General features: G+C 43.5%; 5 protein-coding genes and 1 long non-coding RNA gene across 6 annotated transcripts in view; 4 read left to right on the forward strand and 2 right to left on the reverse strand.

The window, feature by feature from the left end:
* The first annotated feature begins 20,439 nt into the window (after positions 1-20,439).
* DHCR7 (7-dehydrocholesterol reductase) lies at positions 20,440-37,817 on the forward strand. Its single transcript, XM_075281217.1, has 8 exons — positions 20,440-20,533; positions 29,842-29,943; positions 30,713-30,935; positions 31,049-31,139; positions 31,502-31,715; positions 33,227-33,431; positions 34,474-34,605; positions 36,231-37,817. Exons 2-8 carry the CDS (start codon positions 29,849-29,851, stop codon positions 36,693-36,695), a joined length of 1,425 nt encoding a protein of 474 aa, XP_075137318.1. The 5' UTR covers positions 20,440-20,533; positions 29,842-29,848; the 3' UTR covers positions 36,696-37,817.
* A 4,056-nt stretch (positions 37,818-41,873) lies between these two features.
* On the forward strand, positions 41,874-59,819 carry ZDHHC13 (zDHHC palmitoyltransferase 13). The gene is made up of 17 exons (XM_075281296.1): positions 41,874-41,949; positions 43,625-43,767; positions 47,058-47,180; positions 47,280-47,357; positions 51,450-51,594; positions 52,042-52,106; positions 52,452-52,614; positions 52,773-52,898; positions 54,108-54,241; positions 54,610-54,710; positions 55,196-55,320; positions 56,057-56,119; positions 56,743-56,836; positions 56,976-57,059; positions 57,140-57,297; positions 57,631-57,728; positions 58,183-59,819. Exons 1-17 carry the CDS (start codon positions 41,938-41,940, stop codon positions 58,319-58,321), a joined length of 1,851 nt encoding a protein of 616 aa, XP_075137397.1. The 5' UTR covers positions 41,874-41,937; the 3' UTR covers positions 58,322-59,819.
* A 1,479-nt stretch (positions 59,820-61,298) lies between these two features.
* On the reverse strand, positions 61,299-73,222 carry CSRP3 (cysteine and glycine rich protein 3). The gene is made up of 6 exons (XM_075280472.1): positions 73,003-73,222; positions 70,716-70,844; positions 63,187-63,355; positions 62,756-62,888; positions 61,823-61,916; positions 61,299-61,465 (listed from the first exon to the last, which is right to left on the reverse strand). Exons 2-6 carry the CDS (start codon positions 70,825-70,827, stop codon positions 61,389-61,391), a joined length of 585 nt encoding a protein of 194 aa, XP_075136573.1. The 5' UTR covers positions 70,828-70,844; positions 73,003-73,222; the 3' UTR covers positions 61,299-61,388.
* Positions 68,213-72,822, forward strand: LOC142212513 (uncharacterized). The gene is made up of 3 exons (XR_012717197.1): positions 68,213-68,378; positions 70,317-70,365; positions 72,125-72,822. It is a non-coding gene; the product is annotated as an uncharacterized LOC142212513 (long non-coding RNA).
* An 8,124-nt stretch (positions 73,223-81,346) lies between the features above and the next one.
* E2F8 (E2F transcription factor 8) lies at positions 81,347-92,191 on the reverse strand. Its single transcript, XM_075281333.1, has 13 exons — positions 92,066-92,191; positions 89,426-89,474; positions 89,119-89,340; positions 87,797-87,953; positions 86,449-86,739; positions 85,224-85,385; positions 84,946-85,080; positions 84,170-84,367; positions 83,795-83,879; positions 82,888-83,290; positions 82,334-82,451; positions 81,932-82,221; positions 81,347-81,533 (listed from the first exon to the last, which is right to left on the reverse strand). Exons 2-13 carry the CDS (start codon positions 89,441-89,443, stop codon positions 81,363-81,365), a joined length of 2,250 nt encoding a protein of 749 aa, XP_075137434.1. The 5' UTR covers positions 89,444-89,474; positions 92,066-92,191; the 3' UTR covers positions 81,347-81,362.
* A 33,838-nt stretch (positions 92,192-126,029) lies between these two features.
* NAV2 (neuron navigator 2) overlaps positions 126,030-144,179 on the forward strand; it is a 262,355-nt gene continuing 244,205 nt past the window's right edge. The window contains exon 1 of the mRNA XM_075281269.1: positions 126,030-126,163. The gene's annotated coding sequence lies outside the window, so the exon portion shown is untranslated. The remainder of the gene's footprint in view (positions 126,164-144,179) is intronic.

A 144,179-nucleotide genomic window follows, 5' to 3' on the forward strand; every position in this document is an offset into this window, starting at 1 on the left:
TGGTCTGGTCTGGACAGCAAAAATGTAGACCTGTACACACCTTGCTTAATTGTAAGGCATGGATATTGAAGTGGAGGTGGCGGGGAATATGAATCATGTGACACATCTCATTCATCCCTCAAGGGAGGCCTGGCAAATAGATATTCTATTCAGGTTTCAGTTCTTCTATATGGTCAATTATACTACAACTCCTATTACTGCTATTACTACTATGAATACATATCTCTACTCTTTCAAAGGACAAAAACAGGGACAAAATGTATGGCGTACTCAGCACTCTCTCAGTTGTTCTCTTTGTACCCCCACACAGTATAATGCCCCTCCATCACCCTATCAAAATGTCCTAACATTATAATGTTTCCCTCCAATTGCCCCCACAGTATAAATTTCCTCTCCTGGTGATCCCACAGTTTAATGTCCCTCTCCAGCCAGTTTAATGTTCTCTTCCAGCTATTCCCACAGTTTACTGTCCCCTTCCAGTTCCTCCTGGTTAATGTCGCCCTCTAGCTACCCCCATAGTTTAATGTCCCATCCATCTACCCAAACATTTTAAAGTCCCCCTCCAACTGCCCCAACAGCTTAATTTCCCCCTCTATCTGCCCCAACAGCTGAATGTCCTCCTCCATCTGCCCCCACAGTTTAATGCCCCCCTTCATCTGCTCCCAGTTTAATGTCTCCCTTCAGCTGCCACCAGTTTCATGCCCTCCTCAGTCTGCCCCCCCCCCAGTTTAATGTCCCCCTCCAGCTGCCCACACAGTTTTCAGTCCCTTTCCAACTACCTGCATAGTATTATGACCCTGTCCTGGTACCAACTAAATATAAAAAACACTAATACTCACCTCTCCTCACTCCCCTGCTCCTTTGACAGCCGTTTCTGCTCCCAGAGGCTTTAGTGAGCTGCAGGCACAATGTGAGACATCATCACATTATGTCTACAGCTCCCAGAGTATACAGGGGTGAGATGGTGAACAAAGGAGCAGTTGTCTCCTTGCTTCACCACTGTATCCAACTATGTGTTGAAACCAGGTCATACCTCCCGCCAACTGGGACAGTGGGAGAGGACAAACAATCCAGGACTGTAGCGCTGAATCCGGGACGGTTGAGAGGTATGTTACTACTGCTATTACTACTACTAACTCTACCATTACTACCATTGCTACTGCTTCTACTACTAGTCTTACTGCTTCTACTACCAGTACTGCTATTACTACTACTATCATTACTACTACTAGCACTTCTACTACCACCATACTACCAGTACTACTACTAATATTACTACTACACTACCAGTTCTTCTATTACTACTGCTGCACTCCAACTACTACTACTACTATACAGTCCCAGCAAGTAATACTGTATGTTAATTTTCATCTTATGTAAGTGAATAGGGTTGTATTGTGTCCCTGAGGTAACCTCAACATTTTGTAAATGACACTTTCAGGTGCAGCAATATTGAGGTAGCAATGTGATCCCATTCTATTGGCCATGACTTGTAGAGATCGGAATAATCCTATAGGATAAGTGCATACAGAGGAATTTGCTGTGGATTTGGGGGTGGATTCCACTCCCGAATCCGTGGAACATTCTTCCCAGATTCTGTCTCCCATTGTTTTCAATAGAAGGCAGAGACTGCAGTAGGACGGTGAAAAAATAAGTGTCCGATCTTGCCAAAGCCCTGAATTCGGCATCCTGTCACGGGTAGACCACTGCTGGAAAACTGAATTCCTTTTAATTTTCCACCATGTGAACTTACCCTTATAGTCAAAGACTAATAGAATATCTACCAAATTCCTACAGATATGTCAGTGACGTTGAAGCTGTTTACTACAGTGGTGTTTCTCACAGTGTTACACTTGCCATTCTCCTCTGACGCATTCCCAGAACTTTTATTCTGGATACTCAAAAAAAAACTGTAAAAGTTGAAGACAAAAGTGAAATTTCCAAGCTAGAAGGAAACTTAACCCAGTGACATGAAGACTATGCACAAGACTTTACAATGTAAAGACAATAGATGCCACAACCTTCCATCGTAGTAGAGCTCGACTACCTACACAGTGCAGAAAGAATATCCAATCAGTCGGTGTATTCTGTCCTGTGACTCACACATTGCTTGTTCCTGAGGCTATAGGCACAGCTGTCTTGTCATTGTGAAGGTTTCAATGAACCTGTAAGCGTAGACATGTGTTAAACGCAAACAAATGTATAGTGAGAGCTTCTTTACGGAATACACAGAGTTGACGTCATTGGTGGAAGATACCAGACACTCAGGAATTAGTAATGGCATTAAACAAAATGCTAATTATTATTGAGCCGTAATCTGTAAGAAATGGCGCAAAAGGATATCAGATGATTGTGTAAGTGGGAGGCACCTAGTAAATGGAAGCAGCAATGGGTGATCATGGCAATAAAGGGACAAAATATTACTATAATAATAATGGCCCAATGTACAAAGATATAACTGCTATAATACTATTCATATGTAGAAGAATATAACTACTATAATACTCCTATGTACAAGAATATAACTACTATAATACTGCTCCTATGTACAAGAATACAACTACTATAATACTGCCCCTATGTACAAGAATATAACTACTATAATACTGCTCCTATGTACAAGAATATAACTACTATAATACTGCTCCTATGTACAAGAATATAACTACTATAATACTGCTCCTATGTACAAGAATACAACTACTATAATACTGCCCCTATGTACAAGAATATAACTACTATAATACTGCTCCTATGTACAAGAATATAACTACTATAATACTGCCCCCTATGTACAAGAATATAACTACTATAATACTGCCCCTATGTACAAGAATATAACTACTATAATACTACCCCTATGTACAAGAATATAACTACTATAATACTGCCCCTATGTACAAGAATATAACTACTATAATACTACCCCTATGTACAAGAATATAACTACTATAATACTGCTCCTATGTACAAGAATATAACTACTATAATACTGCTCCTATGTACAAGAATATAACTGCTATAATACTGCTTTCTATGTACAAGAATATAACGACTATAATACTGCTCCTATATACAAGAATATAACGACTATAATACTACTCCTATGTACAAGAATATAACTACTATAATACTGCTCCTATATACAAGAATATAACTACTATAATACTACTCCTATGTACAAGAATATAACTACTATAATACTGCTCCTATATACAAGAATATAACTACAATGATTCTGCTCCTATGCCAAAAAGTTTACACTGTATGGGATAATTTTCTTATGTGACTGGCATTGTTTTTGTATTATGGACTTATATATGGAATTCCTGCTTTATGTTCTCAGCTCATTCAGAACTTCACGCTTTGCCCTCTCCAAGAATTGAAGGAGCATTCTTTCTCCTAATATCCTTCCCAGGGTTGCGTGTCCAATATGTGCCAAATTGCAAGCAACCTAAACTGGCAAGGGGTTAATACTCTGTGTCACATTACTGGGATTATTACACAAGTACTCCATGGCCTTAAAAGTGTTTTGAAATCTTTTTAAGTAGGATAAATGGTTGTCACCGTGTCAGATGGAGAGCATTCCTGCACCGCTTTTAGAAAGGTTACATCACTGACAAGTCTAGCATCGCACTTCGCCATCCGCCAAAAGACTGAACTGCAATAAATATTAGGTTTGGCCCTATTTCAGCAACACTAGCACTAGGTACTAAATCGAAACAGGCATAACTTAGTTCAGGTTAACTGTACACAGTGTTATTGTGTGAAAAAAATATCTAAATAACACAAATTGGAATATTATCAATATATTCTGCTATATGAGAATGTCTTTATACAGGGCTTATTCACATGACCATGAAAAACAGATGCGTGATGGCCGTTTTAGCAACCTCCAACACATGTCCGTTTTCCGAACACATTGAATTCAATGTATCTATTCACATATCATGCATTTTTCACAGCCATGTTGCATACGAGGGGCGACTGTTTTCAAACATGGCGTATATTTTGACCACGGACCGTCTAAATATCGGTCGCGAGAATAGCCCCATTCACTGACAGTGAAATTGATGCTGCCATGTGATGTCCGCTGAAAAAAAGGAACATCACACAGCTAGTTTTCATTGTCATGTGAATGTAGCCGTAGGGCATACACATCCATGTGCGACCTGGCAGCCTTGATTGAAGGGCACGGGCGGCACACGGATGTCACCTATGTGCCAACCATGCCCATTCATTGGGGTCAGCCAGCATGGCCGCCAAACCAGACATCACATTGCCTGCAGCGCTCAGGGACCCCTGGTATCTTTAGAATTAATTTTGATACTGATGGCCTAACCATAGGATCCATGTGATCTGTGAGAATCCATCGCCCAGATCCTGAGGATAGGTCATCAGTACGAAAACTCGATCCGGGGTCAAAGTCACTAATAAACTAAAAGTCAATGAATTGCTCTAAATACGAAATGTACACAATTTCACAAGCATTCCTTGTTTATGTGATGTCTTTGGTTGCTACATTGAAACATAATGATCTTGCTTTGTGTTGATGTCACAATTTCCATGCAAATGAGTTGAGGATTAGTAGAGGAAAAGGGTTTTCCATGCGCTAATATTGTAGTAATATTGGGATACCCCATCTGGACACAGATTGAGATCTCCTTATTAATTGATGGTTTTGCAAGTGCACAGATTTGGGGCATATGGTAGGAATTGTCTTTTATGTTCTTAGACATCTTGTGAAAGTTTATCATCTCGTACTGGACATACAAATGCGCTTTCATCATTCTGCTACTAAGGATGTTGGTGTGTTTATGGTGGATACAGGAAAATATTTGTGGGGGCTGGGACAGCGTCCTTGCGTATGGTTTCCCCTCCTGCGTGTTATAGGCTTATAGAGGGGAATCTCCAAACAGATGAGCCTGGAATCCCCATATGTCATCAAAGCTCCAGATGGGACATAATAATCACCTTGTTACAGATTAGACTAATGGTTTACATATTAAACGTGAGTCAGGCAGCTGACCCTCCATCCTGTGCACACTCCCTTTAATTACATAAAGGTGACCTGTGCACACAGTAGCGCAGCCAGACCTCTGCAGAACCGGATGTCCTAACCGTGATCCAATAGTTTATTCATAGAAGCTATAGGTGAAGATGTATTCTATTTTATGTATATATCTAAGATCAGTCTATGCGGTTTTAGGTTCTGTTCTCACTCGCATGTTTAGGACTGTCAGAATAATACATTATAGTGAACTGTATCCAGAAAATATATACGTAAGTCAACATAAAAAAAATCTGAAAATCTGTCAAAATGGATCATAATTGACACATCAGAAATGAATCCATATAATTTATCATGGATTGTGTATAAACAGAAATCTCGACAGGGGTGTGAACAATGCGCGAGTCACCTCTGACCTCAAATATAAATGTTAATTGTTTGTACAATGTAAATGTTAGACCTGGAATGTAAAAAGTGACAAAGGCTGCGCTATAGTAGTGGTCTCCACCATGACCATGCTCAGAACTTGGAGAGTGTAAAAGTATTTTGGTCTCCCTCAAATATAGGGATTAAGCACACAGTGATGTCACAGTACAGGGATAATACACACAGTGATGTCACAGTACAGATATAATACACACAGTGATGTCACAGTACAGGGATAATACACACAGTGATGTCACAGTACAGGGATAATACACACAGTGATGTCACAGTACAGGATAATACACACAGTGATGTCACAGTACAGAGATAATACACACAGTGATGTCACAGTACAGGGATAATACACTCAGTGATGTCACAGTACAGGGATAATACACACAGTGATGTCACAGTACAGGGATAATACACACAGTGATGTCACGGTACAGGGATAATACACACAGTGATGTCACAGTACAGGATAATACACACAGTGATGTCACAGTACAGAGATAATACACACAGTGATGTCACAGTACAGGGATAATACACTCAGTGATGTCACAGTACAGGGATAATACACACAGTGATGTCACAGTACAGGGATAATACACACAGTGATGTCACAGTACAGGGATAATACACACAGTGATGTCACAGTACAGAGATAATACACACAGTGATGTCACAGTACAGAGATAATACACACAGTGATGTCACAGTACAGGGATAATACACACAGTGATGTCACAGTACAGGGATAATACACACAGTGATGTCACAGTACAGGGATAATACACACAGTGATGTCACAGTACAGAGATAATACACACAGTGATGTCACAGTACAGGGATAATACACACAGTGATGTCACAGTACAGGGATAATACACACAGTGATGTCACAGTACAGGGATAATACACACAGTGATGTCACAGTACAGGGATAATACACAGTGATGTCACAGTACAGAGATAATACACACAGTGATGTCACAGTACAGGATAATACACACAGTGATGTCACAGTACAGGGATAATACACACAGTGATGTCACAGTACAGTGTCACATGTCACAGTACAGATATAACATAATAAAGGACCCTGCACTACTTGAATGTTATGGGTAATTAGATTTATTAAATAATGGCAGCTTCAGTTTGAGATTTTGGTCACATGACTTTCATTAGCTTTCCGCTTCTGATTAGTCCCAGATAAATAAGCCTAATCAGCAGGGAGTGGAATCTGCTGTGTAATCTGCGGCGAGGTTGCGCAGGACGCTTATTTTTTTGGTGTCCTGCATGCGATCTCCGCCTCCCACTGAAAAAGAATGGAGGCAAATTACGGGCGTAATCTGTTGCGGATTCAGGGACGGCAAATTCCTCTGTGTGAACTATACGCCAGTCTTAATAAATTTGCTCCATTGTATTAGAATTTGCCTGATCACTGTCAGGGATATGCAGCAGCAGCAGCAGCTTATTTCCCTCTCCTTACTGAGAAGGTATGCATGCTCGGTTGGACTGAGTGTGCATGTGTACTGGACAATCGCTACAGTATCTAATGTGTAGGGTTCAGTCTTAGTTTTGGCTGGTAAGCATCACACCACCTCTGATAGGATGATCATCACTCCCTGGCCTGGATTACGGTGTACATAAATGGAGGGGACCGTGATAGAATTACTGAGATAACTGGGGCGGTACTTTACTAATAGTAGCGAAATCTACATTCACTAGTATTTGCATATTGCTCATAGTCAACGTGTTTCACGTTCATTTCCAGCGATCAGATCAGTTGCCTCCTCTATTTAAAGTGTTAGAACAACATGCACATCCTGTACTCTATCTATAGAAGTGCCGCTCACGGTAACATCTAAAATAGATCATTTCAGCCACATTTTGGTAATTTTATTTTCAACATCCATATATATACACCGGATTTATTCATTTCACAACTCTCAGAACCAACAAATTGAGGGGCTTGGAGGCTTTGCGAAAAAATTTGCTTATAGTTGTGCACTTTTTTGGTGTAAATTGAGCTTGAATATAGCTTTATCAACTTGGCTGGACCCATTTTAGAGCATTCAGCGCCTGTCTCGGGTCCAATGCACCATTTGTGACCATGTGTAGCGCACTTTTTGATATATTTGTAAAAGAATTACAGCAGCACCACAAAAATTGACATCTCATCTCAAAAAAAATCCCCCATATGTTTGAATCACATTATTATATTAAACATATTTTTAAGAACTTTTTGCTGGTGTGGTTTTTAAAATAGTTTGTGATGTCATGTTTCCTGGAGATTGACTATAGGTCAGAGACACGATGACTTCTAAGAAAGAGTTTTCTAGGCATGTTCTGTGACCTGAGGTCATTGTGCGGAGAGGGGGAGTAAATAAGCTGTAATATTACCTACGAGCCTCTGCCCGCGACTTCATCTGTGTGTTGTTGGCGTCCATGATCCACCTATATTCAGCAAATTGCTGCTGTCAATGGTTTGCCTGCTCCAGCGTTTTGGCAGCTGTCAAGCTGTCCTGCTATTGAACTTGTTCCTCACGCCGTGCCTGTGATTGTTCTGGCACCTCAGCAGCTCGTTGGGACGCCATATAATGAGCCTGTTGTTGGCATTGATGATCCGCCTGCTCCAGTGTTTTGGCAGCTGTCAAGCTGGCCTGCTGCTTAACTTGTTCTTCGCACCATGCCTGTGATTGTTCCAGCATCTCAGCAGCTCACTGAGACGCCATATAATGAGCATGTTGTTGGCGTCGATAATCCCCGAGCTCCGCTTCAGGAGAAGTCTGTTGACTTCTGGCTTCCCTCATAGCTGTCGTTTTAGATTTTTCCAACAAATTAGATTTTCTTTTTCCCGGCATGTTTAAAATTGGCAAACTGCCAATTTGGATTAAGGCTAAGGCCCCACGGGCCGTATCTGCAGCATTAAAGCTCTGCGGAAAGAACCACGGCATGAACACACTGCGGTTCTTTCCGCAGCGCTTTTAAGAGAAAGTTCACAGAGTTTTCCTCTGCGGACTTTCTCTTAACATTATATCTACGGGAAAGCCGCCGGCATTTCCGTAGATATAATTGACATGCTGCGATTTGCAAAGCCGCAATGACGTGTCCGCGCTGCGATCTTTTCCACAAAGTGGGGATGGGATTTGCATGAATCCCATCCACTTTGCCTGCACTGTACAATGCCGCGATTCTTCCCGCAGCGGAAAATCGCAGCGTTTCCGGTCCGTGGCGCCCCGGCCTAGAGGTGTTTTCCCATCCAGTGTGTCAGCATGTTGCCTGGAGCAGATGAGATAATATACAAATGATTGTACACAATGGACTGAGGGTTAGCTGAGTGTTTACATAGAGAGATAACAAACCTGGCTTTATCAGAAGCTGAGATAAGCTGCTGCAAGAGCAGTGTAATATAGTATGTGAACATAAATTCATAACAGTCGTGAAGCCATGTCAATGTGAACATAAATTCATAACAGTCGTGAAGCCATGTCATTTACCGGGATAAAAAGAAGTCTGTGTATTAATCGAGGTTACAAACTATCTATGTGCCAAATTTCATCCAAATCCGTTAAGCCGTAATATAATATAATAATATAATATTAAAATAATAATAATTAATAATAATAATTAATATTAAATAATATTAATTATTATTATTATTATTAATATATATATATTATAGTAATAAGGATAGGATAGGATTAGTAGGATCGGATAGGATTGTGACTGGTGGATTCTGTTTCTTATCTATATATACATGATAGCTGTGATTATTAGTGTGCTGTAAGTGAGGTGACTGCTGCAAAGAAATCTCCTATAGAAAATAACAAGTCTCTGCATATTATCTGGCTTGGTGGCCAAAGCCAGAGCTGCAGAATTTTTAGACTTTTTTTTTTTTAATATAGATAATAGAGAGAAATTTAAAAAATCCTCATCGAAAAATTATTTATAAATATCATTAACATAAAACATGGTTAAAAAAAAATTGCCCATTTTCTGGTGACACATTCCCTTCAGGCTGAGGCCCCACAACATTGCAGACACGCAGCTTTTTTGTTGCAGACTTTGCTGTGGTTTTTTTTTTTTTTTTTTTGAGTCAAAACCAAGAATGGCTACAGAAAGAGTGGGAGATATATAGTAAGTGCTCAACTGTGAGGCGGCCTCTGCCTCAGGTTCCGGACCAAAAGACCCCTTGTAAACTTACCCTAAGTGTGTTTTCCCATGAATAAAACCATACTTAGGCTGAGGCCCCACGTTTAGTAAACACAGCTTTTTTGTTGCAGATTTTGTTGCCTTTTTTTGAGCCACAGCCAGGACTAGATTGAGCAGAAGATAGAACTATTAGGCTGCATTCACACTGAGTAACGCTGGCGTTTTTTGTGCTTATTTTTGCACATAGCGCCGCGTATACGCGGCGCTATTTTGCGGTGGCGTTGACGCGGCGCTACGCGGCGCTATGTGCAAAAATAAGCACAAAAAACGCCAGCGTTACTCAGTGTGAATGCAACCTAAGAGCTTTCTATATAGTTCCAATTTCATTTATAGCCATTCTTGACTTTGACTCAAAAAACCGCAACAGAATCTGCAACAAATAAAGTTGCGTTTCCACAAGGTGGAGCCTTAGCCTTAAATTTGTAAACAACTAAAAGCTAAACATTTTTAGATAAGTAATGAAAATTTTTGCAGAATGTTAGTGATTTTCTTTAACCATCTTAGTGGTGACAATCTGTTGTCTAGATCAGTTGCAAAAGGATACGTACGACCATGAATGCAAGAACTATCTATGACCTGGGACCATAGATTTCCTAATGGTGGTCTCATACATGTAATGTCCCTGCCTGTTATAATAGTAAATACTGGAACTGGTCCATTTTACGCATAGCTACAATATCACTTTCTCGGATAGATGACAGCCATATTCACTTGATAAATTCTGCTCCATTAACCTCTCTGTATATATGCTAGAGGCTAAATACAAATACATAGAACAACGCGTGTCTGTGAAGCACGTCCATATTTTGGCCTGGTACTTCCTCCCATCCCACGGTATCTGGATAAGTATAGTTGCAGACTTTGGATTCTGATCATTCCTGCTCCCTGTTCCCTCGCTGTGATGGACACTTACATGTCATCTGTATTTTAAGGAATCAGGTCCCATGCACATTCCTCCTGTATAGCCATGATTTATCCCCTGCTAGATACTAGGAGATGTTGTCACTTTCTATTTGCTTGCACCTCTGCCACTATGTCATACATACATGGTAGCAAAGCCACGTTGGCTGTTGAGGAGGAATACCAGGCGTGACTGCGGAGGGGCCTGAAGGCACAGATTACATATTATGATGCTAGGTGAATTCTTTGTTGCCTTTATACATTTAACACTTTGAAAGGGCTAAACATATGAACGTTTCTATGTCACTCACTCTATCTATCTATCTACATATCTATCTCCTATCTATCTATCTATCTATCTCCTATCTATCTATCTATCTATCTATCTATCTATCTATCTATCTATCTATCTATCTCCTATCTATCTATCTATCTATCTCCTATCTATCTATCTATCTCCTATCTAACTATCTATCATCTCCTATCTATATATCTATCTCCTATCTATATATCTATCTCCTATCTATCTATCTATCTCCTATCTATCTATCTATCTATCTATCTATCTATCTCCTATCTAACTATCTATCATCTATCTCCTATCTATCTATCTATCTATCTATCTATCTATCTATCTATCTATCTATCTATCTATCTATCTATCTATCTATTAATCATCTATCGTGCTCACTATTTAATATTTCCCTTTATTTATTCTTACCATCATTCCACTCCTGGCCAATGACCAAAGTTTCTCCTTTGTGTACCCGGGTTTTCATGCTTCTCACTGTTGTCTTCAATTTCGAGGGGTAGATTTAAACACTAAAATTTTAAAATGAAAACCAATATGACCGAACCTGCTGTTTTTGCAAAAATAGTCCCCGAAACGGAACTAGACAATATCTTTGTAGGTAGAACAAATATTTTAAAAAAAATATTAAAAATACATAAAAGTTATAATAAAATAATATAAATATATAATATAATTAAATAGGCAATATATTATAACAAAAATTATATCGAATTTAAATCAATCCTCCTTTTCCTAAATTACTTACTAACATAAATGAACATTAAAAAAAATGAGACATCGCCATTTCTGACAATATCCAAACTAAAAATAATATTTATTCCAAACAGTAAATTCTGTAGCAGGAAGAAAAAAAAATCTAAATATGCAAATCGATATGCAAAACAGAAACACAAAAATTGAAAATTGTCTTGTCCTCAAATGGCTAAACCCAATACTATTTTTTTTTTTCTTTTTTTACCACAGGATATTCCTTTAGGATGGTCTGCCGTATTAAAGAATTTTTTTTTTTTTTTTTTTAGTTATTTTTTTTTCTTCCAGGCGTTATTTTAGATGCTCTGTTTTGTGAAAATTCTATAAAAATTTATTTGAAACAAAAAAAAAGTTACTATGAGATACAGCACTAGTGTAGAAAGCCCTCAGTGCAGACTCCATCTGCTTCAGATATATGGCCGGCCACCTCTTCATAAAGGTCAGGCTGATGCATGGGGCAGACAATGACATATCTTCCGGTCTGTGTACTCATCCCCCGCACACAGACAATACAATTTTGGCTGCTTCTGAGACACCTGCATTGTTACCTCACACGAAGCACAGCAAAATGACCGCCTGCTGCACGATCACTATATACCATTTTATGTGTTGATCTGACTCATTCTGCTGCTGACCACACAGAGATCTGAGCGGCGGGCACAACCATTCAGTTTAGTCTCACATTTACAGGCTGTGTGTTCTACATCATTAGGAGGAACTTTTGCAGCTTTAGTAAAGGGTACTGATATGTACAAAGGGGAGATCTGCCTATAGGACTGTTGCAACAGCGCCACCTAGTTAGCAACATAATGTAAAGACCTAAAAAAAATTGTGCTTATCTACCTATTGATGCATTACTATGGCACTAGACTTTTTATGTTATACTGCCCTTATTATGTTATACTGCCCTTATTATGTGATACTGCCCTTATTATGTTACACTTGGTAACATATTTTGTGCTACAACATTGATTTTACAACATGGGTGCCACAGGGTCTCCAAATCCAAAAAATCTAGCAGTCTCCGGTTATTCTGTTAGTTTTATTATAATACTGTAGTGTGTCCTTACACGAGGCCTAGCCCTTCCCTGCTACAGTGCTCCAAAGAGGCCCTTTACACTGCACATGTAGGCACAGAGGTCTGTATTCACTAGCTCCCTCTGGTGGCAGCCATGGACCAAGATTTTGGTTCACATTTTTAAGTACTTTATTTATGACTTTAGTACTTTAAGTTTTTCACTTCACAGACTGGGTTCAGATCTACACCAGAGTCTTAGTTGGAGACGCCATCACAGAGGATGGAAGAAAGTTCTGAATGGAAGAATTTTTTATTTTTTTTCGCCCCTTTTATTTTTCAATTGGTGGTCCTCATTATAGTCAATGGGGTCCACAAGTGTCCATGTATAACTGCTGTTGTAGTGGCCGGGTCCACATTGTTCAGGTCACCAATGGACTTAACGGGATTCTACTATTAAAGTCTCTTTTTTTGTGGATAAGACGTCGGAATAGTCTTTAGAAAGGCTATTCGTCTCTTACCTTTAGACATGATCTCCGCCACGCCGTTCCTTAGAAATACTGGTTTTTACCGGTATGTAAATTAGTACTCTGGCAGCGATGGGGGCGGGACCCAGCACTGAAAATGCGATGGGGGCGTCCCCACTGCTGCTTGAGAACACGATCCTGCAACGCCTCTATCTTCGGCTGGATATTCCCCTTCTCTGTCGTCTTCTTCCTGTGTCACCTCCGATACCTGCGCAGTTGGCTCTGCCAGTGAGACACTAGTAGAGCTGACTGTGCATGCCGGCCGGCGGCCATTTTTGAGAGGCCCTCTTGCTCTTGTAGTTCAATGCAGGAGCAGCCTCCAAAAAATGGTCGCCGGCCAGCATTCGCACTTGGCTCTGCTGGTGACTCACTGGCAGAGCCAACTGCGCAGGCGTCGGAGGTGACGCAGGAGAAAGACGACAGAGAAGGGGAGGATCCAGCCGAATATAGAGGCGACGCAGGATCATGTTCTCTGGCAGCAGTGGGGACGCCCCCATTGCATTTTCAGAGCTGGGGCCCGCCCCCATCGCTGTGAGATAACTAATTTGCATACCGGTAAAAAACGGTATTTCTAAGGAACAGCGCGGCGGAGATCACATCCAAAGGTAAGAGACGAATAGCCTTTCTAAAGGCTATTCCGACGTCTTATCCACAAAAAAAGAGGTTTTAATGGTAGAATCCCTTTAAGCGACGGAGATCCCGACACTAGTGTGAACCTAGTGACACCAAAACAATGTGAAAAATGGACAAAGGAACAGAACAACGGACATACAAATTTTGCTACAAATTGGTTAAATCCAGATATACTAATACAGTGGCCTGCAGTAATGTTTGTAAGTCTCACACTACTAAGATTCCTAGCTGTCCTCCATCTGTGAAGAAGTAAAGCCTGCTCAACTTTTTGATGTTTCCATGGACCCGCGGTTTCCTCTGAACGTCAATGGGGCACATCTGGTGCAGATAAGTTAGTAAAGTCATCCTCCTGATGTATCAGACAGTCCCTATAAGAGAACATTTCAATATTCTTTCAAAATCTATTGAAGCTGCACAAATACACTTTGTAAGCCATACACTGTCTATAGAGATACGTATATACGTACAGGAGACCATGTATTCGCTGACCCTGGCCTACCCTTTAAATGACTGTTTTCGTTGTAGGGATTTATGGGTCGGCAATGTACAGCTATTTTTAGCTTTGCCTTTTTTTCAGGTATTAGTCAGAACAAGCAAATAAAAAACCGTAAGAAACCTAAAAATAGAATTTGTGAGTGCCCTTTGGAGGTGACACCATACAGATACACATGTTATTAATTGTCCTTTTTAATACCCATCTCAAAAAGAATAAAAACTCCAGACAGTTGTGGGATTATTGTTTGTGTGACTTTGCGTTGTGGTATGTATTTTATGTCCACCTCCATTCTTTTATGTGTTTTGTTATGTTGTTTTATTTTACTACTTGTCTGTGTACTCTATAGACCTACAAGCTGTGGTTTGAAACTGAAAAATGTTTTGTAGTAACAGCGCCACTACTATCTTGAGGCCATGTCTGGTATTGCTGTTGATCACTTGTTGATGTAGCAGAGCCGAGTGTGCACAAGTGTTCTAGTGCACCCTCGGCTCTGCTACATGTGATGCGCTGACCGGCACACGGTGTAGTTGAGCAGAACTGGCTCAACACTGCTGAGTCTCTGCATACCCATAGGAATGCATTGGCCAGCCTTCGGCCAATCAGCGCTGGCTCTTCTGGAGGAGGCGGAGTCTAAGGTCGGACCAGAATGGAGACTGGTGTGGAGCGATCTTAGACTCCGCCTCCTCCAGCAAAGCCAGCGCTGATTGGTCGAATTCTGTACTCTGGCCAATCAGCGCTGTCCAATGCATTCCTATGGGAAAAAGTTTATCTCACAAAAATCACAATTACACACCCGATAGAGCCCCAAAAAGTTATTTTTAATAACATTCCTACCTAAATAAAGGTTATCCCTAGCTATCCCTGCCTGTACAGCTATCCCTGTCTCTTAGTCACAAAGTTCACATTCTCCTATGACCTGGATTTGAAATCCACTATTCGTCTAAAATGGAGGTCACCTGATTTCGGCAGCCAATGACTTTTTCCGATTTTTTTCAATGCCCCCGTTGTCATAGTTCCTGTCCCACCTCCCCTGCGCTGTTATTGGTGCAAAAAAGCGCCAGGGAAGGTGGGAGGGGAATCAAATTTTTTTGGAGTTTGCCACGTGATGTTCGATTCGAATTGAACACATCGAACAGCCTGATATCCGATCGAACATGTGTTCGATAGAACACTGTTCGCTCATCTCTAGTTATTATCACTAGAGCATGCCGTGATTTTATGATCATCTTCTTCAGGACTCGCATCGATCCTGAAAATTGAATAAAGCCCACTGCGCCCCCTTCCTGCATACGTACCAACTGACCTGAATTTGCCAGGAATATCTTGAATATTTTTGGTAACAATCTCATCAAATTTGCGCCATAAAGGGGAAGGTTTTCAATAAACCGGAGTTCTGGTTTGGTTTTGGAGTCACTATTCTATTTTCTGTACATGACTATGGGGGCGGCCATCTTGCCTGAGCTTCTCTTCTGCTCTATTAACAGCATTTAGGGATCTGCTTTACAGCATAGTCATAGCCACGGGCAGTAATAGTCTGTAGTTGACTCACTGAAGTCAATAGGAGAGTTTTCTAGACATGCTCTGCGGGAAGGGGGGTGGAGGGATAATCTGTGACATCATCTTTTGTCAGTAGTGATGTAATGATGGCTCAGTGGTGTTATCTATAGAGGTGTTATCTTCTATTGTAATCCTCTCTGTGATGTTGTTACGGGTCTGGTAGACATGGCTGGAATCTGGTAGCCAGATGGAATAAACCAGGCGAAGTCACGAATAGCAAAGTTGTAGTCCGGGGTGCAGCTTAAAGTGTGGATCGCAAGGTGATAATTTAGTGAAGAGTAGAACCGTCTGGGCAAGACAGTTCTGAGAAGCAGGAGACGGGAACAAGTCACAATACTCGAGCAATGGGTGCACTGCCTCATGGGTATAAATAGGCCCAAACAGGAAACAAGACGGCTTCGCATTGGCACAGATCGGTCATCATTGTTAAAGGCAATTCCTAAGATAAGCACAGCAGCCTCCAGTGGTGAGGAGTGGAGGTGCAACACAATAGTTCAGAGTGAGAGAAACAGCGGCCACTGGTGGTAGATTAGCAAAATACATCAGGAGTCTGCCAGATGAAAATAAGGTAAATGCTGCAAAGAAACCCCCTTACAAAATTGGCAAGTATTAGATTTGTACTGTTCAGAGTCAAAATTGCAGGATATAGGACATTTGTCCTATATCCTGGTCTGTACTACTACTCTTACCACTAGATGTCAGCCATGAGCTACATCCAGGATCAGCCCCATGAGCTATACAGTACATTATATCTAACTGTAGCTTTACATTTTTGTCTGTAATTCATGTCTATATTATATCGTTATTATACATATGGTATATTTGCTATTGATAACAAAATGTATGACGTCTATTCCGCCATCTTGTATTGACTTAACCTTGACTATCACAGTGTTTGTATAGAGTCAGTGAACTTTTGACTAAGGTAAGAGATACCTTTGTCCTAATAAAGAACAGAACATTTTTCGAAAATCAGAATAGGGTGGAATTAGAGAAACTGGGGGTGGAATTAGAAACTGTGTTTCATGACTTTCTTAAAGGCTTTGTTTTTATGCCATTTACTGCATAGCCAAAATGACATGTCACCTGTATTCCGTGCATTGGTAGGATTATGGCGATAACAAATTTATATATTCATTTTTTTTTTACATTTTAACATCTTCGAGGTACCGCGCATGCGCACAATTGCGGACTCAGAACTATGGCCGCCAGCCAGCATGCGCAGTCGGCTCTACTCGTGTCTCACTGGCAGAGCCAACTGTGCAGGCTTCGGAGGTGATGCTGAAGAAAGACGACGAAAGAAGGGGAGAACCCAGCCAAAGAAAGAGGCGTCGCTGGAGCCTGTTCTCGAGCAGCAGTGGAGACGCCCCCATCACATTTCCAGCGCTGGGGCCCGCCCCCATCGCTGCGAGATAACTAATTTGCATACCGGTAAAAAAACGGTATTTCTAACGAACGGCGCGGCGGAGATCACATCTAAAGTTAAGAGACGGATAGCCTTTGTAAAGGCTATTCCAACGTCCAAAAAAAGGGTTTTAATGGTAGAATCCCTTAAAAAAAACCAATCCATTTTTTGTGTTCTCCCATCATGAAATACCAGATACCCTTGGAATATACAGAAGGCAGATCTGAGAGCCTTTATTAGGGCTGGAGATTTGCTAATCTGAGCTGAAATGTTGCAGCCGTCAATAGTGAGGTGTAATAATTGGAGTCTTTTATTTGTCTGTTCTATAAGGGTATATCCTCTTTATAAGGTGGTCTTCTCTGTTGAGACCCCAAAGTAAAATGCAGCTCCTGCTCTAGTTGTCTTAACCTGAGCACCAAATAGAAGACTGTCTTCTTACATGTAAAGGAGTGTTGTGTAATAATACATTCCCCCGCAGACGTGATCTGCTACATGTATCCTATGATGATAACAGCTGAAGGCATCCATGTCACTTATGGCATGTACAGTAAAGGCTGCCAACACTGGGGTGCAGTTACCATCCCTGCCCTGATACGTCACTGGGGGCAGCTATGTTATAAAATATCTGATCAGCCTTAGTAACATAACCTGTCTAGTGACTGGCAGCGGTAAATTGTAAGTATAAGGCGGAAACATGACAGATTGTTCATCGGGCCGGGCCTCGCTGTTGTCATATGTTATCAGTGGAATCACAGGATACATTCAGGTTCAGCCATGTAAAAGACCCAGCGGAGATGAAACCAAAGTCTGGCGCGGCCCTGTTATCACAAGTCCCATCAACAATTAATTTTCATGGCACAAATAGAAGACTGCACTGTAATATTATATTGAGACTAACCCCTCGTACATGTCTGCGTTGGTATTCCGTTCAGGGGAGTCCGCATGGGGACCCCCTGAACGGAATACCAAACGAAATTGCAATGCAGATGTGAATGAGGGGTGAGGCTGACTGCTCCTTATCTCGCCTTCTTGGCTCCCTCTTCCTCTATAGACTGCTGTGGGAGCATGTAATCTAATCCATTAGTGATCTGACAGTCTGTCTCGGGAGGCCAAAACAGATTCAGCAGAGATTTCAGAGTAAGGCCACGTAAATGCCGTGGTTTGGCTGCAGTCGCAGTTTTGGAAATTGCAGCATGTCAATAATACCTATTCAATTTTTGTTTACACAACAAACTAAGGAGGAGTTAAAAACATAACAGGAGCTTGGCTCACCTCACCAGTTAGGGGGCGTTCACACTACGTGTCCGACAGTTTGTGTCCGCTGTTGCTGTCCATTCAAAATCTTGTGCGGACATTAGCATCGGACACTAACTGTGTCAGTGACATTTTGCATTAATTTAAATGGACATCGGGTGCGTTCTTTTACAGTCTGTGTCTGTCCTTAACTGTCCGTTCCCAAAGATGTCCGACTTTTCAAGCGGACAGAAAAACCCGACATGTAGGTTTGTTTCTGTCCGCTTGAAAAGTCGGACATCTTTGGGAACGGACAGTTAAGGACAGACACGGACAGTAAAAGAACGCACCCGATGTCCAGAAGACATTGGCACTAATTTTCCTGTAATGCAATAGATGAAGTGTTTTTTGGACTGCTTGCACCCTATGCTGGTGCTTGTTGCAAGAGTCCATTGTATATAAAGTGATTTATCTAGGAATATACTTATAGACGCTGTGCGGTATGATAGATTGCACAATTTGTTGTTAGGTAACATGTACTTGTCACAGTTGCTGGGTGTAAATTTTTAATAAGGTACATACCATGACATTGAGTCAGCCAAAACTTTGTAGTAAACAGAAGATGTTGTGCTGGGCTTACCCTGTTATACAATGCAGATGTCTTTACCCAAGTATGGCCTCCATTAGAGTTTTGATTAGGGCGTCACACAGCTTTCCTACAATCCTGCACAACAAATAAGAATAGTTATGGCGTTAAAGGGATGGTCAGAGACTGAGTGAGTCTAACACCTGGGCCAGAAGATCAGCTCTGTATACTGTTCAGAATGTGTCCTAATGCTGCCCCCTACAGTCACTTCATGGATAATGCACCTCTATGTAACATAGACCCTCCATTGCATCATTCCAGGACTCCTCCTCCAACGGGCAAAAGTCACACCATAAATTGATAGGATTTTAATTTCTCTTTTCTTCATTCACGTAATAAAATAAACTATTAACCCTTCTATTTCTGGAGGCATTCTTAGGCTAGGTTTACTTCTGCGCTCGGTTCTCCGGGCGGGGGACTCAAACAACGAAGAGCTGGACCACTAAAACAGCGTTTACCTGCAGATACCGTCAGACTATGGTGGGGTCCACCGCGCAGGAATATTCTCTCTGCTGATTTCTGGTGGTCTCTGCAACAGAGTCTCCAATGGAGACTCCACATATACCTAAGGCCTGGTTCACATCCGCGCATTGGTTTCGATTAAGGGAACCCACCGAACGAAAACCTAATCCACATAAAAAAGTGCTTACCTTAGGAAACCTGAAGACCCCATAGACTATAATGGGGTCCATGTGGTTTCCACTTGCTTGCAGCGCTTTTCTCTCCACATTTTTCATGCGGAGAGGGGAACTGAATGGCCCGAATGCAAATGTGAACTGGGCCTAAAATGTTTGCATGATACGGTAAATATATATATATATATGTGGACAAAATTGATTTTTGTCTCATCTGTCCATAAGACCTTCTTCCAGAAGCTTTGTGGCTTCTCAACATGTAGTTTGGTTATTATTACTTTTGTCACATTCAAGTTATTTCTGTGACCATTATGGGTTTTTCTATCATTAAACGAGGGGGGACCAAGAATTTTGTCCACGTGTATGTATATATATATATATATATATATATATATATATATATATATATATATATACACACAGACAATGTGTATATAAACATAAGTATATACAGTGTAACGAGATCCGCAGCATATTTGTACATCCTTTCTTTGATACATCCATCCAGAACAAGTCTAGATATTGTTATGGTAACATGCTGGTCTCAGATGGTGGTTTGAGGCGTCTGCACCAATCCAGAAGTATGTGAGTAGATGATGTGTTTGCTGTGGCTGGTGTCATTGGCGATTAGGCCGAGTGTGTCACACAAGGGGAGGAGATCAGCAAGGCGAGGGGAGGTGGAGGAAGAGCTGCCTGCAGACATTATCCTGCCAGCACAAAGAATCTGCATGGAAGCAGGCCCTGACACACAGACGCACAAAGCAGGTAAATCACCCACATTATAATGGTATTTCTTAGTTTTTTGGGGGGTTTCTAAAAAGACAAAAAAAAATTCCCTGGAGTCGAATCTCTGAATCGTGTTTTGCAGAGAGAAATGTTGCATGTTGTTACATTGTATAAGGGTAAAGCAACATGGTAGTCAATGGAAGAATATTGCAAGGAACCTTTACAACAGTATCCAGCATGAAAGGACTAAAAGTCTCAGCATGTCCTGGAAAGAATGTGACATGGCTTATATGATGGGCGGTTATAATGGGCAAATACAAAGACCTCTTTGTGTATTTCGTTCACTTTTATTTGCAGCTCTTTATGTGGACTTTGCACTTAGCGTACACTTTACCTTCGAAATAGTATAGATTCGCGGTGTCCTGCCCGTACAGGATCTGATAATGGAGACGATATGGTTTAGTTCGCACGATAATGTAAAGTTTATGGCCACGTTCCTTATTCCTATAGAGAGGTCTACAAAAAGACTGCAGCAGGCTAAGGGTCTATTCCCATGTGGCAGTTTTGTTGCAGAAATTACGATGAAAGTTTCATACAGAGTGGTCTTATTCTGGTAGGAGTGCATGGATTTCAGGGGAATGGGAAAGGTACCAAAATGACTGCAACAAATCTGCCGTGTGTGAATATACCCTCAAGATGGACATACACAGGTCAATGTCCCCATAATCGGGGGCGTAACTTGAGGATCCCGGAACCCAATGCAAAATCTGTACCTTTCCTGTGCCATTTAGTATAGAGGCCTATTTTTGTGGCAGAGGTACCTTTGGTGCCCCCTCAGGGTCCAGGGCGGGTAGTGACTGGTATCGCTACATACCCTCCACAATCTGCTTGAGTTTTTTTCACTATAGGTGTAGTTGTGATGCTAGGTTTACACTAGTGTCATGGTGTCCTTTGTTCTTGTCCATTAGTAGACCAGAATTAATCCAGTAACATTATGAACACCATGATGGGAACCTGATGCACCCCATTACCAACAATGGGGCTTGTTGGGATCCGATCATAGATATGGCAATGCTGTTTGTTTTTTACAATTGCAAATGTGAATGATGCCTACAATGTTATAATAACACTAAGGGGTTTCTCCAGAATTGGGGTACCGTGGGCCATCACTATGAGATCGGTGTGGGTCCAAACCTTGGCACCTCCACCATTTAGTTGTATGAAGGGGCTGTGGTGTTTGGCTGAAGTAGGGTACATGCACACCATCAGGCTTATGTACAGATTTTATACCAAAAGCTAAGGCGTAAAATGAGCAATGTAATCTATCTGCATTAAATCAATCAGAAATCCTATTACATATGCACATGATGCTGATGTTTTTTGACCTATGGTGCCGATTTTAGAAAGATTCACATCAAAATGTTCACTGAAATCTGAACGTATATGAAAATCTGCAATAACATCAGATTTTCTGTGCGAATTTCCATGCACATACATGCTGATTTTCAACATGCAAATACTGAATGCGTACCTATATCCAATAGGTAAGTACACACTGGCAAATTTGGCGCTGATTTTGGGGTGGCTTCTGCCTCAAAATCGGCTCCAAATTACATTTGGAATCTTCCATTCATTATTTTCAACGAGAGGCAGAGGCCAACAAAGGACGCTGATAAAATAAGCTACAGATTCCGCGATCGTTTCAGCCGCAGACCCCGCGACATAAGCCTCAAGCTGGTGGGTCACATTGTTTCTGGGGATAACGGACAAGTAAGACCGCCTTAAAATCTTGAATTTCCAAAGTGTGATGGGACCTAAGAGAACAAAGCTGCAATATCCACAACAGCTGGTGCTAACTGTATGGTGTGATGTATGGCATGTGCGGATTAGATGTAAACAATGAAGCAGCCCTGAAGGCCCTTCATTAAGGTGATTAGCAGGGGTCCAGTGACCCCAGAGGTCAAATACCCCTGTGTCTTCAGTTACCCTAAGCACTTCATTTTATGAAGGTGGGTTCACACCAGTGCTTGTACATTTGGGGATTCCGTTCCTGTCTCCGAGGGGGAGCAGAAACCCCACACGGACCCCATTATAGTCGATGGGATCCACGAGATTCGTAAGGTATCCACAGAGCACAGATGTGAACCCAGCCTTACTTTATTTTTACCATACTTTGCTATGCTTTCTCCAGTATAGCGACACAGCTTGTCACCGCAGGAACATGGATACCCAGTGGTGTCACCGGCTGGCTGAAGCGCCAGTTGCTAAGCCACAAACCGACATTTTTCGGGCTATGCTGTACAGTGCACTTCTAGAAATATTCATTAAGAAGAAAGGATGATAGATTACACTGGGAATTATCTTACTGAAATTATCCGAAAAAGCCAAAGTTGCAGGAAGTAAGCTGAACTCTATATACTATATACACACACAATAAGTGAAGCCCTGTCATCACATCAGAGCGTCATCTTCACTTGCAGATCACTGGGCTGTGTCCCTTGTCACTCACAAGTAGCACAGTCTATATAGTCTGACCTTTGAAGTTACCTCTTTGTTTCGGGTCTCAGTGGGTATTCTCCATTACATTCCTTGCCTTTTGCCTCCAGCTACAAATTTCACACAGGAAATGTCAACTCAGACCTGTTAAGATAAGACACATCCACAGCCTTCTCCCAAATGGGTTCACAGACTAACACAGAACCTCAGGCCAATGTCTCCTACCTTAAAGCTTTCCAGCCATGACAAAACTACAACTCCAGGCGTGTCCTGACAATCTGCAGCAAAATTGTAGGCTGTATTCACATGATATAATGCAGGACCAATGATCTACTGAATGTATTCACTGGACATGTACAACTGCATATACATGCAAAGCTCGCTGTTATTGGAAACAGTCAGCAAGTTTGTGGAGAGACACAATTAATAGGATAACTCAGGATCAGTACAGGATAAGTAATGTATGTACACAGTGACTGCACCAGCAGAATAGTGAGTGCAGCTCTGGAGTATAATACATGATGTAACTCAGGATCAGTACAGGATAAGTAATGTAATGTATGTACACAGTGACTGTACCAGCAGAATAGTGAGCGCAGCTCTGGGATATAATACAGGATGTAACTCAGGATCAGTACAGGATAAGTAATGTATGTACACAGTGACTGTACCAGCAGAATAGTGAGCGCAGCTCTGGGATATAATACAGGATAAGTAATGTAATGTATGTACACAGTGACTGTACCAGCAGAATAGTGAGCGCAGCTCTGGAGTATAATAAAGGATGTAACTCAGGATCAGTACAGGATAAGTAATGTAATGTATGTATATAGTGACTGTACCAGCAGAATAGTGAGTGCAGCTCTGGAGTATAATACAGGATGTAACTCAGGATCAGTACAGGATAAGTAATGTAATGTATGTACACAGTGACTGTACCAGCAGAATAGTGAGCGCAGCTCTGGAGTATAATACAGGATGTAACTCAGGATCAGTACAGGATAAGTAATGTAATATATGTACACAGTGACTGTACCAGCAGAATAGTGAGCGCAGCTCTGGGATATAATACAGGATAAGTAATGTATGTACACAGTGACTGTACCAGCAGAATAGTGAGCGCAGCTCTGGAGTATAATAAAGGATGTAACTCAGGATCAGTACAGGATAAGTAATGTAATGTATGTATATAGTGACTGTACCAGCAGAATAGTGAGTGCAGCTCTGGAGTATAATACAGGATGTAACTCAGGATCAGTACAGGATAAGTAATGTAATGTATGTATATAGTGACTGTACCAGCAGAATAGTGAGCGCAGCTCTGGAGTATAATAAAGGATGTAACTCAGGATCAGTACAGGATAAGTAATGTATGTACACAGTGACAACACCAGCAGTGTGATTACACCAGTTTTCTACGGGGCCCAATCTTTCTTAGTTAAGCCCTTGTACTTAGTGACTGTACTACTAGCTCTGAGTATAGCTCTGGCTATAATGGAGGATTAGTATAAAGTATATACACAGGGACTGAATGTGTTATGTAAAGTGATTATCACATATATTATAACAAGCTTTCACTAAGGTAAACGTTGTTTCTGAAAAACGTAACTTCATACTTATGAAACCAGGATGTTCCTCTCTGTCACATTGTCTCTCATTCTGTGGTTGTAGCCACAAGCATCTAGTCACATTGTAGTCATGTGCTGTCTGTCCTGACAAGTGTGATAGTTCAAGATTTCCTGACCTACAGAATTTTCCGTCTTTTACATTTTACCTAGTTTTCTTATATTTTTCTTGCATTTTTGGAGGATCCTGATGTGTGTGCTTTAATAACTACTTGTCCAATGGGAGGCTTTTTTTTTCAGCGCTGAAATTCCACACCAAATTCCTCCGCGTGAATGGACCCTGGGAGCCTTCACACGATGTAACGCTGTGCTCATTCTGATCGTAAAAACACGTTCAGAATGAGCGCGTTAAAAGCAGCTCCCATTGACTTGAATGGGAGCCGGCATACGTGTGCTCCCCATTGAAATCAATGGGAGGCTTTTTTCCCTATTGCTTTCAATGTATTACGCGCGTATTGAAATGAATGGGATCTGTTTTGAAGCGCCGCGCTCTGACACGTGTATACGTGCCTGAATGCGTGGCGTGTTACTCCGTGTGAACGGCCCCTTAGGAAACCGGTGAACCCAATAGACTTTAATGGGGTGTGCGTGGTTTCTGTTCGGTTTCCGCCCGAAAAGGACAAAAAATGCAGATAAAAAAAGTGCTGCTTGCAGGGTTTTTCTCTCTGGATTTTTCTTGCGGAGAGGGTAACGGAATCCCTGTACCAAGACCGGGCGCAGATGTGAGCCGAGCCTCAGTCAGTGAAGTACTGTATTACATCTTACTTCACATAATAAGAATCCTTGAGCTGAATTCTGCTTTCAGTGGTTCAGAGGTTGTCTCTGGTATCTCCAGAATTATCTGCTGGACTTCAGCACAAGCTGATAACACATGACTGATAGGATTATGAAGGGCATTGCTGTGCTAGAAACTGTGTCAGACTGATAAAATCTCTGGGCTTTCCTAATCTAAACAAACTAATGAAAACTTTATAGTGTCTATCAGACAACACACAGCTTTCTTGCCTCTGCAGGACAGTTTAGGGTGGTAAGGGTGTATTCAGATGGTGCAGTTGTGCAGCAGTTCTGCAGCTAGCACAGGTGAAGCTCAATAAAACTGCAAAACCACAGCAAATAACTGTGTGCAGTTTTTGCGGCATACTAAGGCTCACGGGGCAAGAGGGGAAGGATTTTGGCGCTGCATCCACGTCAGAATCTGCCTCCTCACGATAGAGATCTATGTAGACCGCTAGCTTTCTTTTTTCTGTGAATGTTATGTTGCCGCTCACGGAAAAAAGAAGCGACCTGCCCTTTCTTCAGGCGGATTCTGCGGCTGGTTCAGCCGTGGCGTCCGCCTCGTGGCAGCACCCTCCGAACCATTCATTTGGGCCTACTCCAGAGCGGGAAGCCACGACCGTTGGAAGCCGTGACAGTCGCGGCAAGCGCATTTTGGTCCTATTCCCACTTCAAAATGAGGACCAAAATATGCCATTCTGTGCCCGTGTGAACTAGCCCTAAAAATCTTAACCCAACTGTACTATCTGAATATAGCCTAAGGCTTCATGCACATGACTATGTGCACAGTCAGTATGCTAGCCATATTTGTCACAGCTAGCACACTTACCCACTCATTTCTATGGTCCCATACACACAACTGTATATTTTCACGGTCAGGTGTATGGGGCCGTATGCAAAACACAGGACAGGTCCTATGCCTGTCCGTTTTGCAGACCGTGCTCACTGGTCCCAATGAATGGGGCCGCAGTGCACAGGCAGCACACAGATAACATTACTGCCCGCCGACACGGACACGGTCGTGTGCATGTCGCCTAACATGGAAAACTAGAAGTCCCAACTCAGAGGTCTACTGCGGGGTATCTTCACAATCCCATTTTTTCAGCAATTTTTACTCACTTTTTTGCAAGCAAAAGCCACCAACCTACCCTTAGGCCTTCTTCGTGAGGATCAATAAAAATCTGCAAATAAGTATAATACAATGCATGTGAATAGGGTTTACAAAATATGCAGATTTGAGAACATGATGTAGGCCTGCCGGTCAATGACAGAATCTACCACAGATTCATTGCAATGCAAATGGAGAAATTCTGCTAAAGAAATTGCAGTAAACTTCCAAGGCAGTATCTCCCCATGCAATATGAACCTGGCAGCCACTTATCATCCTATTGAAAGGAGTTATGCATTCTAAGTTGAGACAAACATGCACATTCGAGGAACTCCCAGCTATCTTACTGAATCCACATAGCCTTGACGGTTTGCTGTGCTGGTCATTGATATCACAGGGCAGAGGTTCTATGATCCTGCGGCTGATAAGAATAGGATTCTCACTGTAGAAGATACTAATGGGTGCAAAGAGTAAAGAAACAAGGTCACAGTCTATTACCAGCGTGTCTGCTGACATAGTGTCCATCATCTAAATGCAGCAATGATATATGTGCATGAGAAGATCTGTTAACCATTGCCCAATCTAAAAGGTCCTATTCACATGACCATTTCTAACCAAATACATACCCCCTTTCTAAATAACTGATGTGCTTGCTTTACCCCATTCCTTGAACTTTTAAGGGAAAACATTCATGTTTTGCAGACCTTATTCTCTATTCAAACAGGAGCATTAGCCAGGACATATAATAATGTTCGCCAAATAATCATGTTAATAAGTGACAATGATGTTGATAAGTAATGTAATGTATGTACACAGTGAAGATCCGTGGGGTCTGACATTCGGGACCTCCATGGATCAATTGTTTGACAATAGCAGGCCATGTGACGCCACGTTCATCATTCCATGGCCTTATTGCTGCTCAGTCCCATTCAAGTGAATGGGTTGAGCTGTGATACCAAGCACAGCCACTATGCAATGTAAGGCGCTGTGCTTGGCAGCGTTTATCAGACCGCATCTGCCTCTTCTAACAGCTGAAGACCCTGCCAATCTATAATTGATGATCAATCCTAAAGAAAGGTCATCAATTATTTAGCCTTTAACTCTAGATATACAATAGGATACCTAAACTTCCATCCTGAAGGCAGAATTGAGAGTCACTCAGTGTAAAAATAATTCATAAGGTCACCCATTTCACCGGTTTTCTCCCTAAATGACCCCGTATGTCCTGTTACAATCTCTTCATTTACACAAGCATACTACAATGACGATTCATTCCATTAGTAAATCGACCCCTAACTATTATGGCACCCTACATAAATAATATATGCAACAATATTCATCCCGTGCATGACTTGCTGTATCAGCATAATGACTACCAATAGGTAGGACCTTGTGACACCGGTCAGTCCACACCATTACTATTTAGTCATAGGGCTATTAGGGATACATTTGCATGAAATACAGGACTGAATACAGACTGACTATGCGGATATGACTAATGTATAACAGATCAAAGCGGTGTATTAGCCTGACCTGACATGCTTGAAGGTGCGTAAAGGAAAAAGCTTTAAAAGCTTTATCCATCAAGACGCTGATAATGACTATATTGGGTACGTCATGCACCCCAAGTAAGGTGACAGCTGTCACCAAGCAAACATCGAAGGAAGCAAATGGAAAAAAAACCTGACTGCTTTATGCATGAATGAATGGATGTCAACTGAGGACTAAAAAAAATACAGTTTAGCCCACTGGCGATATTCACTTCAATTGTAGAAACTTCTTAGCTTTGTTATTTGACAGTACTGTAGTGTAGAGACATAGTGGTCTAAACTGCAAGAGAGGTTTGACATTTTTTCCTTAAAGGGGGTTTTCCAAACCCAAATTGGTATTTTTCCTACTGATGATCTATCTACAGGGTAGGTCATCAGTATGTGATCTGTTGGGGTCTGACACCTGGACCTTAAACAGATCAGCTCGTGCAACAGGCTACGGGTGCTGGAAGATGCTAGTGGACAGCAAGGAGCATGTGCAGAACTGCTCCTATACAAGTAATAGGAGCGATACTGCAGTTCCCTGAATCAACCACTATACAGTGGATGGAGCTGCTGTGCTTGTATAGGAGCCGTTCTGCAAAAGCTCCCCATTCACTAGCAGCTTCCAGCAACTGATCTGTGCAGGGTCTGGGGGTCGAACCACGACACATCATATACTGGTGACCGGGGGCCACACGGTGGCTCAGTGGTTAGCACTGCAGCCTTGCAGTGCTGGAGATCTGGTGTTCAAATCCTGCCAAGGGCAAAAAACCATCTGCAAGGAGTTTGTATGTTCTCCCCGTGTTTGCATGGATTTCCATCCCATATTCCAAAGACATACTGATAGGAAAAAAATGTATATTGTGAGCTATTTGTGGGGCTCACAATCTACATTAAAAAAAAAAATATATATATATACTGATGACCTATCCTTTGCAATACACATTGGTTTTTCATCAGCCAAAATAGCCAAATTGTCCATTTCAACCATCAAGTGATATCTTGATTGTTGACCAGTTGGCCAGAGATGAGATGTTGGATATTTTTGCTAGGTTCCTAGGCAAAAACACCAGTGTTTGGTATGATTGACCGCTTTTGGCTGATCATCAGTCAGCTTGCGTCAAATCACTTTGTTTTGCGGAGATTTTTTATCGTACAAACGATCCCACCTTCAACATAAAAAAAATTAAAATTTGCTGTAAAACAAATCAGGCAGCCATCCGAATTTTAACGTGTATGGCTGCAGAAACTGAGCCTCGGTAAGAAAAAGCCGTGCTGGAAGCTTAAGGATACAAACACAGGTAGTGGAAGCAGCCCCAAGAAAGTTATGTTTGGGGATCCCCCTAGTGCCCTCTTAGTATAATTGCCGGTCTGTATGTGGTCAGTGGGGACTCCTTCTGATCTCTGGGGTTCCATGCCATAGTTGGGGTCGCCCGATAGGTAAAAGCCACATCGCTCAATGTTTTGACACTCACAAATGACACCCAATATTATTCAACAGTGTTAGCCAACTGAGCTGTGGCCCGTACGAGTTTCTAACTCAATGTGAAAATAAAGCAAACAACGTGACATGCCTGTGAAAGAGTGGAATTGCAAGGCTACTTTGAGATATGGCAGATCTATTGCAGATTTTCAGTGCCAATTCTGCACCAAAAATACCATTGATACATAATCCCATATAGGTGAATGAATTTTCTGAACTCTCCATTCACATGTAGCATTTTTTTCTGTGTGGATTTCCAATTCTGTGGCATGCTTTTATAGTATAGTGAAAAGCCTGACTGTGATATTTTATTCCTCTCTATCCTTTAGTATAAAAATGGGCGAACGGCGGAGACAAAATGCATCAAGAGGAGAGCACAAGAAAATAGCTAACGGTGCAAAAGAGCATGACGGCCAATGGGGGCGAGCCTGGTAAGAAAATCGCCGGTATTATTAGTCACAGACCACCAAACAAATTCTATTTAAAGAAAACAAACCTAAGGCTACCTCAATGCAACATATTAGCCACCAGAGTCTAACCTGCTGCATTGTACACTGTCAGCATGGTGGATGAGATTATACCAAAGTCTGCAGTGCAAACTGATGTGTGCTGTGGTCAGTATTTGGTACAGATTTACCCTATCCTTGCAAATGTTGAAACCAGTGGAAGATGCGGGTGATTCCTGCATATAATGGCACCCAATTTTGGGCAGTTTTTGCAGTAGCAGCTTCCATAAAAACATCCGTCCTGAATATCATTATGCTTTTGTATTCCAAACTAGGTTCAGAGTATATCTTTATAGTAGCTAGAGCAGTTTTCCTGATACAGAGCTCCAAATCATCTGCGTAGACATGAATTAAAACATAATGTTCTATCTCTCTCCACCACTAGAGGGGGCTTAAGGGCTAAACTGAACTGAGTGATAAGACAGTATTCAGTGTACTCCCTCTAGTGGCGGCTGCAGGTAACCAGTTTAAGAGCTGTAGTCACTATAATGATAGAGAAATGAAGGGTAATTGATTCTACACAGAACCTTAAACCTATTCACGCCATTCAGTAGTCTGGGAAAGATGGATGACCCAACATTTTTAGAAACAGGCACTACAAAGAATTAGCTGATTCAGTAGATTTTGTATATAACATAATTTGTGTATTGTGTATGTTACACTATAACATGATCTCTGTACTGACTACTTACAGGGAGGTGGACTGGTTTTCTTTGGGTGGCGTCATCTTCCTCCTGATGTTTGCGCCCCTTATTGTCTATTATTTTGTGATGTCATGTGACCAGTACCAGTGCGCCCTCACTGGCCCCGTCCTTGATTTGTACTCTGGAAAAACTCAGCTGTCTGATATTTGGAAGAAGACGCCGCTGCTCACCTGGAAAGCTGTGTACATCTATGCCGCCTGGGTCTCTTTTCAGGTAACTAAAGAGAGGAACTGAGATACACCCTGATGAGTACAGGAGTCTGTTCCTTTTTGGGATCCATGAGAAATTTAAACAACTCCCTTATGTCCAATGTGTTAATGTTGTAGGTGTTCCTGTACATGTTACTACCAGATATCTGCCATAAGTTTCTCCCTGGTTATGTTGGAGGTGTCCAAGAAGGAGCACGAACACCAGCTGGTGAGTCCTGATAAAAATGTATAATACATTCATTTTATGGGGATTGGCCGAAGAAAACCATTGATCATCTATGTATCACTAGGGGCCAATCACTGGGGATCCCATCAATTATGGGAACACAATTCCTGTGTCCATTTAGTGACGGCTCCATTCATTCTCTATAGGTCTGGCACAGTTAGCCGAATACATTGTTCCAGTGAACAGGTCGATAATATAATGAATTACAATTCTATGTTCTGTTTCGTTATAGGTGCAGACTTTATGTGTCTATAGGTACACATCCTGTAATGAATTATTAACACGCTCTGCAATGACATCAGCCTGCTACATGTACAAATAAGCCTGTGCTATGTCTCCTCCAGGTATCATTAACAAGTACCAGATCAATGGGCTCCAGGCCTGGATCATAACGCACATCCTCTGGTTCGCTAACGCCTATTATTTCCACTGGTTCTCTCCCACCATCATCATTGACAACTGGATTCCCTTATTGTGGTGTACTAATATACTGGGATACTCTGTCTCCACGTTTGCCTTGATCAAAGCCTACTTGTTCCCGACAAATGTCAAGGACTGGTAAGATGGCAATTTGTTCTGTATGATACAGATTACAGGGAGATAAATTGGAGATTGTGACATCACAATAGGCTATTATTACGGTACAGAAGGGCATTGTGATACCATAATGGGGCAGTGTGACATCACAGTGGGGCCTAGTGATGACACTATGATTTTTATGTCATCATATTGGGTCATTGTGACATCATATTGGAGCATTGTGACATCACACTGAGCTCGATACCATAAAGGGCTATGTGATATCAGAAAGGGCTATGTGACATCAGAATGATGCATCGCGGCGTCAGTGGGTTCCTCTCTGTTTTACTATATAGTTGTTTTTTTTAATTCTTTATTTATAACCAATAAAGCAAACAGAGACACAGGAAGTACAGATCACATAAAACCGAAACAAACAGAAGACGGTAAACCACCCTAATGAGGGCAATGACAAACAAACAAACAAACAAACAAAAAGACAAGGTGTGAGACACTCGCAGTAAGACACAGAATGAGAGGTAAATGTAGAAGCAGAAGGCAGAATGGAAACAGAGTTGTAGAAGAACATTCCTATTCCATATTGTAAAGTAACATGCGGCTGGCTGCAAACGCCGCTAGAGGAGGCCTATTCCATAAAATATAGTAACTTGCTGCTGTCACCACTAGAGGGAGATTATGCCATATTATATAGTAACATACCGCAGGCCGAAGGCAACAGAAGAGAGAGACTATCCAATATGATAGTAACATGTCTCTGGCCGCAGTGACTACTAGAGGGAGTCTAAAATGAAGCCAGCCACAGTCACCACTAGAGGGAGCTTGTGCCATAGAAGATAGTAACATGCCACTGTAACCCCTAGAGGGAGCAAATTCCATATTATATAGTAACATACCACTGACCATAACCACCATGAGAAAGAACATATTCCATACGAGAGAATAACATGTCCCTGGCCACAGTGACCACTAGAGGGAGCCCAGCATGACACCGGCCGCAGTCACCACCAGAGGGAGCCCAGCATGACACTGGCCGCAGTCCCCACCATAGGGAACCTATGCCACATAGTAAAGTCAATGACACAGAAAGACAAAACGACACAGAACAGATAAAACCAACCCCGATCAAAGCTAATCCATGAGCGGAGAAACAATAACAGATAGACAACTCACTATTACTGTATAGTTTCTGTCTGTTGCTCATTACTCAGAGATGTATTGATAAAAATCAATTTTTTCTCATAAGATTCATGACAGCGTGTTACCTGAGGTTACACATAGAGCTTGCTTTTTGACAGCCACAGTCCATAGAACTACACAACATGCAAGCATAGTGTGACTGACAAGTGACAAAGACTTTGAGTAAAGAAATTTGCAAACAAATAGCTGTCACTCCATATTTCATATAAGAATGAGGTGTAAAACACAAAGCAAAAACAAAACTGAGGGAAAATGTTATTTTACAACTATCGATAGAAATACAACTATATAAAATGATCAGTTATATCAATTTTAATTCTATATTTTTGCAGTAAATTCACTGGTAACATTATCTATGACTACATGATGGGGATTGAATTTAACCCTCGCATTGGGAAATGGTTCGACTTTAAGCTTTTCTTCAATGGACGCCCTGGAATTGTCGCCTGGACATTAATTAACCTCTCGTATGCCGCAAAGCAACAAGAATTATACGGGCAGATCACAAACTCAATGATCCTTGTTAACATTCTGCAGGTATGATCAACGATCCTTTATTTTCTGTTAAGGTCTCATGCATAGGACCGAGAGTGCAGCCCAAGGCGGCAAGAGAAAAATTCAATGGAAAACACTGTGGAAAAAACGTGATTATTTTTCGCTGCATTTTTTTCTACAGTGATCTTTAATGGCGGTTCACTACGTGGGGCCTTAGCCTAAGGCACATGCACATGACTGTGTGCAACATGGCCGGCACATGGATGGTACCTGTATAGGTCCTGTCCTGAATTTTACCCAGGGCTCACGGCTGTACACAGACCCATCACAATACACGGGCATATATATATATATATATATATATATATATATATATATATATATATATATATATATATATAGGGCCATTACAATATAACGCATCAGTGTGCTAGCACATTAACAATGCACGTATTCATGTAGATGGAACTGAAGCCTAAATTCACACAAGTTTATATAAAAATGTTTTGTCTGCAATATGTAGAGGAGATGAAATGAACTATAAAACGCCAGGGTTTTTCCACTGGGTTTCCGTAGTAGCCAAGAACGCTGTGTTTCTGGGCCTTAGCTTGTATTCACAGACTGTATTCACCTGTCCTACAGTTGGCCTCTCTCTAAATTGGCTGATCCCAGAGAACAATAGATTACATTCACATGTCACATTTACACCCCTCCTCAGCCTGACATAACTGATAACAGGAAGAAAAGTTTACACTCACCTACAACATATTTATGAAGATTAATTCCAGTTAGTTGCATAATGCTCCTTTCCTCATTTGCTCTGTATATCGCTGTGTTTGCCTGTCATGGAAAGTGAAACAAGTTGTCAGACAATCACAGTGTACGCTTTTATGATCAAGGCAGAATGAATAGCCCCAGTCTGCTGGAGGCCGGCCAGCTATTGATAAATTACCAACCAAGCAGGTCCTGCCATGTAAGGGTTCAAGGCGGGAGAGTTCAATGTCCTTGCTTTTATGATCAGCATTAAAATAACTTGAAATCAATTGTAAAGTTTATTGACATTTTACGGTTTTGTTGCCCACAGGCTGTCTATGTTGTGGATTTTTTCTGGAACGAAGCCTGGTACCTGAAAACAATAGACATCTGTCATGACCACTTTGGCTGGTACCTGGGATGGGGAGACTGTGTCTGGCTGCCCTTCCTTTACACATTACAGGTAATATACAGATTGTGGGGATAACGTCTATCCTTAGGGAGAGACCACCTTCTCAGGTGTGTGGAGACTTAGAGCCATAGTTGCTCCACTGCAAAGGAACATGAGAAGAATATGCAAATCTGTCTCCCAAGATGTAAACAGGGAGACAGTGCCTCTGTTATGCCGCCCTCTATAGCAAGCAACCCTGAACAACATGCCCGACTTCCCAGAAGTCTTTGCTGCATGATGTGAGGTTATAACCAAATCAGTTTCTCAGCTACGGACGGCATCGTTTCTGTCTTTTTGGACGTCATCAGCGCAGCCTAGAGAGAATTGATTTGGTTTAAGTGAGAGGCTGAAAGACCAGATTGTGGGGATAACGTCTATCCTTAGGGAGAGACCAGTATTTTAATGATTTTTTACATGAAAATATGGATCTCATCTTCAGAGACATGCAGGAGAAAAGTCAAACTAGCCGTGCCCTAGACCCACCCAATCTGGCTTGCTTGATCTCCCTAAGGACGGGGTGTATTTGCTCAAGCCTTTCCAAAAACACCACGTATGCATCGCTGTCTTCTAGTTCAGACACATGTGCAGTGAAGCTGGGTCATATGTACATGATATCTGGATGTGTGAAAAAGACCGTAAAGTACACAATTAACGGGGCTCTATCACTAGATATTCGTGTTTTTAGCTAAATATATACTTTAATAGCCTTTAGAAAGGCTATTCAGGTGCTGCTAATCGTTTGTAGAAAGACCCCCCCGTTTTTATTAATTACTGTGGAAATATGTAAATTAGCTTCAGGGTGCTTGGTGGGCATTCCGTGCACCCCCTTGCCTATACCTTCTGGACGCCCACCATTGCCTCCAAGCCCTCCTCCTCCTGCTTATTCACCGCCTCCATTGTCGGCGGTTTCTATTGAAGTCACGTGCGTGCGCAGTAGCGCTCCCTCCGGCGCGCTACTGTGCATGCTCCAGCGCCAGCTCGCAATGTACTCTATGGGAAAATGGCGCTGGAGCGTGTGCATTCGGCGCCGGAGGGAGCGCTACTGTACACACGCGTGATTTCAATAGAAACCGCTACTGCGCATGCTCCAGCACCATTTTCCCATAGACAACATTGCAAGCTGGCACTGGAGCATGCGCAGTAGCGCGCCGGAGGGAGCCGACAATGGAAGTGGTAAATAAGCAGGAGGAGGAGGGCTTGGAGGCAGCAGTGGGCGTCCAGAAGGTATACGCAAGGGGGTGCACGGAACGCCCACCGTGCACCCTGGAGCTGATTTGCATATCGATTTCCACGGTAATTAATAAAAACGGGGGGGGGTGTCTTTCTACAAATGATTAGCAGCACCTGAATAGCCTTTTTAAAGGCTATTTAGGCATATCTTTAGCTAAAAACACGAAAATCTAGTGATAGAGCCCCTTTAAGGTTCCTGCATATTGTCAGCAAGCAGAGATCTTAATAACTGTGATGTATTAATATAAAGTACAGTTAAATAAAAACATTTTTGTTATACTATAAGTAAACTTTATTTAAAACAATAATAAATTAATAATATTAATAAACAAAGGACAATCCCTTTAACTGTGGCAGAGCTGGAGGTATTTCGGATAGTAATCTTGTGTATTTCTTTGTGTCTGCAGGGCCTGTATTTGGTTTACAACCCAGTTCAGCTCTCTCCAACAAACGCAGTAGGAGTTTTGCTGCTTGGTCTGATCGGATACTACATCTTCAGGATGACTAACCATCAGAAGGATCTGTTTAGACGCACCAACGGCAACTGCGTGATCTGGGGCAAAAAGCCCAGATATATTGAATGTTCTTACACGTCGGGGGATGGAAAGAGGCATTACAGCAAACTGATGATTTCTGGATTTTGGGGGGTTGCCCGACATTTCAACTACACTGGAGACTTGATGGGCTCCTTGTCGTACTGCGTAGCCTGTGGCTTTGACCATCTCCTGCCTTATTTCTACATTATATACATGACCATCTTGCTAGTCCACCGTTGTATACGCGATGAGCATCGATGCTCCAGCAAGTATGGGAAGGACTGGAAGCTTTATACGGACGCCGTGCCGTACAGATTGCTGCCTGGTTTGTTTTAGAATGTGAAAAATATTTCAGGGAAAATAAGATATTCATGGTTATTGGAATTGTGACTGATAATGGTCAGTTTTCAAGAAGCAAAGGATTCTGACCACAAGGACCACTGTATTGGGGACCACTGCTATATATGCTAACAAAAGGGTTTCTTCCTGGATGTAGGAAAGAAACTATTTGACCATGGACTAGACTGAGCCTTCACTCAACTGTGGCCTTTAGTATTCATCAAAAGCTCAATAATGTCTATTGTATTGAGATGTACTTATGTTTCCTTTGGTTTTAATTGTAAAGGAGTCCAAAAGTGTTGATCCATTTAAGAGTATATTATTACAGGGGTCAGAGCTCCGAATCCCCTTCAGTCATATACAAATATTGTGTGCCTGAGTCACCACTAGGGGGAGCTTACTGAAGACAGAGTTATACATATTGCAAGGATATCGAAAATTATGGCCGCTCTGACCCCATCAGGGCAGGATCCTATGTAGGGGCCACTGTGATGCAGCCAAAAGCCCCTAGCTCAGGGGCAGCTCAGCAGCCACTACCCAAAAGATATGTAATCAAATGAATCAGCACAGTTTGGACCAGTTAAAGGTTTTTTGGGGGGCTTACATAATGATGGTCTATTCTTAGGTTATTGGTGGGGGTCCAAGACCCTCACTGATAAGCTGGTTGAAGAGACTGCAGATCATTGCATCCTCTTCACTGAATACCAAACACAGTCTGATATGTAGTCTAGAGACTGTGCTTGGTATTGCAGCTCAGTCCCATTCACATAAATAAGGCTGAGCTGCTGCTGTACCATGTGATTGATGAATGTGAGATCACTAACATAGGAAAGAGGCTGCAGTGCTTGTGACCAACGTCTTCAAACCTACGGGGGGTGCCAGACCCCACTGATCACAGTGCATAGGACATCAATATTTATGTAAGTCTTGAAAAACCCCTTTAGACATTTTTTAAGTATTTGTACACTTTATATCATATACATGGACAACTTATGTACAACCCACCTCATAAATGATATTCGTGCAGCTCTGTTTCCGGACTGGGTTGGGGCGATAGGTTCCTTCACGTCCACCTCTTGTACAGTTCATTTGAGATTTCTCCTGAATAAAGTCAATACTTTTTACTGACTGTTGTTATTATTGTAGCTCGTAGCTTTGCCCTGATGTCTATTGACTCTGTATTCTACATCTGATGTTCTCAATCTACACAGTGCACTATAGGTCCCAGCATGTTCTGCATAACCGGACGGATTCTCCCAATCCTGCAACCTAAAGAAGTCAACATAAATTAATCTGTCACCAAATCCATATTACACAGTAAAATATAAGATCTACTGGTAAAGCTTATAGCATCTTAATTTTTTATTTTTAAACTCTGCATTATGTAATTCCTCTGATATTCCTCCTGGAAATGTATGAATATTGTTTCCAGGAAGAATAACGGATGGACGACACAAACCATAGTTCTATAAATATATACTCTGTGATGGTTATTTCATAAAAGATAGCCCATCAGTATCTGATCATTGGGGTCCAATTCGGGACATGGGAAGCTACAGCTGTGCATGGGGCTGGAAAACGCTTTGCTCCTATCAAAGAGCTGCAGCCCTGCCTATTCTGTTGTGGTGACAGCGGGTTACTGCAGATCTGCGATTATTACCTGATAGGAGCACTGACTTCCAGCACCACAAAGCAGCCGAAACAGCTGATGGTTGTCCAGGTATGGGACCCACACCAATCAGATGTACACATGTACTTATAGGAGCTATTCCAACTTTGCACTCCTTTCCCCATCTGCTGGAAATTGATTTCTCCTGTTCACCTCAACAGATATATGGAAACAGCGTAGAGCTCTTCCCATAAATCCCACCCTAGTGGTCAAGGCTTAGGGGCCGTTATACCAATTTTGGCCGCAATTTGCCAAAATGGGATTAACTGTCAGGATGCAGATGAACCCAATAAGTGAATACAATGGGGAATCAGGAGGCCAACTGGAGGGAACTATATATAGTTGGAGCAGCAGGAGGGGGACCATATGATGTTGGAGCAATTAAAGGAGAACATTATACTGTGGGGGCAACTTAATGAGGACATAATGTGGGGGCAGATGGAGGGGGACCTTATACTATGGGGCAGCTGGAGGGGGAAATTATACTATGGGGGCAGCTGGAGGGGGAAATTATAATGTGGGAGCAATTAAAGAAGAACATTATACTGTGGGGGCAGCTGTAGAGGGAAATTATGATGTGGGGTGGGTATTATACTGTGGGGGCAGATGGAGAGGGGCATTATACTGTGGGGGCAGCTGGAGGTGGGTATTATACTGTGGGGGCAGATGGAGAGGGGCATTATACTGTGGGGGCAGCTGGAGGTGGGCATTATACTGTGGGGGCAGCTGGAGGTGGGTATTATACTGTGGGGGCAGCTGGAGGTGGGTATTATACTGTGGGGGCAGCTGGAGGTGGGTATTATACTGTGGGGGCAGCTGGAGGGGACATTATACTGTGGGGGCAGATGGAGGGGGGCATTATACTGTGGGGGCAGATGGAGGGGGGCATTATACTGTGGGGGCAGCTGGAGGGGGACATTATACTGTGGGGGCAAATGGAGGGGGACATTATATTGTGGGGACATTATACGGTGGAGGTATAGCATGTCAGGGCTACTGCTCAGGTCTTATACTGTGTGGGGGCACAAAGAGAAATGGATGGGAATGGGCAGAGTTAAAGTAGAAATTTGTGGGGTTACATTTGCATACCTCCCAACCGTCCCGATTTCCGCGGGACAGTCCCGATTTGGGTGACATGTCCCGCGGTCCCGGTTGGAGGGAGGTATGTCCCGATTTCAACTCAGATCTGCGTCCAGAGGACGCAGATCTGAGTTGAACACACATGCGGCTGAAGGAAGGAGCTGACACAGGTCAGCTCCTCGCTTCGCCGCTGCCCGCCTCTCTCCCTGACACACGCGGCTGAAGCTGCTCGCGTGCTCGCTTCGCCGCTGCGTCTCTCTCTCGCTGACACATGCAGCTGAAGCGAGGAGCTGACCTGTGTCAGCTCCTCGCTTCGCTGCTGCCGCCGGCTCCTGGCTTGTAGACGCGATGTACACGCCAGGAGCCGGCGGCAGCAGCGAAGCGAGGAGCTGACACAGGTGCTGACTGACTGAGGAGCTGACTTCAGCCGCATGTGTCAGCGAGAGAGACGAAGCGGCGAAGCGAGCACGCGAGCAGCTTCAGCCGCGTGTGTCAGGGAGAGAGGCGGGCAGCGGCGAAGCGAGGAGCTGACCTGTGTCAGCTCCTTCCTTCAGCCGCATGTGTCAGCGAGAGAGGCACGCAGAGAGCGGCGAGGGAGCGGAGGAGAAGGTAAGTTTAATGTGGAGGTGGAACGTGAATCTGGGGGCAGATGAAGGAGAGGACGGCATGACATTGGGGCAGAGATGGGGGACATGAATCTGGGGGCAGAGATGGAGAGGACATGAATCTGAGGGCAGAGATGGGGGACATGAATCTGGGGGCAGAGATGGGGGACATGAATCTGGGGGCAGAGATGGAGAGGACATGAATCTAAGGGCAGAGATGGGGACATAAATCTGGGGGCAGAGATGGGGGACATGAATCTGGGGACAGAGATGGAGAGGACATGAATCTGAGGGCAGAGATGGGGGACATGAATCTGGGGGCAGAGATGGAGAGGACATGAATCTGGGGGCAGAGATGGGGGACATGAATCTGGGGGCAGAGATGTGGGGACATGAATCTGGGGGCAGAGATGGGGAGGACATGAATCTGGGGGCAGAGATGGAGGGACATGAATCTGGGGGCAGAGATGTGGGGACATGAATCTGGGGGCAGAGATGGAGAGGACATGAATCTGGGGGCAGAGATGGAGGGACATGAATCTGGGGGCAGAGATGGGGGACATGAATCTGGGGGCAGAGATGGAGGGACAGGAATCTGGGGGCAGAGATGTGGGGACATGAATCTGGGGGCAGAGATGGAGAGGACATGAATCTGGGGGCAGAGATGTGGGGACATGAATCTGGGGGCAGAGATGGAGAGGACATGAATCTGGGGGCAGAGATGGAGGGACATGAATCTGGGGGCAGAGATGGAGGGACATGAATCTGGGGGCAGAGATGTGGGGACATGAATCTGGGGGCAGAGATGGAGAGGACATGAATCTGGGGGCAGAGATGGGGACATGAATCTGGGGGCAGAGATGTGGGGACATGAATCTGGGGGCAGAGATGGAGGGACATGAATCTGGGGGCAGAGATGTGGGACATGAATCTGGGGGCAGAGATGGAGGGGACATGAATCTGGGGGCAGAGCTGGAAGAGGGACATGAAACTGGGGGCAGATGAAGGGTGTATATGAAACTGGGGGAGAGATAGAGGGGGGACATATAATTTACGGGTGACTGTAGGAGGATTATACTGTGTGCGGGCACATGAAAAATTAACGAATGGGCGGAGTCAACACAAAAGTGGGTGAGGCTAAATTTGCCGCGGCGCGCTACGCGCGCCGCACATTTTGTCCCTCTTTCAGTTCAACAAAAGTTGGGAGGTATGCATTCGTCTGTCCCAACATACATAAACTGATGCTAAACAACATGGCGGCTCCACCTAATCCTCCAGCATCTGAGGGGCCTGAATATACCACATAACTAATGCAGTATATACACGAGGACCCCTCTTGGGCCTTCTTCAGATGACAGACTTGCTGTAGTTTTTTAGGATATCTGTGGAGTATGTGGATTTTGTTTTCCAGAGTCTGACAGTAACACAAAGTATCTTTAACGTGTGAACACCGTCCTAATGACTTTCACAGATAATTTATTTTGAGTTAAAAAGCAATGAAATCTCCCCCCTCCCTCCAAAAAACAACTGAATTTTACCTACAATTACATTTGGGGTGTAACCTGACCCCCGGTGTATCCTACAGTTCCTGCACGACCAGGTTTCCTCGCTAGATGTCGCACTCTAAAGTAAACCTAAAGGGCACACCGCACCACGTGACTGGAGGTTTTCCCGCCCATATTTCTCCAGTATCCGCTCTTCCCCCCCACAGACACGCCTCCTGACTGAGCCGCTTCTCATTGGTGGCCGGGGTGTGATTGACAAACCGTAGGGGTGGGCGGGTCTTATTCTCCGCTCCGCCAATCACAGAGTGGGAGTGTTTAGTAACCAGGAAGTCACAGCTTATGGTGACACCGGGAGCGGCCGGAGCAGAGCCCGAGTCATCATGAGCTCCCCGGTAAGTGGCCTCGTATGTACCGGGAATTATGTGCTGTGAGGATCATTGGAGGACTGTATCTCTATAGGTACACACCTCCATATAGGGGGGTCATATAGCATATAGAACATGAACCCCCCGTCTAAGGAGGTGTGTACTGATGGTATATATTCTACATGTAACTTGTGTAGCTATCATATAGTATATATGTAAGGAGTCGTGTGCCGATCATATATATATATATATATATATATATATATATATATATATATATATGTGTGTGTGTGTGTGTATATATATATATATATGTGTGTATATATATATGTGTGTGTATATATATATATATATATATATGACACCCCCCCCGAGGAGGTGTGTATGGCTCATACAGTATATAAGGAGGGGTGCATTTATAATACTGTAAATATATGTAAGGTGGTGAGTATGGATCATGTAGTATATGACACTACCCCTAATGAGGTGTGTGGGTATCATATAGTATACTGTATGTGTAAGGAGGTGTATATGGATCATATAGTGTATGTGTAAGGAGGTGTGCATCTATCTATCTTCTATCTATCTTCTATCTATCTATCTCATATCTATCTATCTATCTATCTATCTATCTATCTATCTATCTATCTATCTATCATAAAGTACATGACACTTCTGTTAAGATGTAGTGTAGTATACAATCCCCAGACCCATACCCCCCCCCATCCCTTAAGTCTTCCTGGATCTTCTATATCTATATATTATATAATCTCCAGGTAAATAGCAGCATATCTACTGTATATAACATGTATACACACACACACGTCTAGTTTATAACATTTTCCAGTATGTGATATGTGTGATGCTGTGCATATTATATATTTGGCCATGTAACTGCCATGTATTATTTGCCCTGTTTGATAAGTCGTTGAATATCAGCAGAGCCTATGTGTGTGTGTGTGTGTGTATGTATGTGTGTATATATATATCATTATATATATATATATATATATATGTTATATACTGTAGATATGCTGCTATTTACCTGGAGATTATTATATAATATATAATACACACACATACACTATTACCTATCATTATGGTTTGTCTAGTGTCCAGTATACTACGTCATCTCACAAGCGATGGTTTACCTACCTTATATCCTATAGTACAGTAACCCCACGGCTATGAGTTGTCTTCTTTCTTTGCACTGTCCTGGTTGCAGTTATTTCCTTTGCTACAGTCACACTTACACCACATTTCAGTTTATTATTGTATTGTCTTTATTACACTTTGCACCCACAGCTGATATGTAGCTTCTATATTCCAATGGCAGAATAGCAAAAAGTAGGGGGAATAAAGGGAGGGCGACTGACTACAGATTCAGACTACGCAGGGTTTGATTGTAGTCTGTTGCCATGGAGACTCATTGGTCTGCATAAGATAAGTATACACAAGAACAGCAGGAGATTTCTCTATTGACTCCAAAAATTAGGATTCTCCCTGTGCAAGAGTTATTGGACGTGCTAACCTCCAGTGTGTATAATGTGAGCCCTGCCGGTGACGTCCATGTCCTGGAATGGCTCAGGTTACTTCATTTATGTATTGCACCACAATAAACTTTTTATTGCACTTTTAGTATCACCAGGTATACTTGTATGTTTGTAAATTCTCACGTTTTGCTTCCGTTTTTCTCCCATAGTGTAAATCGCCCCATTCACACTGTCACCAGCACAGTCACCACCACCATGGAGGACAACATGGCGGACCACGGGAGGACCAAAAGGCGCCAATCCAAGATACAGTGGAGGATTATAGCAGCTGGGATATTGTGAAAGCTACACAGTAAGTATAATGGGGGGTTTACAGGACGATGGTGTGAATGGCCTATTATATTGTCATTTTCGAGGGGTGTCAGATACGTGACGTTATGTTCGGGAGTTACATGACCTGGCTGCAGCTTGGTTCCATTGTAGTTAATGGGATGCAATAGTGGGCACAGTCTGTATATAATGTACGGAGCTGTTCCTGGTATATACAGAGGGCCTAGTGCTCATGCCCCCACTAACCTGATATCCTGGGTACAGTCTGTATATAATGTATGGTGCTGTTCCTGGTATATACAGAGGGCCTAGTGCTCATGCCCCCACTAACCTGATATCCTGGGTACAGTCTGTATATAATGTATGGGGCTATTCCTGGTATATACAGAGGGCCTAGTGCTCCTGCCCCCACTAACCTGATGTCCTGGGTACAGTCTGTATATAATGTATGGTGCTGTTCCTGGTATATACAGAGGGCCTAGTGCTCATGCCCCCACTAACCTGATATCCTGGGTACAGTCTGTATATAATGTACGGGGCTGTTCCTGGTATATACAGAGGGCCTAGTGCTCCCGCCCCCACTAACCTGATGTCCTGGGTACAGTCTGTATATAATGTACGGGGCTGTTCCTGGTATATACAGAGGGCCTAGTGCTCCCGCCCCCACTAACCTGATATCCTGGGCACAGTCTGTATATAATGTACGGGGCTGTTCCTGGTATATACAGAGGGCCTAGTGCTCCCGCCCCCACTACCTGATATCCTGGGCACAGTCTGTATATAATGTACGGGGCTATTCCTGGTATATACAGAGGGCCTAGTGCTCCTGCCCCCACTAACCTGATATCCTGGGTACAGTCTGTATATAATGTACAGGGCTGATCCTGGTATATACAGAGGGCCTAGTTCTCATGCCCACACTAACCTGATATCCTGGATACAGTCTGTATATAATGTACGGAGCTGTACCTGGTGTATATATAGGGAAGCCATGGTGCTTATGCCACCCCCGCAAAAAAAAAAAAGACACCCTGACAAATTCCATGTGGTCCCTCAGGAATCGGAATGTCAGTTTTTCCAATTTTTCTGACTTTTTGTGCCTCCAGGGTCAAGGCAAGAACCTATGATGTGGATATTTTCTTTATTATATTATTATACATTTGACCTCCTTAAAGGGGTTGTTCAGGCTAAACTTTTAAAGGTTAACTCTGCCGAGGGCAGTGAAAAAAAAACAAAACACAAAACATCCCCCAATCTGTCCCAGTGTTGTCCCGTGCCCCGCACCTCCTGGTTCATTTGCTCTTCTGACATTGTGCTGAAGCCGCTGATTGACCAATCAATGACCTCGGGAAGAGGACTTGTGAGGTCCCAGGTAGTGAAATTCAGGCCCTTTGCTGATCATCCTCAGGGGTCATGTGACGGCTTCAGCACAACGCCGCGAGACGCAATTTAACATTACGTTTTTTTGGATGATTTCCCCTTTATATTAGATTAATTTTTTTTACCCTGTTGTTCCTACAGGGAACCTGTCAGGTCAATTGGGGAACACTAAACCACCCACAATCAGTCCAGAAAGACTTGTGCGCTTTAGTGTCCTAAATACCCCGGACAGGCGCCATTTAATGAAAGGTATATATTAAAATATGGCTTGTTACTTGTATTAAGATACCGAGTCTATGAGGGTTATATCGTGTTGGCCTCCCTGTCATTCATTATAACTCCCATGCCAGGTACCAGGCAGGAAGCCATGTTATCTGGTAAGTGGGCGAGCCCTGTTATTAACCCTTCCATACACAATCATGCTACTTTCTCTGACACTATAGAACAACAGAAGTGAAAACTGCTTGTGTGAACAGAACTTTATATGTTATAAACACCCCATGTCATAAACAACCGCTTTTTAATGGTAACAAAATACTGTCGGTCTGCAGGCAAAAGCCCATAGCACCTATAGAGGATCACTATGGGGGTAGAATTCCCAGACTTGACTTGTGCCTGAAATACTTTCGATTTCTTTCTTTTTTTTTCTGCTGCATTTCCTTGATTCTCGCCTTTAATCTATCTTGTGGGTGTTTATGTAGGGCAGGAAACTCCAGCATATGTGATGCACATGGCGAGCAGCAGGCGTGCAGTATATTTGCCGCCCCTTACCATGGATGGATAGTGTCATACTATATCACATGCAGGGCTGTTCTCCTCTCTTGGTATTTACTCCTCATATAGTCAGTAGGTTTATTTCTTGCCCTGTATATAACCATCCCCTTCCCTGCTTTGCTTCCCTGTTCTTATTCTCCCCCCCCCCCCCCCCCCCTCCCATCTCCCTCCCTATTTCTGTTTGTTCAGTTTATTGACTCCGCTATACCGTGGTGTGAATTACCATTTCTACCTGGCGCTGTTTACTTTACCGCAATGATTCATGAGGCCTTTGTATCCCACAGCGCTCTCTAGGTGGAATGTCACCTGTTCACTACTGTCAGTATATAATTATACGTGTGATGCAATGTACAATATAGATGGGGATAAAGCTGCTTATACGTGATTGAACTGATATGGCGTAACACTTGGGTGGGTGCAGTCGCACCTGGACCCTTAGGGGAATACATAAATTATCTGTTTGTTGTATAGAGAGACTTTAAACAATGCACTCCATATGGAGGACCTTGAACAAGTTTCGCACTGGTGCCCAGGAGCTTTATGTCACATATATATATATATATATATATATATATATATATATATATATATATATATATATATATATATATATATATATATTATATATATTATATATATGAGACTCAGAAATCAAAGACCTGAAATAGGAAGACAAGAAGAGAGGGCGGGAACTGATCTGCAATAACTGTTCTGGCCACTACACATAGAACGGAGCTGTCTGATTCCTGCTCCATTCTCTATGTATCAGCTGCTAAGAACATCTGATCAGTGGGAGTGTTGGGTGTCAGACTGTCACCAATCTGATATTCATGACCTGTCCTAAGGAGAGGTCATCAATATCTTCAGTGTGGAAAGCCCCTTTAAGCCACGCGCCTGACTTTGGAAACCACGCTCCTCTTGTGCCCTGTCTCCAAACTGTGCACTGATACTTTCTGGTAGATCCTAAGGTTTGGGACTGTTCTTACTGCTCTGCTGTAGTGACAGATATGAACCCTATACACCTGGGCTGTCACAACGCTACAGTAAATTCTTCTCCACCTGTGTTGTGTAAAGATGGAGGCTTCCCTGAACTCTCCCCAGACCATTTTATTTATTTTTTTCCTATATGACTGGTATCAATATTTGGATTTATTTCAGACATGGCTTGTTTGACCGATGCAGAGAGCTGGTGGAGGCCGGTTATGATGTTCGGCAACCAGATGGCGAGAACGTGACTCTACTGCACTGGGCGTCCATTAATAATCGCCTTGAACTTGTAAAGTACGTTCCCTTATATACACATCCTTGTGCTATACCGCATTATTCCTCAGAAAGTAACCTTCTGGTATTTTACTGACTGTATGATTCCTCCAAATTCAGGTATTTCATCTCCAAAGGGGCAATTGTGGATCAGCTGGGAGGAACGTTAAACTCTACTCCACTTCACTGGGCCGTCAGGTACTGGAGACTAAACCATAGGGGGCAGTATTATAGCAGTTATATTCTTGTACATAGAAGCAGTATTATAGTAGTTATATTCTTGTACATAGGAGCAGTATTATAGTAGTTATATTCTTGTACATAGGAGTAGTATTATAGTAGTTATATTCTTGTACATAGGAGCAGTATTATAGTAGTTATATTCTTGTACATAGGGGCAGTATTATAGTAGTTATATTCTTGTACATAGGGGACAGTATTATAGTAGTTATATTCTTTTATATAGGAGCAGTATTATAGTAGTTATATTCTTGTACATAGGAGCAGTATTATAGTAGTTATATTCTTGTACATAGGGGCAGTATTATAGTAGTTATATTCTTGTACATAGGAGTAGTATTATAGTAGTTATATTCTTGTACATAGGAGCAGTATTATAGTAGTTATATTCTTGTACATAGGGGCAGTATTATAGTAGTTATATTCTTGTACATAGGGGACAGTAGTATAGTAGTTATATTCTTTTATATAGGAGCAGTATTATAGTAGTTATATTCTTGTACATAGGAGCAGTATTATAGTAGTTATATTCTTGTACATAGGGGCAGTATTATAGTAGTTATATTCTTGTACATAGGAGGTAGTATTATAGTAGTTATATTCTTGTACATAGGAGGTAGTATTACAGTAGTTATATTCTTGTACATGGGAGCAGTATTATAGTAGTTATATTCTTGTACATAGGAGGTAGTATTATAGTAGTTATATTCTTGTACATGGGAGCAGTGTTATAGTAGTTATATTCTTGTACATGGGAGCAGTATTATAGTAGTTATATTCTTGTACATAAGGACAGTATTATAGTAGTTATATTCTTGTACATAGGAGGTAGTATTATAGTAGTTATATTCTTGTACATAGGGGACAGTATTATAGTAGTTATATTCTTTTATATAGGAGCAGTATTATAGTAGTTATATTCTTGTACATAGGAGCAGTATTATAGTAGTTATATTCTTGTACATAGGGGCAGTATTATAGTAGTTATATTCTTGTACATAGGAGGTAGTATTATAGTAGTTATATTCTTGTACATAGGAGGTAGTATTACAGTAGTTATATTCTTGTACATGGGAGCAGTGTTATAGTAGTTATATTCTTGTACATGGGAGCAGTATTATAGTAGTTATATTCTTGTACATAAGGACAGTATTATAGTAGTTATATTCTTGTACATAGGAGCAGTATTATAGTAGTTATATTCTTGTACATAGGAGCAGTATTATAGTAGTTATATTCTTGTACATAGGGGGTAGTATTATAGTAGTTATTAGAGTTGAGCGAGTACTGTTCGGATCAGCCGATCCGAACAGCACGCACGCATTGAAATGAATGGAAGCACCTGGTGCTTCCGGTTTGACGGCAGCCGGCCGCTTAACCCCCCGCATGCCGGCTGCGTGCATTGATTTCAATGCGTGCGTGCTGTTCGGATCGGCTGATCCGAACAGTACTCGCTCAACTCTAGTAGTTATATTCTTGTACATAGGAGCAGTATTATAGTAGTTATATTCTTGTACATAGGAGCAGTATTATAGTAGGTATATTCTTGTACATAGAGGGCAGTATGATAGTAGTTTTTCCATATAATGCAGCATATCTGAAACCCTCTTGATGTTGTTGTATAAGATCATACAATGAGGCCATACAGGTTTGCTGTATTTAGGATGCCTGGGCACTATGTGGAGGATTATAGTATAGTTGTCCTGAATATTGGGCTCCTCTTTTCTGCTATTACAGACATATTTGTATAATAATAAGTGACTGAAGATCTTTACAATAAAGCATTGCAATAAAAATACACACTGTAACTAAAACAAAATATAAACTTCAGTATAAAAAAGGTTAAAAAAAAAAACCCAGTCTTTGTAAAAACTCAAAGGATAATGTTACCATTAAGCGGGACTGGACTATTATTTGGGACGGTGTATGAATGTACCGCCATATAGAGGCCTCATTAGATTTACAGGACATGTTTTTTAGATTATTACAGACTGGTAGTACCCAGTAAATATACATGTATGTCCTACGTTCTGGCACCTTCTCAGAGCATCCATATCCTGTGTGATAATTTTTCAACCCGTCCCATATGTAGCTGTCATTATGAAATCTTACAACGGTTAGAATAAGGAAAAGTCAAACAGTCTCTCCTTGAGTCATATTCCAGTTGAGCCGGCCTGTCTGCTGTGTGTTTCCTGGATAGTCATCTCTGCAGGGGGGGAGGGGGGGGGGGGGCGTTATGCTCAGACAATGTGTGGAATCAGACCATTGTCTCTCTGCTTAGTTGTTGTCACGGGTCACGTATTAGCCCTCCGGGTAGTTGTCAACTTTCTAATAAACATTTTGTTTGAATTCCTAACAATTACCAAAATGTCTGCTTGTTGTTACTCAGTGGAAACCTACCTTGGGCCCTTCTGCTCAAAAACATCAGCCAGATCCCACCTGTACATCTTAGCATCCCTTACATTACCCTTTCCTCTTCTGTCTGGGCTCAGGCCGGCCATGAACATTTGTTCACGTCCGTGCACATAAGCTTCCTATCTTCTCTGTTGCCCATCAGTGTACCCAACATTATTATTATGCCGCAACAGAATCCTTCCTTGACTATATGCCGCTGACCCTTTGCTGGTTTTGCCATTAAAGGGTTAATGTCCTCCTTTCTGACAGTGGAATGTTGTGCATCATAAATCTTCTCCCTCTTGTGTACCCGAAGGTCAGATACATAAAAAAAATAGACTGTCAGCCATCAAAGGAATCAGAAAGAAGATGTTTAACTAACCCTAGTGTGGAGAGGGTGGCCTGTGCCCCCCCCCCCATCCTAGGGCCCCTATAGTTATGTCAGTGTGCACATATGGAGACTAAAAAACTTCTCTGGCCACGTCGTATTGACACAGTGCATTAAAGTGTATAGGAGCTCTCTCTTGCATATGCACATATTAGCATCTGCCCACGACTTCATCTGCGGGTTGGTGTTGGCGCTGAGCCACGTATAGGTGGCGAAGTGCTGTTTGTATGATCCGTGGTGTGAGCCCCTGCGCTGTCCCGATGTGCGGTCTCCCTACGTACCGCTCGCCCCCATGCCCCCCTCGATAATATTTATAATATTAGTAGGATTTGTAGGGGAGAACAGAATGACTGTTTCAGACTTTGGGAAGTAAACAAGAATGTTCTCATTTGCTGATGGCAAACGGGGATCTTAATTGGAACCTGTCACTAGCTTACGGACTATTAAACCACCAGTATTTCGTTAAAGGAAGTTGTCCAGGGTTAGAAAAACATGGTTACTTTCTTCAGGAAAGCGTACCACGCTTGTCTGCGGGTTGTAAATTGAAGTAAATGGGGATGAATTGCAATACCACTCACAACCTGTGGACAACTATGGTGCTGCGTTAGGAAGAAAGCAGCCATGTTTTTCTAATCTTCCACAACTGGAGTTAAATATCTCAAACATGGCTATAGATCAGTGATCAATTCCATTCATCACTTCAATTTTTTTATTTTTTTTTTAATGTAGAGTGAGTCCCATATAGGGCCCCCAATGTACATTTTTTCCTATCAGTATGGAGTATGGGAGGAAATTCAGGCAAACACTGGGAGAACATAGAAACTTCTTGCAGATTCGAACCCAGGACTCCAGTGCTACAAGCCTGCAGTGCTAACCACTGAGCCACTCATCAATTAATTTTTAACAGGACTCTACTCGAGCAGCTCCAGTTTCCTATCCATTGTACTTATTTAGCTAAGTATTGTGAACCTCCTTTCACTACACATGCAGTCATAGATACCCCATTGATTTGGGTGCAATGCCTCATTTGTCCTGCGGGGGAGCTGTAGGATAATTGAAAACTTACTAATTGGTTTCTCCATGGATGATAGCTAATTGTTCAGGTTTCCAGCAATGGTCAGCTTATCTTCAAGGACGTTCTAACGTAGGGTGGAGCAGTGAACTCTTCAGGAGGGATCATTACAATGGCAGACTCCCGTTTCTACCCTCTGCTCCTCCTGTGATACTCTTGTGGTCAAATATCTGTCTATTCTCTCCCTTTCTCATAGACAAGGACACCTCCAGACTATTATACTGCTGATGAGATTTGGCGCAGACCCAAGTCTGATAGATGGGGAAGGATATAATAGTATACACCTGGCCGTCCTGTACCAGCACCTGCCCATCATCGCTTACCTGATCGCCAAAGGACATGTATGTATTGCTGGACATGTATGACTTTATGTAAATGAAACCTTATTGAGAAGTTCTGGAACATTGGACTATATTTTTAAAGGGACTTACATATTGATGACCAGTCACCGATATACGCGATTGTTTGGGGGGATGTGACACCCAAAACCTCCATGGATCCACTGTTTGAGGATTCGGAGTGACTACACTGTATACCAGCGCCATACTTTGTATAGGGGCTGTTGTTAGTATTGCAGCTCCGCCTCATTTACTTGAATGGGACATGTCTACTGCTGTGCTATGTGACCGATGAAAGTGACATCCTTGGCAGATGGAAGAGGTTGTGACCTCTTCAAACAGCTGATCTGTGTGGGTGCCGGATCCTAATTCAGTATATTTTCAGTAAAATGTTGCTAGAGACTTTTCTTTCCATTCATTATGATCTGTCCATATCTTTTCTGTTTACAGAACATCGATTGTCCGGATATGAATGGAATGACGCCGCTCATGCTGTCTGCACAGAAAGTTATTGGGTAATTAAAATACATGTAAATTGTGTCTTAATGAATCAATTAGCACAAATGAATGTGTAGGGTGTGAATACACTCTGTAGCATACACACCCTGGCTGCAGCGTTGCCACCATTTGGGTAAATGTGAAATATTAAAAGGGTCCATGGTCATGTGATATGCGTCTGTGCAAACGCCCCCTCGAGGCTGTATTTTTAATTCCTTTTTGCAGCCCACTGTTGCGATAGGTCCCTGCACCGTTCCCCTTTGATTTTTGAGGACTCTGGTTAGACACTTACACCGCATCTCTATATTGAGAAACGTCTTCCCCCATTGTCACACTGTGATAAGATCTCTGCTTTCTTCCAGTATGGAGCCCACATGTTTCCTCTTAAAGTTGAACCCGTCTGTGAATCTCGCTGACAAGATTCACCGGAACACGGCGCTGCACTGGGCGGTCTCCTCCGGCAATATCAATGCTGTGGACCTGCTCTTAGAGGCCGGATCGAGTTTGGATGTGCAGAACGCCAAGGTCAGAAATGAACCTTTTTAGTAACTGGATCAATTTTTGTGCCCTACAGATGCCTCTCGCCCTATGAGATTTTCACCCCACACAGATTTTCACGCTGAGATGTCACCCCATCTACAACTGACCGTTTTTTTTTTTTTGTTTTTTTTTCTGGTGCTCAGGGGGAGACTCCTCTTGACCTCGCCCGACAAAGCAGAAATCGCCTGATTATTCATATTTTGACAAGTGAAGCTAGTTCAAGATCAGGACGAAGCTCAAGAGCCTTGAAAACGCTACAGAAATACGAGGTGAGGTCCTAATAGCTCCAGTTCTGACTGTAAAATAATACCATCCCAATGGTGGGTCTAAAGGGGTCCTATAGGTATATGATAATAGAGCCCCATATATTACACTAGCTATAACCCACGACTTCGTCCGCTGTCCCCTCTCCCTTGTGCGAATTACCTGCAGCGCCGCCCATGGCCCCCCACGGCCCTTTCCTTGCGGCCGGCGCGGGCCCCTCCCACAGCATCGTGGGCCGGGGCCCCACTGCTGCACCTCCGGCCCTCCCTTTCCCCCCCTCCCACCCTTTAGAAATTACAGTCACCTCCTACATGTACCCCCTCCCCCCCTTTCCACATGTGCAATCTGGCCCCACTCCCCCCTACTCACCTTCTTCCCTTTGTTGCCAAACCAGCATCCCCCCTGCCCCCTCCGTAACCCATAGCGCCAGCACTCCCCCCCCCCCCTCCCTTTCCCTTAAGCATCCTGCTGATTCCTGTTCCCGCATCACTCACCATTTACATGCAGGAGAGGTGTGTGTCTTGTGGCCACAGCTTCAGCAAGCATGTGCGGTCCTTCCCGTGGCTTGTGTCTACCCGGCCCACAGTTCGCTGGTAGGTGCGGCTGGGCTTGTTCGGGCTGGATGCGCTGCTGCATGCTACGCCGGCCTGAGGCCATGTGTGGCTGGCCGGCATGTCAGTGGCGTTCGGAGCGATGCGGGCAGCTGCCATGTTCAGTGTCGGGTTCCCACGCGCTGGGCACGCCCACAATTCGGCGGCAACCTGTGGGCCACTGTGCTGGCTCCCTATCCCGACACTGGAGCAGGTGACAACTTTGGAGGGTCGTGGTGGTGTTTTGGGGTGAGTGAGACACTTTTAAAGTAGCCTATTACCCCTTCCTGGCCAATATGTAGGCGTGTGCGAAATTTCGAGGAGATCCATTTAGCCGTTCGGGTGTGATTGAGGAACAAACATTCAAACTCACTATTAATAGGATTCAGGATGGAGTGGGGAGCTGGAAGTAATGGGACATGGAGCAGGACCTCTTGATCCCAGTCCTGACTCTTTGCGCTATTATCATCAAACCCATTACATTTTGAAGGGTTCATGTAAATTCCCTTTAGGACATGGTCTCTGTATCATTGTATTTATACATGACCCTTTATTGTAACCCTTGGATTGGGATAGTTCTTTAAAAAGACAGATAATGCTAACCTAACCTTTACTCTCTCTCAGATCTCATTGGTGATGGGGGTCTGCCTGCTTCTCTTGGGGGGCGTTGGATATATTCTGAACCTAAATACGGACTCATGGCTGTTAAAGGGGACGCTTCTTGCTCTGGTCACCGCGGGGTCTCAGCTCTTCACCAGGTTTGTTCAATGCATTTTGTGCTGCACCATGTTTAAAGGGAAGGGTTTCAGCTCTTACGTGTCCTAGATTCTCGTTGTAACAAACCATGGATTTCCCAACTGGTTCCTACCCTGGGTCACATGGTTGGAACCAGCACCTGATTTACCAGATTTACTAAGCAAATTGAGCTGGAATTGTAGCAGAAAATGTCCCCCAAAAAGTGGAATACATGGTGTGCGCCAAATGTGTTTTCTGTTCTAGACACGTTATTCACCTTATTATCGCCATCTCTTACAATGTTACTTTATACAACAATATAACTTTGTGGTTTCTATACAATTCGCCTCTAAAATATTTTATAACTATATTACTATTTGGTGTTTTTCAGACGATGTGTCGGTCTTACCAGTCAGAAGCACCTGCCCGCCATCTTCTTCATCAGTTCCGTTTTCTGGATGTTCATGACGTGGTTTATCTGCTTCCTGCCTGATATCCTTTACTATTATTTGGTGTAGTATATCAAGTGATATGGTAATGATATAGTAGGACCAGGTTCACACAGCAGAACACGAAGGGGAATTTTAGGTCTTCATTTGCCGGTCACTTCCTCCCATCATTGGGACGCCTCGAGCTGCTGATTCTGTGGATGATTCAGCTGCAAGATAGAGAAGGATGTGAGTTTTTTTCAACATCTTGCTGCCACCCTTTTAATACAATGGGAGGCAGAATCAGAATGGAATCTGTCACTGATTTTGGGTTAGATTCCATTGTGTGACCATGACCTAATAGAGCCAGATAGCGACAATGAAGCCTTTATCCTGACACATCAGAAGGGCGGCTGCGGCAGAACCTGGAATAATAGATGGATGAGCCGGTTACCTAGTACATGGTTTTTAAAGGGGGTAACTGTGTAATATAATTCAGTTCTAGTGGGGCAAATACTTTTGTTCTGTTCCTTAATGAAGCTCCATCACATTTGGCTTATGCGACTGTCCAGGTGCCATTTCTCATCACCGTCTTTCTGCTTTTGTATTATTTCTACAAGACGTGGAGAACGGATCCAGGATACATCAGGTGTTCAGAAGAGGACAAGAAGCAGGTGCGACTGATCTGTAGTTTAACCGCGGAATCCACGGCAAGATGAGGCATCTCGCTTCTTTTTTCCACTAATAGCTAGCAGAAAAAAGAAGCGAGCGGCTCCCATTGAGGTCAATGGGAGTCGTTTTGGCAGGCGGATTTTGAGGCAGATTCCGCGTCAAAATCCACTGTCAAAAAAACTAAGTGTGAACTAGCCCTTAGGGTGTATTTTACTTTAAAGGGTTTTCCCGGCAGCAGGGGGTGGCTAAAAAAAATAAATGCATTTTTACAATATCTGCCTGGGTCCTCCGTTCCTGTGCTAGGCCCGCAGAGCGACTGCAGTGGTGTCATCATATTGTATAAACTGCTATCCTCTGCAGTATACGGCTTAGAGCGATGATATACTCCACTCGGCGTGATGTCACAGCTGCAGCTGCTCCGTATACAAACAGCAGTGGGGGTGATGGTGGATCCAGTGCAATAACAAAGGGGAGAATACATATAAGTATTGGTACTTTTTTATTTTCTAGACCTTCCCTACTGCATGCGTTTAGTTTTATGATCCCAGATAACCCCTTTTACAGGTTACCAGATATGAACTAATGCAGTTATTTGATTCCACGTTTCTCCCACACAAGTGCCAGCAACTTCTACCAGCGATAACCGGGATCTCAAAGGCTGCTGCAGTACTGAATGGGGAAATAATGTCTCCCATGTTATTTGTTAGTAAACATATTTAATTTTTTTTTTGTCTGCAGACCATTATCACTCTGGCTGAAGCTGGATGTCTGGACGTCAGAGTGTTCTGCACCTCCTGCCTGGTAGGTCTCTTATCTGGACGATCTTCTGTAAACCGATTATGGGAATCTATGAGACTGAGCAAGTACAAGCAGGCCATGACTAGCAATTTTCTGGTGTACAAAGCATGACAAAATTTGCATTTTTTGAGAAAGAATGTGTTTGTTTACATTTTCCGCCACATTCACCATTGATCGTGCAAGGATTAGGGCGGGCATAGACTTCAGATCTTGCTCACTGGAGCAGGCCGAGACCTCTTCATAAATCTGGCGGATCTCACGTCAATGGTGGTATGAATGATGCTAGGTTCATACCTGCGTTCAGATTTCCACTCAGGGGGTTCTGCTTGGGGACCCCTCGGAACAGAAACCTAATCCACTTAAAAAAAAACAGTTACCCTCTGATACTGCAGGACCTCCAGAGCAGGTGACATCAATGCCTAAGGATCATTCTTGGAATCATGGGTGTCCAATAGGTTGAACCCCTATCGACCATACAAAGGTGGCATATCCCTGTATAATGTACGCCTTCAAGATATATTATCAGAATATAATCCTACTGCAGAGCCCAAAGTGCCTCTGTTACCCTGAATCTAGTCTATGCATTATTTATTAGTAATCCATTAACCCTTTGTATTCTCCTGCAGGTAAAGAAGCCGCTCAGGTCCATGCACTGTCACACATGCGGTGCCTGTGTGGCCAAATTTGATCAACACTGTATATGGACTGGACATTGTATCGGTGAGATGATGATACAGAATTTTGCCCAGTTGGGCTCCTATGATGTCAGTCACCTAGCTTGCTTAAAGTCCTGAGCAGCAATCGTCATACTGTATGTTATATATGACCATCAGCCTTGTGTATCCTCCTGTCCTTCTAGGTGCCGGGAACCATCATTATTTTGTGCTCTTCCTGTTTTCCCTGACAATTATGGGTCACTGGATGATCTATGCTTCCTCTAAATGTAAGTGCGGATCATGGCGAAGAGGATGTCTCGCGTTAGTTGCTTGTTACGTCATCTCGTCTGTCTCTTCTTTCTTGCAGTCTGGATCAATCAGTGCTCTAGAAGTTTACAGGAGGACGGCATTTCAGGTTTCTTGTCGGAGGTCATATCCTGCTCCCCGTGGGTTCTGTATATCTTCATCCTCGTGTGTTCTCTCACCATATGGGCCACAATGATGCTTATAGTGCAGATATATCAGGTGATACAGCATAACCAGTATATAGATATAGTTCTCTATTTTCGAAATCCTTTTCAGTAGCCTATGGGTGACAGATGTCAGTATGGCATTTATCACCAGCTTCTGTTAAAGGGGATATTGCAGGCAAACTGGAAAACCCAGGACAAGTTGTGAATCCAGCCTGAGATGGCAAATACTTGCAGTGACCACTATATGGCTGAGCTCTTAGTTCCTCTCTTACCAAATAATATGGATTTAGTAGGGTAGGAGGGCTGTGGTCCCAGAAGACGGAACAGATCCCTGTGTCATATTTTAGGTTATGTTGTACTTATATCTGTTTGCTTCTTTGTGCAGATTGCATTTCTGGGTCTGACAACTCAAGAAAGATTCAATCTCCATATGCAGAATAGATTCAGTAAGCACAAAGTGCCAGTGCGAAGATCTCCCTTCAAGTAAGTGATCTCTAGGCCGTTATGGTTTATAGTGTTTAAACAGTCCTGACATTTTTTGCTGCCTTCTGATCCATCACCACTAGGTGGAACCTTCTCATTAGCTGGAGGCTATAGGGTGCAAAATGCCTTAAATAGGAGCCGAATCTGAGGCCACAAACCAATGAAGCAATGCAGGGATAACTATGGATATGTAAATCTGCCTGCAAGGTCACCAGGAGTCTATCCATTTAGTTATGAATAATATGATGGCCCTGCCCTTCGTACACTTGCACACTTTGCATTGCTTCATTGTTGAGGTACGCTGCCCCCCTGATAGTAGAAAGCTATGGAAGTGACAATGGCAATGACGCTGAGCTGTAAGGCCCACGTCCGTCACATTTATTACATGCCTCATCCACAGTCGGCCTCCATGACAATAGAGCTTTAGTAAATCTCTACCCTTTCTATATTCCAGCCAAGGCTGTATCCAGAATCTGGCGGATTTCTTCCATTGTCGTTGCTTTGGGTTGATTAAAACTAATCCGGTCGACTGGACGCAGCAGCACCACAACATCCTCCAGGCCTCCATGATGAGGAGCGCCCAGGCAGTCTAGAGGGGTCCCACATGATCCAGAAGCCATGCAGTGCCTACTAAGTTATCACCATCCCCACCTAGGACAGTAATATATGGGGGACCCTTGTAAAGCCCACCCTCTGGAGCAACCTGCAGGACCACCTTCTATCCATGGACAAGATGCAGATAAGATTCTTCAAACTTTCCAAATAAAACTTGTTTGCAGATCGAATCACCCGGATGTGCCGGGCGCGCTTGGTCTTCACCACTGTGTATATAAGAATATTATAGTAGATTCCTTCTGTTCAACTTTTACGGATTTTGTATAAAAGAAAAAAAAGGCAATGTAATTAAAATACAGAGCACTTCATATCCCGACACCTCTGATGATTTAGTAGTTTACCTTTTAGAGACCAAGTTGGGAGTAAGAAAAGATCCCCCTTCCCATTTTGGTAGGGTCTGATGGCAGGCTTTGACTAGGAGGTCCAGCAGACAGCCGGTCTCTCCAGAACAGGGCATAAGCGGTTAATTGTTGGGGTATCCTACCACTGTGGCATGGTCATAACACTCCACTTACATGAGAACGAAGCTGTGGTTCATATACGTCACCACGTCCAAGTGGTCAGACTACTAGCTATCAAATGAGGCTATAGTGAATAGTTTTGCCAGGTTTTAGTACACTTAATGCTTTCATTCCTACTTGCGTTCAGTAAATTAAAACAGATTTAGGCCTTGTCTGTTACCTTGTCCTCAGGATAGGTCAACAATATGTGATAGATGTGCTGCAGTGCTTGGATGAGACCTGTAGCCTCTCTACTGAATGGCTGTGCTTGGTATTGCAACTCAATCCCATTCACTTGAATGGGACTGAGCTGCTGCTGTACCATGTGACCTATGAACATGATGACAAGAGTGCAGTGCTTCTCACCATTTTGGCCTATAGGTCATCCATATGTCATCAGTGGAGGTGCAACCTCCAAGGCCCCCATGATCTACCCTATAGATAGGTCATCAACTATACGGTAAGTCCTGGAAGACCTCTTTATACAGCTGCAGTGCAACTGACAATCAGTTGGGGGGCGCTCCAAAGCAAATCAGCCTTGCAAATATGGCAGAGATATACCCAAGATGTTTGATCAAGTGCCCACAACTAGAGAACTGCATCTCTGGGTGTGAATAGGGTGCAAACCAGTATAAGATGCATATGGGGAGTGGTCATTATGTATTAAGTGCCTTTAAGTAATTGGACAGATTATCCTAAATTTTAATGCCAAAAATGTATTTCTGTCCCCACTTCCTTTTACACTTGAGACCTGCGTTTCTTGAAGGGTGCACTACATATTCCCATATGGAGAATGGGCAGATATGGCTGGATTGGTGACCGAGTGGAGGTTTTCTGTTTTAGGTTAGCATTGGATTATGATGGAACTTCTCCAGTAATCCAGAATATTTGGTAATCTGGCATCAGGTGATGTAGGAGGTGAAGTGCTCTAGCAGTACATGTTATGCACTATGTATATACATTTTACATGTGGAGTGTGGAATAAATAATTTCTTAGAATTTGATGTAGTCAGTTTTCATTTTATTTTTCCAGTTATTTGGTTCACGTTCCTCCCGTGTACAGACACACACACGTGGTCAAAATTGTTGGTCCCCCTCGTTTAATGAAAGAAAAACCCACAATGGTCACAGAAATAACTTTAATCTGACAAACTGGAATTTGCCAAACTACATGTTGACAAAGCTTCTGGGAGAATGTCCTATGAACAGATGAGACAAAAATTGAACTTTTTGGCAAGGCACATCAGCTCTCTGTTCACCGATGGGAAAAATGAAGCTTATCTTGAAAAGAACACTGTCCTTACTGTGAGATATGGAGGAGACTATGTTATGTTCTGGGGTTGCTTTGCTGCATTTTGCACAGGATGTCTTGAATCTGTGCAGGGTACAATGAAATCTCAAGACTATGAAGGGATTCTAGAGAGAAATGTGCTGCCCAGTGTCAGAAAGCTTGGTCTCAGTCGCAGGTCATGGGTCTTGCAACAAGAGAATGACCCAAAACACCCAGGAATGGCTAAGAGGAAAACATTGGACTATTCTGTAGTGGCCTTCTATGAGCCCTGACCTAAATCCTATTGAGCATCTTTGGAAGGAGATGAAACATGGCGTCTGGAAAAGGCAGCCTTCAATCCCGAGACAACTGGAGCAGTTTGCTCATGAGGAGGGGGCCAAAATACCTGCTGAGAGGTGCAGAAGTCTCATTGACAGTTACAGGAATCGTCTGATCGCAGCGATGGTCTCAAAAGGTTGTGCAACAAAATATTAGGTTACGGGAACCGTCATTTCTGTCCAGGCCTGGTTCATGAGGTTTATTTAAAAAAAAAAAAAAAAAAAATCTGTTGAAGCGAAAAGCAAAGTCTGACTTTCATTTGTTCATTTTCATAGAATTTTTATTTATTACGTTTGTCAGATTCAAGTGATTTCTGTGACCATTGTGGCATTTTCTTACATTAAGCGAGGGGGAACAACAGTATGTCTTTGTAGAATGGGAGGAAATCCACGCAAACACGGGGAGAACATACAAACTTCTTCCAGATGTTGTTCCTGGTGAGATTCGAACCCAGGACTCCAGTGCTGCGAGGCTGCAGTGCTAACCACTGAGCCAGTGTTGCCTCTTCCTAAATTCATTCTTGTGCAACCAATGGGAATCCAGAATTCAACTACCTGTAAGCAGTAAGAAACCAGAATCTAGACTCACACAACCAATGGGAATCCTAAATCCAGCTTGTACAACTAAAGGGAAACCAGAATTCAGCCTTGCCCACTCAATGGGAATGAATAGGAATCCAAACTCTAGACACACAAACAATGGGAATCCAGAATCCTACTTCTCTCGACCAGTGAAACATTTTGATTTGGTCACTGTAGTTTCTCTTCCATGTGTATTTGTAACCAGAATGACTTCTCACCCAAAAACAACAAAACAGCCTCTTAAGTTTCCAAACTTTATTGACACTTTTCCAGAACCAGTTTGAGTATTTCCAGAACTTTAACATCTTCAAGTATTGTGAATATGTTCTAACATTGTGACACACATAGGCGCCGTTCAACCTTCTTTCTGCTCCACCTGCGTCAGACCTCCAAATCCTATTCCCTTTGGACCAAAGTTTTTGGCATAGCAAACTGTGTAGAAGATGAAAAAGAGAAAGTGATGTTAATGTAATCACCAGCGAGGCCAAGTGTGAGCTGGTACTGGATACTAAAGCATCAGTATTGAGATTGCAACTTCCATCTGGCCCATAAGCCAAGGAGACCCACAAATTACCCTAAACACACTAAGATTGAATGAACCCCTTAGCCCCCATAACCATCACTATCAAGAATTTGTTATAGGGAGCCCTGAACAAAAGATTGCACCGGGGCCCACGAGACTTTAGCTACGCCACTGAGTTCACCCATTGTTTCAGCTGGTGCATTGGGCGGCCCCCACCTCCTCTGGGACCCCCAGGGTAGTAACAAATATATGACATCATCTCTGACCTTTACAGTAGATTTCTCCATCCTTCTCTGTAACAGTGGTGGAGTCCAGGCTCTTCCCACAAAATGCGCACCGGAAACAGGTTTTATGCCAGGGCTACGGAAAAAGGAACACTCAGAATGTAACCCTAGAGGTGATCACAACTTAACCTTTCCCAAGCATCTAGCCATAAGTTCAAGTCCCTGTCCCATCTATGCACACAGTTATGGTGACCGTGCAGGGTTCAGTGCCACACTGTGGACCACACAAGGTTTAGTGTTGTATTGTGTGTTGCACTATATAGTATGTTGTGTTATATTCTTATGTCACTGGTGCAAGTCATTGCACAGTCAGCGGTCTAGGGCTTGCTGGAAGAAGTATGAATCCCTGACAGCTTAGAAATGGAACAAAGTTGAAGCTCTTTGTTGCTTGCTTGTGGTGACGTCAGATGTCGCCCCGGTTAACCAGGGTGGGAATGGGCTTCTACTTAAAGGGCCCATTTCTGCCCCTGGTGTGGGCCGGCTTGCAGGAATGGAGGTTTCCTTGGGATTTGGCAAGTTTGGAAGATTGTTGGACTACATGTAGAGGGAAGAAGCCAGAAAGATGCCTTCTGGTTCCATGAACCAGCACACTTAAGGCCGCTCATGAGTAAGAAAATGAGTTCTCCAGCGGTGGGCAATGCATCCCTTTCAACAACAGAAGCCTGTTACTCTTCATCATGGCCTGTGGTCATACAAGCTTATGGGTTCTTTGGTGGCAGCCATTACCCCTGCGACAGTGGAAGCTTGTAGTTCTTCGCCATGTCTTATAAGCTTACAAGCTAGGTTTTGAGTAAGGGTATGGGCTTTTGCATTATAGATACAGTAATGTCACTCTCCAACACATAACAAGTGTGATAAGATCAGCTAACCGGTAACTTTGTAGTCCCCAATATGGCCGTAGTATCGGACACTCACCAGTCCACCGCCCATCACTTTCTCGGCAGCATAGACAGATTTTCCACATCTGCGGCATTTTTCTGTGGTGCCAAACTTCTGTGAGAACTTGGAGGTGTGTGTCGTGGTGGGTGAGCCCCGGGATGGATGAGTCCTGAAAATATATCCGGTATTACTACAGGGACATCATCTCCTAATACGGTATCCAGGCTACAGGTTATAGTCCTATGTGAGCAAAATACAGGTTACCTGCACTGACACATTGTAGCAAATAGAGGAAGGATTTGTGATGGTTCTGTGGTTAGATTACGGAGAATTGTGTAGACTGGATACAACTGTAACAAACCCTCAGCTGTGGGGGGGGGGTAGGGGGGATTGGAGTAGGAGGGATGACAGACATCAAGCAGAGATCTTGAAAATATCAAGGAATTTAGTCAATCGATTGTACTCACTGAGCAACTTCAATACCAAATCTCTCCCCTGTGTCTGTGCTCAGGCAGCCAGCACCTTGCCCATAGCCGTATCCCTTGGGGCCATACTTTCTCCCATAGCAAGACTTGCAGTAGATTTCAGATTCATGAGCGGCAACTGTAGTGCTGTCCAGAGCCTTCCTGCAAACCACTGCAAGACACAACACCAATTACATACAGTGATATAGGAGCCGGGTGTGCATGGAGTTGTCACCTAGAATTGTAAACGGGTAACACATGTATTGGGGGGTACAAAAGGATCTGATGTCAATAAATCAAAAATGGCCAGTCCGGCTGCTCCAGGTCTGGATACTTGATTCATTGAACATCCATCAAATGGACATCTCACGCTTAAGAGTCTAAAAGGGAATTACAACAAGTAATCTATAAAGCAAAATACGGCTGCGTTCACATCTGTCGGAGGATCCATTAATATACCTTCAAAAAGTCACAGTAGAAAAAGTGCTGCATATATCGCTTTTTAATTTGTCAAAATGGACACCCTAACATTACGTTTCCTAAATTACATCCTGTATTATATTCCAGAGCTGTGATCACTATTCAGCTGGTGCAGTCACTGTGTATATACATTACATTACTTATCCTGTACAGATCCTGAGTTACATCCTGTATTATACTCCAGAGCTGCGCTCACTATTCTGCTGGTACAGTCACTGTGTATATACATTACATTACTTATCCTGTACTGATCCTGAGTTACATCCTGTATTATACTCCAGAGCTGCGCTCACTATTCTGCTGGTACAGTCACTGTGTACATACATGACATTACTTATCCTGTACTGATCCTGAGTTACATCCTGTATTATACTCCAGAGCTGCACTCACTATTCTGCTGGTACAGTCACTGTGTATATACATTACATTACTTATCCTGTACTGATCCTGAGTTACATCCTGTATTATACTCCAGAGCTGCGCTCACTATTCTGCTGGTACAGTCACTGTGTATATACATTACATTACTTATCCTGTACTGATCCTGAGTTACATCCTGTATTATACTCCAGAGCTGCGCTCACTATTCTGCTGGTACAGTCACTGTGTACATACATGACATTACTTATCCTGTACTGATCCTGAGTTACATCCTGTATTATACTCCAGAGCTGCACTCACTATTCTGCTGGTACAGTCACTGTGTACATACATTACATTACTTATCCTGTACTGATCCTGAGTTACATCCTGTATTATACTCCAGAGCTGCGCTCACTATTCTGCTGGTACAATCACTGTGTACATACATTACATTACTTATCCTGTACTGATCCTGAGTTATATCCTGTATTATACTCCAGAGCTGCGCTCACTATTCTGCTGGTACAGTCACTGTGTACATACATTACATTACTTATCCTGTACTGATACTAATAACCCCAAATGCCTGATATTAATAGCCCTAGTAACCTCAGTATGTACTTGTGTTTTCTTTTTTTACTTTCACTTTGCCGTACTCTCCTCTGCTCCTTCTTTCTGTGCAGGATGTAATGGCAGGAGCTCCATCTCCCCGCCTCCTGGGCTCTCCTCACCCCTCTCATTGGATGGGGGGGGACACGTCCTGAGAGCACTGAATGAGCTACACATCCTTCTGACATATACTTTCCCTATCTACCGAAAGGGGGCCCCTGCAAGTGCTGGGGCCCTGGGCAATTGCGCAGTTTGCACCCCCCCCCCCCCAACACCGGCCCTGCTCATAGGCTACCGTGGGAGCCCTACAGAGAGGGCTCCATGGCCATGCTGGCTGCTTCTCTATTTGTAACCCCTTCTCACTCCTCCTCCACACAGTATAATGGCCGCTTATTGCCCCCACACTGGGGTGGGTTTAGACACAATGTGGCCCTGGGTAAGGGAATACATAAAACAACAGCGGCTGGCGTGCTTTTTTAAAAAAAAATTGTTGTTGTTTATGTTGTTTGTTTGACTTATTTGTATACTATAAATAAAGATCGTATAAAAAAAATAACAGTGGCAGCTATGATGACATCACCGGGACATCACAGATTCCACATGACATCACAGGAATGGAATATGTAACGTTGCACACTGGCACCATCTTGGGTCACTTAAGCTTGATATCTTGAAGAGGACGTTATGTCCAGGTAGGCGGCTCTTTATTCCAGGCTGAGGCTTCGTTTGCACATGGTAATGAGGGAGGGGGAGCAGTATAGAACTAAACCATTAGCTCCCAAAAATCTGGGTAACATTAGGTTCATACTAGCCTTGTCCTCTCTGTTGTTCGGGTCTGCTGATGGGCCCAAAAAACAGAGGGTCGGACCACTGTTTCCATGGTAACATAGTACACGGGCGGACCCTATTGACTATCATGGAGTCCACTGGGTGTCTATCAGGTGTCTCAGATGTCAACCTCGCCTAAGAAGCCCGTTCTCCTTTCCTGCAGAGATTGTCAGGAGTCCAAAGCCGTAGAGAGAAGGGCTACAGGTAATCATTTAGTCTCCAAGATGGCACTGCTAGACGTCTATGATCTGTCATTACATGTTGTCTAATTCTAATTCCTGGTTCCTCTTTTTTTTTACCGTATGTACTGTCACTATATCTGGAGACACCCGGACGTCTTATTCGTGGTTTGTTCTGGTATTATAACAAGGTAGATATTATCTTAGGGGGTGTATACGGACACCGGCGGTCACCTCTAAAAACCCATTCAAATGAATGGGTTTTAAAGATGACCACTCACAAGCCGTCCCCTGTCCAGTTTCCCCGGGGTTTAGGATGGAGACCACGGGGCGGACAGCGGTGGTAGTGTGAATGCCCCCTTAGAGAATTTAGGGGTAGTTTTGCTAAATGTGTGCCTCATTTTAGAGTCCATCAGATAATAATCTTGTTTGCTTGTACTGTATGTTGCACTTGTATAGAGTATAAGAATGACTATAAGTTGTTACTAACGTGAGCGCTAGTGTGGAAGTGGGCAGTTTCCACACGATCCCCTCGTCATGGCCAGCCTGGCTGGGTGACTCCTGTCCTAGGGCTGCGTTTCCCGGCTAGCGGTTGTTGGGCGTCCATCAACGTCAGCGAGTACTGTCAGCCCCCATAATGTACTAACCATAGTGATACGGTGTGAACGTTGGAGACAAGAATCCCTGACTGTTGTGTGTCTGGGCCCTGGAGTGTCTGAAGTGTGATTGTGTATAAGGGATTGAAGCCTTGCGGACATTCTCATAAGTGTCCCAGGGCCGAGTGTGAGAGAATATAAAGAAGGGTCGAATCTCACGGTAGACATCCCCTTCTGTGACAGGCGAGCACTTTGTGTTCTGATAAAGGAACTCTCCAAGAAGAGAGGTGTCATAAGACTTTATCCTGAAACTAATGCCTGCCAGCGCTGTGCGAATGTGAATAATATAATGAAGTATTGTATTAGATTGCAAGCTCTTAGGAGCAGGATGTGTATTGTATTAGATTGTATGCGGACATCGGAGGTCACCTTTAAAAATCAATTCAAATGAATGGGTTTTAAAGCTGACCGCTGGCAAGCCGTCCCCTGTCCGGTTTCCCTGGGTTTTGGACGGAAACCCCGGGGCGGACAGCAGTGGTAGTATGAATGCCCCCTTAGAGAAATTAGGGTAGATTACTTACATGCTATGCCTCATTTATAGATTCCATAAGATAATAATCTTGATTGTTTGTATATTGCACTTGTATATAGTATAAGAATTCCTATAAGTTGTTACTAACGTGAGCGCTAGTGTGGAAGTGGGCAGTTTCCACACGATCCCCTCGTCATGGCCAGCTTGGCTGGGTGACTCCTGTCCTAGGGCTGCGTTTCCCGGCTAGCGGTTGTTGGGCGTCCAGCAACGTCAGCGAGTACTGTCAGCCCCCATAATGTACTAACCATAGTGATACGGTGTGAATGTTGGAAACAAGAATCCCTGACTGTTGTGTGTCTGGGCCCTGGAGTGTCTGAAGTGTGATTGTGTATAAGGGATTGAAGCCTTGTGGACATTCTCATAAGTGTCCCAGGGCCGAGTGTGAGAGAATATAAAGAAGGGTCGAATCTCATGGTAGACATCCCCTTCTGTGACAGGCGAGCACTTTGTGTTCTGATAAAGGAACTCTCCAAGAAGAGAGGTGTCCTAAGACTTTATCCTGAAACTAATGCCTGCCAGCGCTGTGCGAATGTGAATAATATAATGATGTATTGTATTAGATTGCAAGCTCTTAGGAGCAGGATGTCTCTTTCTTTCCTTACAGGGTAAGCTCTGCAGAACAAATAATAATAATATACACAGCAATATGCAGCAGGACAGTTTGGATCCAGGGAGACATCCGATCGCCACATGTGGGGTCAGGAAGGAATTTTTTGCCCCCCTGAGGTATAACGCTCCGGGGAGTTCGTTTTGCCTTCCTCTGGATCTTTGGGTTGGTTGGCTTTTGAGTCAGTGACCCATTTGTTATAAGTTAAAGGGCCAGTAATAACTTTATTACAATGTTGCTTATTGTTGCTCAATAAAAAAAAAAAAAATCTATATTGTGTTTTTTGTCTTTTGTCTGGATCTCTCCTTACACACTAGCCATGATGATTGCGGCCGCTCAGTAATCCAGAACTAGATTTGTCTGCTGATCCAGTATATAATAAAGTGTATCATCTCCTACACACATGGTAGCAGCTGCTGCAGTATTGGAGACTATGGGGGCATTGGGGGGAGCTATATACCAAGAGCAGATAACACATAACTCCATCTCATAATATTAACTGTGTTATGAGGGTCAGTCTCTGTGATGGGGACTTCTACTCTTCTTCTCTTCTATACACCACATACTACCTCAAAGAAGCCTGAAGACAGGGGTTTTCTCCATACCGTAGATATTCCGTTTTCCGTCTTTATGCAAATGAGTTCTCTTGTTTCACTGGGGGCGGGCCCCAGTGCTCAAACAGTACTGGGGGCGTTCCCAATGTTGCAAGAGAACTCTCCAGGGCTGCCTCCTTCTTTTTCAGGAACCGGCAGAGCCGACTGCGGTCTTATACCAGGAGCACAGACACACGTCGGGTGTGGGCTTGAGCTTACGTGGTCATGTCACCCGGCATGTAGTAGACTGCTCAGAGGGGGTGTTGGAGGGTACTGAGGCAGAGAGCAAGGCAGGGAGCCCTGCCAACTATCTAGAATAGGGGACGGCCACTGGAGCAGCGCTGATAGGTGAGTGGTGAAGCAGTCACTGTGTACATACATTACTTATCCTGTACTGATCCTGAGTTACATCCTGTATTATACTCCAGAGCTGCGCTCACTATTCTGCTGGTACAGTCACTGTGTACATACATTTCATTACTTATCCTGTACTGATCCAAAGTTTCATCCTGTATTATACTCCAGAGCTGCGCTCACTATTCTGCTGGTACAGTCACTGTGTACATACATTTCATTACTTATCCTGTACTGATCCAAAGTTTCATCCTGTATTATACTCCAGAGCTGCACTCACTATTCTGCTGGTGCAGTCACTGTGTACTGTAAGCCGATGGCTGGTCAGGTAATGGAGGGGGTGTACATCTCACCCAGACTACTCAGGTGGGTGAAATTAGAAAACTCCAGGAATGTTTGTTCTCAGCAAACAACTTTCGTCTGCTGAGCATTTTGGTAAATGCTCAGTACTGGGCTGGATTTTTAGGAATGACAGGTAGGTTGGTAGTGGGACCTGTAATTCCACCCCCCTCCAGTCCACACTTTGGAGATGTTCCGGCAGCGACTCAGTAGCAGAGAGTCTCCTCATCAAGAGGGCTTAAGAAGCCAGCTCCAGCAGCAACACTTTGGCGGTGCTTGGCTGGAGAGCCAAAGAGAGAGGTCATATTTTTGGAGCTGTGTCCTGAGTGATTCTACTGGCTTTTGATTTCTGTGATTCTAGGTGAAGTAACCTATTCTATGCTTAGTTAGAGCCTAGCCGGGCAGGGATTTATTTATTTTTGTATTCTTTCCTTTTGTTGCTGCACTACCTTTTTGAGAGAAAATCAAACTCTACTATTGTTTTGGACTAAAGAAACTGGACTTGTGTGTCTATGCCACCCCACCTAGCAACCCCAGACCCTGACAGTACATATATTGCCTTGCCCCAGGGCTATAGGTCATCCATAGTGAATTCCTTGGACCCTGCTCTGGTTATTTTTAGCATTTTGCTCCTGTGACCTTTTCTTGTGCTTACATGAAATCCAATATGAACATGACAATACTCTCCAGTCTCGGTCAGTTCTCGGCTCATAATCTCACAATCCAGGACACCGCGCTCCGGAGATAATGTCCAGAGTCAGAGTCAGCCGTTATTTCTGTCCTCACAACCCGCACATTGTGACTCATCCCAGGGTATCGCGGCTCTGGCAGATCTCCCAACCCCGGGACTGGAGGGATGGAAAGTCTGACAGACAGATCCCGGTTATTCTTGGAAAAGTCTGGGAGAATTTGCTTTGACAGATGCAGAAAGATCCGGCTGAAGTGATATCGTCAGGATATTTCTGAGACTTGTCACATCACGCCTGCGGCCCCCACAAGGATATCCAGAGCTGTGATACACGAGGGACAGAATGAGCCAAAATCTTGTCTGCAGCCTCATACACATGGAGCTACTGTAGTTACTGTGCAGAGGTGCATGATGGGACGACTCTGTATCCAACACAGAAATACACATTACAAGAAAGATGTCAGAACCTACAAATCTCAGCATGGCTGGCGGACTATCCCATGTGTACAGGAGTGCAGCAATATCAAGAGGACAGAAGGATTGGGCATATTGGATTTTAACCTGCCCCTTCGCTTTTTTTTTTTTTTGCAGGGAAGTCGGGCCAGAAGCTTCTTCCCACAAACCATTTATGCACACTCAGACGAGGAGAGCATGCGTGTATATAGAGGAGTCAGGAGGAATAGCATTTGTTCCCAGCAGTTGTATGCAATTCACCTTTACGGCTCCTTATGGAGCGGACATTACTCCACTTCCCATTCTGGATGCATGTCCTGCTTGGCAGAGCTGAGTGTGCATGTGTATGGGGGAGTTTAATGTGAATGCTGGGTGAATACGTTATCATCTGACAGCTATCTATAATGTATGTCCAGCGTAACTTTGAAATTTGCCCCAATATCTGTTCTCAGGAAAGTTGGGAAGATTTCAGACTACCACAGACTTCAATAGATAAAGCAGGTAAGATGGAGAGTCACTGATCATAGCCGTGTCATGATGGTGCAGAGATAAAAACAAGAGGACACTGTAGACAACGAATATCAGGTAGACTTAAAGGGGTCGTCCGCCTATAGACACTGTGTTGGGGGTCCCAACATATATGAGAATGTGGACCTGCAAGTTTCTTTGAGAGGTCCTTGTGAATGTGCATTCTATGTAGAGGTTACATTGTTGCTACATTGTATCTCTTTATAAATGGTTGGGTAAACTAAGGGCCCCCAAGGTGTCGGGCCCCAGCCCACTGCAAACCCTACTACCCCTCAATGCCAATAGAAATGATTCAGACATTCATGTTCTCGTCCTTTACTTACTGCATATAAAACATGGTTTGTGGAAGCTGCGGCCATTGCACTGGATCTCCTCTGCATGGTAAACCGTCTTCCCACAAGCTCCGCACTTGGCACCGCCACCCAGATTTGGCATTGTGTAAGAATATAAGTCTGGAAAGAATAGAGAGAGTGTAAGTATTGTATAATACATATCTGTAGAAACCTAGGCAGGATGGAAACCATCAACAAGTAGGCTACATACTGCTAATGGATCTTCTTTTTTTAAAAATGTAGATTATAAGCCCCATATAGGGATCACAATGTACTTTTTTTTTCCTATCAGTATGTCTTTGGAGTATGGGAGGAAATCCACACAAACACGGGGAGAACATACAAACTCCTTGCAGCTGTTGCTCCTGGCGGGATTCAAACCCAGGACTCCAGCGCTGCAAGGCCACCGTGTTACCCCATTGCTGATGGATCTTTTTATGATGTCTGCCTGTATACCAATTAACACTAACAGTGCAATAAACAAAGCAGTCAGGACAGTAAATCGCACACATTGGATTTTGACCCTTAAAAGTGGAAAACTGCGGGTCATAAAAAAAGATGCAGACGACTGGATTACTAATGATAAGGTTACAGGATGCTAAAATCCCAAGAAAGAGACTAAAAGTTTGTAATAATAGCAAAGAAATTATAATAAAATAGCATAGGAATAACACCAATAATATAAATATAATAATAATAATAATAATAATAATAATAATAATAATAATAATAATAATAATATAGAAATAATATAAATAATAGTAACAATAGTATAAATAATAACATTATTCTTTTAGAAATGATTAATATACTAACAATAATAATAGAATTAATACAATAAGATAAATAGTAACATTGTTATTAGTAATAATAATAGCAACAATAATAAATAGAATGCTAATTATAAATATGATTGATAATAATAATAATAATAATAATAATAATACTTGCAATCTAATATCCCTATTTGCTGTCAGTGAATATGGGCACTCTACATGTAAATCCGTGAAATATCCCAGATGATAAAGTTCTGCATGTGCAACAATTTCCTCCAGCAATGGACCGTATTATAGTCAATGGGAGTCCCATGGGATCTGATATTGTCCGTCATTGGATAGACCATTTTTCCTTTCCAATGGTCTTGTAACAGGACAGACCCAAAAGATAAAGGTATCCGCAGCAGCTGCAGCAATCGCTGGTTTGTTACAATGTATCAGCCTTGAGTCCAGGTTGTTTAGCTCACAGAGCGTTGTCTACACCAGATACAATTGTATCCACTTAGTTGAGAGCAGGGATAGCTGTGTACAGAGTGACTAAATCTGAATGTTCTCATTCACTGACAGCAAGCAGAGATCTTGACTATACAGTAATTGAAACACAACATTTTGTTTACTTTGCAGTGACTTATATGCAGCGGCCAAACATCGTGCACCAAACTCATCATGGATCATTGCTACATATTAGTCGATGAAGTGTCTGATACAGGACAAATCCTTTAAAACATGAAGCTCTAACAACACTATTAAGACGTGTCCCATTTTTACACCCCTGGCACAGAATCCATGATAGGGTCCTGCAAGCCCAACTTTATCATCCGGCAATATCAAGGACCCCCAATGAGCCCCATTATAGGCAACCGTGTACTTCTGGAACCATTGTTGTCCATCAATGGACAGATCAGATGAACGGACAGAAGAACATGAATGTGAATACCCTGTAACCTGTATTATAGACATCTATGGATATTACGAATTTGCATCATATATCTGCTTTTTAATGGCTGTGACCGATTTTCAACTTTTATTGCACCAAAGTGCTGCAGAACCTCTTTCTTTGAGTATATGTAGCTTATAAGTAAATCTATGTGTCAGCCTGGTAACAGACTACGAGCTAGTCCAATCTTGTAGTCGTGGGAACAGATCGAATATGACTGGAGGAATAATAATATAATAATAATAAATTTTATTTATGTAGCGCCAACATATTCCACAGTGCTGTAGACTAAATGCATGTTTGTTTGTGGTATGTATCTATAATACACTGGTAATATGTATCCATTGAGACACATCAGTCTGCATAGGAGCTGTATACATGAAACGGTAGATTAATTTTTGCTCATTGTTAAATATTTTGAAGCAATGAATATAATAATGGATATTACAATGTAAATCCAAGACGGAAGAAATAAAAAGAGTATCTTAAAAACTAATGGTCCAGCATAGATACAGCCACCCAGATCACCCAGCTCTACCATGTCCAGCATGGGCACAACACTCACCGGCTCCGCACACCAGTCCTCTGGAGATGTCTCAAGCACTGTAAGGTCTGGACAGATTCCTGGACCCTTTAAATTCCCCAGAAAGAGCTTTCCTGGGGTGATGATTGATGAAGAAGAACATCTCTGAACTCAGGCGGCCAAAAATAGCTCCTGATCAATCCCTGGATCCCTTCCTAACTCCATGAGAGAGGGCGAGCCGGATAACAATGACTTCTGGAATTTCACTCAGGAGCAGAGTGTTCCAGAAGAAGGGGGGTCTGTACCCAAGCCCACCGAGCTCGCACAATCCCCTGCAGCAGGGAGAGGGTTAACACAGGCAGACTGGCCACTAGAAGTGAGCAGCTGCCCCAAGTCTCATCCTGTAAAAATAGTGCAAAGGACAAATGGCCGGGAGGATCTATGGAGTTATAAAGGGCTTGTCCGGGGTTACAAAAACATGGCTGATATCTTCCAGAAATGGCGCCACACCTGTCCAGAACTATACCGAAGCTGAACGCCATTAAAATAAATGCATTATCGCGTAGAGACTGGGGACAGGTGGGGCGCTATTTCTGAAAAACAGCCCCTATAGTTTTCAAATACTGTACAACCCCTTTAATTGTCAGAAAGTGTCAGCCTGTCATTGTCCAGTACCCCAAGTGTCAGAGTGTCATCATCCTGTACCCCAAGTCTCAGCGTGTCATTATCCTGTACCCCAAGTGTAATTATCCTGTACCCCAAATGTCAGCGTGTCATTATCCTGTACCCCAAGTGTCAGGGTGTCATTGTCCTGTACCCCAAGTGTCAGCGTGTCACTATCCTGTACCCCAAGTATCAGTGTGTCACTATCCTGTACCCCAAGTCTCAGCGTGTCATTATCCTGTACCCCAAGTGTCAATGTGTCATTATCCTGTACCCCAAGTGTCAGGGTGTCATTGTCCTGTACCCCAAGTATCAGCGTGTCACTATCCTGTACCCCAAGTCTCAGCGTGTCATTATCCTGTACCCCAAGTGTCACCGTGTCATTGTCCTGTACCCTAAGTATCAGCCTGTCATTATCCTGTACCCTGAGTGTCACCATGTCATTATCCTGTACCCCAAGTCTCACCGTGTCATTATCCTGTACCTCGAGTGTCAGCGTGTCATTATCCTGTACCCCAAGTGTCAGTGTGTCATTATCCTGTACCCCAAGTATCAACATGTCATTATCTTGAACCCCAAGCATCAGCGTTTCATTATCCTGTACCCCAAGTGTCAGCGTGTCATTATCCTGTACCCCAAGTGTCAGCGTGTCATTATCTTGTACCCCAAGTGTCAGCGTGTTATTATCCTGTACCCCAAGTGTCAGCGTGTCATTATCCTGTACCCCGAGTGTCAGCGTGTTATTATCCTGTACCCCGAGTGTCCGCTTTTCATTATCTTGTACCCCAAGTGTCAGCGTGTCATTGTCCTGTACCCCGAGTGTCAGCGTGTTATTATCCTGTACCCCAAGTGTCAGTGTGTCATTATCCTGTACCCCAAGTATCAACATGTCATTATCTTGAACCCCAAGCATCAGCGTTTCATTATCCTGTACCCCAAGTGTCAGCATGTCATTATCCTGTACCCCGAGTGTCAGCGTGTTATTATCCTGTACCCCGAGTGTCCGCTTTTCATTATCTTGTACCCCAAGTTTCAGTGTGTCATTGTCTTGTACCCCGAGTGTCAGCGTGTTATTATCCTGTACCCCAAGTGTCAGCGTGTCATTGTCCTGTACCCCAAGTGTCAGCGTGTCATTATCCTGTACCCCGACTGTCAGTGTGTCATTGTCCTGTCCCCCGAGTGTCAGCGTGTTATTTTCCTGTACCCCGAGTGTCCGCTTTTCATTATCTTGTACCCCATGTCTCATTATCACCATAAAACACTTTCCTATCCTGTATATAATTTTTATAGTCATTGGTTGGATGGTTTTATGCGTTTAGATCATAGGACTATGACTTTTATTTTACTGACTGTTGGTGAATTTACTGACGGACGGCCCCTCTCGGCCAGCTCATCTGCACGCTTCATTGGAGATGACAAGGTGGAAGCAGCTGTAGGTCCAGCAGTCTTAGAAGTCGTGCTCTCGAATTTTCCACTTGTAATCTTTATTGATATTCCAGAGTTTATGCCGCGGCCAAGGAAAAATTGAGGCTGCGTCCACATCATCAGATGGTTTCGTCTTTTCTCGGTGACTTCATAAACCGTCTTCACCCGAGCTGTACAGTAAATCCGTAAAATATCATGAGATCATATGATCAGCGCCGAACATGACAAAAAAAGTCCATGATGGGCAATGACCTCATTGGTAAATATAAGAACTCTACTATAGAGGCACATTGAGCATTGTTCAGCCTGAGCCTCCTGGTTCATGAATGTGTAGTGATATCACTACGTAACTATCAGAACTTCTGCGACACTTAGGCCCCTTGCAGACGACCGTGGCCGTATTTCACAGTTAACACACTGACCCATTCATTTCTATGGGCCCGTACACATATCCGTGAATTATACGGGCTGACAGTCCGGGCCGCAAAATATACAGGCCCAATTTTGCGACCCTTCCTTCAGCGGCTCCTATTCGTTTACTGAAAGAGGGTGCGGAAGCACGGCAAGCGTACGGGGACATTTGCGTGTCCCCGTGACTTTAATTTGTGTCCTGCAGCAGTACATGATCATCTGCCACCGGCCCTAGGGTATGTTCAAACAGCAAAATTTCATCAGAGTATCCCCTAGATTTCGACTGTGGATCTGTATATGGACTAGTCACATTCAATCGTGCTAGTCCATATTATGTAACCTGTTACAGTATCCACGTAAAATCCATATATCGTAGTGACATGACATATCGTCCGTGTCACGAGAAACCCTACTGATTAGGAAGAAGGCGGAGGAACCGAAAATGAAGAGGACTCGAAGGTGGAAATGCCCTTAGCTAAAGGCTGAGGCTCCACGTTGCGGAAACACTGCATTTTTTGTTGCGCTTTTTTGCGCCAAAGCCAAAAATGACTACAAAAGGAATGAGAACTATCTAGGAAGTTCTTATACTTCTCCCTTCTGCTCAATCCATTGACTTTGGATAAAAAAAAACACATCAAAATCTGAAACAAAAAAAAAAAAAGTGGGGCTTCAGCCTAAAAGTCATCTCTCCTGGTCTGATAGCTTCCATGTATCGGTGCAGGTAAACTTCACTAGCTTGAAACATTGTAGCAAACTCTTAGCTATGGGAAGTATCAGGTATGTACTTGTTGTCTTGTAAATAAAATTTCCGCTCACTGATCACAAGCAGAGATCTTGAAAATGGCAATGAAGGAAACAAAGACGATATTAGAAGGTTGTAGAATTTTTGCATTTTCCAATGTTTAATCTCAATAGACACCTCTGATAACTTCTTGGCGTCGAGTAACATGCGATGATCTGCAGCAGAGCCGAAGAATAAGTATTTTTTTCAAGTCGATTCCAGCTCTGAGGATCAAAAAGCTGAAAAGTTCAAGTGTCATAAAAGTCCGTCTGACATTACAATGTGTGACACTGAGTAACGTGCTAAGATTGTCAGCTGACTCACTATCTACAGAGGACTGAGCCGCTATCTACCGCACTATATATAGGGGAGTGAGGTCATTGTTAAAACAGACCCCCCTTGTCGTAACTGTCTGACCTTCGTCCTCCTTTTCTTCCAAGTCAAAGGGGTGAAATAATAGTATAATGGAAAGCCTGTGTGTAAATTGCTCTTATTTCCAGATCTCTGCTTGCTGTCAGTGACTGAGAACACGTCTGAAGCCGAGAACACCGAATGTATCCAATCTGGACAATTGTATCTGAGCAAAACTACTCAGAATCCAGATTTATAATGTATCACCGCCATATACCGTATTTTCCGGACTATAAGGTGCACATAAAAACCTACGATTTCCTCAGAAATCGTAAGTGCGGCTTATAGTCCGGTGCGGCTTATATATGGATGGAAGCGGCAGCAAAGTCTGCATGCCGCTTCCATACATACATAAAAGGCACCGTAAGGGTGCATTCACACTACGGAATGCCGGCGTGTATCACAGCAGTACACGCTGGCGTTACAGCAGGGCTGCCGGACACTTCCTATTCATTTCTATGGGAGCCGGCATGCCAGCGCTCCCCATAGAAATGAATGGACAGACACTTCCCATTCATTTCTATGGGAGCCGGCATGCGAGCGCTCCCCATAGAAATGAATGGAAAAAAGCAGTCCATTCATTTCTATGGGGAGCGCTCGCATGCCGGCTCCCATAGAAATGAATGGGAAGTGTCCGGCAGCCCTGCTGTCACGCCGGCGTGAAACAGAACGTGAAACTTACTGAGCGGTGCAGGGCGGGCGGGCATTCAGGCCTCCTCTTCCTCCGATGTCCTGACCACTTCCTCCGGCGCTCGCGAACTGATAATGGCCTGGGCGCATGCGCAATATCATAATGCTTCTACTACGGCTACTGCGCATGCGCCCAGGCCATTATCAGTTAGCGAGCGGCGGAGGAGGAGGACGGAACATCGGAGGAAGAGGAGGTCTGAATGCCCGCCCACCCTGCACCACTCGGTAAGTTTCACATTCTGTTTCAGGGTTTTATTTTAAAACGGGGGGGGGGGGGGGGGTAGTTTAATATAACTTTTACGGTTGGGCTCTATCAGCATGATTTTGCTGATAGAGCCCCTCCTCGCCTGCCGAGCGCTTCCAATAGAAGCAGCTGGCACGTGGGGGGTTAAGCGGCCGCTGGCAAAGTCTGCCTGCCGCCGCTTTCAATAACATATAATGCGTACCGGACTTCGGCTTATAGTCCGGTGCGCCTTATATATGAACCGAGACGGACTATAAGGCGCTCATGGGCAATGCGCCTTATAGTCCGTAAAATACGGTAATACAAACTGTCAGGACTGGATTGATGTATATATTATGGCATTCTAGGGGTTGTAGTTCCACAATAGTAGGAGAGCTACACAGGGGCATAACTTTAGGGGGCGCAGTTGCACCAGGTCCCATAACCACTGGCATCAGTAGTGAGATTGCAGCTTCCATCTGGCCCATAAACCAAGGAGACCCACAGATTACCCGAACCACACTAAGGTGGATTAAACTCCTTAGCACTGTAACCATCACTATCAAGAATTCACTGTAGGGATAATGCAAAATAAAAGGACCAAGTTGTCTCAAGACAAGGAGGACCCGCGCTGATACATTTAGGTGAAAGGAAACGACTTTATTGGAACAACACACAATGCGTTTCGGGCATGCACCCTGCCCTTCTTCAGGTGTAATGGTTCTTTAGCCGTCCAGCCGAGAAGCTTCTCGGCTGGACGGCTAAAGAACCATTACACCTGAAGAAGGGCAGGGTGCATGCCCAAAACGCGTTGTGTGTTGTTCCAATAAAGTCGTTTCCTTTCACCTAAATGTATCAGCGCGGGTCCTCCTTGTCTTGAGACAACTTGGTCCTTTTATTTTGCATTTTTCTACACCCACGTGGTGGAAGGTACCCTGCAGCTGTACCCATCTACAGGATCCCTGCCTGGATCCTGTTGCTCTGTGAAGTGTTGTGTATTCACACAACTCTGAAAGGTGAGCCTATACTGTTATTTCATCAAAACCTTAAAAACCACAGATCTACACTACGGTTTGCTCGGTGTCTTTTTCTTTCTTCTTTTGACACTGTAGGGATAAGGTAGGGGGCCCTGGACAAAAGATTGCACCGGGCCCACAAGACTTTAGTTACGCCCCTGGAGATAGACATGGCGTCCCTGCTCTGTCGCACACTCTATAAATGCCATTCCTGCCTCTAATCATTATGTTTTTTTCTTCCTGGAACAGTCTCCATTTTGGTCGCACTATCAGCAGTTTTCTGCCTGGCCATGATGTGCTGCTGAAAGCTGATGTCATGGAGGATGGCGTAACAACACCCGTAGCGATGGGCTTATCACACAGTCACTTCTGAACATTCCTTACAATGTGTCACGTCTCTGTCATCCCAATGTCAGCACCTATAGTTACCTAAAGAAAATAGAAGCTGAAAGGGGAAAGTTTCAATTTTCATTTTGCACCATCCGCTGTGCAATTCTCTTTGGAAATAATTTCTGGGATCAAAATGATCAATATACTCCTCGATGCAATTTCCAAACTGGAGGTCACTCCTTGGAATCTCCCACGGAACCGACAGCTTAGGGGCTCTGCAATTGGAATATGGCACCCGAAAATGATTCTGCTCTCCAAACGCCTAATTGATTTTTGTACCCTTCTGTGCTGTGCCCAAAACCAGTTTACAGCCACAAGTTGGATATTTCCATTGCCTGGAGAAACTGCATAAATACAGTTTGCCCTTGTGATACTAATGCACACCGGTTTAGGTTCAGGGAAATCACCATCCCTCTAGACCACCGGCGCTGATGACTTACGACATCGCGCCTGTGCTGGGGCAGAGGTCACACTGCAATCAGTGTAGGCCACGATTGGTGGACCGCAGCTTACAGTGCATTTGCACATATAGGGATTGCTCATAATGGGAATCCTGTTAGTGAGCGATCTGGGCAACAGTGCACGTGCCAGCAGAACAGGCTCTTCGTGCCCGCTCTGCATACGTGCCATAGCTTCACCATCACGGCCCTAGGAGCTTCAGTGCAAATGCACCCCTGCCAACATGCTGCAAGAATGTCCTCGGCGAGCCTCATGTGTCCCGTAGTTTGAGGACCCCTGCTCCAGGGCTACATTTGGCTTCACTATCTTGGACCACTATGGAGCCATTTAGACTCCTACCTATCTGCCATGTTGGATTTTTCCCAGGTAACCGATGCAAATCGGGATCACACTTTATGTCGTGACAATTTGTAACAAAATAACTCTACAAGTGTTATAATAGGAAATTTATTTTCAGGACACTTTACAGATCAATTTCCACATTTCATAAATAATTGACGTCTCATCGTTTCATACATTCATGTACAGAATTCCTATTTGTTCAATTTCCCACAAGACAGTCTCGGACCACAAACCTATAAAGCACAAACATCACAGTATATCTAGTGTGCAAATATACCCCCATCTATGTACAGCCACCCCCGGGAGCACATGTAACACTTCACATGCAGCAGATATACAGCACTGTGCACACCCAGGGTCTCACAAAAAATTAAAAGAACTAGCAACAAAGTTAATGTTTTCATAGACGTGACCACAAACTATACAAAAATTATCACATTTTTCATTTTTTTTTTCTTAATCGCGCAACCATTGGATGCTTATAGAGGGTTTCTAATATAAAGTACGTATAAAGTTATTCCTCACATTACAGCTTTGCATATCTGGTAATATTTCTGCTGGCAGTTGCTCCTTAGCAGATGATATATTATTGTAATACTTTATTAAAGAGGTTTATAGGCAAATAAATCCTTGTAACTTCCAAGATCTCTGCTTGATGTAGGTGAATAAGAGGTTTTCCAGGATTCAGGGTGGGGGGAGCGGTGACATCCTGGGACCCCTACCAATAAGCTGGATGAATACACTGCAGTGTTCAAGTGAGTGCTGCAACATATCAAGAATAGCGCCATACACTGTATAGTGGTTGTGCATGGTAGTGCAGCTCAGGCCCATTCACTTAAATAGGACTGAGCTGCTGCTGTACTATGTACCCAATGAACGCGACATCATCAACAGCTCAGGGAAGAGGTCAAAGCACTATGGCCTCTTTAAACAGTGGATTTATGGGGGTGCAGGATGTCAGACCCCACTGATCACATATTGATGATCTATCCTGAAGACAGAACATCAACACATAAGTCCTGTAAAATCCCTTTAACTTGCAGAGGTGAATACCGGTCCAGGAAAGGATAGAAGAACTTAAATGCAATAAATTTATGTAACAGTATAAAATAACTTAAACAGATTTAGAAACTGATATAGTGTCCGGTGCTGAGGAGCAACTGTCAGACCTTGAAATTTCAATACATGGAGCAATGTTTTAGAGGAAAGGAAACCTAGGCTCATGCCTAGTGACTACCAGTCCGTTATGGGTCTTGGCAGTGTCTAGCACCACTTATATAACCTATGAACCCCCCTCCCCAAACTAGGATCAATGGTGAAACACAATAGATGCTGGTGCCCTCTTGTGGCACAATCCCAGATCTAAGAGTTTATTAAGGCCTGGGTCAGAGGCTTGAGTGCAGAGACTCCCCCAGTTATAGGGGACAGAATATTCCAACTTTTGATGTATGGAGATGATCTATATAGACCCTTGTAAGGCAGGGGCATTATAGACCTCTATGAAGATGACGGATAGGTGCGGACCTCATGATTTTGGAACCTGTGACCAACGCTGGTAAACAAAACATCAGGGTGATGTGCGTCCTGTCGATTATTCCTCTCCACCGACATCAAGCTTCCGCTGCGATACAAGGACGGTTCCCTGAGAAGCTCCCGTACAAGTAGAAGAACCCAAAGGAGAAGATGTCAAACCTCCAGGGGTGCGGAAGAAGCTGTCCTTCAGGGGTTGGCATCCTTTTGGTGTAAGGGGGACACCAGGCTGCTGGAAGATAAGAATAAGGCAACGTCAGATCCAAGACAAAGCAGCACAATGGAAGTAGGAGAGGAGGGGGCTCCAAGCGCTGAACACCCTTCCACCAGGGTAGATTACAGAATACAATCCAAAGCAATCTATCTAAGAAACATTTATGGGTAAAAAAAATTCTCAATATCAATAGACACCACTAGATGGAGCTCATGCACAATGTTTTATTATTGAGTACACAGTATAATCTGTATGCACTGAGCTCCCCCTAGTGGTGGCTGTGTGTAGGCAGCATTTTATATTACATGTCTAGGCAATAACTTGTTGAAATGAGAATTCCCCTTTAAGATTAATGTCCAATTTGAACAATCATTTTCTGATCCAGAGCACCAAACCCACTGCATAGACTCACATACCTGCTGCAGAGCATACAACGTGAAGGGCTGCCCGTGATAAGGAATGGGCGACAAGTGTTTAAAATTTAACACTTTAGCCGCCTGCAGATCGTCTGAGGGTTTCCCATTTCGAGGAGATATAGTAACAGACTGGGCACTGCCACAAGGGGGCGATATCAGGTCTTTGTTTTGCAGAGTGAAGTTGAATATTCCAGGACTGGGGCTCTGAGTGGACGTGCCAGGGGTAGATATTGATGGCTGGGCCGCCTGACTTACACATGGCGAAAACATTACTTTCAATGGAAAGACACCTACAGAAGATAATGTTGAGAAGAGGCGGTAAGGCCGGGTGGTGCAAGCATGCTGGGAGTTGTAGTTTCACAATAATAACATATGAAACTGATCCATTTCTAAATTTGTTACCTGTAATAGGAGACGTGAGGATTTTAGGATCAGCGGTGGAAGTGGCTTGATCTTTCCCAGGATCATTGCTCATAGGTGCCAGCTGTACTGGGATTAGATACCCAGAATGAACCAACCTCTGCAAGAAGAAGCAAAGACAAAAGCATTGTCAGGACAAGGATCTTGAGGTCTGAAAATATCTGCAAGAAAGCAACGACTATCCTATAAGCAGACACCATACCAAACCTATATACAGGACAAACTGACTATCCTGTATGCAGTAGCCATCCCTGACCTATAGACAGAACACACAGCCAATGCTATATGTAGTCGCCATACTATAGACTATTCTGTAAGTAGTATAGACACAATGTAGCAACAAAGTAAATATTGGTGCAAAACCAAATGGTTACAATGTATCTGAAAACTGCTCCCTCTAGTGGTGGCTGCAGGTACACAGGATTTTATCATTTCCTCCTACAGGCATTGGAGCTCTGCAGCAAAATATTTGAAGGTGAAATGTGTAGCTCATCCTTCCCCAATATCACAAGCCTGCAAGATGATAAGATACCAACCTCAGACATCTCATCCTGCTGGGAACCTTTAAGCCTCTTGTTGCTGCCGCTCTCTTGCTCTGAGAATTTTCTAGAACATTTCTCCTGCACCGGCTCATTCTCGGCAGGTCGATCCCCCGGTAAGATCTTCCTGTCACCTTGTAAAACTTTCTTCTCTCCTTGAGGGGCTTCCAGCACATTCTTACTAGCACATAGGACAGGATGAGCCTGAACAGCAGGATGCGGAGACTGCATATAGACGGCATAGGGGGCGGGCGAATTGGGGTGAGGTTGGACAAATGGTAAAGCTTGGAATAGAACCGGGCTGAAAGACGGGGATTGCTGACTCTGGGGCTTTATGACCACCTTGGCGTTTCCGTTGACGGCACCTCTGGGCACTTTGAGTTTCACTTTCTTTAAGTCTCTATAAGATGAGGCAAAAATACATTAAGTATCACAAAAGGAGATAAGGGAACTCATTGTTAAAACAATCTCAGGACCCCCCCCACCATGTAAATTATTTGTGGCCCTGCATTTGCCATCCTTCAAGGAACATGGAGCATTTAGGGGAACTTGTAGGCTGCTGTTATACTGATCCAAAATGGTCCCAGCGGTTGGACACTTATCTCCTCTATCCTGTGGGGTCTCCGCTATGTCAGCAGTCTTAAAGGGGTTGTATCAAAACTGATAAAAGCTAAGTGTCTGGTTCACATTGATCAAGAGATGGAGGGTCCCATGTTCCTCATTTGAATGGGAGCAATGACCGTGTGGGTGCTGGCTCTCCAAAAAGGTCTATGGGACTGAATCATAGCAGGGCACTGAATTAACACCTTGCAACCATGACCACTGACTCTTTCACTGTCCCCAATCTGATGCCATTAGCCATAGACTTTATCTTTATACCGGTCTACACGTAGATTTCACCTACTTGGCCTGATCGAGCTGCTCCTTGCAGATCGCCGCCAGCTGAGCCATCTTACTAGGGACAGACGTGACGCCAACGCAGGAATCTCCTTCAAATACAAAAATAATAAAAAAGGGATTAATATAAGATTTAGCCAAACAGGATTGATAGGAGGAGAAGGTGGAGACCCCCCACTGCCCCCTCTTCAGACAAGTCTATACGTAGTCAATGGGTTTCCATTACATACAGCGAAGCAAAGTCTCTCCGGTTGTTGTGAAACTACAACTCCCAGCATATCTTTGGTCTCAGAACCTACTGGCAGTTGTTATTTCACATCAGACAAGTTCCCAAAAGTCCCACTAGCTGATCCCCCTCCCATCATCAGAGGCAGACCCTTACCGCTCTTTACTGGACTGCTGGGGGCCGAGTTGATTTTCCTCCGGTCATTTTCAATACTCTTCGCCAGCTTTATAAGGGACTGGTGCCGGGTAAAGCTTTGCTTTCCACGAGTGGAAAATAGATTCTTGGCGCAATTCTCTTTGGGAGAACGAAGGTCCAGAGCAATGGAGGCGTGTAATGTGGAGGTGGGGGAGGACTCTGTAAGGGAAAAGCAGAAAGAGGTGAGTAACTCAATGCTCAAGGGTCAAACATGCACGTGCAGAATCTGTGCTTACTGTCTAATAGATCTGCATGTTTCGTATTGACACCGAGTGGAAACCACGCACACCCCATTATAGTCTATGGGGTCCGCGGATTTCCTTAGGTAGTGCATATAGGTTTCCATTCAGGGGTCACCAAGCACACTCCCGAACACTGATGTGAATCGGGCCTAACAAATGATCATCTGGGCTGGATACAATTGTTATCAACAGTAACAAGTATGTGGTCAATATGGATTTGTATGGAATAGCAAGTGAATGGAGCAGTACTATGCCTGCATGGCCGCTTCTCCGTTCACTTTTTTGGGGCCCCTTTATGAGTCCCAGTGATCGGACCCCCAACCAAACAGACATTTACCCCCTCACCTGTAGATAGGGGATAAGTCTTGCAAGTAGGACGACCCCTTTATGTAATATTAAATACGAATAAAGAACTTATTTTATCACCTACAGAGACCTTCTACACGACACTACACAATACCACAATACGTTCATGTCAGATTACAGATATCCCACCTTGCTGCTCTGACGTTTGCGGCCCGGTCCACTGGAACGCTGGTTTGCGGCCTCTCTCCTCCGTTACGTGGACCTTCTTTATGAGGTTCAGGCTGCTCAGTACATTCGCTATGTCGTATAAACGTCTTATTTTAGCTAAGGAGACAAAATTAAGAAAATTTCTAGCGTTTGTCCCAACTTATCCACATAATGTGCAATTCTGCTGAATAGGAAGGCTCTGTACCAGTAATATACACGTATGTATGGACCGTAAATATGGCGGTCAGAGCGACACTTACTTTTGAACTTGCTTTTATCTAAATCTTCCAGTTGATCTTCTCCAATTAAGATTTTGGCAGCGATGTCCAGGCTGACGATCTGCGGCGAGGATACGAGGAAAAGCATGACGAACCGCTGACTCATGACTCGCAACGACTTCTCTTTCCTGCTGTTGACTGAAGCTGGAAAATAAGGATCGTGTCAAGACCCTCAATGCCGAATGTCCACTCCAAAACTATGCACGAAACAAAGGACAGCGCCACCATCAGGGCCGGCTTATCGTCAGATCTGCATTAATGCTATGTAAATGAAATTTGCAATATGGAAACCCGATATGTGAACACGCCCATAGGATCTGTGCCCCTGAAGATTATCTACAATGGAGATATCTGTGGTGAATGCTCTGCCGTGAGTAGCTCCACATTGTACATCTACAATGTACATTTTTTCCCCATCAGTATGTCTTTGGAATATGGGATGGAAATCCATGCAAACACGTGGAGAACATACAAACTCCATGCAGATTGTTTTTTTTGCCCTTGGCGGGATTTGAACACCAGGACTCCAGCGCTGCAGTGCTAACCACTGAGCCACCGTGTGGCCCCCTGAGTAATAAAATTTCTGAACAGGGTCTAAAGGGAGTATTTGAGAGTTAAATACTGATGACTAGAGATGAGCGAGTACTGTTCGGATCAGCCGATCCGAACAGCACACACCATAGAAATGAATGGATGCACCTGGTACTTCCGATTTGACGGCGGCCGGCCGCTAACCCCCACGCGTGCCGGCTACGTCCATTCATTTCTATGCGAGCGTGCTGTTCAGATCGGCTGATCCGAACAGTACTTGCTCATCTCTACTGATGACCTATCCTTAATACAGGTCATCAAAACCGATACCCCTTCACATCAGCTGAATAAAGTGAATTTATAGGCCAATGACATTCATCGGTCACAATGAATTTGCAGCTCAGTCCCATTCAAGTGAATGAGGCTAAGATGCAATACCAAGCATGGCCACTAAACAAAGCGAGGCGCTGTGCTTAATGTTCAGTAAAGAGGCCACAGTACTTTCCCAAGCGCTGCAGTCTCTTCAGGATGGCACCGCAGATTTGGTACTGATGACATTGTATCAGACTACCAGCCAGGATTTCATGGTGCCGCCGTCTTTGACTGACCCCAAAAACATAAGAATGGAGGCAGCTCTGACCAATGCAGCACCGCCAGGGTTTATATATATTATTACCTGCTCTAAACTCCAGTCCGGGCAACTCCACAAAGCTGACCTCCACCTGCTTCACTATGGACTTCTGGATCAATGAATCGTCCTGTAGATCCGTCTCCTCCTGCTCGCGTTTTTTAAGGTGCTGGATCTGTTCGGCATATTTATTCTCCTCCCCAACTTTTTTCAGCACCTCGAAGGTTTTCTGCAGGTTTTTGCGCCCGTACCAGATGTATTTGTTCTTGGCCAGCCGGCTGACCATGTGCAGGCTCTCTAACACATTGACAATGTCGTATATCCGTCTACGCTCCACACCTAAGAAGCAAGGAGAAAGCAGTGATTATATGCATGTTAAAGGGGTATTCTGGACATAACACGTCATCTTCTATACACAGGTAACTGATCGCTAGTAGATACGAATCATGAGAACAGGGGTCCTAAGGCTGCAAACACATGACCCGGCTGCCACGTGCAGTTTGAGCATTGCCCGTTCCCAACGACAGGTCTTTGAAGATTACATTATTTACCCTTAAAATCGTGCAGGTATCAGTCATCGCTCCTACCTGCACCAGTGCAAGACTAAAGGTGTGAACAGAACACAAGCACCACCTAGTGGCCTGAGTGTGTATAGCATCCTGGTCATCACATTACTTGTGGAATTTCTCACTTGCAAGGGAGATCATATAGCAAACACTGGGTCAGCATTTCCTCTATGAAGCTCAGGTTTCTCCACAATGAAAAGAACTGACTTTCTGAGGGGTAACTTACAATGTATGCAAAGCAGGCCCCTCCATTTTGCATTTTTCATACATTTTAGCATATAACTATAATTTGCATGTAAATGGTCACTTGCATGTGATTTTTTTTGCAACCATAGCATTCTACTAAAATGTCACACCATCATATTTTCAGGAAATATTGCAATATGATTTTAATCTCCAAAAAAACTGCATGAAAAATACAGTAGAATGTGAGGTCTGACTATATTAGGGTAAAGAGTACAAGATAAAATGAGGGTTCAACTGCTGAAATCCTGGGAAAAAGGGATGTTTTACCCCATTGTGTGTATATAGCAGGGACTGTGTCTACCGCCGCTCAAAGTACAGCATTCAGTAGGGGTGGAAGACCTATACCAAGCATAGCCCTTTACATGAAAATGACATACAATAAAAGGTATAATTTTGGGCAAGATCACACTCTAAGACACCATATAAAATATAACATCACTAGTGTACCCACTAGGTTCCATTTATTGGTATGTAATAGACACACCAGGGATTGGTTACAACTCCCATGTTATATTATAACTATCCCCATCCCCCCCCCAAAAAAAAAATAAAAAAAAAAATCCCCAATCCTAGTGGTCACTCACTAAGCTCTCCCGCAACTTCGTCCAAGCAGATACTGTTGTTCACCGCAGAATTCGGGTAATCTGGGTACCGTTTGAGAAATTTGTGGCACAGCAACCCCAAACTCTTCTCCTTGCGACTCGGTATCGTCTTTTCAAGCTCATCTCCGGAAAACTGTTCCTGGAGAGAGAGAGGGAAAAAAAAATTGTTAAGTTAGACCACCATAGAAAAATAAGCCAATAAATACATTTTTAGTAACTGTGTCCTATCACCCCTCCCATCTTTTCATCTCCATAAGTTGTCAGGAGGATCCCAGGATCCATGGTGTGATGTTTGCTGATGGAGGAATCTACAAGTGACTCATTTGACAAGGACGTGACTGTAGTCACACGTCCTGCAGTAAGTGGCTGAGATGGTGTCAATGGACGGGTGCAGGTGGTCTCGGCAGGGGGTAAACAGACCCTGCAGCTGCACACAGTAGGATTACACCAGGAACGTGTAACAACAGCCCCATAAATCCATTATAGAGTGTCTGTACAAAGTCAAGTTTTGCTTAGGCACCCGGACGGTATATCTACACCAATACATTACTGTACATGTATTTCCAATACTTTGTTTCGTCAATAAGGCCCAGTTCACATCTGCGTTCAGTATTCCATTTAGGTAGTCCACATGGGGACCCCTGAACAGAATACCAAACGCATTGACAAGCGGTGAGCTTATGAAAGAATACGGACCCCATAGCATAGACTATAATGGGGGCCGTATGTTTTCCACACGAAAATGTGGAGACAAAAGCACTTCATAAACTACTTTCCTCTCCGCATGGCTCGTACGGACACAATGCAGAAAACACACATACCCCATTATAGTCTATGGGTCTGTGTGCTTCATAAGCTCACCGCTTGTCAATGCGTTCCCAAGCGGACTCCCCAAACGGAATATCGAATGCAGATGTGAACCAGGCCTAACTTGCAGAAAGTCTAAAGCAAGCAGAGCTGCAGTGTACAGCATGAAGGAAGGATCGAAATGAAGCCTAGCCTCAGATAAGACAAGCGGAGTGGCACTGATGGTCACTATGCTCCAATTGAGAACTGTAGTGTATAGCTTGGGGGATACATAATTCTGATGAGAATCAAGGTAGATTTCAGACTACCTCAGACTATATATATCCCAGATCCTAACTGTACAGTGTAAAGTATGGAGGACACAAAACCGCCAAACCCCTAGATGAAGCTAAAGTTACATTTCAGATGACAAGGTACCAATTCTAGATGTGCACTGTAAAACATGGGGGACACAGGAGGTCCTGCTGATGCCCCTTGGATTTTCAGGCTTCTCTTACCTCCAGGATCTCACGCTCCCTGTTCCTGATCTCTGGACTCGCCGCACTGATGAGCATTTTTAAGTTTGCGGTGGGCGTCCAGGGGTCGCTATTATTTTCACAAGGTTTGGTCGGGGTCTGTAAATTAGCAGCTACACATTGTATTTCCGATAATACCATAGATGACAAGGGCTTCGATGGAGATCGGGGCATCCGTATGTTTACCGGACAGGCGGCATTCTCCTAAAATGAGCAGAAGTAAGGTGTCAAGTGATTATCAGGTGATTATAGGTTATATATACTATATACAGTGTCAGTCTCTACAAACCTTCTCGTTGTCCGCCATATTGAGTGCAATGAGTTGTCTCACACGAGTCCTGCAATAGAAAAATAGAGGAAATGATTGCATTGAAAATACGTAAGACTGTAAGGATGAGGTCACACATTGCAGAAAGGCATGCTGGGAGTTGTAGTTCACATGATCATTAGGGTAAAAGTTACCTAACATGACTTACAGGGACAAATACAAGGATTTTTACCCTAGTTATACTGGTCTTTGAGCACTTTTGCGCAGTATTGGCGGTCTGACCCCACTTACATAATCCATTAGTGATTACACATTTATTTTACTACCAATAATTGTCATTTTCCCCTATTATTACCTGAACTGATCCCTCTACGAACCATCAACACAATAAAATAGTAACATTTTGGTGGATTAATACGTCCTGAGTACCCAGAAACCACCAGGATGTCTGACCCCATCTAATATAAGGCTATAATGTACGAGTAGCCCTTATTACAGGCACTGCAGCGTCAACCAAACATGAAAACAACTCTGAGACATTCAAACCCTGCAGACTCAGCGTCCCGCCCACAAGAACTTCTAAACGAATCAGTGAGCGCTCTGGGGGTAGAGGGGCGTGTCCACAAACCGGAAGAGACGTTGAAACTTCTCAGGATTTCACAACTTTAAAAAATTGGCGCCGGAAATAGAGCGGGAACCGGAGCCGGGGCTGAGGGGAGCACGGACACCGGGGAGCCGCTGTACAGCCGCCGGAAGAACTATAGATGTCGGGATCTGACTCCTATGGCTGTAGGACCCGGGGCAGCTGCCTATGGATACAGCGGAGCTCATGCGGCTATGAAACTACAACTCCCAGCATGCTGCCGGATACTGACCTCTGCCCTATACACAAGCTACAGTGTATATAGTGGGCTCAGAGCAGCTGTTACCTGTGTATACACCTTATATACTGACCCCACCTGGTGGCGACACTGGACAGCTGGATATACATAACACAGATCTGTGATACATACACATATATGGACACACACTAATATATATATATATATATATTAGACACAGTCACCTACAGGACTGTGAACCCACGTGTATAAGATATTACATATATATATATATATATATATATATATATATATATATATATATATATATATATATATATCCTATGGTGAGGTCAGTGTATATGTTCTTACCCTCTGTACTTCAGCAGATAAGTGATCACTATGTAAATATACAGATTATGGGGTCCAGTGTCCGCTGAGGGTGATCAGTATATAAACTATATACTGGTCTCACACAGTACCTAGATAGCTACTGTCCCTTACATATTATAGATCTATATACTTGCCCCACCATCTGTATGACTGATCATTATGGGTGAACTCACCCAGTACCCAGATATCTACATCTATCCCCCTTACATATTTACTGGCCTCGACATCTGTCCCTATAAGTGATTGCTGTGTAATATTATCTATCTATCTATCACACAGGGTCAGTGTACAATATACAATGGATGGCCTCACCCAGTACACAGTATATATCTATACTGACCCCACCCTCTGCCCGTGTCCAGATGATTCCTATGGGGGGGGTCTGACGTCCTCTTCTTAAAGTCAGTATATAATATACACACACCCTGGCCTCACTCATATCTTCTGCCCCTTACACCTCTATATTGATCTTGTTCAGAGAATGGATCACTATGTGAATATACATATGTATAGGATACAGGGGGATGCAGTACCCAGATATCTACAGCCCCTCACAGATTATCTACCTATACTGACCTCACTATGTATGTATGCAGGCGATCAGGTTAGTATATAATATGTACAGGATTGCCTCATCCAGAACCCTTATATTTACTGCCCCTTACACAGTATATATTTATACAGGTTTCACCCTCTGTCCTTGTCCAGATAAGTGATCACTATGTAAACATACATATATACAGGCTGTATACTAATATATATATATTAACCTCTACCTGTACAAACTAAGGGAGCAGGATTGGTGCCCTGGGTGAGGTCAATGTGTAATATATACACACTGGTCATACCCATAGTGAGCAGTGCCAAGCTCAGATCTGTATATACACTGGATGAGGACAGTATATACTATCTGGTCTCCGCCAGAGTGGACAGTGCAAGTATATGTATACACAGCACAGTGATCAGGGTATACTTCTGAAAGTGCCAGGCTGAAATATGTATACAGGGCCCTGGGTGAGGTCAGTACATGATATATATACACACAGTATAGGGATCAGGGTATAGAGCTGGCAGTACCTGGGGCAGAGCTATATACAGGGCCCTGGGTGAGGTCAGTACATGATATATATAGACAGTATAGGGAACAGGGTATACAGCTGGCAGTACCTGGGGCAGAGCTATATATAGGGCCCTGGGTGAGGTCAGTACATGATGTATATACACGCAGCCCTGTGATCATGGTATACAGCCCGCCTGTACCAGGGTCAGATGTGTATACCGGCCCTGGGCGAGGTCAGTATATGCGGTATATATACACAACCCACTTATTAGAGTCAGATCTGTATACAGGTCAGTACATGCTGTATATATATACAGCCCGCCTGTACTGGGGTCAGATCTGGATGAGGTCCAGTGCTCGGGGTATACTCCGGGCGGTGGCACTCACCTCTCCCCGCTGATCCTAGGCTATTTTCGGCATACCGGGCGGGCTCGGTCCCAGGCTGCAGGTTCTCTCGTTGTCGGGGGATTCTCCGGTAATGTCGGGTGTCAGGATCAGATTCCGAGTTTCGGGCGCCAAACAGCAGATACTTTGTTTCAATTTGCCACCTTATCAGCCAGAGCGGGAGCGAACCAATCAGAGAGCGGCGACTCATCCAAGCCGACCAATCAGAAGGCGTGAAGCCAGGAGAGGCGGGGCGCGGGAATCTTGCAGTCCTGTGACCTATGTGTGTACTTTGCACTTATGTGTAGTATAAGCGTAACCAGTACCGGCAGCCGATGGCGGGGAACTACAAAGCCCAGCGAGCTGGATGGCAGGTTGTGGAGCAAAATTATTTCCCTGATCATTGATTCACCATAGTTAGGAATGAGACCCCAAATAGATGACCTAGTAAGAGGCTACTCTAAGCGCAGGTTCACATGTTGCCAAATACTGCACCAACATGCTCAGTGCAGTTTTTAAGTGGATTATTAAGGATGAGTTCACATTTAGCTATGGCACCGCCAGAAAACACACTGACATGTTTTATTATTGCAAATGGGTCCAAGTTTTCATACTGATTGCAATGGCCATGTGGTTTTTACATCACCTCAGTGACGTCAGGCCATTAGTCACATGACCTTTTTGCAGCTCAGTGAATGGGACTGAGCTGCAATTCCATGTCCAGCCACTATATAACATGCGGCGCTGTGCCTGATATTTAATAAAGCAGCTACAGTACTGACCAGCAGGGGTCCCTAGTGTCAGACAGCCATCAATCTGATAGGGATGACCTAAAGATAGGTCATCAGTAGTCTTAGAAAATCCCTAAGGCTAAGTCCTAACGTAGTGGAAATAGCACTGCTTGGTTAATCTAATCTACACAAAAAAAAAAAAAATATTCGGTAAAAAGCAGAGAAAAATGCAGAATATAGAAAAATTGCAATTTTATAACTGTGATTTGCTACATGGGGCCTTAGCCTGAAGGTGTTTTCTGGACCCCATAGCATTAACGATGCGACTTGCAAAAAAACGTGGCAATTTTCCGTACCTGCAAAGTTGAAATGCTGCGTGTTAAAAAATACTTGGTGTTTTCTGTATACGTATAATAGAGGGCAGACTTTCCGTCAAAAGTGCTGCAGGAAAACCAGCAATGTGTTTCCACCGTTTTTGGCTGCTTGCTACATTAGACCTTTGGTGGGTTTTTTTATATTGATGACTTACTAATGCACAGGATTGGTCATCAGTATCCCATATTTGGGGGTAACACCTGCGCCCCGCACCGATCCAGCTGATCAAGCAATGAGAAGCAGTCTCAAATTCCTCACCGTGTGAACATACCCTAAATTGGCCAAAATACACAACTCTCCTGCGGATCAATAGAACTATATTCACATCAGGGCCCATACATCACTAGAGTACAACCTGTACCATATGACCTGTATACCCTTGTGTGCAAGCAGAGATATGGCTATGTACACACACTGTCTACTGTTACTGCTAAGTGACCACATAACGTGTAACGCTCCCTCTTGGGCAACATTCACATTACACAACCCCTTCAGATGGTAGAGGAAATGTATGCAGCGGCGACAGGTGGCATCAAGTTATCTGCTGTGTTTCTGCATCAACAATGTGGGGTCAGGGTTGCGGCATCCTGCTGTGGTGAGACATGTCCTCATATGGCCAGTATGGGGAACGTCCTGATGTCAATTAGTCAAAACACATACAGGCGATTTATTTGTTATATCACTCGAGAGAGGAAAGAAACTTCTTGCTGTCAGTGAATAGAGACATTCTTCTTTATACTGGTTAGGTTCTCACCTACATCCGGTCTTTGCCTGGGGATTCTGTTCCCGTTCCGCTTTAGAAATCCAGAGAGAAAAGTCCTGCAAGCAATGCTTTTCTCTCCGCATTTTCTGCCTTTTTTGGGCAGAAACCTGGCAGACCCTATGATAGTCTATGGCAGGGGTAGGGAACCTTCGGCTCTCCAGCTGCTGTGAAACTACAACTCCCATCATGCTCCATTCACTTCCGTGGGAGTTCCAAGAACAGCAGAGAATGCTGGGAATTGTAGTTTTGCAACATCTGGAGAGCCGTACGTTCCCTACCCCTGGTCTATGGGGCTGCGGGTTTTTGAAGGTAACCGCTTTTTTAAGTGGATTAGGTTTCCGTTCAGGGAGTCCCCAAATGCGGATGTGAACCAAGCGTCAGATAGCTGGCCAGCTATTGGCCGACATTGATCTATTGTGTACTAGTCCTGGTTGTTTGGACAGTAGACTGATACATTTACCTGCAGTGATACATTGTAATGTGGTTAGCTGACACAGGATTGCATACAATTGTAACAAACACTCAGCTATTAAGGTTTTCTTTCTCTGGATATGAATAACAATGTTCCCATGCACTGGCTGCAAACAGAGATCTTCAAAATATTGAGTAATTAAAGGGGTTGTCCAAGATATTTTAGTACTGCACCAGGAGGCTGGGAAAGGTGAAACCAAAAAATAAACCAGGTGTCTGCTGCTGTCTAGCCCAATAGGGCCCAAGGGCTTGTTCTAATGGAAGTCTTCGCCGCACATGACCGCCAAGGCCAATCAGTGGGCTCATCGGACACAGTAAAGGACCTTGCATGTCACTCACATACGTCACTGTGACTTCCCAGGTCCTTTCCTGAGCCCACTGATTGGCTTCAGCAGTCATGTGCAGTGAGGACTTCCTCTGGAACAAGCCCCCAGCCCCCCTGAAGTGGATAGTGACAGCCTCCTGACTCTGACTGTTAAAATATCCGGGGCAACCCATTCAAATCATAGAGGAGGAAACGTACTAAGATTACTAAGTCATCATGGTTGTAAATGTAGGGTATCTTTGGTGCACTGCTCTTTCTTGCTCCACAGATGGGACACACTGTTCATTCTGCATCTGGCTTGCCACTTTTTGCAAAGCTGGGTGGAGTAGGACAGGCTGGGGCAAGGATGCCTTGGCAGTAGAAATTCACTGAAGGCATGAGTTATACCCGAAAACTACACCAGTTCCTGCCTGGCATAGATTTCAATTTTTGTACATGAGATTGGCACAACGGCCTCTTAAATATTCATATGCCAATCGGGACATGATTAAGATCAGTATACAGAATGCCAGTCATAATAAATTCCCCCTCTTATCTAAAAAAGTTATACAACTTTTCACTATGCAATAATTTAAGTCTAACTTTTTTGGGGGGCTTCTTTGTTGGGGGATGTGGTGGATATTTTTGTAATATACTTTATTAACCTATCTAACTTCTTTTGAATAGAAAACAGACTGTTTTATATAACCTAGAAAAATGGTTCCGGTATCACAAGAAAGCTGATATTCTAGCTGGAAGAAAAACGGAGATATCACTAGTTAAAAACACAGAAGGGAATGTAATTTTATGTGTAGCATGAACTGCTGCATACAAAGCTGAAATTCCCAACTCTGTTTTTAACTATTTATATAGGTTACGCTATAGCCAGAGCTGCCATCTCAGCTTTCATTTGGTACCAGAACCATTTTTCTATGTTGTATAAAACCGGAGATGTCGCCATTTGAAGTGACGCAGCACTATATTCTGACAATACAGATGTGTACAGTTTTCTTAGTAACAGCAGCTAGAGGGTTTCTAGGGAGAATTTTAGAGCCTGTTTTCTATTAATAATAATAAAATGATACATTTTATTGATATAGCGCCAACATATTCCGCAGCGCTGTACAATTTGTAGGGTTCAAATACAGACAGAAAGATACATTACAAAGAAAGTCATTTCACACACTGGGACTGAGGGCCCTGCTCGCAAGAGCTTACAATCTATGAGGTAGAGGGGGTGACACAAGAGGTAGCAGGGGCGGTATTGCTTATACAGAGGTCAGATAATTTTGTAACAGAGGTGACTGTCATTACACAATCATAAAACTCTATGAGCTGTCACTAGTTGTGTCCTTTAACATGTGGATGGAGCTTGGACATATAGAGTTAGCCTGAGATGACATCATATCATGTGGGGTAATGTGGGAGCGGGGACAGAGGAGGGTTAAATTTTGGGGATTCTAATTATAGTATGGAAGGGTTTACATTAGGAATTGTGATAGGCCTGTCTGATAAGATTCAAGTTTAACTATGTCAAAAAAGACAGAAGCATCTCAATATATATATAAAAATATAACTATTAAATGGTACTCAAATGATAAACATTAAATACAAAAAACAGGGGATAGTTGCTTCAAAGATACAACGGATGGTAGCAGTAATAAATGACTCATAAGTCCAGGGTCAGTATGCTGTATGTGTTGTGGAGAAATCACATAGGTCTACAATGTTGTTTGTAATACAAAGAGTGTGTACCAAAGCAGGTCTCACACAAAGCAATAGTAATCAGCAAGGAGACATAATAAAGAAAACACTCTGTAGAGATTTACACAACAGACCCTAGGACCATAATAATAATGTAGATACCTACCACCCGTGTACGCGCCCTGACGCGCGTTTCAAACTTAACCCCGTTAAAAGAAAGTTAGATAGGTTAATTACGTATATTATATTATGTTCATTAATACTGCCTTCCCTCATCATGATGGCAAAAAAAAAAAAAAAAAAAGGTAGTTACATTTAAAGGGTTTTTCCAGGCTTTGAGGTTATATTTTTAGGATAGATCAAATATCAGATTGGTGGTAGTCTGACTACCATTCATTTGAATGGACACAGAGCTGCAGTACAGAGCTGTGTCTGCTTCTGGCTGTCTGCCTGGAAAACCCCTTTAACCCCTTGTAATAGATGGGGGTCCTGAGTGTGAGAGCCCTCCCCCATGATGTTTATTTTCTTGAATAACTCATATAGATTGCGGTTGTCTTAGTAATATTGATGAGGTTGGGGAACTTGAAGCTAAGCATGTTGGGGTGGGGGGATCTGTGTAAATCAGGCAGGGGGAATTACTCCATCAATAAGCTTTTAGAAATACGCAGGGATGGGTTATAGATAGATAGTGGAGCACAGAGCATGATTTCATTGACTCTTAGACCCAGAGAGACACATTTGGCATCTCCACAGATGGGTCCTTGCAGCAATCCAAATAATTGAGAGGGGGATCCAAACAGGAGCGAGCCCTCTCATCATCTGCACATGTAATCCTATCCGCCACAGCGCTGGAATCCAGGAAATAAAGTGAAGTAATGTCCATAGGGGTGAGAAGAAGCTCCGCAGTGATAAGGATGGGTGTCCCTCAGGGTTACTCTACCCCTCTCCAAATGGTCTCATCAAATAGATTGGAGGTGGCGCAGGGGTCCAAAGTCCCAGAGAGGAAGTATTCATTATTAATGGAGCACACTACTGCCTACGTCCACATCTGATGGATTTCTGCTGCTCTGCTCCTGACTCTGTAATGTGGATGTTATCACACAGTAAAAATCCTTCATGGCTATACTTTTCTTGGTCATCCTTACTTGCCATGTTTGTTCTAGGAAAGCGGTGTGACAAATAGAGTAGCAGAGGTTGCATCATGGTGCCATAAGAAATGTCAATCAGATTTGTAGCCATGAGGTAAGGGGAGGGAAGATATGGCACACATGGATGTGCCCTTCAGGGTTGTGGCAAAGTGGTGTGGCAACCAGATCGATGTAGTCATATTTGTCACTCAGCTGCAGATACAACTAAGCACAGGGATAGTTCCTATGCTCTAATGCTAAATCTACAGCCAGAAACCCCTTACTGCTGCTATCACATGATTCTCTTAAAGGGGCTTTACACCAATACAACTTCCATATTGACTTGCAGTTGCATACCAGTAGGGGTCAAACCCACTGGGACCCCCATAATTAGAAGAAGCAGGGTGCTTTGCACTCTAATGTGAATGGGCAGATATGCTGCCTCTTCATTGATTTGTATGGGACTGCTGAAGACAGTTCAGTGCTATGCAATGAATGAGCAGCAGCGTGTCTGCACAACCACCAGTTCAATCAGATTGGGGTGTAATGTTCCCCCATTCTAAAAATTGTGAGGATCATCAGTTGAACCCCATCAGTCTGCAACTCTCTCTCTCTCTCTATATATATATTGTGGGAGGAAAGGCTCAATGGTAGCAGCAGCAGACCCAGACAGTCAGATCCAGACACAAAAATTCAGGTACAAACAGGTTTTACCATGTACGTTTATTTTGCAAAACAAAAAGTAAGCCTTAACTTCAGGTAAAACAAAAACAGAAATCCTGCCCGTCTGAGCTACTAACTGCACAGCAAATACCCTCATTGTATATGTGGCTTGCTTCAGGCACAGTAACAGTTCAGGCTACACCCCTCCCCATCTCCTCCTCTTTCCCCCAGGAACTGGGGTCTTGTCAACTTTTTATAGGCCTTTAATGAGACCATCTCCCACCTGTGTTTGAAGGCTCCTCCTTTGTAGGTCATGAAGTGGTTAATAGAAAGGCCTTCTCACAGCTGAGGCTTTGTTACAGACCACATGTAAGTGAGGAATCTGGGTGAGATATAGCGACATTCCAAAATTTTACCACTCACTTTCTCACTGCATATATATATATATATATATATATATATATATATATATATATATATATATATATATATTGTATATGTATATATTCATGTATATGAACAACCCACCAGGACTAGATGATTATCTTACTTGTATGGGGAAGGGTCCCACAACTTAGTGAGAGGAGTCTCTCAAGTGTTTAATGTCACTGCAGCGCCACCACAGGACAGATTAAACATTACACAGTGCCATTCAAAACAATGTTGTTGTGATTCAGTACAGGTCCTCCAGAGCAAGAGACATCCACAAACAGCCCCTCTGTTATCTCACAATTCACTTATAGGATATTTTTAATAATTTTTCTGAATCAGACGACTGTCTTGAATACTAATGATTTGCAGATTTTAGCACTTGAAGTTTGGAGAATATTGTGCTGTTCCTAATTTATCAGGTATTCTATTAATATGACCTATATAACCTGCAGAACTAATAAATATTGGATTGTTCCAGGAATTTTAAGTCAGTTCTGAAACAAAGAACAAGCCAGAAAAAAAAAACTATAAAACAGTCAAATTGCATTTTCCATATCTGCTGACTTTATGAAATGATTTCCAGAGACCTAATAAATAATATCTAAAGCCCAAGACAGACCTGTGAGACATCGCTGATCCCGAGAGCCATTAGAAAGACTGAACCTGAAGCATTTTATACATTTCCTTTGTGCTATGAAGATGCCCAGGTTATAGTAGCATGGTCCATATCACTGTATATAAGAAAGTATATCACTTATACCAGCTGTATATATACAGAGAAACCCCAGGTACAGTATATCTAGCTAGATGCACATACAGCATGTAAGTATATACAGGAGATACCCAGGTTATACCTGCATGGTCCATATCACTATATACAAGGATATATATAACTTATACCAGCTGTACATATATAATTATATACAGGAGATATCCAGGTTATACCAGCATGGTCCATATCACTATATACCTATAACTTACTAGCATTTGTGGGTCGTTGGTGGGGGACAATGCGCCTGTGGCCCCCTGCTGCCAACCCCCAAAGTTATCTGTTGCGCCCACTCCTCCCACATGGCACACCGGAAACTCCTCCCTCGTGGGCCACCTCCCGCATGACCTGTAGTTTCCCTGGCCCACTTAAAGATGTCTCGTGCGCCCCCCTCACCCTGTGGGCTCCCTCAAACCTCCCCACCGTGCCCTCCCTGGCCCGCAGCCCCAGACACCCCGCTGACCCCCTAAAACCCTAACCCACACAGCATCCTCCTATGCGCTCCCCAGGCCCCCTAAACGCCTTGCCTACGCCCCTATGGTTGGCCCCCCGGACCTGCACCCTACAGCCCTCTGGTGTACTTACACAGCCGGCACAAGTGATTGACGTGTTGTCCCCTGTAGAGTCAGGCCGCATGCCGGCGGCGCACCATGAGCTGGGAGTATGCGCCATCTTGTAAGGGGCGCAGTGTCTCGACCGCCGATGCCCTTTTCCAGCCCCGCACAGCTAGGCGGCAAGGTAGCATTGCTCCAGAGCTGCGAGCAGCGGCCATTTTGTCCGGTTCACACATCAGCCATTGCCTTGCCCACAAAACGGTGCGAACGTATCAGGCCGTGCAGCTTGTCCATCGGCCCGCCCACAGACTGCTGTGAACTAATCGGTTCAGCCGTTTGGCCGTGATTGAGGAACAAACATCCAAACTACCAAATTTATAATATTAGGAGTATATACCAGCTATACGTATATAATGATATATACAGGATACTCAGGTTATATCAGCTTGACCCATATCAACATATCTTGCACCAGCTGTAAATACAGTCTATAATTACACATATATATATATATATATATATATATATATATATATATATATATATATATATACCGCCATTATGACAATACTTCTAGAATAATCTGGCTATTGACGTTGCAGTGAGACTGAATCTGTAATATGTTTGTCCAAGAAATAGCAGGAACAATATAAAGCGGCTTCTCCTGGACTGAAATCCATTGTGGTATTAGTGAAATATTGTCTTTGAAGCAAATCTTCATTTTCTTTTCCACATCAAAGAACATTCCTGATCATTACTTCCTCGCTCTGCCAATTTTCTATGTCAAGAGGGCCCAGGAGTCTAGTTAGTCTTATAAATTGGGATGTTACAGTTTTCGGCAGTAAATACTTTCCAGTAGAGGAAAACTAAGACTTTAAATGAATCCTCCGCTCAGGTCAAACACTAAGAATGTTCCCTTAGGACACAGGCTGAGAAAATGGACAAACCTCTCTCGCCACACTGTCACATAGGAGCTGCAGGAGGATAAGGGACAGCGAGGAGACACAATGTAACGAAATGTAGGTTGTATGTTAAAGGACTTTAGTTGCCGCATGTAGATGAGATTTGTTTCAATATTAATCACTATACTGCTACTGTACATCACAACGGGTTACCCGCAGACAAGTTAACCCAGTTTGATCGGTTCCCATATGCGCCCTGCCCAAATCTTAGTTGAGATATTCTGTAGATTTCAATAGAAGTGCAAGTGTAGTAGTAGCCCAGGCGAACAAACAATCATTGGGTCAGTGGTCACTATGATCCCGCCCTTCCCCCATGTTTTCATTGTAAAGACACCTTCAAAGAGAACAGACCCACCTGCACCCAGGGCAAGGCTACGGACAATTGAATTTATATTCTAGAGACGCTTTGCTGTGGAAAATAAGAAACATAAAAGCCAGGAGCTGATTGATCGTTTTAGAAAACATGGACGTCTCTCCAGTCAAAGAGTGCCCTATTTAAAGGGGTATTCCCATCTCATTGTTTGGTTTATGCCATTACCTTGTCTGTCCTCTGGGACCCTCACAGATCCTGAAAATTAAGGTAATGCAGCACTGGTGTATTGACACTCCTGTGCCCCAATGCAAAATCTGTAATGGGGTCCTCACTTACCTTGTGCTGTCTATGATATTAGGGTTCTGGGATCTCTCAGATTTCAGGGCCCCTTGGCAATTGCTATCTCTGCACCTTTTATACCTTCACTGCAGGACATTTGGCTGTATAGGGATCTTCAGCAAGGCTCCTTTCACTTCAATAGGGCTATGCAGCATATAAGTGTACAGTGGATGGCGGGGATATCCTTCTTGTACTCAGAATCAGCGGGGTCTCAGAAGTTGGGCTATTCTAATAATATGCCATCACTATATGCTTTGCAGAAAACCTCTAAACCAATCCCTAAATCCACCACACATGTATGGTGAATGGCAGGTCTTGAAACATGGTGCTGGTGCCATGGTTGGTAGGTGCTTGCAATCAGATCTATAAGGTCATTTTGAGGGAGGGGGCTCCTGACAGTGACTGAACAACTTCCCATGATGAAATCATAGGAGCCATTCAGCCAGCAGGGTGGTCCGCTAGGTATGTTTGATCCTAACTGATCAGCTATTGATGACCTATCCTAAGCATAGTTATCAATATGTCACTCTCAGAAAATCCCCTTATACTTGTTCATGCTAACATTAACCCTAAATCAGTAAATTGGCCCCATAATCTATAATGACTATAATTAACCCAGGATACTAATTTCATATATACAAGCAATTGCAAGTACTATCCCTAATGCCCTTGCCAGGCCATTATTCCCGCTGTTTGGCGCTGCCCCCTTGCTGTGTATGTTTTCACCAATTGACAAATTGATAATTCAACCTCAGACAATAATTGTAATGAAAGTAAAGTGCGGCAGCGTTGACTGCGTTCCTGTCATGGCCCTTGATGTTCTCTACATGAATAATCTGGGCTCGAATTATGTTTGGTGCTTTAATTATTTTCCGGGCTAGAATGGGAGGTGAGCGGGTGCCCTCTGGCACAAAAACCATTCAATAAAACTACATCAATGGCTCCTGCATTTAATAGAAACATTGATAGATTCTATGGGGCCAGAAATCAGCGTGTAGGAGAGGGAAACAATTTGCATTAGTGACAGTGTGATTTATGGCGATGTATATTAATGGGAGAATATGTCGCCCTTGTGATTCTGTCGCTATATCATCAAATAGTATTGGCAGAGACCACTGTGGTTTTCAGCCTAGTACAATGATGATTTGCAGGTCGTGTTTTTGGATAATGACTAGTAAGAATGGAATAGTTGCATCTTTTAGGCTGGCAACCTGCGATGTACTAGGTAATGCAGAGATGCAAGTGCTCCGAAATACATTACATAGAAGGGTAATGCAGAAAATGTATAATAGGTCATAATAAATCTATAATGTATAATAAATAGAGAGTGGTGTATAATAGGTAATAATGTCAACTAGGTAATAATAATAAATGTATATATAAAATGAATAATGATGTATAATAGGTAGTAATAAATGTGTGTCTAAAAATAGTGAGAGCCGACTTGCGCATGCGTTTCACTTTGAACCAGCCAGAAGAAGATGGTGAAGATGACGTTCCTGACGAAGATGGAGGTGGCGCTGGAGCGAGTTCTCTCGCAGCATTGGGGCCGCCCCCAATGTTGTCTGAGCACGGAGGACCGCCCCCAATGCTGCGAGAGAACTCATTTGCATACCGTCAAGAACCGGGATTGTTGGTGAACGGGGGCGTGGAGAAGACGACGAAAGGTAGGAGACGAATAGCCTTTCTTAAGGCTATTCCTACGTGGTACCCAGAAAAAAATGACTTTTAATGATAGAATCCCATTAAAGGAAGAATAGTAAAGAATCCCAAAGGGGGGCGTTCACACTACAAAATCCCTGCATGCAGGGTTCCTCTGTCCGCTTGTGAAGTCGGACATCTTCTCTTGCGGACAGGGAAGGACGGGCACGGAGTGCAAAAGAACGCACCCGATGCCCATTCAAGTGAATGACAGGTGTCACGGACACATCTAGTGTCCGCTCCTAGTGTCCGTGACAGATTTTGAGCGGACACTAGGAGCGGACACTACATGTCGGACACCGACGGTAGTGTGAACGCTCCCTTAGTTGCCATTCCTTAAGTCAAACTCATGGCAAGATGATGAGTCTAGATACTGAGACATTTTACCTTCCTTTTGTCTGTTTCCTTCCTTGGCCTTCGTCCTCTCTACATCATTGGCTGTACTCCTCCTGTCTTGACCTCTGCCTGTCTGACTACGACTACTGGCTTTCAATTCTGTGTCATATCCAGTGTATAGTGTCATGTTAGCTATTGCTCATGAAGACCACTCCTGGGGTAGTGACTTGAAAATTCCCCAGCTATGAAGTTCAGATCTTTGTACATGAGGGGATAATTGGCAAATAGTAACAATTATTTAAAAAAAATAAATGATTTTTTTTTTTTAATTTACTAATTTCACAAACAAATGTGCCAAAAATGTACTATTTGGTCATTTTTTTTTTAACCTGCTTGCCACATTCAAGAAAAGTAGGAAGAGCGGGGCGAAGATCAAGGTGGGCCAAGATCTTTTCATGGTCATTGCTAACTAAAAGAACTCTTCTTTCTTTCTCAAGAAACATGACAAGGATGGAGACGCTTATTCTTAGAGATCAGCCTTGAAAATAAACCACGGACACTATTTCTCTCCCCATTTCTAAATGTGTACAAAGTATTCTAACAAACACTTAGGATATATTCAAACATTGCAGATCTTATTGCAGATATTTCTTCAACATAGGTAAAAGCAGAAATGCAGCTTTTTTTTGTTGCAGATTTTGTTGCGGTTTTTTGAGCCAAAGCCAGGAAGGATTGAGCAGGAGGTAGAAGTATAGAAACTTCCTATATATTTCCCATTTCCTTTTGTAGCCATTCTTGGTTTTGGCTCAAAAAACTGCAACAAAATCTGCAACAAAAAAAAGCTGCGTTTCCACAATCCTAAAAGTCAGTTTCTTTCATCCGAAAGGAATTATTTTAGCAAAAAGCACAAGGATTTCTGCAAGGTCAATTCAGATAAATCGGACAATCACAGAGATTCGTGCAGCGAAATCTGCCATGTGTGAATTCCCACTTATCCTCTAATTGCAGTAACTTTACACAGATCATGTGGGTTTAGCCGCGCTCATACTGATCCTGGATTATTTGGACTGTGTTACAGCCGACAATCCTATCCTGGCCGCTGGTCTGAAAGCCCAGACTAGCAGCATCATAGGGATCTGGATGACATTTTTGGCTCCATGTGGCTATATGGTTCATATAACGTTATGGCCGTGTGAATCCAGCCTTACATCTCACTACATACACTCACCGGCCACTTTATGAGGTACACCATGCTAGTAACGGGTTGGACCCCCTTTTGCCTTCAGAACTGCCTGAATTCTTCGTGGCATAGATTCAACAAGGTGCTGGAAGCATTCCTCAGAGATTTTGGTCCATATTGACATGATGGCATCACACAGTTGCCGCAGATTTGTCGGCTGCACATCCATGATGCGAATCTCCCGTTCCACCACATCCCAAAGATGCTCCTCTATTGGATTGAGATCTGGTGACTGTGGAGGCCATTGGAGTACAGTGAACTCATTGTCATGTTCAAGAAACCAGTCTGAGATGATTCCAGCTTTATGACATGGCATTGCATTATCCTGCTGAAAGTAGCCATCAGATGTTGGGTACATTGTGGTCATAAAGGGATGGACATGGTCAGCAACAATACTCAGGTAGGCTTTGGCGTTGCAACGATGCTCAATTGGTACCAAGGGGCCCAAAGAGTGCCAAGAAAATATTCCCCACACCATGACACCACCACCACCAGCCTGAACCGTTACCGATACAAGGCAGGATGGATCCATGCTTTCATGTTGTTGATGCCAAATTCTGACCCTACCATCCGAATGTCGCAGCAGAAATCGAGACTCATCAGACCAGGCAACGTTTTTCCAATCTTCAATTGTCCAATTTCGATGAGCTTGTGCAAATTGTAGCCTCAGTTTCCTGTTCTTAGCTGAAAGGAGTGGCACCCGGTGTGGTCTTCTGCTGCTGTAGCCCATCTGCCTCAAAGTTGGACGTACTGTGCGTTCAGAGATGCTCTTCTGGCTACCTTGGTTGTAACGGGTGGCTATTTGAGTCACTGTTGCCTTTCTATCAGCTCGAACCAGTCTGGCCATTCTCCTCTGACCTCTGGCATCAACAACACATTTCCGCCCACAGAACTGCCGCTCACTGGATGTTTTTTCTTTTTCGGACCATTCTCTGTAAACCCTAGAGATGGTTGTGCGTGAAAATCCCAGTAGATCAGCAGTTTCTGAAATACTCAGACCAGCCCTTCTGGCACCAACAACCATGCCACGTTCAAAGGCACTCAAATCACCTTTCTTCCCCATACTGATGCTCGGTTTGAACTGCAGGAGATTGTCTTGACCATGTCTACATGCCTAAATGCACTGAGTTGCTGCCATGTGATTGGCTGATTAGAAATTAAGTGTTAACGAGCAGTTGGACAGGTCTACCTAATAAAGTGGCCGGTGAGTGTATATTATAGGCAGGTTCAGATCTTGAATAATATTCTATTTTTCTAATATATTTCCATTTTATTTTTATATGTTACTGTACCTAACACAATCCTGTCTCTCCGTAGCCACCACTAGGGGGCACTGACATAGGACAGATTTTAGCTCCTTGTACAGAAATCTTTTTCTTGCCATCTGTCTAGATATCTGCAAGCAGAAAAAAAAAATTACTTTTTAATCTTTTCTTTCAGTAAAGTAATATTTCTAGTGTCTTGAACAACAAGATAAGGCCAATGCCCTTTCTGTGTCACAACTGCGCCCACCAACTAGGGATCTTAGAGCCTCTTCATCTAATATACGAGCTCCTTGTTTGCTTGCAGCGCCGCTCGCTAATCTGAAGTATCAGTTGCCATGGTAACCGTATTACTCTAACCCTCCCGATACATTTATTCTAGTTGTAAAAAAGACCTACAAAACGCGACCTGGTAACACTTTAGATTCGTTATTCTGTTTATCTCAACATTAACCCTTTAAGAACGTGGACAATGATGGCCTTCAGGACTCCATTTTTTTTTTTCGGCACCAATTTTTGGGTACATCTACTTTAGAGTTTAACGGAAACTAATTTGTATCTTGGCTGAAATACAAAAAAAAAAGGACAATTCTGTCAATGTAATTACTTTTGCTTCGTTTTGTAATTTATTTAGCAATGAATATATATATTTTTTAATTTATAATCATCCTTATTTCATATAAGTTTATAGCATTAGTATAAAGTACCAAATATACTCGAGTATAAGCCGAATTTTTAAGCACAGTTTTTGTGCTGAAAAAGCCCTCCTCGGCTTATACTCGAGTCAAGCAAAAAAAAATGTATTTTTTTTTTTGCTGGTGGTCTATGACCAGCCGCAATAGTAATGTATAGAATCTCCCATAAAATAATGAAAAAAAAAGAAGCTTTAAAAAAATATAATAAAAAAATAAAATAAATAAAAGTTCTAAATCCCTCCTTTCCCTAGAATACATATAAAAGTAGAAAATGACTGTGAAACACAAACACATTAGGTATCTCTGGCTGAATATAGGGGATCTGCAGTGCTCCTGTTCCGTCAGGAAGAGGTTAATAGGAGCACTGCAGATCCCCTATATTCATCCAGGCTGAATTCCACGTGGGAGAAAAAAAAAACAGTCCTCAAGCTCGGGGAAGGGGCAGACAGACAACCAAAACACCCCCTCCCCTTCCCCAGCATCTACTGCACCCAAAAACCATTTTAATTTTTGAAATTTTCCCATAGCTGCTGCATTTCCCCCCCTCGGCTTATGCTCGAGTCAATACGTTAAAATTAGGGGGGTCGGCTTATACTCGGGTCGGCTTATACTCGAGTATATACGGTATATGTAATCCATATTTTATTAAAATATGCATTGCATATACACACATTGCAGAAAAAAACTGCAGCATATCAATTATACCTGCAGAAATGCTGATGTTTACTGTAATAGGGGCAGAAATTCTGCAGAGGAAAATTCTGCAAAATTGCAATGTAATACACTGCGGAAAAAAATATGATGCGTTTCCGCCACGTTTTTTTTCTGTAACATTTTTTTTTTGTTGCACTTCACTACGTGGGGCCTTAGCCTTAATGCATATATTACCTAGTGCTGATCTGACAATGTGAATACTCTTCTCCCTACATTTCTGGATTCATTGATGCTATCTGTATGGATGTTGGCGCTACCAGCAGTATCTTCAGTCCCTACGAACACAATGCTGCGAACGCTGTAAATAATTAACTCTAGGGAACATAAAAATAACAGGAATTATTTATCTCAACCTCCAATGTGTCTGGAATACATTATAACCAATCAGCGCAACATTAAAATGCAAAGAGTCTCCAGATTTACAGAGTATTATCATCCATGCAGGATACGTCCGTACAACAACCGCAAGCTTCAGACATCAGCTATATGTGGGATAATTTACCCCCGATCTGTCCAGCACTTACGTATAATGATCTGGACGATTTTCCACTTAGGGACTGATTTCTAACATTTGCAATATATTATGTACAATGCTGCTGTTGCATTTCCTTTTATTGTTGTCGAGGCGGATTCCACTTCAAAATCGGATTCTTCCCCGATTCTGCCTCCCATTGTTTTCAAAGAGATCATTGGTATATTGACAAAAATAAACCAGATGGAATCAGCTGTAAAATTGGAGATTTTCTGGACAGCAATATGGTTTGGGCTCCAGGATCTTCAGCCATGTCTCTGGTCTGGTACCAGTAATATACTGAAGAGTCACCATTTAGTAATGTCACAGTAGAATGTAAATCCTGTAGTATAAAGATGTTAAAAAGTTCACGCTTTGTACTGTTGATGAGATCAATGACTACGCTAATTGACTGCTGTGTAGTCAGATGTGATGTGACCCGAGGGACCAGGGAGTGGCCACCCAGGGGTACAGCGGCGAGCTCAACTGTAATGCAGAAGAAGAGATTCTAGCCATCAGACACATACAAGAATAAAGGATGGGAAATCTGCAGGCTACCCCGTCTGTATGACAGGTCTTCATAAGGGTATGTTCACACGTCCTGGAAGTGATGCAGTGTTAGGGTGCATGCACACTACGTAACGCCGGGCGTGTATGAGAGCCGTACACGCCGGCGTTACAGCACGGCTGCCGAACACTTCCCATTCACTTCAATGGGAGCGCTCGTAAACGCCGCTGTTACGAGCGCTCCCATTGAAGTGAATGGGAAGTGTTCGGCAGTCTGCCGTAATGCCGGCGTGTACGGCTCTCATACACGCCCGGCGTTACGTAGTGTGCATGCACCCTTAGTGAAAAATCTAAAAATTCAGGAAAATCCATGTACAATTTCTTCATGCTGCAAAATACCAATATGGAATTTTACGAAACTTTATTTAGAATGGCTTTACGAAAGACAATCATATGGATAAAAGATATTGGCGGCCATATTACTTCAATGTTAAATGCTCATTTGGCCAACAGCTATTCCTCCCAACTTTCCCATAGACATACATGCTTGGTTCAGATGAGTGTGTATATGTTTTCAATGGAGTGGAGTGGAGTAAGGCAGTGGCAGGCAGCTCTAGGGAAAAAAAAGGATTGCATGTTGGGCTTCAGTCACAGAATTTATCTCTTACTGGGCAGGCTCAAGCTGCAGGTACCCAGCTGTATACCATAGCCTTACACTGCACAACTGTCTCCTATGTCTCTTGGCTCAGTTTACCTCTCCTGGGGCTCCTCTCTGGCACTGCGTCAATTTTTCCTGGTACTTCTGGGCTTCTTCAACAACTCTGAAGCAAGCGGGATATCCATCCTTTTATTTCCTGTTACACCTTGCTTCTGTGAATGACACAGCCCTATGTCCCCATGCAATTTGCACACTAGCAAACCTGCACCCCAGGTAAGTGTGGCTGACCTACTTTCTCTGTCTAGTGCTCTGGGTCCTGCACCCCATGGTCATGGTGCATACCTGCGTCCCCAGGTGAGTATGGCTAACCTACTTTCTCCCTCTGGGTCCTGCACTCCATGGTGCATACCTGTGTCCCCAGGTGAGTGTAGCTGACCTACTTTCTCTGTCTAGTCCTCTGGGTCCTGCACCCCATGGTGCATACCTGCGCCCCCAGGTGGGTTTGGCTAACCTGCTTTCTCCCTCTGGGTCCTGCACCCCATGGTGCATACCTGCATCCCCAGGTGAATTTGGCTAACCTACTTTCTCCCTCTGGGTCCTGCACCCCATGGTGCATACCTGCGTCCCCAGGTGAGTGTAGCTGACCTACTTTCTCTGTGTAGTCCTCTGTGTCCTGCTCCCCATGGTGCATACCTGCGTCCCCAGGTGAGTGTGGCTAACCTACTTTCTCCCTCTGGGTCCTGCACCCCATGGTGCATACCTGCGTCCCCAGGTGGGTTTGGCTAACCTGCTTTCTCCCTCTGGGTCCTGCACCCCATGGTGCATACCTGCATCCCCAGGTGAATTTGGCTAACCTACTTTCTCCCTTTGGGTCCTGCACCCCATAGTGCATACCTGCGTCCCCAGGTGAGTGTGGCTAACCTACTTTCTCCCTTTGGGTCCTGCACCCCATAGTGCATACCTGCGTCCCCAGGTGAGTGTGACTAACCTACTTTCTCCCTTTGGGTCCTGCACCCCATGGTGCATACCTGCGTCCCCAGGTGAGTGTAGCTGACCTACTTTCTCTGTGTAGTCCTCTGTGTCCTGCTCCCCATGGTGCATACCTGCATCCCCAGGTGAATTTGGCTAACCTACTTTCTCCCTTTGGGTCCTGCACCCCATGGTGCATACCTGCGTCCCCAGGTGAGTGTGGCTAACCTACTTTCTCCCTTTGGGTCCTGCACCCCATAGTGCATACCTGCGTCTCCGGGTGAGTGCGGCTAACCTACTTTCTCCCTTTAGGTCCTGCATCCCATGGTGCATACCTGCGTCCCTAGGTGAGTGGGCTGACCTACTTTCTCTGTCCGGTCCTCTGGTTCCTAGATCCTGGGTCATACACTTTGCCCTGCAGTCGAACTCTGCAAAAGAATTTAAAGACACAGTGATAAACCTAGAATGATAGCACAGCAGAATCTAGTGGCACATTGTGCATCAAGTCAAGACAACAAGGTAGGTGTATGCTTATTTAACCCCTTTATAGCCTAGCCTTACGGTACTTGGACAAAGCTGCTATGATGTTTCTGAACTTTTATGCGCCAGTTCCTCATGTAATAGGTAAGAGTAATAAGCGTAACTAAGCCAGCAAATACGACATACAGCATGGGGACCTCTCATGTATGAGACACGCTGGGGAAAAAGAGCAATTCACAATCCTTTGCTCACCAGACAGAATCAAATTACAGATAAGGGACAGTCTGAAAGCTTTAATTATAGAGAATCCAGGGACCTCAGGACCACATTGTTCAGCTCCATTTTTAGGCTTTTCTTCCCTTGACGTAATGTAATTGTTACAGTGATCTTGTGGACATCTGATGCCTTGAAAATTGCGCCACACGAATCAATCTAATTGTATCATTCAGTTGTCTCTATTGACTTGGTCGGGTATTTGCACCCCCTGGTGCTTTATTGTGATTTATCACAAACCAAATCTACTTTTACGATTATTGCTCTTTGTATTGCTGTACACATGTGAAAGTTTTTATTACACCCTTCTCTCACCTGCAGTTGGTCATACGCATGATGAATGACTGGCTGGTCGACAGGGCTTATTTTAGCACCTAACTGGGCCTGAGGTACCATGAACACAGGTAAATCTGGATCAGAAAATCGGGTCCATATGTCACCCAGATGTCCTGGCCCGAACCCAGACAGAAGACCAGGACTCTTTGGGTCACAGTAATCTATGGTGCTAGGAGTCCCTGCCTGACTGTGGCTCTTCTCTCCATACTATATATAGTAGAGGACAGTGAAGCCGTATACAGGCAGAGGAGTTCGGCCGGGTCTCTAGGAGATCCTGCTGAAGCATGGACCAAATTTTACAGTCCGGATTCATCCATATGAATAAGGGCCTTATGCTTTACCCCACTTAGAATCCATTGTTGGATTTGCCTAAATAATATAGCAAGACAAGACAAGATTATAAAATATGCACCAAATAGTTTTTCCTAGGAATGTACCACTTCTATGCAGTTTAGATGTTAGTAAATTCCCTTGTGTATATGTGGACATTTGTAATGATTTCCCATAGACTTTAAGACAATATTTGGCTGCAGCGTTTATGACCAAAAAAAGCTAATGTACAGGCCACTAATAAAATCTGCAATTGTTGTGTGTGAAACCAGACTAAAACATTTACTAACGTTAGGGTTGTTGACAAGCCAAAAAGCGTCTGGGAGATTGTCCTATGGACAGATGAGACAAAAATCTAATTTTTTTGGCAAGGCACATCAGCTCTGTGATCACAGATAGAAAAATGAAGCCTATCTTGACAAGAACACTGTCCCTACTGTGAAACATGGAGGAGGCTCTGTTATGTTCTGGGGCTGCTTTGCTGCATCTGGCACAAGGTGTCTTGAATCTGTGCAGGGTACAATGAAATCTCAAGACTATCAAGGGATTCTAGAGAGAAATGTGCTGCCCAGTGTCAGAAAGCTTGGTCTCAGTCTCAGGTCATGGGTCTTGCAACAGGAGAATGACCCAAAACACCCAGGAATGGCTAAGAGGAAAACATTCATCAGTCCTGACCTAAATCCTATTGAGCATCCTTGTAAGGAGCTGAAACATGGCGTCTGGAAAAGGCAGCCTTCAATCCCGAGACAACTGGAGCAGTTTGCTCATGAGGAGGGGGCCAAAATACTTGCTGAGAGGTGCAGAAGTCTCATTGACCGTTACAGGAATCGTCTGGTCGCAGCAATTGCCTCAAAAGGTTGTGCAAGAAAATATTAAGTTACTGGAACCATCATTTCTGTCCAGGCCTGGTTCATGAGTTTTATTTATTTATTTTTCATTCCTGTTGCATTGAGGTTGCACAACAATTTTAAGTTGCGATTTGGCTGCAGTTAAGGATTTTCAACATCTATTGGACACTAAAACAAAAAAACTGCTGACATATTGCAAATGAGTCTAAGCACAATGTTAAAGTCATTGATTTCTATTGCTAAAAAAGTTATGTACAACTTGCCATCTGCACCTAAAATTCCAGCAAGTCATAGATTCTTGTGATTGTCACCTCAGGATCACATCATATTTTGTGTAGTAACACAAAGACTGGGTTTACACGCGGTTGTCCCTCCCCCCTCGGTTATATATTATTTTTTTTTTAAACAAGGGGGCAACACGGTGGCTCAGTGGTTAGCACTATAGCCTTGCAGCGCTGGAGTCCTGGGTTCAAAACCCACCAAGGACAAAAAATCTACACGGAGGTTGTATGTTCTCCCTGTGCTTGTGTAGATTTCCTCCCATACTCCAAAAACATACTAATAGGGGAACATGTGCATTTCGCACTATATATGGGGCTCACAATCTACATAAAAGAAAAAAAATCCATGTGTTTTTAAAATAAAACACATGGATTTTAGGTGCATTTTTTTGTGGGGAAAAAAAACGATATGTAAACCCAGACAAACACATTTGCAATTTTTTTGTGTCGCATGACCAAGGACTCTATAGCCCTAGCCTAAAATGTAGCTGTATAGCGGCTGAGCCTAACGCCATTAGTTGCATTTCTTTATTCACCACTAGAGGGAGCTGGAGGAACATGGTGTAAATCGAAGTATTTTAGTGTCCTTATATATCATCCTATCTAGTAAAATCAGTGGCAGTTTTAATAATCGTTGTATACAGCACTATGCGTCTAGCATTCAAGGTTATATGCTCCCTGACTGTGCAAAATCCTGCAGACATTGGGTAAGCAAATCTGTCATTTATCACCTTATTTATCTGCATATAAACTGAGAGATTATTGCAAACATTCTGGAAAGTGTGGCTGACCCCTCCTGAGACCAGATTATGTGCAGTATGTGACAGTAAAAATAATACTAATGACACAATCACTGGACTCGTGACTAATAAAATCTTAGAAGTCAAACAGGGTAAAGAGAACAGGGGGCGCTGTGCTTGTGGCTTCATTCAGCAAGCAGGATTCTTAGGCTTCTGTGGACTTCCGGAAACACTACCTAACCTTAGGCTATGTTCACATTTGCACTGGGTGTATGTCAATCTGAAATCCAAGACGAAAAAGTCTTGCAACTTGTTTATACGGCGATGTAAGACCCCACTATAGTCAGTAAGGTCCTTTGGGATCATTAAATGGATCATGGAGAACAGAGACAATGTTGCAGATGTGAACTTGCCCTTCGTGTAAACCATTGGCCCAGGAAAGAAGATCCTTGTGCTGGAGTCGCCATGGTGCGTTGTTGGTGCTATCACAAAAATCCACTGTTGATGGAGTGCGAATATACTATTAGATCCGATTAGATGGCGCTAGTCTAGAGAAATATCTGCACATCCAGCAGGGGTCACTCATGGGGTGGTTGTGTATTTACATGTGGCGTAATTTTATGACTTGGACAAATTTGACTCAAAGTTCGCTCTCATGAGTACTTAGATGCCCATTTACCGCAACAAATCTGCAGTAAGTCTGTGATAGTTTTCCCTTCACTGTATAGGTTGCATCAGTTCAAGTACGTCTCTGTTCACATCTGCAGCAAAACTCTCTTGACCTAATAGTTTGCCATAATGTATCCGTGCAGGTAATGCTATGTTCACACTAGCATTTGAGTCTCAGTGTGAGACTCTGTCCCCCATTATAGTCTGCGGGTTTCCTTGTGTAGCTGCTTTTTAAGCAGATTGGGTTTCTGTTTTTTGAGTCCGAAGGATTAGTGGGAATCTAGCGTAAGTCTCTGTTGACTTCGCCAACAAATCTCTCTCCTGACCTTAGGGTAGAGCAGTGATGGTGAACCTTTTAGAGACCGAGTGCCCAAACTGCAATCCAAAACCCACTAAATTATCGCAAAGTTCCAACACAGCAATTTAACCTTAATAATGTGCGGATCCACAATTGCACACAAGTACAGACCTGCAAAATATGGTCATACGAATGGGGCTTTATAGAGCTTTCTGCTCCACTGTGACCCCCACACAGTACAATCTGCTTTATAGTGACCCCCACACAGTGCAATCTGCTCCACAGTGGCCCCCACACAGTAAAATCTGCTTTAAAGTGACCCCCACACAGTACAATCTGCTTTAAAGTGACACCCACACAGTACAATCTGCTTTAAAGTGACACCCACGCAGTACAATTTGCTCCACAGTGGCCCCCACACAGTGCAATCTGCTCCACAGTGGCCCCCACACAGTACAATTTGCTCCACGGTGGCCCTCGCACAATATCTGTTCCACGGATGGATGCCCAAAGATAGGGCTCTGAGTGTCACCTCTGGCACCCGTGCCATAGGTTCGCCATCATGGGGCTAGAGCTACCATCACGTGATCAAACATGGCTGTGCACCCTGTGACTACTTCACCAATATAAGTGAATGGAGCTGAATTGCGACCCTCGAGCATGCTGTGACTTCTAGTTGCAAAAAACTGAGCACTGATGGGTTTTTTTTGTGACGAGAAGTCATGGTTATGACACCCACTAGGTCGCAATATGACCTACAGTTGCTGTGAAGTCCTAGCCAAAGGCGTAACTTGAAGATTCGGGCCCCATGGGCAAAATCTGTCATTGGGGCCCCACCTGGTTTGTGGAATTTGTAATCTAGCAATATTTTATGTGGCTGAGTGAGATTAGGGGCCCCCTCAGTGTCCAGGGCCCGGTTGCAAATGCTGTCTTTGCCCCCCCCCCATATGTTCCCAGGCACTAATGGCATCAGAATGTCTCACAGATGTGGCCCCTACAGACTGTTATATGTGGCCCCTGATACTCAGAAACTCTAGTTTGCCTTATGTGACCCCTGATATTCCTCCACTCTATTAAGTGGATAAAAGTAAGTGGCTAAGGTCAAGCCAAGTTATGGGGCCCCTCATAGGGTCGGCAGTCGGGGCCCCTGACACTCTCCTGACTCCTCACCCCCTCACACCGTCCCGCTCAGGGACCAAGTCGAGAACACTGAGAGATGCTCAGCGCTGAGCGCTCTGATTGCCTGGGATATCCCCACGTGACTACACCTCGAAGTTTGATTGGCCTAGAGGCTCTGGCACAGGCGGGAGTTAGGGAGGCGGTGACGGGGTTCCCCAGGTAACGGGGTCGGTGATGTCCGGGGCTGGCGGGTACGGGACCACTCGGGTGTCTGACTCCGAGGTCATGTGACCGCACCGGAGAGGGAAGTTTCCTGTGTGAAGTAGACGGGAGTAATAGGGATCGTCCTGAGGTTTACTCACCGGGGAGGAGGAGCGGGGGGCGGAGCGGGAGGAGGAGGACGGGGCTGTGCACGCTGCTCGCTACAAGCCGCTGTGTTCTCCTCACCATCCGCGGACTGCCCGAGCATCCCCCTCATCATCCCGGCACCGAGAGAGCGAGGACAGGTGAGAGCCCGCCATCACCTCACACTGCATCTGCCCCGACAGGCCACAGCAAGTTCTGACAGGACACGTATGTCACGACTGTGGTGAATTATTATGTGGTCCATGTCACAGAGGACTCCGCTCACATTATACATAGGAGCCCCCCGGATTACTAGAGCTTCACTATCTATTATATAGAGTCACCTATGTACTACAGGGAAAAGTCTGTATCACTACAGCTACATTATACATACACTCATGTCACGACAGTCCTCAGCTTCACTATATATAGAAGGTCTTAGGTTATAATAATGTTATTATCTATATCTATTATCTATTATCCTCCTTTGTCATGACAGATCACATCTATACTCTATATAGAAGACTCTATATCACTACAAGTACATTATACATATACTCATGTCACGACAGACCTCATCTAGACTGTATATATAAGGTCTTAGGTTATAATAATGCTATTATCTATCCTCCTATGTCATGACAGCACATCCATACTCTATATAGGAGACAACATCACTACAGTTACATCATATATATATACTCATATCACAAGAGACCTCATATATAGAAGGTCTAAGACTATAATAATGTTATTATCTATCCTCCTATGTTATGACATATCACATTGATACTCTATATAGAAGACTCTATATCACTACAAGTACGCTATGCATATACTCATGTCACGACAGACCTCATCTAGACTGTCTATATAAGGTCTTAGGTTATAATAATGCTATTATCTAACCTCCTATGTCACGACAGATCACATCCATACTCTATATAGGAGACTATATCACTACAGTTACATCATATATATACTCATATCACAACAGACCTCATGTTCACTATATATAGAAGGTCTAAGACTATAATAATGTTATTATCTATTCTCCTATGTCATGACATATCACATTGATACTCTATATAGAAGACTCTATATCACTAGAAGTAAATTATACATATACACGTCAGGACAGACCTCATCTACAATGTATATAGGTCTTAGATTATAATAATGCTATTATCTATCCTCCTATGTCACGACATATCACATCCATACTCCATATATGAGACTATATCACTACAGTTACATCAAAATATACTCATGTCAGGACAGACCTCATTTACACTATATATAGAAGATCTTAGATTATAATAATGTTATTATCTATCTATCTAGATTATAATAATGTTATTATTATTATATATCCTTTTATGTTATGATAGATCACATCGATACTATATATAGAAGACTATATAGAAGACTCTATATCACTACAACTACATTATACATATACACATAAACATATCAGGGCAGACCTCATCTACACTATATATAGAAGATTTTAGATTATAACAATGTTATTATCAATCCTATGTCACGACGGATCACATCCATACTCTATATGGAAGTCTCTATATCACTACAGCTACATAATACATATACTCATGTCATGATAGCACACATATAGTGATAGACTACATGGAAAAAGCTATATCACTATATATACTCATAAAACAACAGACTCCATCTACACTGTATAGATAATGTCCTAGCTTATGATAATGTTATTATCTGTCCTCCTATGTCACAACAGATCACATCTGCACTCCCTATGGGAGACTGTATATCTCAACAGAGACTCAATATCTCAACTCTGCACTCTTTATAGGATACCCTATATCATTACAATGTTATTATGTGTCCTTCCATGTCACAACAGACCACAACTCTATATACAACAATCTACGTCATAATAATGTTATCTGTTCTCCCTTGTCACAAAATACCACACTCTATACAGGAGACTCTATATCACTACAGCTACTTTACAAATGTTTTTATGTCAGGACAGGTCTCATCTGCACTTTAGACAGAAGTCTCCATATCAATACAATGTTATTATCTATCCTCTCATATCATGACAGATCACAGCTTTACTGTAGAAGACTCTACAATATCTATCCTCCCATATCACATCAAATCACATCCAGATTCTATATAGAGGGCCCTATATCACTACAGTGTTATTATCTATCCTCCCATGTCATGACAAAACACATCTACACTCCATCTATGTTACTATATCTACACTTTAAATATTGTCATGTCAGGGCAGATCTCATGTACACTTTATATGGAAGACTCTGCGTCATTACAGTTTAGTTGTCTTTCCTCCCATGTCACGACAGATCTCATCTACACTCCACATGGGACTCTACTTCACTGCATTGTTGTTATCTGTCATCCTGTGTCACGACAGCTCACATCTACCCTCTACATGGAGGACTGTACATCATTATAATATTATTATCTGTCATCTTATGTCATGACAGGTCACATTTACACTCTCTGTAAAAGACTTGGTATAACTACAACTATATTAGAAATATTTTCATGTCACGTTTACAATTGATATAGAAGTCCCTGTATCCTCAGTGTTATTATTTATCCTCTCATGTCATGACAGGCCACATCTACACTCTGGATAGAAGGCTCTATATCAGTAAAGCTACATTTTAACTATTCCCATGTCATGACATACCACTACCTCACTATACATGAAACACAGGTCTGACTCTCTCTACCACCATAGCCATATAATGTGCATTTAGTGTTATATCATGACAGAAACACAAACCACCATAGCTACATTATATATTGACCTACATGATAACACCTTTTGTCAGAATAGTCACAATATAGGAGAGATCCAGGGTCTCGACTTACATTGTGAACCACTATATTATTACAGCCAAACTATATGTCATCCTACATCACTTTATTTCACCACAGCCATGTGAAATACAGTCCGATATCGTGACAGCCTACAACCTTGCTATACCAGGCAGAACACTATATTAGCACTATATATTTAATATATCACAATACTTATTATAGTGACATACAGGATCACAGTGCACTCGTGACTTCCTATTGCCCTATGGGTATGTTCATGTACATATTTTGAAAATATGATGTATATCTGCAATGGAAATCTTTTATATACAGCGCCACACCTATCTACAGGTTGTATGTGGTATTGCAGCTCAACCCATTCCATTCGAAGCTGCAATATCGGACACAACCCATGGACAGGTGTGGCGCTGTTTCTGGAAGAAAGCAGCCATGTTTTTCTAACTTTTCAATTAGGGAATCCCTTAGATTCTGGGATGACTTTTTATTGGGGTTACCATATTTGGGATTACACTCTTGTAGGGTGCCAGTCATAACAAATTCTGTGTCTTTTTATTTCCTTCTGTTTTCAATCATATCTTTTTTTTTTTTTTTTTTACAAAAGTCTAATTATAGTCAGTAATTGAGGTAATTGCTGGTAATTACTGCGCTAATTGATGCCATTCCCGCTACGTATGATGGTGACGCCGCGCTCAGCTCATCTTATTTCATTGTTTGTAAACTAACGATTCCTCGCCGCTCTTGACTATTAATGCTTGCTCTGATTTTGGCTTGTGGCCCCTGTTGATGCGTTGCTGAGTAGACCCCCGTTCGCTGCTCCTTTTGTAACCATATTGTGTGAGTATATTGACACATGTAAAATAATTGAGTACAGTGAGAGACGGCCCTGAAGCACCCGCGCCGCTCATACACCGCCTGCACGTAAAGAGGTTCAAGGGTTTGCACAATTTATATGCAAACAGGAAAAAGCTTGTTTTTTTATGCCGGCAAAGCAGAGGTCTCAGAACAGATGTCTCCTCTTCTTATTGTTACTCTGGAGCCCACCATGCAAATAGCAATTTACCACCAGCCAGGGGTTCTGTATACTGCACTACTCATTATGATATTCAGTCCAAAATTCTTCTGATGAGTGCAAAAGTATGCTCTCTTATGGGCGTACTCACACAATGCAGTTATATTTTGGTTTGATTTTTTTACTGCAAAATTATGGCAAAACTGCAATATGACCACTCCGTACATATATACCTTTACAGGGGTCGTCTCATAAAGGTAACCCCTTCTATATCTTTTATATAGACAGTCATCGAAGTGTTCAGCTGATCACTGCAGTGGTACCTGGAATTTTAGTTCATCCACAACTGTATGGGAAATAGTAAGGCTGTCTTCTCAATGCACTTTGCAGTCTGACCTTTCGTTCACATCTGCGTTCGGTGTTCTGTTCGGGGGGTGCGCATGGGGACCCTTCGAGTGGAATACCGAACGCAACTGCAAGCGGTGTGCGGTGAAAGCACATGGACCCCATAGACTATAATGGGGTCTGTGTCCTGGCCGCGCGTTGCCCGCACGAATGTGAACTACTTTCCTGTCCGCATGTTCCCTGCTGAGATCTGACGGCAAACACACGGACCCCATTATAGTCTATGGGGTCCGTGTGCTTTCACTGGCACACTGCTTGCAGTTGCATACGGTATTCCGTTTGGGGGGGGGGGTCCTCATGTAGACTCCCCCGGATGGAATACCAACGCAGATGTGTGCATTTCATTAGAAGGATTCCCTGAGGAAAGGCGTAACGTGAAGCTCCTGCGCCCTAATGTAAAATCTGTACCAGAGAGTAGGCCCACAAGTATAATCTATTGTTTATAGTACTGGTCTCCTTATATTAGGGAAAGACACCTTATGTGCGTTTTAAAGCTCCTGGGCCTGGCTGTGAGACCCGGTTCACATCTGCGTTCGCGGATTCCGTTCCCCTCTCCACATGAAAAATGCGGAGAGAGAAGTCCTCATTTTTCATGCGGAAACTGAGTGGAAACCACACGGACATTATAGTCTATGGCAGGGATAGGGAACCTTCGGCTTTCCAGCTGATGTGAAACTACAACTCCCAGCATGCACCATTCACTTCTATGGGAGTTCCAAGAACAGCAGAGCAAGTATGCATGCTGGGAGTTGTAGTTTTGGAACAGCTGGAGAGCCGTACGTTCCCTAGCCCTGGTCTATGGTGTCCACGGGTTTCCATAGATAACCTCTTTTTTTTTATGCGGATTAGGTTTCTGTTCTCGGGGTCACTAAGTGGACTCTCCAAAAAGAAACCCATCTGCAGATGTGAACCAGGCCTTACTGCACCATCTCAAGCTATAGTCCTGTTCCTGGGGTATATATCTGATAGGCCATCAGTATCAGATTGGTTGGGGATTGACACCCAAATCCTGTGCTTATCTGTTGTTCTGAGCTGTCCTTGAACCTGTACATGGGACGGAGCAACAATCAGATGCCTCGTCTCCCCTATAACCTCAGCTATGCTCCCATTCACGTGAGTAGGAGCAGATCTGCAGCCAATATACAGTGGACAGAGCCTTCTGCTTCAGGTTCTGTCCCCTCTAGAAGGCGACCTGGAACAGCTGATTGATGGGCCTGGATATCTGTCACCCGTTGATTCCATAACAATGACAACAGATGCTTATATCGATGACTTAAACCAGTTGCTTCCATTGGTTGGAACCAATCCTATTTGCAGAGCGGCACTTCCTGTGTGTCAATAGAGACCAGGCAGTAGAGACCAGCAAGGGATCGGTGAGGCTAACTTTGCTTATTCTACTTTTAACCCATTGTGATCCATGTATATAAAAAAAATTCCATACCAAACAAACCCTTTTAATAATACATTTGTCTTTACATTTTATTATTCTGTACATTTTGTCTGAAATATTGCACTATCTTTGTATATTTGCAGGTTTTATCGTCCTGAATTTGCAATAAGATTCGTCTTCCTCGTTCCCGACATAAGATTGGTGCTTTTTTCTACATTTTGGTAACCTAATCTCATTACTGGATTTGGATTTTCCTGGATCGGACATGGTGGAAGGCGGTTGAATATAGCACCGTGGATATGGCAGCTGTGGTGAAATTCTGGATTGTGCAGATGTGGTGGGATTGTAGAGATGAATTGTGCTGAAATAAAGGAAACAATTTGGCATCTTGGAAATGGCTCGTACTAGTGTGGTAGAGGATTATCTGGATGGATGGTCGCATGGCGAGGCGCAACTCTGAAGGAATATGTCTGCTTGTTTCCTGGAATTCCTGAGGAAAAATAAGGAATACAAATAATAAGGAGATGGAGTCTGTCCCAGAATCTAAGCAGCACCAGCGGAGGAAGCCAGTGGCACATGGCCTGGAGGATCAGAAAAGGGTGAGTAACTGAAGCACATACCGTATATACTCGAGTATAAGCCGACCCGAATATAAGCAGAGACCCCTTATTGACTCGAGTATAAGCCGAGGGGGGAAATCCACCATTGCAGATAAAAAGTCTGCTCATGTGCATTGCAGCTTAGTAACTCCATGGGGATCATAGTAATAGCAGTTAACCCCATCATGTCCCTCACATTAACCCCCTGTGTGCCTCACATAAGAGTTACTGATATGTGGGACATATGGAGGTAATAATTAGTACCCTCATGTGTCTCACATATTAGTAACCCTCATATGGGGCACACAGGGGTTAATATGAGGGACATGATGGGGTTAACTGTTATTAATGTGAGGCAAATGGAGTTACTGAAACTAAATTAATAACCCCAAATGCCTGACATTAATAGGCAGAGTAACTAAAGGAAGGTCCCTGTGTGTCACTTTACTGTAGCTTCCTCTCCTCCATACAACAGACATCTTCCATAAGACACAATGAATCCCAGGCACTCATCTGCAAGGTAGATGCTAAATCATAGTGTGCTAAAGGACCTCTGATGACGTCATGACCATGGGATCGGATTCTGGTGTGGGCGGAGCTACTAGGATTTAGACTCAACCTTATCTGCAGATGTTACATACCAATACCAGTGGCTACAGGACCTTTGATGACATCACAGTCACGTGACCTCATGACAAGCCAATCACAGAGCAGTAGCACTAAAGGACCTCCCCTTTCCAGGTCCTTCCAGTTTTCTGTGCTCCGTGGACCCTGACTCGTGTATAAGCCGAGGAGAGCTTTTTCAACATGAAAAATGTGCTGAAAAATAGGCTTATACCCGAGTACATACGGTACATTATAGGAGCGTATTCACACGTTTATACTGCAGAAAATCCAAAGTAATTCAGCTTTTTAGAGTTTGGCAGCAAAAATATACTCTACTGCTGTTGTATTTTTTGGACAAGTTTTAACTCATTCCTTGTACTCTGTGGCCAATTCCTGTAGCATTATATTTCCTTGTGTGAATTCGGTTTAAGACTAAGGCCTCGTTCACATCTGTGTCGGTAATCCGTTCATGGGTACCCCCCCCCGAATGGACTACTGAACACATTGGCAAGCGGTGTGCAGTGAAAGCAGATGAATCCCCATAGACTACAATGGGGTCCGTGAGTGCTCCGCAGGGCACATGGGGACAGGAAAGTACTTCACAATCTACTTTCCTGTCTGTATGACTCATGCGGAGATCTCGCAGCAAGCACACGGACCCCATTATAGTCTATGGGGTCCGTGTGCTTTCACTCCACACCGCTTGCAAATGCACGTGCATGTTTGCATGGGATTTGTTTTGCTAAAATGCTACGAATACGCCATGTGTGTAACCTGGCATAAGGCTGGTTTCATGGACTGAGAATACGTTTTAGCTTTTGTCCTTTGGGCACAAGAACTAGGTCTGCATTTTTGTACATGGTGATCTAAGTTCTGTTTTTCAGTACGGCTGTGGGCCGAGGTTTTAACATCCGCTGTGACATGGATATGTTTTATGTATTAGTGGTCACCTTGGTTTAAAGTAGTTGCCCTAAATTCCAGGCAGTGATCGGCATTTATATTTGGAACCCTTGATATGAAGTTTGCTGCCTGTATGTAGTTTCAGATTGCACTTTTGTAGATGTTCCCTTCAAGTAATACATGTTGGATGTAAGGTCTGTGTGTCCATGGTTGTGCTGTGTTCCCTAGCTCTTGGTTTCCATTCCTTGACTGATTTCTCCTTCTATAGCCTATGAGGGAGCACTGACATCTGATGTATGTGTGTTCCCTGCTGTAGAGTCTGTAGTCTGTCTCTATACTGACATATAGCCTGGGTCATTCATAACATCCTTTGAATGTCTACCCTCCCTGTCCAGTGTCTGTGTGATCTTCCCAGCCTGAAGACTTGGATGCTTCTTTCACTATTACTTTCTGTGCAACTTCTTCCAACTCCTTCACCTTGCTGGTAGTCCCTAGTGAATCTGACGTAGATGTGAAAGAACACTGCCCCTGTCTGTTTAATCTATTCACCACCATTCTCTCCATGTTACAGATAGCATCAGTAACATGGAGAGATTAAACAGACACGGGCATTGTTCTTTCACATGTATGTCAGATTCAGCAGAGACTACCAGCTAGGTGAAGGAGTTGCACAGACTCTACAGCTGTGAAACGGTTGGAAATTTTTATTGAAGACTATTTAGAAAGTTGCTTAATTTTGCATGTAGGAAGCAAACGAGCAATAAAATAATGAAGTGTAAATTCGTGCTCAACCTTTAATGTGAAACTGATACAGCACATGGGATTTTCTGTAAATTTATTCTGCATTTGGAAATACTGTACTGTTCATGGCTATTGTTTTAGGGCAGATTAATGAGCAGATTAATGAGTGGGGATCTTTCACTGGGATTCTTACATAAAAGGAATATGATAAGAAAGAATAGATTTTGCACTTAGAGCTCTATTATTTCCCATTAAAATGCTATTAAAGGCCATGTCCATTTAGCTTGTGGGGTGTGTTGGCAGTACACTGTGAATCCATACATCTATGGGTAGACTTTTGGCTTGCTAGAGATGGAATAGTTGAATGAGCACAAAGAATCTGACACTTTCTATGCAAATTTAATTCACTTGGCCGCTTCATTTGTAATTTCTTCTTTTCGGTAATATTGCATACCCTCTTCCACATCTGATGATCTTACACACAAGGGTCCTCATGCTTCAGTTGTTCATGGGCAGATTGCATATATTGTGCACCGGCACGCCTTGTGTTCAGAGTGCACCATGTACAGTCCCTGGGGTATGTGTGGGTCTATGTTCACCATTGACTTTGATGGGCAGAAAGTCTCTATCTATCTATCTATCTATCTATCTATCTATCTATCTATCTATCTATCTATCTATCTATCTATCTATCTATCTATCTATCTATCTATCTATCTATCTATCTATCCTCATTCCATATCTATCTATCTATCTATCTATCTATCTATCTATCTATCTATCTATCTATCTATCTATCTATCTATCTATCTATCTATCTATCTATCTATCCTCATTCCATATCTATCTATCTATCTATCTATCTATCTATCTATCCTCTATCTATCTATCTATCTATCTATCTATCTATCTATCTATCTATCCTCATTCCATATCTATCTATCTATCTATCTATCTATCTATCTATCTATCTATCTATCTATCTATCCTCTATCTATCTATCTATCTATCTATCTGTCTATCTAATCTGTATTTACATGTAGGCAGTTGTCCCAGTGGAACAGAAAATAAACCAAACAGTGTTCCAAAGAAACAATATGAGTACTTTATTAACTAATTAATTAGTGCACTTGGTTATTAAAGTCCCCACCTTTTTCCCTTTTTAATTTGGAGGACTGTCTGGTTTATTTTCTATTTATCTATATCTATATATTGATTCCACAGCTTTCATCTCTATATTCTGTTAAAGAACATTTTAATGAAGTCTGTGTTGTCCTACCCGCTTTCTGACAATGTCACCAGGAAAGTGTCTTTTGTCACATCCCCATGGTCTCCCTACACTGTGACTGGTTGCCGTAGATTGTATACCAGTAAGTGGTTGTTGACCTGCACTGGGATGTCTACACGTGCAGCATTGTGTAGCATTGTGTATGGGTAATAAATGTAAATGACTTTATTGGATTTGTCCTGTAAAAATAGAGAGGATCTCCCTGTCACTTGGCATTGGAGGTGACAGATGAATGGGATTAGCCGTAATTAACAATCCCGCTATCAGCATGCCAGCTTAATGTTATTGATCAGAGATGTGGATTTTGCATGAAGCAGAATATCATTTTCTCATCCAAAGCGAGACAATGGGTCAAGGTTTATGATCTCTATAAGGCATCTGTTGTTCATCTGTCTTCCCGATCCCCGCTGTGCAGACTGTAATGATGCTCGACCCCAACAAAAAGGATTAGATGCTGCGATGGGGATGTAATATATACTGTATGTATTGTATCTGTCTAGTTTACATATTGGATTACAGATTGCATTGCTGGTAATGTCTTTGTAATTGCTTGTATAGTTTTACATTGTGTTTGAATTGTTACTCTGTGTTTGTGTTGTCATGTTATAGTTGTTTGCATTGTTACATTGTATTTACTTGTTCCGTTTATGCCATACTTGTGTGTTATTACATTGTATTTGTATTAACTTATATCTTGTTACGTTATATCTATAATAATGCGTCTTATTGTTGCCATTTTTACAACACAGCGATTTGTTACATCTTTCTCACAATATTTTGAAATCCAGGGAAAGCCCTCATTGGATTTCAGTGCCTTGGGTTTGATATATTGACTGTAAAGCTGTCAGATCATCCTGTCGCTACCTCCTGTCCCCCCCCTCAGGTTCTCCATAGTAAGAATCAATCAATAGGAGCTGCAGGCAGTTTTTAGGTTCTGTAATAAGGACTTGATGGCAAAATATTTGGGACCTTTCACCCCGGCACAGTTTAATTGCCCCAGTACAGCTAAATTAATATACAATTAATTATTTCCTTGGTTCACCCTGCAAAACAAAAACCCCACAGCGTCCCATCTGCTGCTGACACAGGGTGCCCATACCCATGTAATAAGGGTGCGCTGAGAGTATAGCATTAGCTGGCTGGGCTCAGTGGCAGCTGGGAAGTGAATCAATTGGTCATGCTTTGCTGCCATTCATCTTCACTCCAACTCGTTCTGTCACAGGGATTTCTTCCAGTTATAATGATATGTGTAACTTTGATTTTAATGACTCTTCCCGCTCCAGCGTTTCCATCGCTGGGTCAAAACAAGTCTAATGAATAAAGCCCACACTTCACTGTCCTGCCAATGCAGGCACTCAAGGAGGAAGCAGGATGGAAAACAAGCACATAGATATGAATGAATGTTGGGTTTAGTTGCAGTGATGTGTTCACTAGTCTCTTATTAAGCCTCAGGGGAATATATTCACACACTACAGATTCTTTGCAGCAATTTCTAAGTAGGGTTCTATCTGTAGCAAGCTGTAGCAAGGGCACGGAGTTCTGCAAGCCCCATTCAGGTGAAAGGGACAATTGCACACAGATCTGCAGAGTGTGAATAGAAGCAATAAATGAAAGGCTCTGTTCACACAAACAAGGTTTAATGGCTGCATTAAAATCAATTTATGTGAATGGGGCTATTCGCATGATCGATTTTTGTGATGGTCCATTTTAACGGGATATATCTGTGTAATTTGAAGTCCCTGGGCACCAATGCTAAATATGTAACTGGGCCCCCACTTACCATATGCTATGTCTAAAATGCATGGCTTCTTATGAGGTAGAGGGGCCTTTGGACCCCTGGGCTGAGCTGCAGTACCAAATATAGCCAATAGACAAAAGGGGCCCAATTTCTGGAAACAAAGCTGAGCCTACCTTCCTTTTTCATGCCACCGCTTTAGACTAAGGGTAAGTTCAGATAGGGTTTTTTGGTCTGGAACCTGAGGCAGAGGCCACCTCAGGTTCTGGACCAAAAACCGGGTCGCCACGACTGAAACCTGGTGCACAGCACCGGCATCCAGCCGCACACTCCGCTCCGGATTAGGCCCAATGAATGGGCCTAGTCTGGAAGAGGGGAATGTCTTCAGGCCGAATCACGAGGCGGCTCGGCCTGAAGAATGAACATCTCGCTTCTTTTTTCTGGGAGCCGGAAGAAACGGCTCCTAGAAAAACCTCCTGAGCGACTCCCATTGATTTCAGTGGGAGCCGTCTTTTTGGTCAAGATTTTGAGGCGGATACGGCCTCAAAATCCTGACCAAAAACTGTGTGAACTTACCCTAAGGCCACATGTGGCGGGTCTGTTCTGGGATGTTCACCACAGCAGACCCGCCCATGGCAAAAAGCAGCCAAAATCATTTGATTTTCACCGAGGGTTTTACTTTTACCTTTTAGTCTTTGCGTAGCGTAGAAAACTGCGCCAAATCCATAGCAAGACATTGACCTGCACAATGGGGTATACTGCCTAAAAACCACAGTATTTTCAATGGTGGCCAGTCCGTGCTTTTTGCACTGGACGCTCCACAACCCCTCTCCTCTTCTTTAAAGGCTAGCTCTAGTGTCCACACAGGAATCTGCTAGAGCCGTCACTAGCCCGGACACTAGCCATGACTTCAAAGTGTAAGGGGATTACAATATGTCCATTTTTGATACTTTATGGTAGGAAGGAACCCATGCATACAGCTCTAGTCTGTTCACTTTGAGTGATTATATTGGTTTTTTGTTCTTTCCTGACTGAAGTTCTGTCATTTTGATGAATCCAAGCTTGTTTTTTTGCTTCTTCAGGTCTAATGATTGGTCAACCCTTTAAAGCTTTTTTTTTTTCTCCTTTTTTTTAAATAAATCGGATTGATGGATTACCTGAAGGCAATGCTATTATAGGCTTCAAATGTGTTAAAAGGCCGGAGCTCAATCACAGCGTGTTCCTTGGGAAATTCTCTGTCTGTACACAAGTCAGATACAACCTGAAGCGTCTGCTTTTGGGATTTTTTTGTGTGCTTTTTTATTATTAAGAGTCAGTGATGGTAGAAAGTAGGAAAATCATACTTTTCTGTTATTGTATAGGATTATATTGCTATTGTCAAATTGGAAACAGCTGCAGCTCAATATCTATGTTTATTTGTACCTTGGTATTAGGGTCAGCCTGGCAACTCAGTGGTTAAAGGGTTTATCCCACATTAGACATTTATGGTTGTACATTTTGTCCCAATGTACTTCAAATGAAACATTAAAAACTGCAATAAATCTTAACTACAAACATGTAAACTTTTTGGGTCTTCCACTCTCTACAGATCTATGTGTATCTATGGGCTGGATTCCGGTCCCAAGTGGACTTCCCAAATGGAAAACTATGCACAGATGTGAACTGGTCCATAGATGTATGATAAAAATTACTTTTGTTACAAAGGTGAACATAGTCAGAAAGGTGAGGACCCCCCCCCACACACACACACTTGGGGCAAGGAGTGGTTACCAACAATGGCCAAATCTAATGGCAAATGAATGGAGAGGTGGAGGTGCTTGTGCGTGCCACTCTCCATTCATGTTTGAGAGAGTTCCCGAAATGGCTAAGCAAGGTGAGACCGCATGTATATCACAGTATATGAAGACATTACACCAGGGCGGGACAGATCTGAACCCTGCAGATATCGGAGCTGGAGCTTGACATGCCGCGGTCTTTGGCGTTGGCCCACTATAAAATGTCCCTTTGTCTCCTGACTTCTGTATAATCCGTCTGTGTATTACACCATGTAACATGCTGGGTGCGGACAGAATTATTAATAAAAGTCCCTGCCATTGAACTAGATTCCCAGCCCAGAGTTTGCATGAAATCCGTTTTGGTTCCTTTTCTTTGATATCTTGGATATAATCCATTTACTCTGCATTAGCGAATTCACTTCCCCGGTGACCTCCAGATCTTCAAGCAAACTGGAAATAGTTTTTCTTTAATTTGTTGGGAAATGAAGTTAGCGGGATCATTTGTCAAAGTTTTCAGTGGCTGCCTGCGTGGTAAGCCGTCCTAACACAGTCAATATGTCTACAGGCTTGTGATTCTCTCTGGGTTTTTGGATGGTGTCCAGGTCTCACATAGAACATTCTTTATATTACTGCATTACATGGCTTGTAGGACGTCTGGGTCTGATGGTGTTGTAGAGAAGCAAAGATTTATATCAGGAGTCTTATACGTGCAGTAAGTGGTTTCCAACATGTCGCTTTCCAGCCGTACCGAAACTACAACCCTCATCGTAACCTGGCTGGCGGTCTGAACTCCGGCGGTACCGAAACTACAACCCCCATCATAGCCCGTCTATCAGGTTGAACTCCCACTGTACAAAAGCTACAACTCCCATTGTACACTGGCTGTCATGTTGGACAACCAAAGGTTGTGGAGGAGAGTCCACTGCAATGCAAAATGCATTGTGTCCCCCTTCCCTTTTCTCCTTTGAGGGCCCCGACCCAAGAGGTAATGGTATTTTGGAACAGGCACAGCACCATACATAGTGCAGTGGTAGGGAGTGGTACTGCAGCTTTGTTCCTTTCGCTTCTTTTCCGTTGCCTGTTCTGAAGTGCCTCAATCTGCTTATCATGGGGGATCGATCGGTTGACCATCTAATGTGTATAGGGGTGTCTGAACACGCTCATTGCTTTTATTCTCACAGCAGATAAGCCAAAGGAGATTTGCAGCGGCTTACCCCCCCTCTCTCAGCCGAATTTATACGGGTGGGGGAATTGTCAGCAAATACTGCCACCTTTGGCTTTGTTCACATTAGTGTCATGGCTTCCAATCTCAGCAGCACAATGACGGCCCCCTCTAGGCTCTGTTCACATTAGTGTCAAAGCTTTCATTCTCTTTCACATGAACAATTTTCTATCTTAGCGCTGCCCATGAAAAAAACACAGCCATTCACACGTGTTTTTTTTTTAGTTTTTTTTCATGGACGCCCTTCTGTATTTCATAATAAAGCCCCACATTTAGCAAGAACCTGCCCAAGAGTTGAGAAAGTGCAGATCTTCCATGAGCACCTCGTCTTCTATGATGGGAACAATTGGCGTCAGGGCTGAGCCTTATCCTGAAGAATCCTCCTATAGTAATGTGAGCGCTATAATAACACTTTATGACACTTTATATGGAGCAGGCGGGAGAATTCCCCCATTTACAGAAAATTGGATTTATTTCTAATAAATCTTCCTTTATCTTATTATATCTGGGCAGAAAATGAGATTGGCAAACCCCCAGGCGGTGAGCGTAGGGTGGGATTCCTCTGCTTTATAAGATATCGCTCTTATAGCTTTGTGTTTTTATTGCTCTTTACATTAATGTACTGTTGGGTGTATGTTCAGTCTATGTGCCAGACGGCTTCACGTCTTCTCTGCGGTATGATTTGTTCTCCATTAGTCGTTATGTAAGTTTTTTATTTTTTTCATTTTATTATTAGCTGCCCCGCCGTGTGTCAGGATGTCTTTCCGTACCCCTGACACACCAGGAGGAATTTATTAAGAGCGGCGTTTTTTTTATGCCAGTCTTCATTCATTCCTCAGTTGGCACAGTTCATTCCCAAGCTGGAACAGTTCAGACGCACCAGATCTTGGCTAGGTCAAGAACTGGCGTACATTTCGGTATAACGCATGCCAGTGTTCTGATTTGAGTTATAGTAGATTTGTCAGGCTACTTGTAGAAAGTGGCGCAGAACCAACAAATACGGGCTTTGCGCCAAAGACGTGCCACACTGACACCCATCTAGATCAGATAATTTGTGTGAATGCGTTAGTAAATTCGACCCACACTGTTAGAGGTATAATAAATGTATTCCTGTTTTTTTGCACAATGTGTCTAGATACACAGTCATATTAATGTGACCACCGCCTACTTTTGACGTCAACGTTAAATAACCAATGGCAGAAGGCACGTGTCATCAGCCATCTGGGTGCACTCATCAATGTGGAATGAACGATGGATCAGCACAAGTATGCATATATCCTTGCAGACCATGTTCACCCCTACATGCAAAGTGTTTTCCCTCAGGATGATGGAATCTACCAGCAGGACAATGCGACGTGTTATAAAGCTCACAGGGTACGTGCGTAGTTAGAAGAGCACCAGGGTGAGTTTACCGTCGGCATGGCTCAACATCCCAGTGACATCATCACAACATCCCCTCTCTTCCTGCACGTCTCGCAGCGGTTCGCTTTGCCAAAGGTGGTTATTCTGGATTTTGACAGGTGGTCACATTAATGTGACTGGACTGTGTAGAATAGCGTACTCAATACTTTTCTATCCAGCATAGACACCATTACAGCCTTAACGGGGTTTACCCAAGAAAGCAAGTTATCCCTGATCCATAGGATAACTTGTAGATCAGTGGGAGTCCCACCACTCAGACCCCCCCCCCACTGATCAGGAAAGGGGGCAGTTTTGTCCCCCATTCTGAATGGAGTAGTGGTTGGGCACCCCTTGCACCACTCCACTATCTCTGGTGCTGCCATTGAACTAAATGGACAGGCTCATATAGATGCACATAGCTAATGAATGGCATCAGTTGCTGTCCCTAATATGTAGTAAACACTCATGCACCCAATTATATTTTTGTCTGGGTGGTATCCACTTTTCTATTGGATAGTACATGGGGCAATTAATTTCTGTGGCGCTGTGCACAGACCATGTCCATTTTGAATATGGGTCCATGGAGAACACGGACAGCACATAGCTGCCTCCTGTGCGTCATCCATTCTGTTTATCATGGACCTGTATGGGACACACAGTCATGTGCATGCAGCCTCATATAGCACATTATGTGCACCAAGCAATGGTATGGTATAGATAAGTATATAGTAGGGTTATGGCGCTATGATATAGACATGTAAATAAGGCTTTAGGCTGTTAAGAGTTATGGGGGTAGGCATATGGGGTTATCTACCTTTTAGCCCACTACCAGCGCTCTGTGGGGTGTGTTGGGTATATGATATAAAGCCTTCTGTCCGGGTTCTTATTGCCAGTAATATCCTGTATCCGTCCGGAGTAGTAGTCCCATTTTTCCGTCTCCTCAGGTCCCTTTCCTCCCATTCAGACCCGATTATTTCTCTGTAAGCTCCAGTTACCACTAATGGCCATCGCCTTAAATGCCCTTTAAGTTCGGTTTAATTTGGGGCGAGGGGCTCCGCTCGTCCTCCTATCACAGCGACGTGTTAAGTGTTATACATGTAGCATGTTATCTGCGTGTTATTGTATTAGATGTTCCACCACTGAACTTTTCTAAACCAACGTCCATTTATAACTCCTGACACTAATTGAATTCACCCCAGCGATTGCGTTACCCGGGTCCACCGCCAGTCCAGGTCACGACCTTTCCTGTAAATTCCCTACAATAATGGCATCTCTTTCATTTTTACATCACTTCAAACAGTCATTTTTAGGCCAACGTGATGAAAGGATGAACAGCGTCTCGCCCTCAATACCGCGTCCGTCCGAGAGGACCTGCACAATTGAATTACCAGGCGCTTGTGGAAATCAAAGGGCCCTGTTTGTCTTCATCTGCAGCGAGAAGTGATTTCTAGAAGACAGTACATTATCCCGGCTTCTGAGAAGAGACGATCAATGCTTCCCGGTGTAGTCACCAGTCGTGTTTATCGCTACACGATGTGCGCCGTATAACGTACCTGCGCTGTTCTGCTTGTTTCAATGTCAGTCTATGAAAGCCTTCCTCTTCTCTGATGCCTGACGTTTAGGATCATATGTTTAATTTAAAACAAAAAATATCCGTAAGGCTTGATTTACGTTATAGGGCGGTAGGATATACAGTGGCGTATGTTGTCCATAGGCTCCCAATACAATAATAACATGTTATTACCGTATTTTCCGGACTATAAGGCGCACATAAAAACCTACGATTTCCTCAGAAATCGTAAGTGCGGCTTATAGTCCGGTGCGGCTTATATATGGATGGAAGCGGCGGCAAAGTCTGCGTGCCGCTTCCATACATACATAAAAGGCACCGTAAGGGTGCATTCACAGTACGGAACGCCGGCGTGTATCACAGCAGTACACGCCGGCGTTACAGCAGGGCTGCCGGACACTTCCCATTCATTTCTATGGGAGCAGGCATGCGAGCGCTCTATGAATGGAAAAAAGCAGTCCATTCATTTCTATGGGGAGCGCTGGCATGCCGGCTCCCATAGAAATGAATGGGAAGTGTCCGGCAGCCCTGCTGTCACGCTGAAGCAGAACGTGAAACTTACCGAGCGGTGCAGGGTGGGCGGGCATTCAGGCCTCCTCTTCCTCCGATGTTCCGTCCTTCTCCGGCGCTCGCTGATAATGGCCGGGGCGCATGCGCAATATCATAATGCTTCTACTACTGCGCATGCGCCCAGGCCATTATCAGCGAGCGGCGGAGGAGGAGGACGGAACATCGGAGGAAGAGGAGGCCTGAATGCCCGCCCACCCTGCACCGCTCGGTAAGTTTCACAACATTACGGTTGGGCTCTATCAGCATGATTTTGCTGATAGAGCCCCTCCTCGCCTGCCGAGCGCTTCCAATAGAAGCGGCTGGCACGCGGGGGGTTAAGCGGCCGCTGGCAAAGTCTGCCTGCCGCCGCTTTCAAGAACATATAATGCGCACCGGACTGCGGCTTACAGTCCGGTGCGCCTTATATATGAACCGAGACGGACTATAAGGCGCTCATGGGCAATGCAGCTTATAGTCCAGTGCGCCTTATAGTCCGTAGAATACGGTACCTAGCTAGTTGATAGATGATGATTGCTAGATCAGTGGGGTCCCCTGTCACATGAGCCACAAGGCTGCTGACAGGAGAAGTTGATCATAGTGGTGAGATGGCCATGCATTCAATCTCTATGGGACTGACGGAGGTTGCCAAATACAGCACATAGATGCACAGTCCAGTCATATTTATGTGACCACCGCCGACTTTTGAAGTCAACGTTAAATAACCAATGGCAGAAGGCACGTGTCATCAGCCATCTGGGTGCGCTCATCATTGTGGAAGGCAGGATGGATCAACACAAGTATGCATCTATCCTTGCGGACCATGTTCACCCCTACATGCAAATTGTTTTCCCTCAGGATGATGGCATCTACCAGCTGGACAATGCGACGTGTCATAAAGCTCGCAGTGTACGTACGTGGTTCGAGGAGCGCCAGGATGAGTTTACCGTACTCCCTTGGCCAGTATATTCCCTGGACTTGAACCCAATGGAGAATGTGTGGGACTACCTCGATCGGATTGTTCGCACCGTGGATGCTCAACCACATAACCTAGCGCAGCTGACCAAGGCATTGGAGTAGGCATGGCTCAACATCCCAGTGACATCATCGCAACATCCCCTCTCTTCCTGCACGTCTTGTAGCGGTCCGCTCTGCCAAAGGTGGTTATTCTGGATTTTGACTGGACTGTATATATATCTATATTCACACACACACATACATATATATACATGTAGACACCTTTGAGCAATTCATTATTATTCTCCTTTGCCGTTTCTCCATTGTACGTTCTCCACAGATATCTTCTGGTGTCTTCATTGTCTCCTCTGATCTCTGTATAAGCTAATGGAGCCGAGCGGCTAAAAATCTATTTATTTATTAATTTGCAGATTCCTGTGAAATTTCGCTAGAGAATCCCCCCAGAGCTTGTTCCTATTGTGTACCTTGCTGGTGGTGCAGGACTTGGAGATGTTTCCTTTAATCTCGGCTGCTGTAACATCTTCCAGACTTGGCCTCCAGACTAGTTTTCTGTCTTGAAAAATGATGTCCGCTCATGTCATGTTCCCATGGCCTTCAAGCAGTAATACTTCCATTTATTTTGTGTTCCGTGAAATGAAATGAGCCTTAAATCTACGCCTGACAGAAATATTATCTTATCTCTCCAGTCCGCGGTGATTTGTCCTGATTGTTGATGTGTTATTTCACTCAGTGTTTTCTCAGCATCAAAGCTTTTACCACCAGACGCGCGTTCAGCTGCGGCCGTTCGCAAATCGTCTCTCTAATTGATCGTACTAATTAATAACGCGCAACCGGAGTCATTTAATATGCATGCAAGTTGCTGAACTGATCTGTAACTAGACACGGCCTATGTAATGACAGATTTCATTTAAAGGGGATGTCCCAGACTTGATATTGATGGCCTGTCCTTAGATTAGGTCATCAATAGCAGTTTGGTGGAGGGCCAACACCTATACCTGCTGCCGCCCCTGTATCCACACATCGTATCAAAGCTAACCGGGCATGGCCACTAGACAGTGTACAGAGCCGTCTGCTTCCGGCTACATATAATTTGCAGATCTGGTGGCCGCATTCTTTGAGGGTAAGTTCACACTGAGTTTTTTGGTCAGGGTTTTGAGGCCGTATCCGTCTCAAAACCCTGACCAAATAGACGGCTCGTATTGAAATCAATGGGAGCCGTTCTGGTCTTTTTTCCGCGAGCTGTTTCTTTCGGCTCCTAGAAAAAAGAAGTGATATGTTCATTCTTCAGGCCGAGTTGCCTCGCGATTCGGCCTGAAGACACTCCTTCCTCTGGACTAGGCCCATTCATTGGGCCTAATCCAGAGCAGAGTGCACAGCTGGATGTTGGTGCAGTGCACCGGCTTTCAGTTGCGGCTACGCGGTTTTTGGATCGGAACCTGAGGCGGTCTCCACCTCATGTTCTGATCCAAAAAACCCTGTGTGAACTTACCCTTACACTTTCTTTGCGCATCCTCTTTAAAGTTTGGGTCCTGAACTGGTGTACTTTGGATAAAATATTAGGCAACCGCAGTTCGTGCAATTCGTGCCTTTGCCTCAGGTTCTGGTCCAAAATACTTTGTGTGAACCCGGCCTAAAATGAAGAGGAATTTGAGGCTCCAGTCCCTGTGGTGGAATGCCGATGCAGATCACTCCGTCATGGCCTTCCTCTGCAGATTAGACCCAGGTGAATGATCTCGAGTCGCTGACTTCACAGCAAGATCGAGCAGGAGGCTTATTTCTTCAGCGTCCTGCTCCAATCTCTGCAGAATATGTTGCATGAGCAATAAATCCACATTTTAATGCTCCCAGTGTTGCAGTTGCATGAGAGGATGCCGCCCTGTCATGTGTAATGCCCAGTGCTCAGTACATTGAATACCCCTCTGCCCTCTGCTCTGTGACAGTCTTTTGGTCTCCTGGTTGTTCGTCACTCACATCAGAGATGATGGGCTGGAGACCAGCTGGAGAAGGGGCTGCCTTCTGGACACTTATCATCACAACACTTGGATTTCTCCATTACGCTACCTACGTGACTTTCATCCCGTTATGTTTCCCCTGTTCTGTGTATGGCACAGTCTGTATTTTTGAGGGGTCCACCTATCTATAGTGAGCCATACATCAGGGATTTCAGATGGAGATTTTCTGAATGACTTATCTTTCATGCTTGTTCTATGAAGGTTGGATGTTAAAAAGGAAAAAATCGGCGCAAATGATCAGTAGATCCTCAGTGATCTGTGGCTTGTTCTGGCTTTCCGTTGATGAAATGCAGATCTGTTATTTGGCATGATTGATTTTTAAACTACCGTACACGACTATGACGACGGCATCTGTATTTGGTTACCATCTGTCACACTCATTCTTGTCAACAGAATTGGCCTAGTATATGGTCACCTTATGGCCAAGTTAAGATCAGATTACTGCAAGGTAATAGTAACAGAACTTCACCAGTGTATAGCTATAGGGTGTTGCTGGATAAATGTCTAGATAATGAGATTATTAATCACATGCATCCTCGTCGGCCTCTTTGATAAGACTTGTTTCCTCTCCCTAAGGGCTTTTAATAAGGGTCGCGCCATTACCAAGTTCCCCACTACTGTTCATTTAATGTCACACATTTGCCATTGACGCCATAACCTCACAGCACGATCCACGCGGCGTGATGTGTAAAGGCGCAATGCTTGTGTAACAGGCCTATTGATGGGGATGACACCTTTTCGGCTATTTATGATGCTCATTAGCACGTTTGTTTGGCGATACAATGTCATCATTTTTCCTCATTATCCTTAATGTCTGTCATGATCCAAACCCAGAGACCCTGAGTATCGCCTTCAAGGTCAACGCTAACACAGAAGCTTTATGATGGCCACGCCGGGGTCTGGGTTACATTAGCGCAGGAAACAAATTAAGGAAGAAATTAAATATTTACTTGTTATGGGTTTATTGCAGGAAGTCTTGTGCGGTAATGTTTCCTTCAGGAGAATAATTACATTTTCCCCATAAAAATATGAGAGAGGATAACTTCACTGTAGATGACAGCGCCATAGGCCGGGGAGGCGTACAGGAGACCCCAGGAATGTCAGGCGGAACAGGGGTCGCGGCTCTTTCCACGCTGATTAGTTTTGCACAGAGGTTGCTTGTTGAACAGATGAAGGAAACCAGTAATTGTTGTTTTTCTCAGGTTTTGTATTATTTCTGTCTCCTTTAGGCTGAGGCCCCACGTTGCAGAAATGCAGCTTTTTTTTGTTGCTTTTTTTTTTTTTTTTTTTTTTTTTTTCAGCCAAAGCCAACAAGGGCTACAAAAGGAACAGGAAAAATAAAGGAAGTTCTTATACTTCTACCTTTTTCCTCAATCCACTCCTGGCTTTGTCTCAAAAAAACACAACAAAAAAAGCTGCTTTTCCGCAACGTTAAGCCTTAGGCCGGGGCCCCACAGGCTGGAACCACCACGCTAATGCGATGCGGGAACGACCGCAGCGTGAACGCATCGTGGTTTTTCCCGCTGTGCTTTGATCAGAAAGATCATGGAGTTTTCAGTTACAAGTATATCTATGGGAAAGCCGCTGGTGTTTCCGTAGATGTAATTGACATGCTGTGATTTTCAAAACCGCAACGGTTTTGGAAATCGCAGTGTGTCCGTGCTGTGATTTTTTGCGCAAAGTGGGCATAGGATTTGCATGAATCCCATCCACTTTGCAAGTACTGTACAATGTCACAATTTTTCCCGCGGTGTTTCCGCCGTGGACAAATCACGGTGTTTTACAGTACTTGCAAAGTGGATGGGATTCATGCAAATCCCATGCCCATTTTGCGCAAAAAATCGCAGCGTGGAAACGCTGCGATTTCCAAAACTGTCGCGGTTTTTAAAATTGCAGCATGTCAATTATATCTACGGAAATGCCAGCAGCTTTCCCATAGATATAATGGTAAGAGAAAGTCAATGGAGGAAAACTGTGAATTTTCTCTTCAAAGCGCTGCGGGAAAAACTGCGATGCGTCCGCCCGTGGGGCCTTAGGTTGTTTTTACATGTTCTGTTATTTACATGCAGGTTTTGAAACCAAAATGAGATAATCTTAACACAGCCCATAGATAAGAGTGGCCATGTTTCTTGGAGAAATGATGAACAGCCCTATTAAACATTCAATGAGAAAGCACAACAGATATCCCAGCATTTCCTCGCTCTACCTCCTCCTCTCCTTTGATCCTATTTTGTGTGATAATACAATTATATCTGTGAAATATGTAAGTAAATTGTCTTTGTGTGTTCCATGAGCTCAGCTGTACCTTCTCCTTTTCACTGTCCTTTGGCTGCTTGTAAGACAACTGGCTGCAGCAGGAGCCTCCCCCCTGTCTCTGCTCTGTAGAAGTATAAAAAGATGACTAAGCTCTATCCCTTTAACTAGTCCCTAGCTGAAAATGGAACAGCAGGATATTAAAGGTGTTGTGTAGTTAAGAACACTATCTCCTATCCACGTGATAGTGAATAAGTGGTAGGTCACTGGTGGTCTAACTCCTGGGCCCCAGCGATTAGGAGAATGGGTAACCAAAAGTCCCCCTAAGGCCTTTTCTTCCTTGTGAATGTAGCGCCTTGCATGATTGACTCGGTATGGGGCTGCTGGAGATTGGGGAATGGAGCCGTGGGTCAAGGGCACTGGTGCTCCATTCCATGGGGAAACTTCTGATTTTTCTGATGACATGAGGATTCAGCGGTTTTCTCTACAGGATCTCTAGTTCTAGGTTTGGTGCACCTGTCACATGGCTGTCTAATATTTATAGGGTCTACATAGTGCCAGCTAACATCAGACAGGAGGAAATGTGGACAAGTGCTGCGATAAGTGGGGAGTGGGCTGCAGCGGTGACATCACTTCAGTATCACATGACCACTGTAGACCTCATTGCTAAGACCAGTCTTTGGCTGTAGTGTTCACACGCCATTGACCTGATGCCACTGTTGCAGCCCCGTTAACAAATGCTGGCGACCAAGACTGATTTTTAACACATCCCCTCTCTATGGCCACTTTTTTTTGTCCAAAACCGACCAAACCCCTTTATCCACCCACCAAATGCCAGTAGGTATAGGCTGTGATACCATTTCCTACTATATATCCATCTTACTAAGGCTGGAGTTTCGTACACCAGAAAACTGTCAGAGGGATTGATAAATTCCCCCCCCCCTTCACTGTTTTTGCAGTCATCGTAGGTAGGTTTCCTGGCGGCCATTGTCCTTAGCTGTAAATAGACTTATAGAGAAGATGATATAAGCGGTCACTTATGTGACAGTGGCGTTCACATTCAGCAGCCTCCTGTCTCCAGCCTGTTCAGTTAGATCAGCATCTAATGGATATAGGAAGCGATCAATACACGTGAGGACACTGGGAGGTATGCACATACATTATTAATGGACTGGACGGGGTCAGATGAGGATTGTTATTATAAGGAGCACATACCAAGGAGCGCCTGTAATATGTTATAGCATTGCTTGTTATCTCTCTGCACTGGTGTGCACATAGTGGTGTACATTCTGCATTTGCCCCAGCCATCTCGGTCACCAGGATCTGTCGCTTCATCCTACACCTCTGGAACTTTAGTGCATTTTCACACGCAGCAGCTTTTTTTTTAATTTGTAGAACTTCCTGCAGAAATCCATGCACGTGCCGTAGATATAATTCCATAGAGATGTGTGGAAATGATTGTTCGGCATATTTGCAACTAATCCACCGTGTAAAAATAAATTGGTTTTGTGTTACGATATCTAGGGTCTATTAAGATGTGCAAAGAAATCCTTGACAATACACTGCACAGGACCAGGAATATGTGGGCCCTTAAAGGGTTTTTCTGAGCATTACATATGGATTACGATAGGTCATCAATATGTGACTGGTGGTGGTCTGACTCTCGGGACCTCCACGGATCAGCTAATTGGTAGGGATCCTGGATGTCAGGTCCCCCATAATCGCATTGCCGCTCCCTATCATAGAGTAGGTTCACCCTGATCGCAATCTTGAAGGCGACTTGTTGCCATGGTTAGAAAATATGTAGATATTGCAAAAATTCAATGTTTTCTAGGTCTTTGATATTGATGATCTATAAGAACAGAACATCCATATGAGGTTGTTGGCGATCTGACTGTCTGCACCCTGTCAGGTGAGCACCACTTTTTCTTGTCACGTTATGTGACATCACATTCACTTGTCACGTGTCCACATTGCAGCTCAGGTCCATTGATATCAAGTTGCAATACCAAGGACAACCACTATACCATGTCCGGCGCTGCACATAGCATACAATGACGTGGTTGCAGCGCTCTTCTGAGCAACCAATCAGCGATCACGCCGGTTGTTGGACCCCGTAAACTGATGTTGATGATCTCTCCTAAGAATAAGTTGCCAGTATCTTGTTTCTGGAAACTCCCTTTAAATCTGATCTGTGGACATCTGACTGTTAGTTCTCCCACTGATACCAAACATAGGGCCACATACTTGTCAGTATTAATAAATAATCTCCCCTCTAGTCTAGGACTATGTGTAGTCGCTTGATATATCGCACTGCCACACTTCTACTTTGCAACCCGCAAGACAGTCAGCAGAAATCTGACTGATCCTGACGGCATTTACTAACATTAGGTGAGCCATTTGCAATCTTTCTGTTGCCTTATGGGAAATCAGGATTGTAACTATATATTCAGTATTATATGGTAAGGGTTGTATTTCTCAGTGCTGGCGTATAACTAGATGGTATTGTATTTTGGTATGAGGTGAACTTTCTCTACCCTTTAGCCCACTTGTGACCCGTCGAACATTGTCAGCAGCGGGGGTAGCCGGTGCCCGTGCCTTATTAGTGTGCGTCAGCAGATCTGCTGCGAGCTCTGCCCATCCCGATGGCTCTGAATGCCAGGGGTTGCCTGCTAATTTACTCAATGAAAGTGCTGGTAAACTGCAAGTCTGAGCCAAACTGACACCAATTAAGTGTCTAACAAGCATAGAAAACCCGGGAATCACAAAGCTCCGTCCTCATCATCTCTGTATTAATCTCTAAATGAATCATGATGAGCTCTCGGCTACAGCCGCCCATTCGAGGATACGGCGGCGCGATACGTCTAATACATCTCGTGTAATAACAATTGACTGGAGAGGCGGCCATGGAGTATAGTGCAAGAGACACAAACAGGGTATAAATGCTTTTAAGGCCGGGGCTCCCATTGCAAAAATACAAGAGTTTTGCCTGTGGTGGAAATGCGACAGCAAAAAAACTGCTTTTTACAATATCTGCAATCACTTCCACACATTGGAGAAAAAAATCTCCAACGGAAAACCTGTCACTTGCGACTACGCTTGTGTTTTCCGTATAGGTGTAATGAGGTTAGAAAGTCCACAAAGAAAAACTTGTTTTTTACCGCAGTGTTATTTTCGTTGCTCTTCGCTACGTGGGGCCTTCGCTGTGTTTATCATCTATACGTCTTCCGTTTTTCTCGCCTGTTCTGGAAAGCTCCTCCTTGTTTTACTTTTTTTTTCCAGTGTCACTTAGAAAATCGGACAGCTTGCTTATGTCATCCGTGTTTTTCATGCACCCCCTAGACCTCTCTATGTAAGTCTAATCTGGAAAAATGGACCAGAATGGGACATTCAGTAAGTAACTTGCAACCTACTGGTGGATGTCTACATAGCCCCATTGATTTGTATGGGTCTGTCTGCTGTCTGTTGCAAAAATGGATATCACACGGGTGAGAAGTATGTTGGTGTGAATAACGTCTTAGAGTCCAAATGGGAAGATATGGTGCAGGGAAAATCCTGGCAATATAGTCAATGCATTTGCAGGACTGAATTTAGTCCGGAGACTGGGACTTCTTGTATTGTAGTGATCTGCGTTTCTAGGAGTTCCTGCGTCCCGTCAGTGCCATGTGGAACAATAGAGCCACAATGAGACAGGGACTTACAGCAACGTAGATCACAATGATGAGGAATTCAGACTTTTAGGGAGCCTGCACATGGAGTTTACGCTCACTCATTCTGAACGTAAAACTCGTTCAGAGTGAGCGGCGTGAAAAACAGATCCCATTGATTTCTATGGGTGCCGGCATACGCGCGTATCACATTGAAACCAATAGGTAAAAAAGCCTCCCATTGATTTCAATGGGGAGCGCGCCTATGCCGGCACCCATTCAAGTCAATGGGATCTGTTTTTTACGCCGCTCACTCTGAACGAGTTATACGTTCAGAATGAGCAAGCGTAAACTCCGTGTGCAGGCTCGGGCCCGGAAACCCAGCCGATGTGTGGACTGACTGGATTTTCTGATCCAGATTCCTCCATGTACCTCATACACCTTTTTGGGGGTGTCAGGAGTCACACCCTTATTATAGGCCATCAGTATTAGAGCATTGGAAAATGACTGGTCCTGTCTTTTGTTTCTGCAGTACATAAGACACTACTGAGGGGGTTCTGAAGGGGACAGAGAGGTCGGGCAATGGCTTATTCCTTGCATTCTATTGAAAGCACCTGCATGCTCGGTTGAGCTCAATATGCATGTGTTTGAGGGTGTTGAGGGGAATAGCTATCGGCCAAGTAAGTGTTGTACATGTGCAACTTTGCATTTGCTGCTGTCAGATTTCATACATGTAAAATCCTTAATAACCTGTGATACGACAGTTGTGATTGTCGCCTGTAGTGTTATATTTGTGTTGTTTGTTAATGAATCCCCCTCCCCCGCCTTGCCTGGGTGAAGGATGAACAGCTGATGGGCACTCTCTCTCGCTGGCTCATCATTTGCTGTCCAAGTAAACCCTGCGCCAGACAGAGGACCGGTCCATTGTCTCCGCCAGTAATGGGCCTAATATCAGCGCTGGATATGTGACAGTATTCTCGCCGTCCTCGCTCTTTTCTTGGACTAATTAGACACACTGATTTTTTTTTTTCCTATCTCTTGCGCCAGTCAATTTTTAATTACGTTTCTTCTAATGGGCACTAAGCGCATTAATTTTATCACAATGACTTGTAAATTCTGTTATCTGGCATTCATGGAAATGCCACCAGCGCGATCGTAAGACGCAGAGCGAAAGCGGAAAACGCCATTATCTGAAAGAGATCCTGCAAAAATGTTACGCGAGGAACAGATGCTTCCACCTTTAGGCATTTCCAAGTGTTAAAAAATGTAGGCTCTTACTTTTTATTTTTTATGTGCATGCAATATTCAGAGTCCCAGGATTAACACGTTCATAACTTTTTAATTTTTGAGGGGAGG

Source organism: Leptodactylus fuscus, chromosome 7, assembly GCF_031893055.1.
Source record: "Leptodactylus fuscus isolate aLepFus1 chromosome 7, aLepFus1.hap2, whole genome shotgun sequence".
In the NCBI taxonomy this organism is placed as follows: Eukaryota; Metazoa; Chordata; class Amphibia; order Anura; family Leptodactylidae; genus Leptodactylus; species Leptodactylus fuscus.

What these genes read in the sequence shown, in the direction of transcription:
- DHCR7 (XM_075281217.1), top strand. Translation starts at nt 29,849, where the DNA reads ATGGGCGAACGGCGGAGACAAAATGCATCAAGAGGAGAGCACAAGAAA. An exon ending in CCGCCTGGGTCTCTTTTCAG is followed by an intron (nt 30,936 to 31,048) that starts GTAACTAAAGAG and finishes TTAATGTTGTAG; the next exon opens with GTGTTCCTGTACATGTTACT. An exon ending in AGGAGCACGAACACCAGCTG is followed by an intron (nt 31,140 to 31,501) that starts GTGAGTCCTGAT and finishes TGTCTCCTCCAG; the next exon opens with GTATCATTAACAAGTACCAG.
- ZDHHC13 (XM_075281296.1), top strand. An exon ending in ACCTGATCGCCAAAGGACAT is followed by an intron (nt 51,595 to 52,041) that starts GTATGTATTGCT and finishes TTCTGTTTACAG; the next exon opens with AACATCGATTGTCCGGATAT. An exon ending in GTGCGAAGATCTCCCTTCAA is followed by an intron (nt 57,729 to 58,182) that starts GTAAGTGATCTC and finishes TCTATATTCCAG; the next exon opens with CCAAGGCTGTATCCAGAATC.
- CSRP3 (XM_075280472.1), bottom strand. Translation starts at nt 70,827, where the DNA reads ATGCCAAATCTGGGTGGCGGTGCCAAGTGCGGAGCTTGTGGGAAGACG. An exon ending in CAAACCATGTTTTATATGCA is followed by an intron (nt 63,356 to 70,715) that starts GTAAGTAAAGGA and finishes TGTGTCTTGCAG; the next exon opens with TGGTTTGCAGGAAGGCTCTG. An exon ending in TGGAGAAATCTACTGTAAAG is followed by an intron (nt 61,466 to 61,822) that starts GTCAGAGATGAT and finishes TCTTCTACACAG; the next exon opens with TTTGCTATGCCAAAAACTTT.
- E2F8 (XM_075281333.1), bottom strand. An exon ending in AGATAAAAGCAAGTTCAAAA is followed by an intron (nt 85,081 to 85,223) that starts GTAAGTGTCGCT and finishes TTGTCTCCTTAG; the next exon opens with CTAAAATAAGACGTTTATAC. An exon ending in GAGCAGCTCGATCAGGCCAA is followed by an intron (nt 83,291 to 83,794) that starts GTAGGTGAAATC and finishes CTCATCTTATAG; the next exon opens with AGACTTAAAGAAAGTGAAAC.